Source organism: Orcinus orca, chromosome 21, assembly GCF_937001465.1.
Source record: "Orcinus orca chromosome 21, mOrcOrc1.1, whole genome shotgun sequence".
NCBI lineage: Eukaryota > Metazoa > Chordata > Mammalia > Artiodactyla > Delphinidae > Orcinus > Orcinus orca.
The window spans coordinates 22,265,925-22,378,299 of NC_064579.1; the positions used below are offsets into that span (position 1 = coordinate 22,265,925).

General features: G+C 40.4%; 4 protein-coding genes and 1 long non-coding RNA gene across 11 annotated transcripts; 3 read left to right on the plus strand and 2 right to left on the minus strand.

Annotated features, from left to right (window-relative positions):
• The first annotated feature begins 2,881 nt into the window (after window positions 1-2,881).
• Window positions 2,882-35,861, plus strand: CENPU (centromere protein U). 2 transcript variants are annotated; one of them, XM_033409297.2, is made up of 13 exons: window positions 2,882-3,208; window positions 6,034-6,082; window positions 7,905-8,022; window positions 12,367-12,472; window positions 16,463-16,523; window positions 16,980-17,213; window positions 20,680-20,746; window positions 21,887-21,995; window positions 24,322-24,400; window positions 24,627-24,674; window positions 25,710-25,771; window positions 27,808-27,964; window positions 32,761-35,861. In XM_033409297.2, exons 1-13 carry the CDS (start codon window positions 3,177-3,179, stop codon window positions 32,872-32,874), a joined length of 1,236 nt encoding a protein of 411 aa, XP_033265188.1. In that variant the 5' UTR covers window positions 2,882-3,176; the 3' UTR covers window positions 32,875-35,861. The 2 variants fall into 2 exon arrangements, with proteins under 2 accessions (XP_033265188.1, XP_033265189.1); XM_033409298.2 differs by having other exon boundaries at window positions 2,886-3,208; window positions 16,980-17,150.
• PRIMPOL (primase and DNA directed polymerase) lies at window positions 33,355-75,847 on the minus strand. Of its 3 annotated transcripts, XM_049704305.1 has the most exons (14): window positions 75,451-75,847; window positions 69,934-74,492; window positions 67,924-68,021; window positions 66,904-67,033; window positions 60,697-60,844; window positions 56,106-56,393; window positions 45,484-45,646; window positions 43,626-43,711; window positions 42,160-42,234; window positions 41,535-41,621; window positions 41,351-41,459; window positions 36,352-36,434; window positions 36,226-36,272; window positions 33,355-33,749 (listed from the first exon to the last, which is right to left on the minus strand). In XM_049704305.1, the coding sequence occupies exons 2-14, from the start codon at window positions 70,111-70,113 to the stop codon at window positions 33,504-33,506; spliced, it is 1,740 nt and encodes a 579-aa protein (XP_049560262.1). In that variant the 5' UTR covers window positions 70,114-74,492; window positions 75,451-75,847; the 3' UTR covers window positions 33,355-33,503. The 3 variants fall into 3 exon arrangements, with proteins under 3 accessions (XP_049560262.1, XP_012392868.1, XP_049560263.1); XM_012537414.3 differs by lacking the exon at window positions 42,160-42,234 and having other exon boundaries at window positions 75,451-75,846; XM_049704306.1 differs by lacking the exon at window positions 42,160-42,234 and having other exon boundaries at window positions 41,535-41,624; window positions 75,451-75,845.
• LOC105748633 (ester hydrolase C11orf54 homolog) lies at window positions 53,281-55,483 on the plus strand. The gene has a single exon (XM_012537393.3). It carries the CDS (start codon window positions 53,313-53,315, stop codon window positions 54,258-54,260), a length of 948 nt encoding a protein of 315 aa, XP_012392847.2. The 5' UTR covers window positions 53,281-53,312; the 3' UTR covers window positions 54,261-55,483.
• A 100-nt stretch (window positions 75,848-75,947) lies between the features above and the next one.
• CASP3 (caspase 3) lies at window positions 75,948-111,993 on the plus strand. 4 transcript variants are annotated; one of them, XM_033409202.2, is made up of 7 exons: window positions 75,948-76,075; window positions 91,173-91,240; window positions 93,006-93,130; window positions 96,591-96,719; window positions 97,125-97,300; window positions 97,637-97,757; window positions 110,674-111,993. In XM_033409202.2, exons 2-7 carry the CDS (start codon window positions 91,188-91,190, stop codon window positions 110,988-110,990), a joined length of 921 nt encoding a protein of 306 aa, XP_033265093.1. In that variant the 5' UTR covers window positions 75,948-76,075; window positions 91,173-91,187; the 3' UTR covers window positions 110,991-111,993. The 4 variants fall into 4 exon arrangements, with proteins under 4 accessions (XP_033265093.1, XP_033265094.1, XP_004281784.1 ...); XM_033409203.2 differs by lacking the exon at window positions 110,674-111,993 and adding an exon at window positions 102,265-102,450 and having other exon boundaries at window positions 75,954-76,075; XM_004281736.4 differs by lacking the exon at window positions 110,674-111,993 and adding an exon at window positions 99,440-102,093 and having other exon boundaries at window positions 75,966-76,075.
• On the minus strand, window positions 100,819-110,413 carry LOC117197406 (uncharacterized). The gene is made up of 2 exons (XR_004477992.2): window positions 109,041-110,413; window positions 100,819-108,800 (listed from the first exon to the last, which is right to left on the minus strand). It is a non-coding gene; the product is annotated as an uncharacterized LOC117197406 (long non-coding RNA).
• Window positions 111,994-112,375: the final 382 nt, after the last annotated feature.

A 112,375-nucleotide genomic window follows, 5' to 3' on the forward strand; every position in this document is an offset into this window, starting at 1 on the left:
AGCCCCAGATTCTTTATCTCTTATCTTCATGGTAATCCTATAAGATAAATAATAATATTCTCATTTATATTTTCATTAAACATCAAGCTAATAATTCCAAAATATAGAACTAATATATACATCAACCTACTCCACAGGGAAGATATATTTCCGCAGGGAAGTGTCCATACCTAACCATTCAGTTTACCCCAAGGATCCAGGATGTCTTGTAGTTCTTTATTTTCTGTATTTGTATTATAAAAGCAGTAGTTTGTTTGTTTTTTCATTTCCCAAACATGAAAGTATATTCCATAACTTAACGACCCGCCTCGTAGGTCCTGCAGTCCCTCTGAGCTTCCCCGCGCCGCTCCGGGTTCCCCCGAGGCTCCAGACCCGCTGGCTCCACTCCTGTGTTTTCTGCCCCCATCCGCCCCGTCCTGAGCACTGTCCCTACTCTTCACAACCCCAGTGGCACGTCCTATTAGTTCTAGCTCTCTGGGACCCTGACTAATACAGGTAGGCATGTCACGAAAGCTGGTCCAGTTAGAGTAAATCTCAGGCCTTTTTCTGGAGGAGTGCTGGGACATAGCTGCTCTCTTTCTCTGAAGGGTGGAATTCCGAGGGAGACTTGGAAGAGCGCCAGGTGCAGGCTCTGGGCCAGAATCCTCAGATCTTGTGTAGCCGCAGTCACTTACCCCCTGTGGGGCTGCTCCTTAGTTTCCCCATATGCGCAGTGGGATTCTGGCGCCTACCACAGAGGGTTATTGAGAGGGTTAAATGGCTTCATTATACTAAGCACTTGGAACGATGCCTGGATCATGGTAAATGCTCAGTAAGTCCAGGCAATGATGATGGGGATGGGGATGATGATGGCAGGACCCAGGCTGAGGAAAAAGCTGAGGCCCAAGAGGAGCAGGGAAATGGATTCAGAGCCCTGATGGCTTCTCCAGCCTCTAGATCCAAGTGAGCTGGACAGCCATCCTACCGCTGGACTTTTCAGGGACACGAGCTCATAAATTCCTTTATCATTTAAACCTACTTGGGCTGAGATTTTACTGCCATCCAGAGTGCTGAACCTCTTCTTGTCTTAACAGAAAGACAAGAAGTACAAGCACAAAAGGTTTGACTGTAACCCCTTTCCTGGGAAATGGAGCTATATTTCCACACTCTTACCGGTGACAACTTTCAGTGATTCCAGGAACCCTATTTCTATGCATCAGAGGGGAACTACCTTCAAATCCTCACAGGTGATTTACTCTTCCGTGGCAATTGCCCAAATGATTCCTGGATGGGGTGAACAGGTATTTCACTGAAGAGGAATCAGGAAGGACCTATAAACAAGGAAGAGATGATCAACTTAAGGGAAATGCAAATCAAAAACACAATAGGAAACCATTTCAACTTGCTAGTCAGGGAAAAATATTTAAGTCTTGAAAATTCTAAGTATTGACAAGTATGTGGAGCCAATAGGGCTCTTATACACTGCTGATGGGGCTGTAAATTGTACCGTCTGTAAAACGGTGCGTAGAACTTGGCATTCTCATATAAAGCTGAAAATGTCTTTATCCCATGAGGCAGGAACAGTACTACTAAGTCTATCCTTGTCTCTTAGATATGTGCCCTGCAAGACACTTACAGGAATGTTTAGCATGGCATTGCTGGTAACAAACAGCAAAATGACTGAAAACAACTGATGTTTCCATACACGGGAGAATGGATTAATAAAATGTGGTGTATTTACTTAATGCCTTCCAAAGACAGTGAAAATGAATAAATGACAGCTACATGCATCAATGTGGATAAAACCTAAAAATCATGAGGAAGAAACAGCACTTCCAAAATACATACCAAATATAATTTATATAAAGTTTAAAAACATACAATAAGGCTTCCCTGGTGGCGCAGTGGTTGAGAGTCCGCCTGCCGATGCAGGGGACACGGGTTCGTGCCCTGGTGCGGGAAGATCCCACATGCCGCGGGGCGGCTGGGCCTGTGAGCCATGGCCGCTGAGCCTGCGCCTCCGGAGCCTGTGCTCCACAACGGGAGAGGCCACAACAGTGAGAGGCCCACGTACCGCAAAAAAAAAAACCACATACAATAATTAATACATCATTTAGGGATATATCAAGGTAGAAAAACATGGGAATGAGAAACACAAAATCAGAAGAGTGGTTATCCGTGGAAGGAATGACCGTTATTACTTTCCTAACCCAGTGGTGAGCACATAGGTGCTCCTTTTTATCTTTACGTTATATGTTATATTCTTTAGTACGCATGAAATATAATAATTTTTATTGTGGTAACTGTACATGACATAAAGTTCAGCATTTTAACCATTTTTAACTGTACAGCTTAGTGTAGTTACTTATGTAATTCACACTGCTGTGCAACCATCCACCATTAACCACCTAGAACTTTTTCATCATCCCAAACTGTGCTTTTGGCTGTCACATCCAAGAAATCATTGCCAAGTCCAATGTCGTGAAGCTTTTGCCCTATGTTTTCTTCTAAGAGTTTTAGCTCTTACAATTAGGTCTTTGATCCATTTTAAGTTCATTTTTATTTATGGTGTGATAAAGGTCCAACATCATTCTTTTGCAGGATAGTACATTTTTAAACACAAAGCAAAGAATCAGAGAATATTAAAAGGGGCCCTCCCCATTTACGAATGAAGAAACTGGGGTAGAAATAATAAGCCAAGCTCACACCACTGCTTCAGGGCAGCAGCAGGGTAAAAGTCAAAGCCTACTTCCAATGCATTACACTAGACAACTGCGCAGGCGCCTAAGCACCCAGCGCGCCCCGCCCTGGGTTTGGATCCGCCCCTCGCGGGAGAGCGCCCTCCGACTTTCCGGCACTCGCTCCTCCCCTTCCTCGCCCCCTGGGGCGGGCCCTGGCGGCTCAGGAGCGCGGAAAACTTGCGCGGCGGACGTGGGGTGAGGGAAAACCCGGGAAACCCTTTGCGTCTCGTGGACCCGTCAGGAACTCCTTGTAAGGCGTAAACTCCAGCGCCGCTTTCGCGCTGTGCCAGGCCGAGTTTTCTCTCGCGCTCTAGGACGGGGAGGAGCCCTGGCCCTGTAGGAAGCAAGCTCGGGAGGGGGCGTGCCCGCGTGCTCGGCCCGGATTGGCCGCTGGAAGCAGCGCGGGGTTTGGCGGGAACTTCGGAGCTGCGCCGGCGCAGTGAGCGGTAGGCTGAGATGGCCCCGCCGCGGCAAGTGCGGCGCTCGGGGTAAGTGCTGTGGCGTCTCGGGGCGCCGGGCTGGGGGTTAGGCCTCTCGGAGCTGTTCGTACTCCCTGGCTCTGCCACTGTGCAACTTGTCCTAGTGACTAACCTCTCAGGGCCTTGGTTTCCCCGTCGGTAAAATGGGAATAATAATATTCCCACCTTGGAAGGATTACGGTGAGGTTTAAAGGAGTCAGTTTAAAACCGTGGCCGGCGGGGAGGAGAGGACGTTGGCTAGTGTCAGCATTACTTTGTGTGGGTGAGTGTAGCCTAAAGTAGACTCCAAATATTTTGAAACTAACAAATAATGAGTGCCTACTACTTGCCAGACATTACGTTCTAGTGACGCTTACACTCTGGCTGGTAGTCAGTATTCTTATTTTCAAGACCCTGCTTGTTTTTGTAACACAAACCACAGACTGTAAAGCTGAACTAAATCTCCCGCCGCGGGGGCCCCAGCTGCCGCTTGTTTTTCTTAAAGAGGGCCTCCAGCCGGGATGAGTCAAGCATTTTTTTTTTTTAATCAAAAAGGGCTTGCATTTTAAAATAGGTTACAAAACTGCTCTCTAAAATGTTATTCTTCATGGACTCATGGGCACGTGTCTCGCTGGCGGCGTCTGGAGTGCATCTAAGGCCCTGTGTTGTCCTGGCTGGAGGGGCCTCGGCGTGCTTCGCGCTCCGGCTGGTACTCAAGGCCTTAGGAGTTCCACCTGGGCCGTGGGAAGGCGGTCTGGAGAAGGTGCATTTGTAGATGCGGGTGAGGGTGCAGGCAGCCAAACAGCGTAGGGGCCAGGCTGGAGCAGGACGAAGCAGGGCAGTTAAGTAAACGAGACTAGGCTCCCGTGGCCAGTGGGGAGGAGGGTTGGGAAAGAATAAGGGGCCTGAAACTCAGCAGACAAGAGTGAAACTTTATCTGATAGGCCAGTGGGGTTTTTTCTCTTTCTCTCTCCCTCCCTCCCTCCGCCCCCCACACACGTATACGCGTACATATTAACATTTTTGCCTTTGAGACTCCTGAAATCTGTTTATCCCTCCCCCTAAAATGCACTAATGCGCATACACCAAAATATTTTACGTATGTTATTACCGAGGTTTCCATCTTTTGGGACCCTCACCTTGCTCCTAGCCTAAGGTGAGGAGGGAACTTGACCACTTTTTTGAGCACAGACAAGACAAGAAAGGGTGGAAAGAGTGGGTTAAGAAGTTGTATGATCTGGTTTCTCGTCCTATCACTTGGCTGTGTGACCACTGATGTCACTTAACTTTTCTGAACCCCAGAATCGTAAAGGCCGTAAAACTAGTATCTGCTCTACCTTCTTTTTTGGGTCTGAGAATCAAATAGAGCAGTGGTTTTCAAATGTGGTTCCACCGGGAACTTGTTGGACATGCAGACTCCCAGTGGCCACCCCAGGTTTCCTGAATCAGCAGCTCTGGAGTTGGGGCCAAGCAGTCTTGTTTTTACCAGCCCTCCAGGTGATTCTATACCTGAGGATTGAGAACCACTGCTCTAACAGTTTTCCAACTTTTTTTTTTTTTTTTTACTGTAATTCACAGTAATGATGTTTTACATCACAATGGGTACACAAACGTGCATGTACGCACACACATAATAAAACCGAAGGTTTAAGAAATCTTATGTTTTATATTCTCTTGTATTTATTTTTTTTAAATGCTGGGGGAAAACCTTAAAGGACATGATGGGGCAGTTGATGAAACTTGGATATGGACTGTAGATTAGATAATGATGTCTGTTAAATTTCCTGATTCGGAAGTTGTACTGTGACTACACAAGGTAACACCCTCTTAGGAAAGACACACTGCAGTGTCCCCAGTTTACCATACACAGACACACAGGAAGCAGGTGAGACAAAATGTAAACAGTTGGTGAAGCAGGTAAAGGGTATACAGAAGTTTCTTAGAGTATTCTCAGTTTTTCTCTAAGTTTGGAATTATATCAAATAAATACTTGTTCCACAAAGAAATACTCGTTCAGACACTAAACGGACTTTGCTCTCCGCTAACAGGTGTCTGCAGGGCACTTTTGAAAGTCAGGGCCTGTGCGTGGTGGTGTAGGGCATCCCCCCAGCCCTGGCACCATGCCTGGACCACAGAGGATACTCAAAGCATAGTTCCTGGCTGGATTATTTCCTGCCTTACATATTTCCACTTTTTCTTCTGGTCACTATTGTCATATCTTGTTTACTTTAAGCTCCGTTGAAGGTACGCAACTTTATCCTTTTATCCTAATGCCCACTGGAGGGAGCCTGAAGGGCGGAAAGAGGGCAGCTCTGGGCTTGAACTGATGCAGATGCTAACGCAGGCTTCCCTCCTTCCTGGCCGCGTGTGGCTTTGGGCAAATACACATCTGGAACGTGGGATTCACTTCTACCTTGAGGACTGTTTCAGAGCTAAATGAGAAAATGTGTGTAAGAGAGCCAGGCACGGATGGAACGGGGGTCCAGTGCCTGAGAAAGAGAGATAGCTCTCTTGCTCGTTGCTGCAGAACGCCAGCCATTGCTGTTGATTGCGACTTGAGGGACAAGGATGACGACAGCGTTAGTTTTCTGTGTCCCTGAGGGCAGAGCTATGCTATTTATACGTAGGTGTTATGAGTTGCCCTATAAAAAATTTAACTCAGTGTGTGAGATACGGGTTCTACTTTCTAAAAGGATTTTGCCATTACCTGAATTTCATCATGTGCACATTGTTAGTGCAGCTAACAAGCAATGTAGTTTGGAAAGAAAATGCTTGGATGAGGTGTAATTCTGGTGTTTCCCCAAGTTATTTTTAAGTATTTCCTAACTCTTGTGTGTGTTTTTGCTGTTTCCTAGTACGAGATATTCAAAGAACACTGTAGGAAGAACACATTCCACGAAAGATGTAAGTTATCTTTTTTATATTTTAATATAATTTTTCTCCTAATTGACAATACAAAATAACGTTTTATAGGAGACTCAGTTTCGTAGACTTGGTAAGCTCAGTGTTTTCTTGTGAAAAAGCATATTCCTTTTCCTCCTACTCTTTCCAGTATAATGGAGAAAATGATCATTGCTAACGTTTTGAATCTTTTTCTGGGCCTAGGCTGGTTTCATTTTCATTTGGATAATTTCGACATTTCGACATCGTTGAACAATTGTACAATGTTCTGTGTTTTGCTTTTGTCACTTGTAGCCATTTCTCCATGTTGTTACAGTTTTCCACAGTTTGATTTCATAATATTCCATTTAGTTTCACATTCGCCTGGTATTTTTACTTCAGGGTGGAGTCTTAGAGTAAATGTCTGTGGAAGGCAGGTGCATTTGTTTAACCCTCTGGCTAGCTCACTTCAGAGTATTTTCCAGCGGCTTGTCCAACTGGCCTTGGAAATTCACATGAACGACCTCTGACAGTGCCTGCTTGGGGGTGCCCGGGCGTCGGGAGCTCTCCCTGCTCTGTGCCCTTCCCCTGGTTTTCTCTTTTGCACGGTCTCTCCCCTCTGCTCCCCTAACCCCCTCCCGTTTGGAGGGGGCCCTTTTCCTCTCTGGAAGGGTTTCTTCAGCTTTCCGGTCCTCTTCCCTCCTTGGGAAGGCAGCTGCCTTACACGGGCCCATCTGCTTGGGGAGGATGGAGGGTGTCAGCTCCTCTTTGGCCTTCGTTCTACCCACACACACTCCGTGAAACATTTTTCCCTGAGGGTCTGTGAGTGGTAGTGTCTGTTTTGTCTCTCAGTTTTATTCCATCTCCTGTATATCTTCCAGGATTTCTGTGAGTGTCTGTTTTGTCTCTCAGTTTTATTCCATCTCCTGCATATCTTCCAGGATTTCTCATATTTCCCTGTCTGTTAATCGCAGCCCTCCACATTTTCTAGAGCTACTGTGGATGTTTCTCCATTTTCTGTATGTTATCTTTCATTGGGATTTGAGGGGCAGTCTTTCTGGGGCTTATTGGTATATTGCCCTGTAAGCCCTCGTCTCTCTCCTGCAATCAGGAGTTTTTAACCTCTGTGTTTAGGAACTTTCATGGGCATGTGTCTGGGGCGAGGCCCACACGGGCTCAGGAGTGGCAGGCTGTGGCCTGTGGGCCGGATCTAGCCTGCCTGCTGGTTTTGTAAAGCCCTGCGAGCTAAGGGTGGTTTTTATATTTTTAAATGACTGAAGCAAAGTCAAGAGTGTCTCATGCCATGTGAAAATATGAAAGTCAAATTTCAGTATCCACACAAAGCTGGATTGCAGCCCAGCCGTGCCGCTTCTTTCTGCGTTGCCACTGTCTGCTTTCACACTGCGACGGCTGCGCTGTGTAGTGGCACCAGTCCCCAAGGCCCGCAAAGTCTAATATACAGGTGACCCTTGAACTGGGAGGGTCCACTTCTACCCGGATTATTTTCAGTAGTAGGTTCTACACTATCTGCAGTTGAAACCGCAGATGTGGAACCCCGGATCGGGAGGGCCGACTGCAAAGTCACACGGGGGTTTTCGGCTGCGCAGAGGGTGGGCGCCGCTGAGCCCTGCGTTGTTCAGTGGTCAGCTGTGTTTACCCCCTGTTCCTTCATAGAAGAGCTTCCCAACCCCTGCCTCAGATGATCAGAAGAGCCTCTGCCCGCCAAGAGTGTGAAGGCTCACTTAGGCAGCGGTGATAGCGGGAGGATCCTTGCCACGTAAATCAGCTTTGTAATGTTCATTTTGGGAGGGCCAATTCAATGACTTTGAACTTTATTCACTTTTAGGAAGCTGGCCAAAAGCACAAGCCTACCGATGTATTTGATTTTCCTGATAATTCTGGGATCTCAAGCATTGGCAGGCTGGGTGAAAATGAGAAAGATGAAGAACCCTATGAAACCTTTGGTTAGTATTTTAAATCTTTATCCTAAAATCTTTAAAGTGGTTCAGGCAACAGCGTTTAGGCTAGTTACTAATAAACATATACAAATGCCTTCAAATACAAAAGCGAGGTTGTCTGCACATGAATACAATGTTCTGGGGAGTATTTGGTAATTTGAATTAATTTTTCTCACTTCTAGGTACGTTGGAACTAAGAACTCTGTTAAGTGTTGTCAAAGTGGAGCTCTCCTAGTAGCATTTGTCAACAAGCCAGCCACATTAGGACACCTGTTGTAGACCTTTATAACAAGAGGAATATAAAATATATTTCTCACTTCATACCTCCAGCAGTCATTCGGTAAGGGGCTTTAATTTAGGAAGGAGCAGAGGGATAATTTTTCCTTTTCTTAAACACACTGAGGCAGAGGATGCTTCAGGAGAGCTTCACCTGTGTTCCTTGGAGTGTTAGGAAGACAGGACTGGTACCTGCTGACCAGGGGTGAGTTGTCCAGACGGGACAGCTTCTGTCAGTGTGTCACTGGCCACTCTAGAGGCCAGAAATGATACAGAATGTGCCATGTGCGCCCACATCTAGAACAGCAGTAGTCAGACATTTTTTGCCAGAATAAGTTTTAAGGGAATTTTGAAAACATACAACTTCTCACGTATTTTTAACTTGGCATCTAATATTTCTAGTCTAATTTTTGTTAATAAAAGAAAATATTGTACATTTTGTAGGGTGAAAAGTAATCATTACCAGAATACCCCTTTTATTATGACTTGATAAAAATGTTTTAACTACTCATCTAAAAGAAATAATTAAAAAAAATTGAGATGTAATTCACTTGCCATAAAATTCACCCTTTTAAGGTGTACAATTCACTTTTAGTATAGTCACAAAATTGTACAGCCATCACCATTTTCTATTCCAGAACGTTTTAATCACCCCAGAAAGAAACTCCATGCCCAGGAGTAGTCACTCCCTATTCTTCTTCTCAGACCTTGGCAACCGTAAATCTACTTCCTGTCTGTATGGATCTGCCTATCCTGGACATTTCATTTAAATAGAATCATACACTGTGTATGTGGTCATATGTGACTTGCTTCTTTCATTTAGTGTAGTATTTGCAAGGTTCATCTATGTGGTAGTATCAGTACTTCATTCTTAAAAATTTTTATAGTTCAATAATCCATTGTGTGGATAGACCTCATTTTTTTTATCCATTCATCAGTTGATGTACATTTGCACTGTTTTCACTTTGTGGCCATTATGAGTTATCCTGCTGTGAACATTCATGTTCCAGTTTTTTGTATGGACATGTGTTTCTATGTCTCTTGAGAATGTAGTCGTCCCTCAGTATCCATGTGAGATTGGTTCCAGGACCCCCCGTGGATACCATAGTCGTAGGATGCTAAAGTTCCTTATATAAAATGGCATAGTGGGGACTTGCCTGGTGGTCCAGTGGTTAAGACTCCACACTGCCGATGCAGGAGGTGCGGGTTTAATCCCTGGTCAGGGAACTAAGATCCCACATGGTGCGTGGTGTGGCCAGGAAAAAAAACAAAAAACAAACAGAAGATGGCATAGTGTTTGCATATAACCTATGCACATCCTCCTGTTCACTATCAATCATCTCTGGGTTACTTATAATACCTAATACGATAGCAATGCTATGTAAGTAGTTGCCTGTGTGCAGCAAATTCAAGTTTTGCTTTTTGGAACTCTCTGGAATTTTTTTTTCCCAAAATATTTTCAATCCCTGGTTGGTTGAATCTGTGGATGCAGAACCCATGGATATGGAGGCCAACTGTACACCTCAGTCATGTGGTGATTCTGCTTCAGCGTTTTGAGGAAGTGTTTACACGGCAGCTGTACCACTTTGCATTCCCACCAGCTATGTATGAGGGTTCCAGTTGCTCCACATCTTCATCAGCTCTTGTTATTATCTGACTTTTTGATTCTAGCCATCCTAATGGGTATGAAATGGTATCTCATTGTGTTTGTGTGGTAAAATATACATAACAAAATTAACCATTTTAATCATTTTGGTGTCTGGTTCTGTGGCGTTAAGTGTGTACGTCGTCGTGCAGCCATCACCCCATCCGTCCTCAGGACTTTGTCCTTTCCTTCCCCTGAATGAAACTCTGCCCAATAGCCGACGGCACCTGGCTCCCCTCTCCCTCTTCTAGCTTTCTGTTTCTATGAATTTGACCACTCGTGTGAGAGGAATCATACAATATTTGTACTTTTGTATCCTTTTTCTCATGTAGCATTATGTCTTTAAAGTTCATCCATGTTGTAGCATGTGTCAGAAGTTCCTTTTTTTTTTTTTTGCGGTACGCGGGCCTCTCACTGTTGTGGCCTCTCCCGTTGCGGAGCACAGGCTCCAGACGCGCAGGCTCAGCGGCCATGGCTCACGGGCCCAGCCGCTTCGCGGCATGTGGGATTTTCCCGGACCGGGCCATGAACCCGTGTGCCCTGCATCGGCAGGCGGACTCTCAACCACTGCGCCACCAGGGAAGCCCTCTCTGTTTTTTTCAATAATACCTATTCACATGGATGTGCGGTAGTATCTCAGTGTGGTCTTGAGTTGGATTCCCCTAATGACTAACGTTGAGCATCTTTTCAGTGCGCTTATTGGCCATTTGTATGCAGGCACACCTTGGGAGATACTGCGGGTTCGGTTCCAGACCACTGCAATAAAGCAAATATTGCAATACAGTGAGTCACGAATTCTTTGGTTTCCAGTGCGTATAAAAGTTATGTTTACACTACACTGTAATCTATTAAGTGTGCAATAGCATTATGTGTAAAAAACAATATACATTCCTTAATTAAAAAGTACTTTATTGCTAATCATCATCTGACAATGCAGGGTTGCCACAAGCCTTCAATTTGTAAAAAACACAGTGTCTGCAAAGCGCAATAAAGCAAAGTGCAATAAAACGAGGTACGCCTGTATCTTCTTCGAAGAAGTGTCTGTTCACATCCTTTACTTGGGTTGAAATCAGGTTATTTAACTTTTTATTGTTGAGTAGTAGGAGTACAGCTTGTGTGACTGGTTACATATGGAGATTAAAAATTGGTCTGGTTTTCTTTTTTTCCCTTGTTATTCCCAGTAGTAAAGTAAATAAAGCCCTTTGCCTAGTTGAGGCCAATACAAAGTATATTACTAACTTTAAAATTGTGCAGTTGCTATGTTCATTATATAAGCAGCTGAAACGTTTAAATCTGAGAACGTTTAAATGTGTGCAGCACGCTAAAGCCTGAGCGTGAAGAGATGGGTGCTTGGCCGTTACCAGGCGCCCCTGCAGCCATTCACTCCACGCTGGTGGCCTTCTCCTTCCCCCGCCACAAGCCCAGGCCAGGCTGCCGAGGCCTCTCCTGTGACCCCCGTCTTCCTCAGCAGGTAGGAGCATCCTCCCACCAAGGCCATGTGGTCTCCTCTCCTTTATCTCCGTTTCTCCATTATCTCCTTTATCTTCATTCCAGTTAACTTATTTTTTTTTTTTTTTTTTTTTTTTTTTAGTTTTGGCTGTGTTGGGTCTTCGTTGCTGCACAGACTTTCTCTAGTTGGGGCTACTCTTTGTTGCGGTGCACGGGCTTCTCACTGCGGTGGCTTCTCTTGTTGCGGAACACGGGCTCTAGGTGCGCGGGCTTCAGTAGTTGTGGCTCGAGGGCTCAGTAGTTGTGGCTCGCGGGCTCTGGAGTGCAGGCTCAGTGGTTGTGGCGCACGGGCTTAGTTGCTCCATGGCATGTGGGATCTTCCAGGACCAGGGCTCGAACCCGTGTCCCCTGCATCAGCAGGTGGATTCTTAACCACTGTGCCACCAGGCAAGTCCCCATTCCAGTTAACTTTTTACGCTTAGCTCAAGGCTCTAGAGTAAAGGAGAGAGGAGGGGAAGTGCGGAAGGACTGGTGTCCCTCCCCAAAGGGCTAGTCGTCCACAGATGTCGAGTGCCCACCCTGCGCCAGGCACTCGGTGGGGTAATGGAGTTGCAGGAGTGGGGCAAGCACTCCAGACCTGAGTTTATTGTTCATGCTGTGTCTCCCAGGTAGATGTGTGATGCTCCATCAGGTGAGGAAAGAATGTCAGACCTCCTGTTTATCTTTTAGCTCATTTAAAAGTTTCCATATGATATATAAGGACAGTAAGGTTATAGCTTAACTATCCATGTATTTATTGGTGAAGTGGTTTACATTTTTTCTTGTTGAGGTGTGAGATCATAAGTAGCATATGTAATTGGTTTTGATTTTGTTAGCCATTTAAACACAGGTTGCTTTATACTCCAGTGTAAAGGAACAAACTTGAATACTGCTCAGACAGCCAGACTTCTGAATGCCCTTTTTAAAAAAATCTTTTGTAGACCCTCCTTTACACAGCACTGCTATATATGCTGATGAGGAAGAATTCTCCAAGCACTGCGGGTCATCTCTCCCCTCAACTCCTCAAGGAAAAGAAGCAAAAAGAAGGTACGGGTGGATCTCAAGCAACTGTTTACTCATGGTTAATGGGATTTCTGAGGCGTTCTTTAAGATACAAGCTTATAAAACCAAAACTCTTTAAAGATCTTTTGAGCCAACTTATGTTTTCCCTCGAGAAGACTGGGACGTGAAAAGGCAGTTTTTCAGTAATTGACATTATTTATAATAACTGTAACTGACACCTGATTATCCTAGAAAACATACCAGTGAAGGTGGTTTAGCTTTGAGGTAAAACAAGGAGGGGAAAGGTTTCAGGAGTGTAGAATTTTAGATGATTTTGAGAGGTCCCTTTAATTTACAAATATGCTTAATTGTCACAAAAGATATGTTTTCTAGTTCAGGGTGGGAATAGGGAAGAGAAGCTGATAATCCCAAAGGAAACGCAGTCTGTTGTAAATTTCAGCTGCATGGTCCCTAAACTGCATTGATTTGAGTTTTCAGATTTATGTGGAGGCCTGAGTCAGGAAAATCTGTAAAAATGACACCACAGAGGCAACTCGAGAGCACATACAATGAAGAAGTCTTCAGTAGCTGCAGTACTAACTAAAAATTATTAGCTAGAGCAAATCCTTGACTTAAGGACCTCTGTTAGGTAATAGGTCAGTTCTAGTTACTATATTTTGAAAGTAACAAAACTGTATTTTTAAAACAAATATCCCACTTGGGCAGAAATCTAGATGAGGACATCTTTCTGAGGTTCTCTGCACTGGGGAAACCTTATGGTACTTGTTTATTTCGGAGACTCCAGTTTTTCTATGAGCTGTTATTGGAAATTGGTAACAAAAGCCAAATATTTGGAAAACCGCACAGTTCATTTTAAATGGTGGTGAATGTAATTTTTCAAGAAGAATTTTTGAATAGGTGACACATTCACATGGTTTAAAAATATTAAAATGTTAATAATAGTCTTTACGTCCTCTCCACCATCACCCAGCTCCTGCATCCACTTCTTCCTTCTCCCCCACTATTAATTTCTTATATGTCTTTTCACAGTTTCTTTGTGCACATCAAAGTAAGAATACAGAGTTTTAACCTTTTTTGAAAAGGCAAGATACCTTGCTACCTGGCTTTTTCCGCTCTCTGTATCTTGGAGATCTTTCCGTATCAGTGCATATGGAGCTTCCTCGTTCTTCTGTTCACAGTCGCAGGTTTTCCACAGTTTGGATCTTGCATAGTTTGTTTCCCCAGTCCTGGATCGACAGGCAGTTGGGTTGTTTCCAGTCTTCTGCTGTCACCAGCAGTGCCGTAGTCAGTAACCTGGCACATATGCCGTTTCACACACGTCCCTGTATTTTTCACATATGTGCCTATATTTCTGTGGAATGTGTTCATAAGGGAAATCCTCAGTCAAATGAAATATGTTAGCAGTTTTCATAGTTACTGCCACGTTCCCACCAGCGTGGTATCAGACTTGGAGTTTTGCCAGTGCGATATGCTGTCTCAGTCTAGTTCTAGTTTGTTTTTCTCATGACTGAGTTAAATAGCATCTCTTATATGTTTCACAGGTCCTTGAATTTCTTCATGCTGTTTATATCCTTTTTCCATTTTCCTAGTGTTGGTCATTTTCTTCTTGACTTCTGTGACCATCTGAACATGGGTGAAATTAATCCTATTTGTCATGGACAACTCCTGGCTTTCTGTCGTGTAAGTGGATTGAGATTGTGCCATTGAGTAGGACAGGGCTACCTAGGAGATTGAGTACTCCTGTCATCGTGAGGCGGTCATGAACTTGGTGTGGAGATGTTAGAGAGACTGCTGTGTACTTGGGTCTGGTGTTCCCAGGAGGGGCTGAGCTGGAGTTCAGACTGAAGTGGTTTGGTACAGGAGGTGTAGGCATGGGTGAGCGCTCCCAGGGAGAGACGGTGGGCCGAGAGGAGGCGGGGACCTGGGACCACCCTGCAAGAAAGCCTGGCATCTGTCCAGGTGGAGAAGGAGCTTGCAAAGCAGAGAGAGGACCAGTGGCCAGAGGGGGAAGGAGGAAGCCAGGAGAGGGTTTGTGCTCGGGAGAGGCGGGGCAGGTGGTGAGTAAGTGTGTGTCCTCAGGAGGACCAAACGCCAGTCGCGGAAAGGCTGAACACATGGGTCGGTTTAACAGTGTGGATGTCCTTGGTAATCTTGGTTTTGGTGGTGTGATACGTCCAGACAAAAAACTTTATTTGGGTAGGTTAGACCGGGCTTATATATGGATACAGAAGGAAGTCCGGGCAGAAGGGATGCACGGGGAGGGGCGCGGGTGGGGAGAGAGGGAGCGCATGGCAGCGTTCCCCAGGACTCAGGCGGCATCAGCAGCCAGGCCCCCGGGCCTGTCCAGGGCTGTCAGGTTCTTTGTTCCCAGATCTCCTCTCCTCTTTCTGTGTCCGTGAGTCTGCTCTCACCCTCTCCTCTCCACCTTCCCCCGTCTTCCTCTCGTGGCTATAACGACCCATAAGCTGCTGACCCCAGGTCTCCCTCTTGCCCAGCCTCTCCCGAGGCCCCAACTGTCCTGCACCTTGGCCACGTTTCCCTAGATGCCTATAGGCACCTCGGGCTCAACAAAGCCGAAACCAAGCTCCATCGTTCCTCCCTCGTCTGGTGTCAACAAGCTCCTTTGGTGTTCTCTAGCTTGATGGTCCTGCTGTCACCCAGTCACCCCACAGAGCTGTCTGGGAACCGTTCCCGGTACCTTCTGTTCTCTGACCGGCCTCCTTTGTTCTGGCCTGTGACTCCCTGAGAATCTGCTTTTCTTCTCTCCGTACACCCTCCGCCTCCCTGTGGCCACGGCTCAGGCACCTGCTGCTGGTCCCTTCGTCTGTGCGACCACCACCACCACCCCCTGCCCCCGCTTCCAGTGCGTGTGTCTAGCATGGGGGCCTTAGCTCCCTCACCCCCAACCTGTAGGCGTGGTATGGGGGCCCCCTGTGTCTGTCTGGCTCCTCGGGTAAGTAGACCCTGAGGCAGAGTGAGAATTGAAGAGATTTATTAGCAACATCAGGGAAAGTTACAGGTGGAAGAATCTGGATTGAGCAGAGATGGCCCCAGACTGCAGCGCAGCTCTCACAGCTCTGGCCGACCCCAGGTGGTGGGCAGCTCTGAAGGGAAGGCCGGGCAGCAGTGGCTGCCACGCGAGGGTCGCCCTGGCGCGGCAGCCAAGCACAGGCAAGCCTGAGCAGGACGCTTCTGGCTGCCTCGGAGCCTCCCCGGCCCTGGCCTTGGGCTTCTTCCATAGTGTTAGCTTCTCTTTAGCAAGACACTCGCTCTGTACTCTGCTTCCCGTACGTCGAACGGGCCAGGCTGTTTTACACCCCTGTGCTTTTATGTTTACTTTTCCTTCTTCCTTAAATCCCCTTCCCTTTGTTTCTTGGCCTGGAAAAGTGTTCTCAAAAGTCATCTCAAGTCTCATAACCGTGATGTGTTTCCTGATTCCCCAGCCATTTCTCCACATCTCCTCTGCACTCACTGTCTTTGGCCTTCCTACTAGTCAGTGAACCCATTAAAGGAAGGCTCCTCATTTTTCAAGTAATTTTATTCCTTGTACTTGCATTTTGAGGTTGGTGTTAAATAAATGTTTGTTGAATTGAATGAAAAAAATGAACTCTCACCAGAAGTTTAGGGTTATTTTTTCCTTTTCAAAGGATGAAAGAAGGTATTCCCTTTTCTATCCCCTGAGCATGGGCCTAGTGTCTGTGGATTAGTACAGATGATGGCCCGTACACCTGGGAGTGGTGACGGGGAGAAAAGAGCGGTTCTCAGACAGGACCATGAGGTACTGCAGTTACGGGACACTTACTTGCCTGCCAGCACTAAACTGATGTGGCCTGGGTGTGGGAAGGTGTGGGAGATGACCAGTAAATCTGGGAAGGTGGCAGGCCCACCCGTGACAGGTGGGAAATCTCCTTATAAATCGAGCTTGTTTTTGTGTTGGAGGAGCAGCATTTAGAAGACATATGTCAATAAAAATGAAATGTGTGCAAGATATTGATGGTTTGTTCTTTGGTACAGTTCGGACACTTCTGACGTTGAAGCAAGTGAAAATGAGTCTGTAAAAATTAGTGCAAAAAAGGTATGTAGGCGTGTTCTCCTATCTTAAATTGTAAGATATTTCATATCCAGTTAAGTTGGATGCAAATAGAGAAAATGTTCTGTAGCAACATTTTTCATAAAGAGTATATAATGTTTTAGAAGATTTTTTAATAAAAATGAAATATTTTTATATCTGAAGTGTTTTTCATTACAGAGATCTCAAATCCCTGTGTACCTTGTACCTTGTCAGTTTTCATAGTGTTCGTGTAATGTGTTTAGATGGTGGTTTACAAAGGCAGAGTGATTTGTTGGGAGCGTCTGCTTGGAGCCCTTTAGTCAAGGTTTCTCGTCCTATCCGCTCATCATGTTGCCATCTTCCTATTGCGTTCAGTCTTGAAGTTTAGAGATAAGAAATGTGGACTTCATGGTTATCTAATACAACAGGAATGATAAGCATCTGTACTTTCAAAACAGTAATGCTGTTTTCTTGACATAGCCAAGAAGAAAACTCAAGCCCATTAGTGATGAATCTGAAAGCACTGAAGAAAGTGATGTAAGAAGAAAAGTTAAACCAGCAGAGAACTTAAGTACACAACGTGAAGCTGTTTCAGCTACAGCATCTTCAGAACCTTCAGAGAAACCAGCTGAATCGGTCACGCTTAAAAAGGTGAGACCCTTTGGTGCCAAGCCCTCTGTTGAAAAAGAGACCCTGGAAACAGAAAGTCAACTGGTAGGAGAGTGTCTGCTATCCCCTTGGAAAGAAAAAAAGTTGATAGAAAATGTCTAGGAGGAAAACAAAGCATCTTCTCTTTTTCCTTCACTTCTTTTAAAAGATAAGTTTTACACTTTTCTTATTATAAAAATAAGTTTATTTTAGAAAATTTGGAAGGTATGGACGGGCAGATAAAATCACCTATAATTCCATCACCCCAAAAATAAAATAACCACATTTTTTGGTCTATACTCTTCAATTCTTTATTGAGCTTTTCTCACCCTAAGTGGAACCATATCCTTGTCATTAAGTATTCTACATACCATTTTAATAAATGCATGACATTTCATTCATGAACGTGCCATAGTTTAATCTCTTACTAATGAGCAATTGTAATTTTTAAAATGTAAGTGCTTTGATGATTTTCTTTTCTAGCTAAATCTTCATGCACATCCTTGATCATTTCCTTAGAAGAAATTGCTATGATAAGATTTCTGGGTCATATGTATTCTACTTTAAGATTCTTTTTTTTTTTAATTTTATTTATTTATTTACTGGCTGCATTGGGTCTTCGTTGCTGCGCGCGGGCTTTCTCCAGTTGTGGTGAGCGTGGGCTACTCTTCATTGCAGTACTCCGGCTTCTCACTGTGGCGGCCTCTCCCGTTGCAGAGCACAGGCTCCAGGCATGCGGGCCTCAATAGTTATGGAGCGCAGGCCCAGCAGTTGTGGCTCGTGGGCTCCAGAGCGCAGGCCCAGCAGTCGTGGTGCACGGGCTCAGCTGCTCCGCGGCACGTGGGACCCTCCCAGACCAGGGCTCGAATCTGTGTCCCCTGCACTGGCAGGCGGACCCTCAACCGCTGCGCCACCAGGGAAGCCCCTATTTTAAGATTCGTGACATATCAATATATAATATCTTTTAATCAAGCTTTTAATATGTCATAATATGCCGGCACCTTCATTTTGGCCCATTGAAATGGATTTCAGGCTTCTGAACTCCAGAACTGTGGGAGAAGAAATTTCTGTTGTTTTAAGCCACGAAGCTGTGGTCGTTTATTATAGCAGCCACAGGAAATAAAACATCACCCAGTGACTTTCCCTTTTCAGTAGCATGCTTTTGGGTTCTAGAATTTCCAGAATTTCCTTTTTTTTTTTCCCCATAGTTTCTACTTCTTGGCTGAGATTCCCTATCTGCATAATCATTAAGACCATCATTTCCTTCTTTGGACATATTTATAACAGCTGCTTTAAGGTCTTTGTTTTCTAAGTCAGGTAGAATCAGTCCTCTGTACCTGCAGGTTCCACATCCATAGATTCAACCAACCGCTGATTGGAAATATTTGACAAAAAATTCCATAAAGTTCCAGAAAAGCAAAAGTTGGATTTGCCAGGCACCAGCAACTCTTTTCATAGTATTTCCATCATATTAGGTATTATAAGTGATCTAGAGATGATGTAAAGTTTATAGGAGGATGTATATAGGTTACATGCAAATACTACACCATTTTAGAAAAGAGACTTTGAACATCAGCGGATCCCCATGGGGGATCCGGGAACCATCTTCCTTGGATATTGAGGGATGACTGTATCTGGGCTGTCTCAGGGTCAGCTTCTTTTGAGTACTTTTTCTGTCTTGACTATAGGTTACATCTTTTGTGTAACATTTTTAATCTGACACCTTTTGTGTATTGCACATTGTTGGTAGGTTGTTGAGGTTGTGAGTTGTGTCTTCTTCTGAATGCTGACTTTCATTCTAATAGGTATCTTAGTTATTGGCTGATCATCTTGAACTGCTGTAGTGTGGTTTATCCTTCGTTAGGGCCAATCTGTGGAAAGCCTAAGGTGTCTTCCAAGCCTCTCTAACTCAGTGGGACTCAACCTCTGTAATAGTTCTCAGTAGCTGCATAACAAAATACCACAAATTTTGTGACTTCAAACAACATACATTTATACCTCATGGTTTCTATAGGTCAGAAGTCCAGGCTCACCTTAGCTGGATTCCCTGCTCGGGGTCTCAGAGGCTGGAGTCAAGGTGCCAGCCAGGACTGAAATCTCACCTGAGGCCCAGGGTCCCCATCTAAGATCATGCAGCTATTGGTAGAATTCTGATCCTTGCCGTTGTAGGCCTGAGGTTCTTGTTTTCTCTCTGGTTAAAGCAGGGTCACTCTGCCCTTAGGTCCTGGTCACGTGGCCCTCTCACAACATGGCAGCTGACATCTTCAGAGCTAGCCAGAGAATCTTTCCAGTCTGCTGCAGTGGCCTTTTATGAAACATAACCTAATCGAGGGAGTGACCATCCCATCATATTCACAGGAGCCACCCACACTCAAGGGGAGGGACTTGTCCAAGTCATTGGGGATCTTGCTTACCACACCTCCCGTCTGTCTCCCTGGTGAACCTGGCCAGAGATTGGTTTTAGGCTTTGTTAGGGTGAGTCTAGGGTAGGCCTTACTCTAGAGCAGTGCTTCTCAACGCTCTTCCATTGTTGTCCTCCCTAAGAAGCCTTTTTAGACATTTTTCCTAACCATCCCCCGCATTTAAATTTTAATATCCTAAATATACTGTGTATCTGTGTATATACTAGGTACTTTGGAGGGTCACAAACCATTGTACTATCTGAGGGTTTCTGGCCTGCCCTCTTGGGAACAGTTTCACCCTGTTTGATATTGCATGATCTAGGGTACCGTTCTTACCCCTAAGTTGTGGTCTCTCCCCAAGCTCAGCTGGATAGACAGCTGTTAACTAGTTGTTAACTAGTTGTTAATGAGGTCTCTGCATTTTCTCCATCTGATCTCCCCCAGAATTTCTTGTTTGTTACTACCTGTTATGTTCTTAATCCCACGATGGCCACGTCCCAGTATACTCTCTGTAGCCTCACGCGCATGTGGAGTAGGCGGTCAGGGGCTGTCGGGGACCCGCACCCAGACCTGTGCCCTTCTCCCTGAGCAGCTTACTGCAGGTCTCTGCCTCCTGCGGACAAGGGTTACCACTCTCTGCTGGGACTGGGCCTGCTGTGCTGCTGTCTCAGCTGTCCCCAGGCGTGCGGGAAGGCCGGCAGCCAGAGTCCACCTTCTGAGTCTCTCAGGCTTGTTTTGCCTGTTGTCCAATGCCTGAATGAAGGTGCCACCCCTCCCCACTTTATGGCTGTTTATGGCAAGAGGGCTAGTTCAGAAGCTGTTACTTCCTCTTAGCTTGGAGTAGAAGTTGAGCTGATTCCACACATTATTATCTTAAATAATAAAAGTTCAGTTTCCTCCAAGGCACCCACTGAAAGTTTTAATTACTTTTTATCTTGAGGTGGTTTAATTTTTTTCAGCATTTCCTTATATTAATTTAGATAATTTATATAATTAACTATTAACTTAGAACAAAATGAGAATTGTAGCTAAAATACTGACAATGTCTGATAATACTGTCTTAATTCTGGTTTTAAGAGAAACTCCTCTTAAATAAAAATCTTTGCTGTGGTTTTTTTTGTTTTTTTAAGAAAACTCAGAAAAAGAAGATGTTTCGTGGCAAAAGGAAGAAACCAAGAAGTGAAGCCACAGACTTGGGTATATAATAGTGTTTTATACATAGTCAATCATTCAAGAATTTTTTAAAAATACATTTCTTAATTTGATAAAGTAGTAAATTTAAGTATATAAAATTGTTACTTTAAAAAGTTAAAAATATGTGACTTTGGAGTAACTGATTTTCCCAACATGAAAACTTTCAACATACAACAAAGGACAAAGAATTTTACAATATATATTCATAAACCCACTACCTAGATTTTACTGTCAAAATTTATTATACTTGCTTTAGCGCTTATTCATTAATCTATTTTAATTTTTCATAACATAGTATATACTCTTCATACAACATAGTATGTACTCTTTTATAGAAGGCTTCTCTCAGCATAACTTTGAGATTCATCCATGTTATTTTACATCATTTTTTATTGACACAGTTTATTGAAAAATGGGAGGAAAATAAAGCATTTTCTCTCTTCAGTTCTTTTAAAAGATAAGTTTTATATTTTTCTTATTATAAAAATATTTTAGAAAATTTCAAAGGTATGGAAAGGAAGATAAAATCGCCTATAATTCCATCACCACAAAATAACTACCATGTGTTTTGGTCTTTACTCTTCATTTCTTTTACTGAGCTTTTCTCACACTAAGTGGGCTCAAGTCCTTGTCATTAAATAGTCTACAATACCATTTTAATGAATGTATAATATTTTGTTCACAAATGTACCATAGTTTAGTTAATCTCTTATTATATTCCTACAGCTATCTGAATCAATACACTCAGTAACCTTTATGTGTCCTAGAAGTGGCCTATCGGGTAGATTAAAACTATGAAAATACAGTTAACAAAGATCTCAATCACCAGTAGTGTTAGATAAGAGCAGACTGTTAAGTAAAGACGCAGCAAGGTAATTAAAAGGCAGCAGTGCTTTAGGCTGCTTCAGCAGAAATGGGAGAACCAAGCAGACGGCAGTTAGAGGGTGAGGTACAGACAGGGGTTTGTGAGACTGACCGGGAGAGGAAGAAGTGAGCATGTCTCCTCCCATGTGCTTCTTCAAAAGTTCTCGCTATTTTTAGCAATTTGGTGGAACTACTTTCGTTGTAGGCTTTTAGAACCCTGGACCTAGAGCTAAACTGTTGATAATTAGTATATTAAATTGACTTATCCTAATGTTGTAGATACTTCCGACTGTGTACCTATTTGGTGTTTAAAAGAAAAGAAAACCAGTGACATCATGGAGTTAGATGTCGTTTTGTCTGCATTTGAGAACATCCTCCTAGAGTATAAGTAAGTCTTTTGATATTGTGATATATGTACCTAATAAATTTCCCTGGAAACAGCACTTCTACTCACTCCACAGCTTCTGGTATGTAGAATTTTCATTATCACTGTTTTGCATATTTTTAAACTTCCATTATGATTTTTTTCTTTAAGCCTGTGAATTAAGTAGTACGTTTTTGTATGTCCAAATATGTGACTTTTTAATTTATATTTTTGTATTAACCTTCCATCTTAAATAGTTACAGTCAAATTTCATGGACTCTGGTGATACCTATTTTTGAAATATTGAGGCTTCCTTTATGGCCTGGCACATAATCTGTGGGAAAGCTGTAATTAGTGGTTCTATGTAGAATCTCTAATTATTGTATCTATGTAGAATCAGTATTACTCAGTTTTTCCTGGTACTTCTATCAATTTATGCTATTTATATAGAGAGATTATTTTATTAAGACATCATGTTTAAAATTGCTCTTTTATTTATTATTTTATTATTTTATTTTTGGCTGTATTGGGTCTTTGTTGCTGCATGTGGGCTTCCTCTGGTTGCAGCAGGTGGGGGCTACTCTTCGTTGCGGTGCGTGGCCTCTAGGCACGTGGGCTTCAGTAGTTGTGGCACGTGGGCTCAGTAGTTGTGGCTCGCAGGCTATAGAGCGCAGGCTCAGTAGTTGTGGTGCACGGGCTCAGTTGCTCCGTGGCATGTGGGATCTTCCTGGACCAGGGCTCAAACCCATGTCCCCTGCATTGGCAGGCGGATTCTTAACCACTGCGCCACCAGGGAAGCCTTAAAAATGCACTTTTAGATTGAACATTTTATCCTTATGTAGTGACCCCTTCCATTCCTAAAAATGCTTTTTGTCTTAAAATCTATTTTATCTGATACTAATATGTCACTAGATTTCTTTTGCTAATATTTGCCAGATTTTATATTCTTTTAACTTTTATTTCCAACCTTTGTCTCACCTTAAACTTTATTATTTCTTATAAAATCTTTTTAAAATCCAAAGTGTCCATCTTTGAATTCCACCTGTTGACTTTAGCCCATTTACATTTATTTTAATTATCCATATATTTAGAAGAATGTACTGATCCACTGTTTTTACTTAAAAAAATTTTTTTTTACTTTTTGATGTTTTAAAATCCTGTATAACTTTTTTTTTAAAAAAAATAGAATTTACAACTCCCCACCAATAAGGTTAGAATTTTGGCAAGCTCTCATGTCTTAGTCTTCTCACCCTTACCCCACCCCAAAACCCATCACGTTTATAATACTTAGAGACTTTAATTCTGGGAGAAGGGCTATCACAGTTGATGTGAAATGGCTTCTCTTACCTGTTTCAACGTGGGTTCTTGACTTTGAACTTGCCAGGGTACTGCAACTTCTCAACTGGTTTCTGGAGTTTTCATAAAGGCTTTTCGGGCTGTAGGTAGTTGTTAAGTTGGTTTCCCTGTGGGGTTTCCTATTCCACCGTCTTCTGATATCACTAGAAATACTCCATTTTTTTTTTATGAAAACTTCAAAAATCCGTATTCAGATGTGTAGGCCTTCTCTAATGTTATGCTTCGCTTCTGAAGAATTAGGCCATGGGTTTAGTCCCCTCATGCTGGGTGACTTTTCCTCATGGATTTGCCCCAAGAAAAAAATAACTATAAGATAAACTGTCACACGAGATTTATTTTTGATTAAAAGCACAGTACAGTTCATAGTGGCACACTGTGCCGAGGCAGAGTAGGGCTGGCTGCCGCCCTGGCAGTGTGTGCACTGCTCCTGCACAGTCACTGTGGGTCTGTGTCCAGCCAGAGTGAGCCAGACGGGAGACTGGGCTCTTTTGTCCCTGATGACAGGGACCTGAGCCAGTTTTGGGTCAGCTTTATAGTTTTTGCAGAACTGAATGGCTGGCTTCTGGCTACTTACTCATTGGTTAGTCCAGATGTGTTATACAATTATTTCTCCAGTTATAGCAGGGAGGGAGGAAGGAAGGGGCTAAAGTCTGCTGGTCACTGGATCAGGCAGCAGAAAAAGAGAGGGATTGGCTGTAAACATTGCTTTCTACATGGCTTAGTGTCTCACCTGTGGATGTGGCTAGTGTCAGGGAGTGCTGACTACATACATGAGGGTTCGGGGGAAATATTTCCTGTTCTTTTTCTTTTGTTTGTTGAGATGTTTCCAGCATTTTTTTAAATCTGAGAAAGGGCTGCAAGCTGACCATGTCATCTTATTCAAAAGGGCACATACCAAACTGTGTGTGTGTCTATGGGTGTGCTAAACAAATGCAACACACCTTTCAAAATCCTTTATGTAAACCTAAGTTTAACTTTCTTTATTCTGCTATAGACAAAAAACAGACTCTAGAATTTGTAAGGAAGCCATCAACAAATTTCATTCTAATTTGAAAGAAGAACTCATCAAAATGGTAAGTTCATTGACATAAATTTGTTGGTCTAGATATTTTTTTACTAATCCTGAGCAGCATACTGTTATCTTAGAAAAGCTTGCATTTGCTGGCAATGTGGTAAAGAACTCATTAGAACTATACACATTTCACATGCTGTTTTTAAACTAGATGTGGTTATATTGTAAACTGATAAACAGTTAACTGTGGAAAATGCAGGCGAATATTTATTTTTTGTTTTGTGTAGCTTAAAGAAGTCCAGATGTTGAAAACTCTGAAAAGGAAGAACACTAAGGTAACTCACTTATGTGATTAGAAACAGTCCTGTAGAACGTGCACATATGTAGAGTTAAGTAAAGACCTGACTCTGGGTTTTACGACCTTGAGAGTTTGTATAAGATCTTTTATCTTTTTAGTCAGGCTTTTCTTCGGTTGATCTGGTGATTGATCAGATAAGTATCCTGCAAGCTGAATGGCTCTCAAGCCCAAAATGGCCACTTATGTGGATAAGTATTATGTAATGTATATTTATCACTGCTGTGTATGTCAAAAACCTTTTAGACTAAAGAACTGTCTTATGTCTCAGGTAAAAGGGCAGCCTGGGAAGAATCCTGGGTTAAGGGTCAGGAGACCCCCTTTCTTGTCCTGGTTCTGCCCCTTCAATGCACTGTGTGCCACTAGGTTTGCAAGGAAACACAAGGCCCTCCTTGCCCATCTGTTTGTAGTTGGACCACTTGACATCCGATGTTCTAGCTCCAAACTTGCATGAACCTACGTGTAGAAGCACAGCTCCCCCTCTACACTTATAACAGAAATGGATTTGAAATGTATACGTTTTCCTTCTGGTGATTATAAGCCTTTGTTGTTTTTCAGTTTTAGTCTCCTGTTGGTCAATTCTGCATTTCTTATAAGCAAGCAGGAGTAGTCTGAATGTCCAGCAGTGGAATATGAGGTAGTCACTAAAAGTGATAGTTGAGATAATACAGCGTATTATATTGAAATGTCCTTTTTAAAATACAAACTGTGTCATGACACTCCCCTGCTTCAATATTTTTCTAGTGTCCTAGATAAAATGGAGACTGCTTCCTTTATAGCTCACAGGGTGGTAAAGATCTGACCCCAGTTCCTCTTTAAAGTTGTCCTCAAGTGGATACCCCTGTTCTTTCCCTTCACAGCATGTATCACAAGTTGTAATATCTAGCTTCCCTATTAGACCAAAGTTCCATGATGGTAAGAATGGGGTTTGTCTTGTTTCCCACTATATTTCCAATACAGTGTACAAGACAGTGCTCAATATTTACAAAATTAATTTAACTGTTGTGTTACTTAGATGATCTCAGATATCGAAAAGAAAAGGCAACGTTTGATTGAAGTCCAGGATGAACTGCTTCGGTAAGATAATATCAAAATCCTCTTTGAGAACCTACAAGAAGGATTTAATCACGATATGCCATGCGAGGCTTTGTTGTAAAACTTGCTGTTGTGCTGCGTTTAAACCCCAGGCTTCTCTGAGCTTGGAAGCTCAGCGAAGGCAGGCTTTGCTGCCAAGTGGAGAAGCTGTGAGCAGAGGGGGGTTCAGCAGTGGCCCGTCCCCCCATGAGAGCTCTCAGTTCTGGCCCGAGGCAGCCAAATTAGAGAGTTAGTGCATGCACAGACTCTATCTAGAACCAGACTGCCTGGCTTTGAATCTAGGCTCTGCCACTTACTGGCTGTGCAACCTTGGGCAGGTTACTTAACCTCTCAATGCCTCAGTTCCCTCATTTGTAGATGAGCACAATGATAACTATACCTCACAGGGTGTTGTGAGGTTTAAATGAATAAATATACAGAAAGTGCCTCACGGAGACTGGGATACAGTAAGTTTTGTATTAAGTGTTAACAGTTTTTGTCAATCTTGTTGAAAGGTATAGCTTGGCATGGCACTCGTGTGAGTCCATTCCCAAGTGTTGGGCCAGGACAGTTTCCACCAGGGGTGTCTCCATAGTCTGGTTAGGAAGACTGGAGCACAATCCATCAGCTGGTCAACCAACTAGTATTTTTTGGTGGTCTTCCATACAGACAGGGCTGCTGTGTGAGCTGGAGGGTTGGTAGTAAAGCAGTAGAAGAATAAACATATCAGATATGCTCTCTGCTCTGAAGGAGTTTAAAATAGCTTGAAAAAGTGGTCTTATCAGAAAAGACAACCTATAATTAAGTGCTAAGTTTTAAAGATGAGATGGCCACAGAAGTTTAGAAGTGGGAAAAATTGGTTGTCTAAGCCTTTGGTTTCCAAATCTAGTGTATGGACAGGTGCTGCTGGCCCATGCTAAAGCTTTCATTGGCCCAGGCCAAAATAAGAAAGATAATGAGAGGAAGCTTTTTAAGGTGTTAGCTGTGTGTGTTGGGCACTGTCCTTTAAATGCTTTACATACTAACTCATCGCTGTAACCCTGTGAGGTAGGTTATTTGGCCATATAAGACAACTACAGAAGACTCATCTGTCTTTGAGATCTACTGTTCCTTTTCTAGATAGAATTTTAAAAGTTGAGAAGTATAGTATTTTGAAAAGGCGCAGAAAGAGAAAAATGTATGTCATTATTGTAACTTTACATGTGAAAGACCTAAGGCACAAAGCAGTAACTGACCCTCAGCCACCCACCTAGGAAGTGAGGGAGCCACGGTCTGGTGTCTGCCGACTGGCTCCAAATCGAGCACTCCTGCCCACAACCCAGATGGCACAGTGAGTTTTCCAGAATGCAGCACTTGTTCAGTGTACGGAACTGTTATGAGGACTTTTATTTTGTAAAATGATATCAGAGCATATTTTTTTTATATCTTCATTTGTGAGAATAAAAGATGGTAGCCTCTCCCCATCCTTTTATAAATTGGTCCACAAAATCCAAGTTATACCTTTTTATTTTATAGGATAAGAAACTAATAATCTACTGAGAGAGAGAAAGCAGGTTGCCCAAGGTCACACATTTCATCCAGGCACTGAGAGAGTTTTTCCACTGGTTTTATTAGACCTTGGAAATGGACAAAATTTCAGCAAGAGGAAGGGGCAGAGGGAAGGCTTTTTATCCATACTTTTACTGTTAAACTGCAATGCCTGTCTACTTCCGCCTGGGGCGCTAAAATCTTTACCCAAGTATATGTTTTAATTCAGTAGTTCCCAAGACTTTAAAAATGACTCGATGAATATTAGGACATAACAGGCATACTCGTCTGTGGGCTTCAATGCTGAGCACTCAGAGTCTTTTCTGTGTGTTGAGTCCAGAGTTGTTCACGTTTGTAATTTCAGAGCCAAAGATACCTCAGACCACCTAGGCCACCTTCTCTGCTTAAAAAGCTTCACTCAGCACCCTGACATACTCCATCTCATCTACCTTATTAGGCTGTTGTTACACTTTATGTCATTTATTTTCGGGAAAATTTTTTTTTTGTTTTAGGTTAGAACCAGAGCTGAAACAACTACAAATAAAGTATGATGAACTTAAGGAGAGAAAAGCTTCCCTTAGGAATGCAGCATATTTCTTGTCTAATTTAAAACAGCTTCATCAAGATTATTCAGATATTCAAGAGGAAGAACCAAATGTAAAGGACACGGTAACTTCAGTTTTCACTTTTCACTATGCTTCAGAAGATACAGGGCATTTGCATGCTACAGTACAAGAGCTGTGGAGAGGCAGCGTTGGTGTTGGTGTCTACCCAAAAAGCATCACTATAAATTGGTGAAAATTTGTTATCACCACTTCTTTAGCTAATTAATTAAGGCCAGAGGAGTAAAGAAAAATCCAGAAACATTGATTTTACTAAGATGTTATACTTAAGCTTCAGACAACTGAATTTCTTTAAGGGAAGTGTATCCTCTGCGTACAAATCTCAAGTGAACAGCTATGCTTTATTACTGTAATTGTCGTCAACGTAAGACCACTCATACATGTTATAAAGACCAACCTCTTGTTTGTTCACCCCATACTTTAGTATCTTTTGTATCTGAAAAACTAGCCATTATCCCATTATAAATAGTAGGTGTAATTTTAGAAGTTGAGAAATATTAAAAAGGCATGTATTAGGGAAAAATGTAAATTTTTTTTATTGAAGTATAGTTGATTTACAATGATTCAGGTGTACAGCAAAGTGATTCAGTTATATACATATATGTATATAAGAATCTTTTTCATATTCTTTTCTATTATGTGTTATTACAAAATATTGAATATAGTTCCCTGTGCTATATACTAGGTCCTTGTTGTTTATTTTATATACAGTAGTATGTATATGTTAATCCCAAACTCCTAATTTATCCCTTCCCACCGCATCTTTCCCCTTTCGTACTGTAAGTTTGTTTTTGAAGTCTGTGAGTCTGTTTTGTTAATAAGTTCATTTGTATAACTTTTCTAGATTCCACATGTAAGTGATATATGACATTTGTCTTTCTCTGTCTGACTTACTTCGCTTAGTATGATAATCTCTGGGTCCATCCACGTTGCTGCAAATGGCATTATTTCATTCTTTTTTATGGCTGAGTAATATTCCTTTGTGTATATATATACCACATCTTTATCCATTCCTCTGTGGATGGACATTTAGGTTGCTTCCATGTCTTGGCTATTGTAAATAGTGCTGCAGTGAACACTGGGGTATCTTTTCAAATTATGGTGTTTTTTAAAAATTAATTAATTTTTGGCTGCACTGGGTCTTCACTGCTGCACGTGGGCTTTCTCTAGTTGCGGTGAGCGGGCTTCTCATTGCTGTGGCTTCTCTTGTTGCGGAGCACGGGCTCTAGGCGTGCGGGCTTCAGTAGTTGTGGCACACAGGCTCAGTAGTTGTGGCTCATGGGCTGTAGAGCACAGCCTCAGTAGTTGTGGCACACGGGCTTAGTTGCTCTGCAGCATGTGGGATCTTCCCAGATCAGGGCTTGAACCTGTGTCCCCTGCATTGGCAGGCGATTCTTAACCACTGTGCCAGCAGGGAAGCCCTATGGTTTTCTTCAGATACATGCCCAGGAGTGAAATTGCTGGATAACTTGGTAGTTCTATTTTTAGTTTTTGAAGGAACCTCCGTACTGTTCTCCATAGTGGCTGTACCAATTTACATTCCCACCAAACATGTAGGAAGGTTCCCTTTTGTCCACACTCTCTGCAGCATTAGTTGTTTGTAGACTATTTGATGATGCATTCTGACTGATGTGAGGGGAAACCTCATTGTAGTTTTAATTTGCATTTCTGTAATTAGCAATGTTGAGTATCTTTGCATGTGCTTTTTGACCATATCTGTATGTCTTCTTTGGAGAAATGTCTATTTAGATCTTCTGCCCATTTTTTGATTGGGTTTTTTTTTGATATTGAGCTGCATGAGCTCTTAGTATATTTTGGAAATTAATACCTTGTTGGTTGCTTTGTTTGCAAATATTTTCTCCCATTCTGTGGGTTGTCTTTTCGTTTTGTTCATGATTTCCTTTGTTGTGCAAAACCTTTTCAGTTTAATTACATCCCATTTGTTTATTTTTAAAATTTTCATTACTCTAGGAGGTGGATTCAAAAAGATGTCACTGCAATTTATGTCAAAGAGTGTTCTGCCTACATTTCCCTCTATAACTACTACACTAATAAAGAGTTTTATAGTATCCGGTATAGAACCGGGTATATCTTTCCATCTGTGTCCTCTTCAGTTTCTTTTATCAGCATCTTAATTTTCAGAGTACAGGTCTTTTGTCTCCTTAGGTAAGTTTATTCCTAGGTATTTTATTCTTCTTGATGTGATGATAAATGGGATTTTTTCCTTAATTTCTCTTTATATTTCATAGTGTATAGAAATGCAACAGATTTCTGTATATTAATTTTGTATCCTGCAACTTTACCAAATTCATTGATGAGCTCTAGTAGTTTCCTGGTAGCATCTTTAGGATTTTCTATGTATAGTATGTCATTTGCAAACAGTGACAGTTTTACTTCTGTTCCAGTTTGGATTCCTTTTCTTTTTTCTTCTCTGATTGCTGTAACTAGGACTTCTGAATAGAAGTGGCAAGAGTGGGCATCCTTGTCTTGTTCTTGATCTTAGAGGGAGTGCTTTCAGCTTTTCACCATTGAGTATGGCGTTAGATTTGGGTTTGTCATATATGGCCTCTATTATGTTGAGGGAAGTTCCCTCTATGTCCACTTTCTGGAGAGTTTTTATCATAAATGGATGTTGAATTTTATCAAAAGCTCTTTTGCATCTACTGAGGTGATATTATTTTTATTCTTCAGTTTGTTAGTGAGGTATATCACATTAATTTGTAGATATTGAAAAATCCTTATATCTGAAATGAGTCCCACTTGATCATGGTGTGTGAAAAATCCTTATATCTGTGAAATGAGTCCCACTTGATCATGGTGTGTGATTCTTTGAATAATGTATTGTTGGATTTGGTTTGCTAGATTTTATTGAGGATTTTTGCCTCTGTTCATCAGTGATACTGGCGTGTACTTTTTTGAGATATCTTTGGTTTTGGTATCAGGGTGATGGTGGCCTCACAGAATGATGAGTTCGGAAGTATTCCTTCCTCTGCAAATAGTTTAACTCATCTCTAAATGTTTGGTAAAATTCACCTGTGAAGCCATCTGGTCCTGGACTTTTGGTTGTTGGGGGATTTTAAATTACTGATTCAATTTCGGTAACTAGTAATTGGTCTGTTCATATTTCCTGTTTCTTGCTTGGTTCAGTTTTAGTAAACTTTGTAGTTGGTTCTGATTTTTGCTGCAGACTTTGCTACTGTTATGATAACCAACTCAGATTAATAGAAGTATTTAAATTATAGGAAAAATTTGTATATTTTATATAAAATTATGATATACAAATATAATGTATACATACATCTTATTCTTCACTTCCAAATTCAACTTCAAAGTTTTGATACTGATCTAAAAGTTAGGTTCAGGAGAATAAAGATTTGTTTATATTCAGGATATTAGAGATCTGGAAATAGAATGTTTTTAATTTTTTTTGACAGTACCCAACTGGTCTAAAGCTTATTTGGAGTTGGGGATTTTGGTTAGTAGAAGAAATTAACAATGACATTGGTTGAATTTGAACATTATAACTTGGATGAGAACTGAGACTTAGCGACTGCCTTGTTTGGAATACATCTTACTAACATCTTGTTCTGTGCAAGCCTTCAGGCGTTCTGGACTTCTGTTGTAGCAGCTGTGCGTTATGCTTTCAGAGTGTAGATACTGGGGTATATTGTCTTACCTCTTCTCCTAAACTAAGAATCTAGCACCAAATGTTAGTTCTTCCCCTTGCCCACCCTCCCTGAGAGGAGGTGCCCCATGGTAGCTTGAACACATTAGGCTCTCAAATACTTGTTAAAACTGAATTGCCTAGTAATAAGGTAAGTGATATTCTAGAAAAAATTCCATTATTATTGGGTGGTAGTCAGTCTGACAGCTTTTCTGCTTAATTTCACTTCCAAGAAAATCACCTTGAAAACATAAGCAACAAACTATCATAAGTATGATACAGCTGTCGGGTGATTTTAGTCACTCACCCTTAGATACAAATTGCACCGTGATATTTGGCTTTGTTAATTATTTCAAAATCATGAGTTGAGCTTTGTTTTCTATTTTACATTGGGTTTGTATTTAATTTTGTCTTTAATCATTAAGGACAGTTTGGATTGGCAACTTTTAAGACACTTTACTGATCTTCCCAGTAAGTAATATTTCCAGATGATGAATTTTAGGGACCTGCTGTTCTCGTTCCATCAGTTCTTATAGTAAAAGTAAATCTTCCATATGGTTTCCTGTGTTTAAAATAGCATGAGATCAAGCCGACCCCACAGAGCTCTAGCTGACTTGCCCAAACCAGGTCATACCCTGTCCCAGGGATGATTTTGTTTTAAATAATTCAGATGCCACAGTTCTTTGAGCCAATTTATCTCCCGGGATGATTAGCTCAAGCTTTGCAGAGCAGTTCCCTTGCAACCTTACTTATCAAATTGTCCTAAGGCAATGAGTTAAAACCAATTTTATCAAAAAAATGAGAGGAAAAGTGATTCAGAGAAACCTCTATTAATATTGGTATTTGAGAAACCTCTATTAATATTGGTATTTGGGGGCTTCCCTGGTGGTGCAGTGGTTGAGAGTCTGCCTGCCGATGCAGGGGACACGGGTTCGTGCCCCAGTCCGGGAAGATCCCACATGCCGCAGAGTGGCTGGGCCCGTGAGCCATGGCCGCTGAGCCTGCGCGTCCGGAGCCTGTGCTCCGCAACGGAAGAGGCCGCAGCAGTGAGAGGCCCGCGTACCGCAAAAAAAAAAAAAAAAAAAATTGGCATTTGGTCATAACATTGAGCTATGTAAAATGGATAGGGTTCTAAAAGTTTTTGGTATTTGTTATTCTGAATATTTTTCCCTCAACAGTATGATTCATCCAGCCTTCCAGCTCTGCTATTCAAAGCAAGACCCCTTTTGGGAGCTGAAAACCATCTGCAAAATATCAACTATCAATTAGAGAAGCTCCTTGACCAGAAATGAGACCAGTCTACTAAAGTGTGCACATATAAAGATTGTCTCATGCTACTGCCTGTTACCTTCTGAAACTGTATGTATTTTTCCATAAAGGAGATGGGGGAAAAAAAACCCAAACTTTATTAATTTGAATTGAATATTTCTTTTGTTATGTTATAGCAACATTCCCAGGTACATTTTAAAAAAGTAAACTTGTCTAATTGTTCAGGCTGGTTGTATGGTCTTGTCACCAGAATTTAATATTACTTTGTCATTAAAATTAAATGGCTAGATATAGTAGTTTTAGAGGCCATAGTTAATTTTTCTGTTAATGTCAAGTGATGAGTTTCAAAATGTTTTAAAATGTTGACACGTAGTCAGCCCTAGACATACGAAAGTTTTACTGTAAAAATAAACATGCAAAATTAAGCCGATATGAACAAAGACTAATAACTTTGGTTAATCAAATAAGGAGACTTATACTGAATTTAAGCACACTGGAGCTAATTTTCAATAAAACTGGTTTACTTCAATAAATAAGATTTGGAAGCAAAGTAATAAAACTTAGCTGATACAACAGGCTTTATAAGTTACTAGTTTGTTATTAAATGTTTTCAAGCAGATTACAGCCTAGTTATGTAAGTGTCCTTAATTAGCTACTCTTGTAATACTTCTATAATTAGTTCATCAGGAATTTCATCAATTCCATTATAACCGAGAAGACTGTTCTCTGCAGCTTCTGCCAATTCAGCATCTTCTGTAGCCTCCAAAATATAAGCATCATCAATGCCATTATCCCAGTCAGCATCAGAAAATGTACCTTTTGACGATGCACTAGATGACGGTTCATGAGGATTCTTGGTTTCATTGTCCCTTGTTTCATCTGTTGTAAACTCCTCTTCCTTTAGTTCCAAAGGGAAGGGAGAGTAGAGTAGGAAGAAAATACTGCTTATTCAGACAGAATGTATGATTTCACCATACAGTCGATCTCTACTGAATTAAAGTATTCAGTTCAACAGATATTAAATTGAAAACACTGGATGATATTGTCTCCAATACAGTCACCATGGGGATGGGCTCACTGTTGCTGCCTTTGTGGCACACTCTTGAAACTCCAAATTTAGAAATGCCTGCAGTTCCTGTGGCACATTCTTTTCAGTGTACACAGATGGGGCTACAGCAAAGGTAAGACTGATTTTTTTAAAAAGTGGATAGTCTATCTGAAGGCAAACTGGTTTTTAAAATGTATCTGCTATCTTAACATATTCTCTCTTTAAAGTATTTTAAAAATTAACATGGATTGAAAAAAGTTATGAAGAACAGTTTTGAGACAACTGTCAAAGTACGAGTGTGGATTTGTATATTAAATAATATTGTATCAACATGAAATTTCCAGAATTTAATAATTTCACTATAAGTATATAAGAATGTTCTTTATCTCTTAAGTATGTAGCTGGAGAATAAGAAGGATTTTGATGTCTGCAACTTATTCTGAAGAGATTTGTTATGAACTGAATGTTTATGTACCCCCATCCTCATGAGGTTGAAATCCTAATCCTCAATGTGATGGTATTAGGAGGTGAGATCTTTGGCAGGTAATTAGATCATGAGGGCAGAACCCTCATGAATGGGATTAGTGCCCCCTTATAAAAGACCACAGAGTGCTCTGTGATCCCTTCTACCAGGGAAGGACACAGTGAGAAGACAGCTCTCAATGACCCAGGAAGCTGACTTGAGTCCGCCAGCACCTTGATCTGGGACTGACTGAGAAATTTGTTGTTTTGAAGTCACTCAGTCTAAGGTACTCTGTTATCGCAGCCTGAAATGCCTAGACAAAATTCATCAAAAATGATGATGTGTAATGTGTACAGTAGAGGGAGAAAACAAGTGTGGCCAAATGTTTAACAAGTCTAGAGGAAGGGCATACAGGAGGGTTCCTTGTTCTGCTGCAACATTTTTGTAGGTTGGAACTTCTTTTAAAACCAGATGAAGCAAGAAATGACAAGCAGAAATAAAAAGATAAATTAAATCCAAGCAGTGGTAATACTGTACACCAAAAATACTTTCAACTTGGCATTTCTGAGGTATTACTGGATAGGCAGGAAAAAAAATCAGAAACCACAAACATGCATCAAAATAACACTCAAAATGAACAAGGATAAAATATTCTTCTTAGAGGCACAATTTTAAAAATCTTTTTTTGGTTATCTCTTTAGTTCACCAGAGAATCTGGCTATCAGCTATTTTATATCCAGCTCCTACAGATCAAGAATGAGATTTCTACCATTTCAGTATGAATTTTTTCAGGAGACTTTTTAAAATCAAATTTAATAGGTACCAGTCAATTATCTAGACTGTAAACTCAAGCACTAATTCAGCTTGTAGCAGGTAACTTTCATTCTAACCGTAACACTATAAACAAAAAGGCTGATTGATGTGGGGAAAAAAACACTAAAAAAGTCTAGAAAATAACATGACAAAAGAATACTTAATGAAAAGTTCTTGTAAAATATTAATAAGACCCCCATATAAAAGTAGAGGGCAGTTACAGGCAATCCATAATAGAAATACATAGTAAATCTGATGAAAGTTAATCTGCATTAATAAGTGTAAATTAAAACACCTGAAATACCACTTTATGCCTACCAGGTTGGTAAAGATCAAAAGGCAAAAACAAGCAATGTTGGCAAGTGTAGGGTAATAGGTACTCCCATAAACTGAAATCTAATTTCCTTTCGTTTTTGGAGAGCAATTGGTGATATGTATGGAAAATATCTGTGATAGTTTAGGAAAAAAAGCCTACAATATAGTACGTATACTATGACTAAAAAACATGAGGAGGGTACACAGGTAACAAATTCTGGAAGATACAGACCACAACATTTACATCAGTTATCTGCATGGTCAAATTATAAGTGACGATGCTTTTTTCCTTTTGTGCTTTATGTATTTTCTAATGTTTGTGTACAATGAATGTGAATTACTTGGGTAAATAAAAGTTTTAAAAAGAAAAATATTGGTTTGGCAATCTATACCCTTTGACACAGTTCTACTTCTAGAAATTCTTCTTATAGTTTAAAGAAACTATATTTTGTTATACTTTGTAAAGCAAAAAATGAGAAATTTATTAAATGTCTGAAACTGGTTAAATAGCTAGCTAGCTGCATTAATTTCTTATGTAGCAGTGGGAAAAAATGAGGTTCATATTATGAGATTCGTGCTGAGATGAGACAATCACTACAACATATTCCTAAGTGAAAACAAGGTACAGAACAGGGTGTTTAAACAGTATCTGGACACACCTGGACACCATTAGCTCATTTGCCATTATACCAAGAACTAGTTAGTAATGAGAAGGAAACTAAAAACTGCACTTACCTCTTTGAGAAGAAACAGGAGACGCACTTCAGCAGGTAATGGGAAACCTGAATCAGAAAAACAGTAGAACTATTATATAAATATCTAATTTTTACTTTGTGGTAAATGTAAAAATTAGTAACTCACAGTCAGATTTGAAGTTTTCTGCTTTACATATAGGGTCATGACATTTTTGATACCAAACTTCATTTTTCAGGTCAACCAAAATCCTTTACATTAAAAAAAGAAGAAAAAATTATTTACTATCTAGACTTGATAGAAAACAAAATTCAGCTACATGCCATTTACAAGAGATATGCCTAAGACTTAGAGATGGAGAAAAGTTAAAAAGTAAAAGGATGAAAATAGACATTAACTTGGCAAACCATGGTTGCCAAAAGTATCACACAAAATGAACTTCAGGGCAAAAATTACATACTGACAAAAGTTCCTCCGAGGAATATACAATTCCCAACTTCTATCCACCAAATAAGAGAATCTCTAAATATGTGAGCAAAACTGACAATTTCAAGGGTAAACAAATCTTCAACCATAAATAAAGATTTTTAAAAACTATTCTTTTGATAATTGATACCAAACAACTCCCCAAAACTCAGGATATCAAAAATTTGAGAATTTAAAACAATTATAAAAATTGACTATGCTAGGTACAACATGAATGATCAAGTTTAAAAGTATTCATTCACACAACACATTCTCTGACCACAAAGCAAATTATTTAGAAATAAGCAACAAAAAGATAGCTAACTAAAACTCAGAAATTTAAAGGTTTTTTTTTTTTGCAGTATGCGGGCCTCTCACTGCTGTGGCCTCTCCCGTTGCGGAGCACAGGCTCCGGACGCGCAGGCTCAGCGGCCATGGCTCACGGGCCTAGCCGCTCCGCAGCATGTGGGATCCTCCCGGACCGGGTCATGAACCCGTGTCCCCTGCATCGGCAGGCAGACTCTCAACCACTGCGCCACGAGGGAAGCCCTAAAACATTTTTCTTAATAACCAAATGACTCAAGGAAAAACCATGATGGAAATAAGAATATGCTTAGAACTGAATGGAACTGAAATTACATATTAAAATATGTGAGGGGAATTCCCTGGCAGTCCAGTGGTTAGGATTCCATGCTGTCACTGCCGAGGGCCCAGATTCAATCCCTGGTCAGGGAACTACGATCCCACAAGACGCGTGGTGGGCACCCCCCCCCCAAAATAAATAAAAAATAAAATATGTGAAACAGAGCCAAAGTGATCTTTAGAAAGAAATTTAGAATCCTAAAAGCTTATTTACAAAAAAAATGGCTAAACACAACTTACAGAAGTAACAGAATAAACCTTAATAAATTAAAAGTCAGGAAGTAATAAAGAGCAAAAATTTAGAAAAATCAACAAGGACAAAATGTGAAGACTAAAGAATAAAATTCTTTCAAGATTAAACAAAAAGAGGTAAAGACAAATATTATTAGAAACTGAGATACAACTACAAATGCAAAATATACTAAAAATGTACTATTGTGAACTTTTTCCAGTAATGCTGAAAATTTTGGTAGAAGAGACAAAGTACTAGATAAGAATAAACCAAAGCAAGCAAACTTAAAGAAAACGCGAACAATCCTATAACCACTAAAAATTTTTTTTTTAATTTAACTAGTAAGGAAACAATTGTTAACAGTCTGTGTGGTATTGGGACATTTACCAAGGAGAGAAAAATGCTGGCAACCCAGTCTAATGGCCCCATAAACATTCCAATAGACTTCCTAATAAACAGACTAATGCTACAGTTCCCAAACTGTACACCAAAGTGCCCCAGAGTGACGTAGGATATTTATCTTTCTAGGGAAACGGTGATACCACATCTGTCAAGCACCCCGCAAACTACTTGCTTGTAATTCATAGCTTCAATATATCACCTTTCTTCATTCCTTTCAGTGATGTCCTATCTTTGTAGAGCTGGGTTTTTTGGTGGTGGCTGTGATGAAAAGTACCATAAATGTGGAATGAGACGTGACAGTGCGGGTGGCAGTGTCCAGCCTAATTCCAAGGTTTAAGAGTTTATGCAGTGCTCAAAAGGACACACATCCCATTAATAATTACATTTAAGGAGGTTCAAAAGGTCCAACTTCCAGGTATAAATCAGTCAGTCATTGGGATATAATGTACACATGGTGACTATAGTTAATACTACTGTATTACATATTTGGAAACTGTTAAGAGTAAATCTTAAGTTCTCATCACAAAAAAAACAAAATTGTAACTCCATCTATCCATGGTGATGGATGTTAACTATTTAACTAGACTTATTGTGGAGATCATTTTGCAATCATGTTGTACACCTGAAGCTAATGTCAATTATACCTCAATTTAAAAAAATGAAATACAAATATTTTCTTTCAATTGATAAACATTTTTTTTCAAAGAGCTACTAAATTATTAGGACAAATACTAAGTTGCTTGAAACTGATTAATAAACTGTTAGGTATTTCTTTTGTCCTTGGAGCAATGTGAAAAAATTATTACAATACTAAGGGCAACATAACTGAGAAAGTCTGGGGACCAATGGCAATTTGCTAAGTTGAGAGTCCTTATCTACGTAGAATGTTCTTCACAGGATGTTTCTGCATATGGTAAACAAACCTAGAGTCTGGATTTATAAGGCATGGCTCCCTGGACATGTCACACATGCTATGTAACTATGAATATAAAACACAGATGTTTCATAACTTCAAAGCTGCCTGCTGTGTACAGTGACTGCTCACTTCTGCCTCAGCTTTCAACCTGAGTTAGAGAAAAGCATCCAGTGCAGGAAGGAGCTGGGTCACCGTGCCAGATGTCCCAGGCCTCACTCTGCTTCACCTGTGCCTTTGCTTCCTTATATCTTTAAAGCTACTAGTAAAGCTTATCATTGGGTAAGATCTCTGATTCGTATGAGTGAGGTTTGACAATCCAATCCTCAAATTTGTTAGTAATCAGGGAAATTCAGATGAAAACTACAATATCATTTTAAACTCACCAGATTAGCAAAACAAATTTTTTAAATCTAACAATAATAAGGTTTTGGTAAGAATATGGATCAGTACAAAATCTGAAAACACTGCTGGTGGGAGTGTAAAGTAGTGTGACCATGTGGAAAAATAATTTATTATCTAATAAAATTAATTTAATAATAATAAATTTAATAATTTATTATCTAATAAAATTAAATATGTGCATATCTATGACTCAGCAGTTCTAGTTTTAGAAATATTTTGAAAAACTTGCATATGTGCACTAAGTTATATATACAAGACTATTTGTAGCTTCACTGTTTATAGCAGCAAGCCAAACAGGACAATAGATGACCTGGTATATTTATATTTGTATAATGACATCATATACAATGATGAAAACAAGAATAAGCAACAGCTACATGCTGCAGTATAGTATGGATGAACCTCACAAATACAATGTTGACCAAAAAAGCAAGTCAAAGGATGCAATTTACCTAAGATTCAAAAAAATGTAAAATGAAATAATACACTGTTTGGAGATACAAATATATATGGAAAAACCATAAAGAGAAGCAAGGGAAAGATTAACACAAAATCCAGGATAATAGCTATAATCTCTAAACAAACTGGGGCTGGGCCCACAAGGTACTTCTGAGGTTTGGATAAATTTTGTTTCTTATGGTGAGTGACAGATATGGTAAGTTATCATTTTAGTATTAGTTCTTAAAATGTACATATATCAATACATTATATACACACTTTTACCTATATGATGTATCTCACAGTTAAGAGAAAGAATATACTGTGGATACATAATACAACCTGGTAATTCTTCAGAAAGAAACATACAGCAACCTAAGTATCTCAAGAAGTTAAAAGATGATCATTGTATGGTAATGATTTTCTGGAAAACTTTCATGCATAGAAAAAAGACTAGAAAGATACACCAAAATCTTAACCATAGATATTACTGGTTCTGGGACTATGGGTGGTCTTGTCTTTTGTGTTTTTCTGTTACAGCTTTCTGCACTGAGCATATAGTTTTTAAAGTTTTTTTTTCTTTACTGAATTAATCTACATATATAATATAGCACTGAATAATAATATCGAAGATGTTTTCCGGCTTTCTAACAAAAGCTTCATGATCATTTTCTCATATCTGGCCCATGTGCTATAAAAGCTTGATATATCAAAGTCTGAGCTTTGACATTATGTATTAAAACATAGCAAAATTTCTCACATCATAAATGATAACTACTGGGTTTCTATTTTATCCCTATTCTAAATATTTCCTTATATGATTTAAAATTCTTATGGTTTTACTTCTTCCTTTAATTCCTCTCCTTTTGCCAGGGGCATTTAAAAGAAAACTCTAAAAACAGGGCGTGGCATATACAGCAAGCACCCAATAAATACTGGTTCCCTTCTATACCATTCTTTGTCTTGAACATGTTAACATAACCTTAACTCCAATTCTTAAACACTGATGGAGTAGTTTCCTTCTGGTCCAAATTTGCTCACTTTTGATTTGACTCCATAGGTGTCAAGGGCCAATGGCTACTACCTCTCATTTCTTTCTAGCCCCACTTAATTCTACTTTAGTTTCCTCAAAAGTTTACTATTTAAGGGATTATTTTACCAAATAAAGTACAAATAAAGATATGTGCTAGAGGCAAGGTAATAAGAAACTCAAATATTAAAAAACACAAACCAGGGCTTCCCTGGTGGCGCAGTGGTTGGGAATCTGCCTGCTAATGCAGGGGACGCGGGTTCGAGCCATGGTCTGGGAGGATCCCATACGCCGCAGAGCAACTAGGCCCATGAGCCACAACTACTAAGCCTGCGCGTCTGGAGCCTGTGCTCCGCAGCAAGAGAGGCCATGATAGTGAGAGGCCCGCGCACCGCGATGAAGAGTGGCCCCCGCTTGCCACAACTAGAGAAAGCCCTCGCACAGAAACGAAGACCCAACACAGCCAAAAGTAAATTAATAAACTCCTAAAAAAAAATAAACACAAACCAAATAAAATATAAATTGAATTACAACTAAATCTATTATAACAAAATCACTTTTATATTCTCATCTTTAAAAATTATAAACGTTTAAGATATAATACTGGTTAAACACACAGAACTCAAACAATATTACTTACATGATATTATTACTCTTGTGGGCTCTTCCAATGTTTTCACACCAGCGGTATTTACAAATATCATAAACCAATAATTCTTCTGGGAAAAAGTAGTTCCAGCGCCGAATTCCTGAACCACAAATAATGTTTCTAAAGATATTATTATTGTATCATATAACAGTTAATTAAGAATAAGACTGTTTACCTCCTTTAATGCCATTTTTATTCACCAACAAGAGAACAAATTGATCAATTTCAGGGTAAGGTGAACACTGAAAACCTTCAGTGGTTTCTACTGCAACAAAAAGAAAAATTAATTATAAATCATAACGGCTAAAACATGAGGAGTTACATTTTAAGTTGTTTAGTACAACCAGGGGTTTTGCAACCTGCCCCTGCCAGTTCGTTTTGGTTTTTTTTGGCCTTCTCTGCAGTTTGTCTTTTAGTCAGTCATAGATTCTTACAAGGAAGCAGGTAAAATTCAGACCTCTCAATTAAATCAAATTTTAGCTAATTTGCATAAAAAGCATTTAGTATCACTTCAGTTGCTTGCTTCATTCTGATAAAGAGAAAAGCAGTCCCTTGCATCCAGGAGCTGTCCTAGTATTATCATTGAGGCCTTGGTGTTGCTACAAGCTGGCTGGGGACCCACAGCTCAGCCCTGGTGTTCTCCTATTAATCATAAACTATTTCACAGAACTTCAACATCAGATAAGGTCACTCTGTGGCCATGATGATTCAAGACATAAATGAACACCACTCTGTACTCATGTATGAACACAGACAAAATATGAACATTTTCCAAACCACAAAAATGACCAAGTGCCCACCTATCTTGTCTAATGTAAGTAGCTGCTCCTTCTTTGCCAATTGTAGCTTTAGTCTCTCTGTAGTTGGCCTTCCTTCTAGATAAGATTTATCAAGATATTTAATCATAAAATTGTCACTGACAGCACCCAATTCAAAACAAACACACTTCCTTGGAGACTTCAAAAGCATCTAACTCAAGCCTGAATCCTATAAGTCCTTTCTAACACCCTTTTACTGAGATGCCCTCAGTTTCCTATGGTGTGCATTCTCCACCGTGGTGACCAGTAATAAACTCAGCTTACCACAGGTGTGTTCTCCAGTGCTCTTTAGCTGTAGAGCACTGACATTCATTATATTTTCTAAGACTCTAATGGAATAATTAAAAATAATTTATTTAAAATCTTACTTAAATTTAAAGACAGAATACTCTTCTTAAAATAAAGCCCGATTTCACTTACAAAAATAGTACACATAATTTAAGAAATTTTGGAAAATATATTACAGCAGAAATGAGAGGAATGTCTAGAAATAACTGTTAAACAACCAGAGGAAAATAAACATAAGAAAATGTTATCCATATTTTTAAAATAAACCTGTGATCATACCTCACATATAATTTTGAGTCTTAACGTCATAAATGGGCATTTTTCGTATTATATAGGCTTTATAAATTTAAATCAAATGGCTACAGAGTATTTTACAGTATGTAACCAATTTTACAGTATGTAACCATTTTGTTGTACATTTAAATTTTCAGTTCCACTACTATAAATAATGATAGCCCAAAATATGTGTATAAAAATATTTACTGGAGAGTTTATATATATCTTAGAAAAAAATCTATATTTTCTTCAGTATAGGAATGAAGTACACATAGATTTTGTGAAAAATTATATGGCCATTAAAAGAATGCAGAGCTTCCCTGGTGGCGCAGTGGTTGAGAGTCCGCCTGCCGATGCAGGGGACACGGGTTCGTGCCCTGGTCCGGGAAGATCCCACATGCCACGGAGCGGCTGGGCCCGTGAGCCATGGCCGCTAAGCCTGCGCGTCAGGGGCCTGTGCTCCGCAATGGGAGAGGCCACAGCAGTGAGAGGCCCACATACCGCAGAAAAAAAAAAAAAAAATGCAGAAGCTCTCCATATACAGGAAATACAGGAAAAGCTCTGCTGGGTTAAACAGGCAGTTATTAACAGTGGTTACCCATCTTTGATTGTGGACAGAGGGGTGAAGAGAACTTTGTTTTTTCATTTTAATATGTGTTTTTTATATAAACAATCTACATTTTCATATTTTCCCCCAAAATACCATAAAATGAAAATTAGTAAAGAAGCTTAAAATACATCAATTTTTATACTTTTTCCATTTTGGATAGAAACCCAGTTGTTCTGAAGGATCAGTACATATGAATACTTAAGATTTAAGATTTATAAGCAAAATAAATTTTGCATCCTTAAATTTTCATAGGAAATTGTTTTCTTAAAATTACCTGAAGTACTGGTATGGTTAAAATTCTCAACTCGTTGTTTATTTTGAGACATGTCACATGTCAGAATTCGTAAAGTATCTGAGGATCTGAAGAAGAAAATAGGTACAACAAAAAGTAACAATATATATTAGAATTAAAGAGACGTGACTACCGAAAGGACACAATTTCAAATAATTTCATAATAAAATCCTTTGTTCAACAGGTAACTGTTCTAGGATATTTATGCCACATTTGCCTACAAAAGCACCAATCCAACCCATACAAAAAAAGAGTAGTTTGGTGATCATTTGAAACTGATGCTTTCCTCTACTACAGAGTAAATCAGAAGACACTAGGACTGCTGAAGCTGCAGAATGAACTATTCCCCAAACATACAGAGCCTTTGAAATTTATGTTAACAAAGTCTGGATAATAGGAAGAAAAAGAGAGGGATGAAATCAAAGGGAAAATAGATTAAAATTAACTGAAAGTGAAAATACATTCATAACCATAAAGAATTTAGCCTTTATTTCAGGAAGAAAAATACCTGATATTTAGTTGGATACACAAATGACAATTAAGATAACTCTACTCAGAAGAACTCTCCACTTCTGTAAAATTAACATTGAAACTACAAAAGAAATGAGATTTGGTAATCAGGAGATTACCTGTACTTCAGGCTGTTATTAGAGACCAACTGTGTTGCTTTTCCCATACATGACAGAATGTGACCTTATTCTGGTGCCAGCAACAGTGGGGAGCAAGAATCATGTAATTTTTAGGACCATGCTACCTCTAGAATCTCAGATATGACGAATAATTAACATTTATTGAGCAGAGACCATGTGCCAGGCACTGTTGTAAGCACATACATACAGCTCTTATTTAATCCTCACAACTCCATGAAATAGATGTTAATATTATTTCCATTTTAAAGGTAGGGAAACTAAGACTTTGATGTTACTTCTAAGATTTGTTATGAAAACTCAAATAGTCCATAAATATATAGAGAAAAACAACGTATCTTCCCACCCTCCTGAGTAACTGCTATCAAATCAACATTTGGACACAACTTGCCTTATGGCAGTGTATTTTAAGTATTTTTATTAAAATTTATCTCTATGGAATTTCTCTTTAAACTTATATGTAGGAAAGGCAAAAAGGAGAAGAATCAGAACAAGTTAATTCAGCGAGGCAATTCAGCCTGATCTTTAACCACATGTCCTACACTAACAAAAATTGCCAGCCCAGAGTGAAGGGGAATAAAGGCATATATTTCTGTTGAAAGATGTCTTTCACACTTTTTAAAAATGACCAAAACATGGGAATTTAAATGTTCAGTAACAGAACTGACAATAGAGTATATCAGTATAATGGAAAATTATATACACATCAACAATTTTATTTACAATTTACTGTTGGTAATTATTAACTTGACAAATATTCATGACATAATGTTGAGTGGATAAAACAGGTGACAAAACAATATAAATAATGATCTCAAGAAATATGTTTAAATGAAGGAGCTATGTAAATTATATTTCTGTACGTGCATATATAAAAAGAAAATTAAATGTTAACAGTAATTAATTTCCAAATGCAATGCATTTTTCATTTTTATAGAATCACTTTTAAAAACTGGAAAATATATCAAATATAATCATAAAAGGATATAAAGAGAAAAATGGTTAAAAAATAACTTTTACTATTATTATTTACTGGACAAAAAAGAACAGTTAACGTAGAATTTTAAGAAATGACTTTCTTTTACTCAAGATATAAAAAATTTATACAATTCACATTTTAGTAATATATAGTGCCATTCACTGCTTAATAAATATTCATGAACACACAATGATTTAATTCTGGTCCTGTATACCTGACATTGCTGACCAAAGCAGAGAGGAAATACTGATTTTCTTTGGAAATATTCTCCGATTGTACAGGATAAAATTTGTTATCTTCAGCAACCTCCAAAGGCACATACTTTCCTATTTTTGATGATTTATACAGTCGAAAGTTTCTATTTCTTGTATAAACTCCTGTATCAAAAATTAATAAAACAATATGAATGCATGTTTTCAGTGATTTGTTTTTATAGTCAGCAAATATTAAGTTAATTCTGTATAGTATTATTAGAAAAAACACCTGGTTGTGGTTCAAGATAGTGACGTAGGAAGATCCTGAACTCACCTTCTCCCAGGGACACACTGAATCTACAGCTATACATAGAACAATTTCCTGTGGAAAAAAATCTGAAAACCGGAATGGCCCCTTCACATCAGACAAACGACAGAGAACTCACACGGAAGCAGATAGGAAAGGCTGAGAGGCACTCTCACCATAAACCTCACCCCAGGCACGGCAGCACACAGTCAGAAGGGAACGCAAACCCGGAACTTCTCCCCAAGGCGTACAGGGTTCATACCCCACATCAGGCACCCCAACTTTTAAGACCAGCACCTGAGAGATGAGCCCTCCAAACACCTGGATTTGAAGACCAACTTGGCTCACACCCACGAGACCCACAGGGCCATGAAAACTGAAAACGGCTCTTAAAGGGCTCACGTGCAGACTCACCCGCCCCAGGGTCAAGTGCAGAAGCAGCCCATTGAAAAGCGCCCATTCGTTATGTGAAAGAGACTCATTTACTAATTTTAAAGCATTGGTCTGAGGGGCAAGGTCCTGTTGGGATATTCTCTAAGGATGGAGGCTGCTGGGTACCTCCTTCCTGCTCTCCTTCTGCCTTGCTAAAGCTGGAGGGAGCTATCTTTCTTTTTTACTTTATCAGCAGGTGCCGTCTTCATACCACCCCTCTGCCTTGCTCCAGCAGTGGGTACCATCTTTGTGCTCTCCCTCTGCCATGATCCAGAGTGCCAGTAGCTCCCAGAGGGGAGCTTCTACACACATCTGCTGCCCTGGTTTTCACAGCTGGTGACACACTTTCTGTGGCTACCATCCAGACACCCCTTGATCTCCTGGCTCTAGAGGTTAGGGAAGCTTGTGATCCTGGGTCCCATGGAGCTGTAACAATCAGAGAGACAGCTCTTGGTAGACTACCACTCCCAGAGTACTGCACAGACAGCAGACTTAAACACCCCCCCAGTCTTTCTAACAAAGAGGCCTATTTGCTTGTCCTAGAGCTTAGGGGCTCTTAGGGAATGGAGGCCAGTGGACACCATCTTGGCACTCTCCCTCCACCTCACTACAGCTCACCAGTATCTCTCAGAAAGGAGCTTATACACTCATCTGGAGCCCCAAATTTTGTGACTCCTGCCCAGCCAGACTGCCTGGCTCTGGTGACTAGCAGGGCTTAGGCTTGTGGTCCCACAGGAGTGTATGTATTTGCATTTTTTAAAAGCTGCTGCCTGAAGGTCTGGCTTCCAATCAGCTTGAATCTAGGTGCTGACTGAGATCCTCCCCTTTGGGGCACTGACTGCTCTTGGCACACACTCAGTTACTAGGAGCTATTAAAAATATAATAGGGGGCTTCCCTGGTGGCGCAGTGGTTGACAGTCCACCTGCCGATGCAGGGGACATGGGTTCATGCCCCAGTCCGGGAAGATCCCACATGCCGTGGAGCGGCTAGGCCCATGAGCCATGGCCACTTGGCCTGTGCGTCTGGAGCCTGTGCTTCACAATGGGAGAGGCCACAACAGTGAGAGGTCCGCATACCACAAAAAAAAAAAAAAGTGTGTGTGTGTGTGTATATATATATATATATATATATATATATATATATATATATAAAAATAGGCTGCTTGGACAAGCACAGAGGTTTGTGACAACATGAGCTAAGACACGACTGAATAATAAAGTTCATCTTCTACACAAGGCCAACCCTTCAAGACTGGGAGAAGTGGCTGTTGCATCTAATGGGTAGAAACCAACACAGAGAGTCAAGCAAAATGAAGAAACAGAGGAATATATTCCAAATGAAAGAACAAGATAAAACCTCAGGGGAAAAAATCTTAATGAAACAGAGAAAAGTAACTCACCTGATAAAGAGTTCAAAATAATGGTCATAAAGATGCTTGCTGAACTCAGGAAAGAATGGAGGAACACGATGAGAACTTCAACAAAGAGAAAATATAAGAAAGTACCAAACATAAATCAAAGAACTGAAGAATACCGTAAGTGAACTGAAAAATACACTAGAGGGGTTCTATGGCAGACTAGATGAAGGAAAAGAGAGGATCAGTGAACTCAAACACAGGGCAGAGGAACTCATCCAATCAGAGCAGCAAAAAAAGAAAAGAATGGAAAAAAAAGTGAAGACTGCTTAAGGGATTTATGGGACAACATCAAGCAGACTAACATTCACATTAAAGGAGTCCTAGAGGAAAAAAAAGAGACAGAGACAGAAAGGAACAGAAGACTTATTTGAAGAAATAATGGCTGAAAACACCCCTAACCTGGGGAAGGAAACGGACATACAGATACAGGAAGCCCAGAGAGTTCCAAATAAGATCAATCCAAAGAGACCCATACCAAGACACATTATAATTAAAATGCCAAAAGTTAAAGGGAGAGAATCTTAAAGTAGCAAGAGAAAAAACTTGTTACATACAAGGGAACCCCATAAGACTATTACTCCAGAAGGGAGTGGTATGATATATTCAATCTGGCTGACATAAAAAAAAATTTCCAACCAAGAATACTCTACCTGAAGTTATCATTTATAATTGAAGGAGAGAGAAAGTTTCCCAGATAAATAAAGGCTAAAGGAGTTCACCACCACACCACTAAACCAGCCTTGTAAAAATATTAAAGGGACTTCCTTAAACTGAAAAAATAAAAGGGGTGTTAATTAGTAACAAGAAAACATATGGGGACTTCCCTGGTAGTCCAGTGGTAAAGAATTCACCTTCCAATCCTGGGGATGCAGGTTCTCTGGTCAGGGAACTAAGACCCACGTGCCGCAGGGCAACTAAGCCCACGTGCGCCACAACTTCTGAGCTCACGCACCTCAAACAGAGAGCCTGCGTACTGCAAACTATAGAGCCTCCACGCTCTGGAACCCGAGCGCCAGAACTACAGAGCCCACGTGCCCTGGAGCCTGCACGCCACAACTAGAGAGAGAAAACCCACACACCACAACTAGAGAGAAGCCCGCACACCACAATCAAAGATCCCACATGCCTCAACAAAGATCCTGCATGCCATAACTAAGACCTGACATGCCAAAAATAAATAAATAAGTCTTTTTTTTTTTAAGAAAGAAAGTATAAATCTCACTGGTAAAGGTAAATATATAGTAAAGGTAGTGGATTAAGACTTATAAAACTAGGGACTTCCCTGGTGGCACAGTGGTTAAGAATCCCCCTGCCAATGCAGGGACATGGGTTCAAGCCCTGGTCTGGGAAGATCCCACATGCCACAGAGCAACTAAGCCCATGCGTCACAACTACTGAGCCTGCACTCTAGAGCCTATCAGCCACAACTACTGAGCCCACATGCCACAGCTACTGAAGCCCACACGCCTAGAGCCCATGCTCCACAACAAGAGAAGCCACCGCAATGAGAAGCCCATGCACCACAACAAAGAGTAGCCCCCACTCACCGCAACTAGAGGAAGCCCGTGCGCAGCAACGAAGACCCAATGCAGCCAAAAAAATTAAATGATCGTTATCAACTTAAAATAGACTGTTATAAGTTATATGCAAGCCTCATGGTAACCAAAAAGTAAAAACCTATAGTAGATAATACAAAAAATGACAAAAGGAAACTAAGTATACCACTAGAAAAGTCATCAAACCACAAAGGGAGAGAGCAAGAAAAGTAGAAGGGAACAGAGGAACTACAAAACAGCAGAAAACTATTAACAATATGGCAATAAGTACATACCTATCAATAATTAAGTGTAAATGGACTAAATTCTCCAATCAAAAGATACAGAGTGGCTAAATGAATAAAAAAACAAGACCGGGCTTCCCTGGTGGCACAGTGGTTGAGAATCTGCCTGCCAATGCAGGCAACACGGGTTCGAGCCCTGGTCTGGGAAGATCCCACATGCCGCGGAGCAACCAAGCCCATGAGCCATAACTACTGAGCCTGTGCGTCTGGAGCCTGTGCTCCGCAATGAGAGGCCGTGATAGTGAGAGGCCCGTGCACCGTGATGAAGAGTGGCCCCCGCCTGCCGCAACTAGAGAAAGCCGTCGCACAGAAACGAAGACCCAACACAACCAAAAATAAAAATAAATTAAAAAAAAAAAAGAGATTCCACATCTTCGCCCAACGTTGGCTTTCCTTTAAAAAACAAAAACAAACAAAAAAGCAAAACAAGACCTATCTATATGCTGCCTACAAGAGATGCACTTCAGACATAAGGATACACACAGGCTGAAAGTGAAGGGGTAAAAAAAGATATTCCAAACAAAGAGAAGCAAAAAGAAAGCTGGAATAGCTATACTTGTATCAGACAAAACAGACTTAAAACAAAGACTGTAATAAGAGACAAAGAAGAGCATTACATAATGATAACTGATTAAGGGATCAATACAAGAAAAGGACATTTGTAAATACTTATATACACCCAACATAGGAGCATCTAAATATATAAAGCAAATATTAACAAACCTAAAGGGAGAAATAGACAGCAATACAATAATAGTAGAAAAATTTAATACCCCACTTACTTCAATGGATAGAGCATCCAGAAAGAAAATCAGTAAGGAAATATTAGCCTTAAAGGACACATTAGATCAGATGGACTTTACAGAACATTCCATTCAAAAGCAACAGAATATACATTCTTCTGAAATGCACATGGAACCGTCTCCAGGACAGATCATATGTTAGGCCACAGCAAGTCTTAACAAATTTAAGAAGACTGAAATCACATCAAGCATCTTTTCTGACCACAGTGGTGTGAAACTAAAAATTAATTACAAGAAGAAAACTGGAAAATTCACTTGTATGTGGAGATTAAATAACATGCTAATGAGTAAACAATGGGTCAACAAAAATTAAAGGAGAAATAAAAAAATACCTGAGATAAAAGAAAATGGAAACACAACATACCAAAATGTACAGGATGCAACAAAAGCAGTTCTAAGAGGGAAGTTAACAGTGATATAGGCCTACCTCAAGAAACAAGAAAAATCTCAAATAAACAATCTAAAATTATACATCAAGGAACTACAAAAATAAAACCAAATGAAGCCCAAAGTTAGTAGACAGAAAGAAATAAAAGATCAGAGCAGAAACAAATAGAGACTAAAAAAAAAAAAAACAAAAAGATGAAACCAAGAGCTGGTTCTTTGAAAAGATAAACAAAATTGATAAACCTTAGGTAGATTCACCAAGAAAACGAGAGGACTCATATAAATAAAATCAGAAATGAAAGAGGAGACGTTACAACTGACACAAAGGATCATAAGAGACTACCATGAATAATTATATGCCAACAAATAGGACAACCTAGAGTAAATGAATAAATTCCTAGAAGCATACAACCTGCCAAGACTGAATCATGAAGAAATCGAAAATCTGAATGGACCAAGTACTAGTAAGGACACTGAATCAGTTAACAAAAACCTCCCAACAAAGCAAAGTCTAGGATCAGATGGCTTCAAATGTGAATTCTATCAAAGATTCAAAGAATACCAATCCTTCTCAAACTCTTACAAAAAACAGAAGAGGGAACATGTCCAAACTTACTTTACAAGACCAAAATTCCCCGAGAGCAAAACTAGACAAGGATACCATAAGAAAAGAAAACTACAGGCCAATATCACTGATGAACATAGATCAAAAAATCCTCAACAACATATTAGCAAACCAACTTGAACACTACATTAAAAGGATCATACACCATGATCAAGTGGGATTTATTCCAGGGATGCAAGGACAGTCCAACATCCACAAATCAATCAATGTGAGGTAACAACACATTAACAAATGAAGGATAAAAATCATATGATCATCTCAACAGATGCAGAAAAAGCATTTGACAAAATTCGACATCCGCTTATGATAAAAACTTTCAATAAAGCAGATACAGAGGAAACATACCCAACATAAAGGCCACATATGACAAGTCCACAATTAGAAATACTCAGCAGTGAAAAACTGAAAGCTTTTCCTCTAAGATCAGGAACAAGACAAGGACGCACACTCTCGCCATTTTTATTCAATGTAGTATTGGAAGTCCTAGCCACAGCACTTGGGCAAGAAAAGAAAGAAAAAAAGCATCCAAATTGTAAAGGAAGAAGTAAAACCATCATTGTTTGCAGATATATTGTATACTTGATATTATACAGGTCTGCCTCAACTAACAACTGGTTACATCCCAACAAATAAGTTGAAAACGCATTTAATACACCTAACCTACTGAATATCATAGCTTAGCCTAGCCTACATTAAATGTGCTCAGAACACTTACATTAGCCTACAGTTGGGCAAAATCATCTAACACAAAGCCTATTCTGTAATAAAGCACTGAATACCTCATGTAATTTATTGAATAGTACATTGAAAGTAAAAAGAACAGAATGGTCGTCTGGATACAAAATGATTGTGACTGATCTTATCACCTGACTGCATGGCTGACCGTGAGCTGCAGCTAACTGTCACTGCCCAGCATCACAAGAGGGCACATATCACTAGACCAGGAAGACATCGAAACTGAAAATTCGAAGTACGGTTTCCACTGAATACATTACTTTTACACCACTGTAAAGTCAAAAAATTTTAAGTGGGGAAAAAAAAGTGGTAGGTCAAACCATCATTAAGTCAGGGATCATCTATATGTAGAAAACCCTAAAGACTCTACCAAAAAAATGTTTGAATAAATGAATTCAGTAAAGCTGCAGGATACAAAATCAATATACAGAAATCTGTGGTGTTTCTATACACTAATAACAAACTATCGAAAGAGAAAATAAGAAAACAATCCCACTTACAATTGCATCAAAAAGAATAAAGTATCTAGGAATAAATTTAACCAAAGAGGTGAAAGACCTGCACACTGAAAGCTACAGGCATACTTCAGAGCTACTGTGGGTTCAGTTCCAGAACGCCACAATAAAAGCAAATATCAGAAAAAAGTCACACGAATTTTTTCGCTTCCCAGTGCTTATAAAAGTTATGTTTATATTACATTATAGTCTATTAAGGGTATAATAGCAGTCTTTAAAAATATACATACCTTAAGAAATACTTTGTAACTAAAAAAGTGCTAACCACCATCTGAGGCTTCAGTGAGTCATCGTAGTAACATCAAAGATCACTAATCATAGATCATCAAAACAAATAATAATGAAAAAGTATAAAATATTGCAAGAATTACCAAATGTGAAACAGAGACACAAAGTGAGTAAATGCTGTTGGAAAAATTGCGATATCAGTGGTTGACTCAGGGCTGTCACAAACCTTTAATTTGTAAAAAACACAGTATCTGTGAAGTGTCATAAAACAAGGAATGCCTGTTTTATTTCCAAATTCTTACACTTGGTTGTCAGGGGTGCTAGAAAGATATGCAATACAGCAGGAACACTTCCTATTCTCAGCCTGATTGGCCTGGTAATCTTGCTTATAGCTTAAATCTCCTTTTCTTCAACTTGTAGACACTGAAGCTCTCTGAGTTGCTCTAACTATCAATGGCAAAAATGCTGCTCTTATGGTTTTTCAAATCACAAGCTAGAACTCAACATAAAAATGAGGTTTAGTTTTAGGTGTAGGCTTCCCTCACGGATTAGAAAGAAGATGTCTTGTGCTGAGTATTCTTTTCATGTGCCAAGTCTAGAGGAGCTTGTTGGAGTTCTGCAGAAGGGGCTAACGGATAACTTTGCTGATGTCCAGGTCTCTGTAGTTGATTGCCCTAATTTGACCAAGGAGCCATTTACCTTTCCCGTAAAAGGTATCTGTGGGAAAACTAGAATTGCAGAAGTAGGAGGTGTGCCTTACTTATTGCCTCTTACAAATAAAAAAAAAGTTTATGATCTAAATAAAATCGCAAAAGAAATCCAGCTTCCTGGAGCTTTTGTTCTTGGAGCAGGAGCAGGCCCATTTCAGACTCTTGGATTCAATTCTGAGTTTATGCCAGTTGTTCAAACAGAAAGTGAACACAAACCTCCTGTGAATGGAAGTTACTTTGCTCATGTTAACTCTGCAGATGGAGGGTGCCTACTTGAGAAATACAGTGAGAAATATCATGATTTTGGGTTTGCATTACTGGCTAATCTTTTTGCCAGTGAAGGCCAACCTGGAAAGGTCATTGAGGTGAAAGCCAAAAGAAGAACTGGAAAACTTAACTTTGTGACTTGTATGGGACAGACTCTTGAAAAACATTATGGAGATAAGCCTGTAGGAATGGGAGGTACTTTCGTGATTCAGAAGGGAAAAGTGAAGACTCATATTATGCCAGCAGAATCTTCTTCCTGCCCATTGAACGCTGATGAAGACGTGAATAAATGGTTACGTTTTTATGAGATGAAGGCTCCTTTGGTTTGTCTGCCAGTTTTTATCTCCAGAGACCCAGGGTTTGATTTGCGGTTGGAGCACACTCATTGTTTTAGTCATCATGGAGAAGGTGGACACTACCATTATGACACCACCCCAGATATAGTGGAATATCTTGGATACTTCTTACCTGCAGAGTTTCTCTATCGCATTGATCAACCAACAGAGACCCATTCATTTGGGCGAGATTAAATCAACTGATACTCGTTTGACTGATTAACTCATTAATTGATACTAATATAAAGCCTAATAGAAATGATCTCACTACTTAATAAGCCCTATTTTTTTCGGCCTTTGAAATGAAAGGTATGTCGACACCGTGCTCTGTATTACTTCACAGATCTATCTGAAAGGGATTATTGGGAACAAAGACACATGATGGAGATGTTCTTCATTCTTTTTATTCTAAAAATCAGTCTTGGGCTTCCCTGGTGGCACAGTGGTTGAGAGTCCGCCTGCCGATGCAGGGGACACGAGTTCGTGCCCTGGTCCGGGAAGATCCCACATGCCGTGGAGCGGCTGGGCCCGTGGGCCATGGCCGCTGAGCCTGCGCGTCCGGAGCCTGTGCTCCACAACGGGAGAGGCCACAACAGTGAGAGGCCCGCATACCACACACACAAAAAAAAATCAGTCTTATGTTTATAATTAAATATAAACAGGATTAAGAATCAAGTGATGATTCCCACTAGCTAATGGCAATAATTTACATTTGTAGATTCAGTTTTTCAAGTTAGTCTTACAACTGCTAAGTGGATGTTTCTGGGTATTAGAAAAATCAGTGCTGGTAATGTTGATAGTTGTTAAATCTTTCTACTGAATTTTTAAAATCCATTTTAGAAGTCAAAGTACACTTTTTTCATGGAATAAGGTGGTCAGAGGGAGCAACTTTACTCCTTTTGGTGATGTTGAACCATACTCTGAAGTTTGTAATTTGCCTTTAACAAATATTAGCAACCAGATGGTTAGCCATGATTCCTCCTTTGTTTGGACTGTCAATTGGAAGCAGTTTGTGCCTTGTTGGTTATTTGCGAGAAGTGAAAAGAAACAGCATCAAAATACAACCTCGAAGTGAGTATACTTTAATTTATAAATGAGGCTGTTGCCGAATATGACTATTATCCTTCATGAAATGTAAAATTATACCTTTACCAATTGTAATGACTGAAGTTTTCCTCAGTGTTTTTCTATAATAATCATGAGCCAAAAACAACTCTCTAATCTTGTAATGCCAACACTGATTTAGGAGCTTTTTAGTACTAAGCATATAATAAATTGTCAAGAAATATTTTTTGTCTTTGGATGTTAACTATAACATGTCCAGTGAGTATAAATTCCTAAATATTATTTTTTAATAAACACTAGTTTGTACCAAAAGAAATGAATAAAAATTTTACATTCATAAAAAAAAAAAAAAATGAGGTTTAGTTCACCAAATTGGAGCTCAGCTGAATTAGGGGTCCTGATTGGCCTGTGTGTTACCTAAACAGGCTGAGGTCCCGTGCCAGTGCTTCATACATCCTCAGATTCAGAGACCAGAAGCAAGCAGGGCAGAAGACAGCACAGCTGACGAAGCCACCAGTTTTATCATAGGAGCAAGTTGATGAAATAACCCTGCAAAGCTCTTCAGTGCAGAAAACGCCAGGCTTACTTTGCCACCTAATAGCTCCATTTTTACATTGTACCTATTTTTACAATTTATTTCATCTAATTAAACCTGTCAGCAGCACTGGAGACTGCTATCCAACTGTCCCCTGTCATGAATCCTGTGAACATTTCAGAGCAGGAGCCAGCCACAACCATTCTCTTCTGGAGCTCAGGCCAGCCTGCTGCTTAGGTCCCACAGCACCCCTTTAAGATCTCCTAACAGAAACCTACTAGATTTCCTGCACCTGAGCTCACTGATCACATTCTGCTAGTGACCCCAGTCGTTGTGGAGCAGTGGTGGTAGTAAGAATCCTAAGCAAAGTGACAGGTGGACACTGACTGGTCTCTCACAGAAGTACACAAGTCCAACAGACAGCTGTCAATTCTACTTACCTAGATCTACAAAAAGATGCTTTTCTCCTACGTTATTCTTCACAATTAAAAATGAAAGATCAGGACTGCTTTGCTTAGCTGACCCCAGCCTCTCCAGTTTCTTTGAATTCGTTGTCCAGCTCTCTCCCATATCCTTATCTGTGGACTTTTTGCTAAAGGAAATTCCTTGTTTAACTGGTGTTTCAGAAAAATGGGAAAATTCATGGCCCATTGTCTCTGGAGTCATATCATCATCTTCACTAGCAATTAAGTGAAAAGCAGGCTCTAACATTTTTCTCACAAAATTACCTAAAGGAAAAATAAAAAGGTTAATCTAATTCTTTTCTGCAAACTATAACAAGATCTAGGCACAAATCTACACAGGACAATTTTACACAGTAAGGCTTCTACTTTCAATTTCTGGTTTTAAAACTGAGTTGTTGGTCTTCCATGGTGGCGCAGTGGTTGAGAGTCCACCTGCCGATGCAGGGGACACAGGTTCGTGCCCCGATCCAGGAAGATCCCACATGCTGCGGAGCGGCTGGGCCCGGGAGCCATGGCCCCTGAGCCTGCGGGTCTGGAGCCTGTGCTCCGCAACAGGAGAGGCCACAACAGTGAGAGGCCCGCGTAACGCAAAAACAAAAAAAAACAACTGAGTTGTTATTATAAACTGTAACGCACCTCTCCTATACTTCCTTCCTCTTGTGTAATCATTTACTTTTTAAATTCCCTTTGACAGGGGAGTTTGGTGTAACTTGTAAACAAATCATCTTAGAAAGGAAGGTTAATGTGAGACAATTTGTCAATGTTACTAGTATGGGCCTGGGCCAAATGCTCTGTCACCAAAAAAGCACCATTTTAATGAACACAAATTGAGTAGAATTTACAATCACAATCAATGATTAAAGAATGCAAGGTTCCGACTGGAGGGGTGGGATAGGGAGGGTGGGAGGGAGGGAGACGCAAGAGGGAAGAGATATGGGAACATATGTATATGTATAACTGATTCACTTTGTTATAAAGCAGAAACTAACACACCATTGTAAAGCAATTATACCCCAATAAAGATGTAAAAAAAAAAAAAAAACTTTGATTAGGATTTAAAAGGATTTTGAATTGGATACCAGCTGAATATTTTCTTTATTACTGAATAACGTCTTCTATTAAAGCTTCAGTGTGTTTAATGTTTAAAAAAAAAAAAAGAATGCAAGGTTTACACAAGTAAACAGTGCTGCCACACTCTCCCCATGTCAGGACGTCAGCAAATTTCTCAGGACTTATATCTTCTCTCCTTCACTCGCATGACGCACCCCAAGAACCTGGACATTCACAGCCATCAGTTTAAGGTTCTTGCTCCTCCTGCCTCTCCCGATAACTGGTCATGAGCAAGTTGTGGCCCAATAACTAAAGTCCAGAACTAAAGCAAGTAAATACATCTATTGTATTTCAACATTTATTCTAAGAGCTCTAAATATGAGTGGCGCTATCTTTACATAGAAAAGATGGTATGACAATCCAGAGCTTCTTTCAACTCTCGTAATTTGTATCATAAAATCAAATAACCATCTGGTTAAGTTGCTTCACGCATAACAATACTGGAGAAATACACTACCGTAAGAAAAACTTAACTTTAGTCTTTAAAATTGGTATAGTCTGGGCTTGTCACTTTATTTACCAGACAGCTTGAACCCTTAAATCATAAGATACACATGCTCTAAGTTCAAAATTCTTTCTCCAAATTAGACTTAATTACTTCCCTCCTCAAAGAAACAAATCCACTATCTTCTAAAACTAAAAATCAAAATGAAAGCAAAAGAATTTGATCCTTGGAATCATACACAGACATGATTATCTCTGGAATGAGGGAAATAAGGTAAACACTGAGTAAAAAGAAATCATGACACATCAAAGGACAATAAAGCAGTCCAAACATAAATTGATAAAGTAAATTTTCCTGGAAATGTAAAATTACACCTACTTGACACCAAGAAGGCGTGGCTGCAGAACCAGTTGCCAAGACTGTGCTTAGGAGGCCGGGCTAGGACAATGGACGGTGTAACCACCTTAATACTAACACCGGCTCCAGCGAACTACTCTGCTTTCTGCTGCCCTTCCCAATAGTATCACCCTCACCTCATCATTAATACAGGGACAATTTTGTTGGCTGGGAATAACTCAAAAGAACGTATCGATCACAGAAATTTCAGGTTCTATGGCAGGCTGGTAGGAAAGTATTTCAAGGAGATCAAATTTGTACATCTTGCTAACATTCTATGATCTTACAGTTCCTAATTCCTCTTTCTGAAAGGTTGACAAAAGGAAGTGGAAATGTCACCAAGAGATACATTGAGGGAGGGGAACCAAAGTGGTGAATCTGGACTATTTCATAACCTCTGCATCTCTGGTTCTGACAGTTCGTAATTCTGGAGGACCGAAGCCACAGATGGCATCCCGTTTACCAGGTCTGACCATGTCTCCCACTCCAGCCACACTAGCTGCTCCCCAAATTAGTCACGAACTCTTACCTCTACACTTTTGCTTACGCTGTTCTGACAGTAAAGCCTTTCTTATCTTTGCCTGATGGAATCTGATTTAAAGCCCAGCTTCAACATCAGTAGGAGACACTGCTCATTACCGGTCAAATTTCCACTCTCCTCTTCCGCCTAGGAGCAAATCTCCGTGCTTAGCCTCGTGGCTAGGAGCCAGACCAGACCACAAGGAGTAAATAGGAATCAAAGAAATACCTGCTTAGGACTCTACCCCCGCACCAGACAGCAGAGCCACCTAACATTCAGTCATTCATTCAGCAAATATTAAATGACTTCTTGTATTTATGGTAGCTGCTGCTGCTCCTGCTACTGTTATATTATTATTACTGATAAAGACATTACTGTCTGATAAGCTCTGGAAATACAATAGTGAATAAGAAACAATCCATGCCCTAAAGAAACATTAAGTAGACTAGAGAAGACAAAACAAGAAATTACCCCAGGAAGTGGTGAACCCTTTGGCATGATAGGCACTGGGCACGCTCTGCAGCCCAGAGGGAACATGAACCTAAGTCTTAGGGTTTTGGGATGTGACAGAAAAGGCTTCTCAGATGACAATACCTACACTGAGTCTTAACAGACCAGGTGAACTGGTCAGACAGCAGCGTCAAAAAGTGCAGAGGCCTAAGGACTAGAGAAAATGTGGCCCCCGTGGGAGCTAAGTGAAGGACAGTTAGAAGTGCCAAGTGGTGAGAGATGAGGCCAGTGCACAATGGGCCTCATCATGCAAACTAAGACACCTGGACTTTTCCCTGAAGGCAAGGAATAATCCTGGAAGGGTTTGAGGCACACAGTAGTATGATCAGATCACTCTAGCTAGCTGACTAAAGGAGTAAGCAAGACACAGCATTTCCACTTGGGTAAAAGGGTGAATGGTCGTACCACTCGGATATACACCTCACAGGAGAAGGAGCAAGTTTGGGAGAAAAGATGAGGAGACTGGTCTAGGACACATTGAGTTTCAAGTGTCTGTGTGGGGATGTTTAATGGGAGAACTGTCTTGGCTGCACATAAAGACTTGAGTCATCAACACACAGATGGGAACTGAAGCCATGACGGTGGATGATCATTAAGGTTACAGATGGAGTGAACAAAGGGACGAGGACAGATTCAACAATTACTAAAATCCAAGGGATGAAAGAAAGAGACAGAGAAGAAATGTCCAACTAAGCTAACAGAAAATGGGGAGATAATAAGGAGTCCTAGGTATACAGCACACTAGGCCACTGTGACCTAGTGTTACCCTAATCTAGCAATTAGACGTTGACTTTTATGCCAGTCTTTTAGTGACTATGTTCATGCCTTTTGCCTTTGGTACTCTGGAAACTGTCAGACACTTGTTCTGAAATGGATTACCTGTTACCTGAACTTCAGTCAATCATCTGCTTGCCCTACCCCTGCTCTGATACACACTCAGGATTTTTGCTTTTATTCAGACCTTGGTTTTCAGTGTTCCCTTTCTGCCTATCTGTTCCCCCTTTGGACTGACTTCATTTTATACCTGGGCCTATATCTCTAAATGTCCAGTCCTGGAATTAATCCTCTGGTTACACTTTCAGGCTTACACATCTACACTTCTCTCCAACCCTAAGATTTGGCCTGGAACAAGAAATAAGGCTTCGTTAGTGTGGCCTGGAACCCAAGCCCAGTTCTCATGTACTAAAAGCTAAGGCAAGGCTTAAGCGAAGGTCAGAAATCCAGATCTGAGTCAGCATCACAGATAAGACTTGAATTAGGCCTCTCCTGCATTACCCAGAAAACTTCTGAAAGGACTCCTGTTGGAACAGAAACCAGGACCAGGGCATGCATGGCCATCCCAGTATCTACAGCAAGAGGCACTAATGCCAAGGATATCCTGAGTACATTAATGTGTCTAAAATGTATCTAGAATAGGAAGATAGATCTAGAACTAAAGGCCAATCCTGAAAACATGAAAAATCATGATTCATTTTTTTAGGACAGGTTAATGACCATAAAACCTGACAAATAAAAAACTTTAAGAGGAAAGGGAAGCTTACGTTTTTAATATAACTGTGACTTTTTAAAAAAAACAGTACACTTACCAACATGAATATTATCTTTAAATGCCACATCATGGAGTTGAAATATTAAATGGCGGCTAAATTTTTCATTGGTGCTAGAATCCAAGTTGAGAACATCTTCAGCTGAACAACTAACCCTGTAAAACTGTTGAAGTGCTCTACAAACATGCTGAAAACACAAGTAAAACATCAATAATTAGTGTTTTTTGTTTCAAAATTTTTCCATGAGCAAAATTCAAATATCTTGGTACAAGTCTAATCTGTTTTTTATTTTGATATCAGATTATTACATAACAATTTTACTGAATTACTTATGTACTGAAATATACATATTTAAATTATTATACATGTTTATGTTAAAAATGCATAGGCTCGGGCTTTCCTGGTGGCGCAGTGGTTGAGAGTCCACCTGTCGATGCAGGGGACACAGGTTCGTGCCCTGGTCTGGGAAGATCCCACATGCCACGGAGCGGCTGGGCCCGTGAGCCATGGCCGCTGAGCCTGCGCGTCCAGAGCCTGTGCTCCGCAACGGGAGAGGCCACAACATTGAGAGGCCCGCGTACCGCCAAAAAAAAAAAAAAAAAAAAAAAAAATGTATAGGCTCGCAGGGTTAAAGGCCTCTCAGAATTCAATTTATCTTATACATTAATCTCTAAAATCAAAATAAAAATATTTCTTTTTAAGCACCTTTTTATAAATTTTATTTATGTATTTATTTATTTGTTGTTTGGTTGCTGCGGCAGGTGGGCTCCTTAGCTGCGGCATGCATGTGGCATCTAGTTCCCTGACCAGGGATCGAATCCAGGCCCCCTGCATTGGGAGCAACAGAGTCTTTATCCACTGTGCCACCAGGGAAGTCCTAAGCATCTCTTTAAATATTATCTATGAGTTAAAAAGTCACTCCATTGTTTCTAGTTTTAGTTTTCAGAAAGTTGCTCATGCACACTGAGCCCAAATCTACGTCCGAGAATGTGGCCTCCAGGGCTAGGTGATGCTACTAATGAAAGCAGTTACGCATCATAGGAAGGTAGCGAGCACAGGGTTTAGGAGCACACGATTAGGAGTCAGAAAGGTTTGAGTTCTGGCTTTGCCACTTACCAGCTCTGTCGCTTTAGTCAAGTCCAAACCTAACATTCCTCAACTGCAAAATGGGATAATAATAGAACCTAACATTTCAGGTTATTGTAGGGAGCAAAGAGAAAATGGGAGTAAAGAGTTGGCCCAATGCTGGCACACGTAACTGCTTAAAAGCATCAGCTGTGCAGCCACAGAACATGTCACTTCTGAAGCCTCAGTCTTCTCTTTTGCAAAACGAAGGTACTAAGAAACACCACACAGGTATGGCACTGGCACAAAAACAGAAATATAGATCAATGGAACAGGACAGAAAGCCCAGAGATAAACCCACACACATATGGTCACCTTATCTTTGATAAAGGAGGCAAGAATATACAGTGGAGAAAAGACAGCCTCTTCAGTAAGTGGTGCTGGGAAAACTGCACAGGTACATGTAAAAGAATGAAACTAGAACACTCCCTAACACCATACACAAAAATAAACTCAAAATGGATTCAAGACCTAAATGTAAGGCCAGCCACTATCGAACTCTTAGAAGAAAACATAGGCAGAACACTCTATGACATAAATCACAGCAAGATCCCTTTTAACCCACCTCCTAGAGAAATGGAGATAAAAACAAAAATAAACAAATGGGACCTAATGAAACTTAAAAGCTTTTGCACAGCAAAGGAAACCATAAACAAGACGAAAAAACAACCCTCAGAATGGGAGAAAATATTTGCAAATGAAGCAACTGACAAAGGATTAATCTCCAAAATTTACAAGCAGCTCATGCAGCTCAATATCAAACAAACAAACAACCCAATCCAAAAGCGGGCAGAAGACATTTCTCCAAAGAAGACATTTCTCCAAAGAAGATATACAGATGGCCAACAAACACATGAAAGGATGCTCAACATCACTAATCATTAGAGAAATGCAAATCAAAACTACAATGAGATATCATCTCACACGAGTCAGAATGGCCATCATCAAAAAATCTACAAACAATAAATGCTGGAGAGGGTGTGGAGAAAAGGAAACCCTCTTACACTGTTGGTGGGAATGTAAATTGATACAGCCACTATGGAGAACAGTATGGAGGTTCCTTAAAAAACTACAAATAGAACTACCATACGACCCAGCAATCCCACTACTGGGCATATACCCTGAGAAAACCATAATTCAAAGAGTCATGTACCAAAATGTTCACTGCAGCTCTATTTACAATAGCCAGGACATGGAAGCAACCCAAGTGTCCATCGACAAATGAATGGATAAAGAAGATGTGGCACATATATACAATGAAATATTACTCAGCCATAAAAACAAATGAAATCATTTGTAGTGAGGTAGATGGACCTAGAGTCTGTCATACAGAGTGAAGTAAGTCAGAAAGAGAAAAACAAATACAGTATGCTAACACATATATATGGAATATTAAAAAAAAAAAGGTCATGAAGAACCTAGGGGCAAGACAGGAATAAAGATGGACGTACTAGAGAATGGACTTGAGGATACAGGGAGGGGGATACGTAAGCCGGGACGAAGTGAGAGAGTGGCATGGACATATATACACTACCAAATGTAAAACAGGTAACTAGTGGGAAGCAGCCGCATAGCCCCGGGAGATCAGCTCGGTGCTTTGTGACCACCTAGAGGGGTGGGATAGGGAGGGTGGGAGGGAGGGAGATGCAAGAGGGGAAACATGGGGACATATGTATATGTATAACTGATTCACTCTGTTATAAGGCAGAAACTAACACACCATTGTAAAGCAATTATACTCCAAAAAGATGTTTAAAAAAAAAAAAAAGAAACACCACACAGGGTTATCTTGGAATTAGCAAAAATGTCTGTACACTGCCAAACACTTAGATACCAAATAGTTATGCAGTAAATTGTGTTTATTAACGTTATTTTGGTATTATAGCATACCACCTCCCATCATGCTCTCTGATCCTACTCTTCTTCAGTAAATTCTTTCTCAGAGAAGTCTTCCTCAATTTCCTTATCTACATCAAATTGCCCCATATATATTCTACCTCTAGTTGTAGTACTTACACAGCTGCAATTTTTGTGATTATTTTGATAGGTTTCCTCTATATCATAGAGAATATCCCTCAGGATCTGTTCTCTCCTGCTTCTGTAAATAGAACCCTGATTATTAGCTAGATATGAGATCATCGAGAATAAAGACCATGTTCCCCAGACTCCCTTGCAGTAAGGTGTGGCCATGTGATTAAGTTCTGGCCAACAGGATGTGAGCAGAAGGAAAATATTCCACTTCTACATTATAATCTTAAAGGAAAGGGGCATGCTCACCCCTTCCCCATTTTCTACTGTCTAAAATGTAGACACAGCAATGCTGAGCCATCTTGGACAATGTAAATAATGGCATCTTAGGAAGAGCAAAGCAATAGGCCTAATCCCCTAATACAATGGAGTCACATCCAGGTGTTACATGAGAGAGAAATAACTTTCTATCTTGTTTATGCCCCTTTAATTTTAGGTCTTTATTATGGCAGCTAAATCTATCCTAACTTATTATCCTCCATTACATGATAAATTCTGTGAAGGCAGAAATCATGTCTTTTTGGGCTAGCCATTGTATTGTTAATGCCTAGGCACACTGACACTAAGAGGCTGAAAAAATTTTGATAAATGAATAAAGTCTAGTTATGTACTTTGGAGCTATACAGAATAAATGTAATAACTGTAGATAATAAAAGTAATTGTAGTCCCATTAAGTTCTTTTTTCCAAGTTAAATTTTAAATAAAATTTTAAGTTACAGGGAATATAGCCAATATTTTATAATAACTATAAATGGAGTATAGTCTGTAAAAATTTTGAATCACTATTGTACACCTGAAACTAATGTATTATCGTAAATCAATTATACCTCAACTTTAAAAGTTTTTAATTTATTTAAATATTTAAGTTGTAAAATCCAGAAGTTAAAAATATATGATTATTTGAGCAATGTTACCTGTCAACATAGTTTTATAAAATGCTTTAGCACCAGAAGTCATTCCATCTGGCAGAAGTGGCTTACTGGAATTGTCAGTTAAAAAGTGTCAGTATCAAAGGGCATTACATATTATCACTAGTTATTATTAGCCAGTTATTTATTAACCAATAACAGCTAACCTATGCCTCCTTACACAGAGACGCTAAAGGAAAAGTACTCTTTGTATTATACACTTGTTACATACACAGTAACCAGTAAATGAAATTAATTTCAATATAATCATTTGTAAAGGTTATATTAAGTAAAATAATCCTAATAACTTTTCTACCAACATGAGTGTGTTAAATTAAAATGCTGTGTAATTTTAAACTCAGATTTCTACAACTTTTTCCAACTTTTGTTGATGTTAAAGATGAGTTGTTCAAGACTAATTTGGATAAGATTGTATAAAGAATTAGGAGGAAAAAAATTTAAACAGTTACATGATCTTTGCCGTACCAGTGTTTATTCTTGTTACAAATGGGATTTGCACTAGTGTTGATTCCATTAGGGATAAGTTTCTAGTTTCTAATACAATGAAGTACTAATACTTCTTTTTTTAACAGTATCACCATATTAAAGTGCCAGTGAAAATCTCTGAACCTTAATTCCTTGGTGGCCACACAGAGCCCACTTAACAAATCCTACCTTAGACTGTAGAAGTGTATCATACACTAGAAAAGAGTCAATATCTATGGATTATTAAAAACGTAATTAAGGTTAAAAATTAAATACAACTTACCAACTATAATGAAATAAAACATTTAAATTTATTTTTAAGGGTCCAATGGCTATCTTAAGAAAAACATAACTTTTCTGTTGTTTTTTGGGAGGGCTGGGGGGAACTTATGTATATTTCTTTTGCTTCAAAGTCAGGAGAAAGCTGACATTATGATTTTTTTAAAAACCAGTATTTGCATACATTTTTCAAATAAATTTAAAATAAAACATGTAGAGATCCGACAAAATCAGCAGATATTTTTAATCAAAAACATTCTAATTTGGATGTATTTTTAACACTATAAAATGAGTCATCTACAGCTAACATCTAAAACAAAAAATAGTTAATGTTAATACCTACTTTGAGTCCAAATAATAGTCAATATAATTTTAGTACACCCTAATACAATCTTAAAAGATTTTATAAACGAACCTAATAGAGCTTAGTTGCACAAGCCCATATTCCTTTTATGACTAAATAATAAAAGGAATATGGGTTGACACTGCTAAATCAAAAATATATACTAGAACTACACTTTTTCTCTTTGTGAAAAACAAAGAGAAATGATAATTGTAGTTCTAGACCAGGTTTTGCCAGTAACTAGTTGTTGGACCTGGAGTTGGAATTAAGTCTCTCTAGGCTTTAGCTCCTCATTTATGATAATGTAAGACAGAAGAGTTTCCAAAATTTCTGCCAGCTCGAAACTTCTGATACTATTTTTATCAAAATTTTCTTGAAGTTTATCTTAGTACTCAATTTTTCAGTAAAAATTACTTCACCTAATCTTCACCAGAGTCCACTATTTGTAACGCAAAAGAATATATAATTAAGAAACAGAAAATTCCCAAACTGCCACCTTTCTCAGTTTTTTGGGGTTTTTTTAATGTATTTATTTTTGGCTGCATTGGGTCTACGTTGTTGTGCGCGGGCTTTCTCTAGTTGTGGCGAGCAGGGCTATTCTCTGTTGCGGTGCACGGGCTTCTCATTGCAGTGGCTTCTCTTTGCGGAGCACGGGCTCTAGGCACACGGGCTTCAGTATTTGCAGCGCATGGGCTCTAGAGCGCAGGCTCAGTAGCTGTGGCGCACAGGCTTAGTTGCTCCGCAGCATGTGGGATCTTCCCGGACCAGGGATTGAACCCATGTCCCCTGCATTAGCAGGCGGATTCTTAACCACTTCGCCACCAGGAAGTCCTCTCAGTTTTTTTTGATACAGCAATATTACAAAATATATGGACATAAACTGAACCTTCCTCCTTTCCAGAAGTTTACTCAGAGAAGTGGCATTAAGAAACGAAGTCAAAAGGAAGAGTAACAAGAAAAATGAGGAGAAACACAGAACCTATATATTACATAGGTTGGATTCATTTAATGACTGAATGAGTGAATGAAAAGACATACAGGTAGATATAAGGAGAAAAACCTGAGTCTGTAATTTACCTCAATGAGTAATGCAACCATCTTTTTCCCATCAGCTCCTGGATTGGCAAGTCTGTTAAATTCCAAATCAAAATAAAGCTTGCACACAGCATTTTCAGGAATGACTTCATAGCAGTGTAAGAGATTTCTTCTGAATTGAATAATTCAAGATTGTTAGGTTTATATCTCATACCTTTTAAATCACAGAAGTTGCTCTTGTATCTCAAGATAGTATATTAACTGTGATGTAATGACAGATAACTATGACATAATGAAGACAAGATAAAGTGAACAACTGCTTACCACAGGTTTACAGAACACAGTATCAAGAGTTTCCATCAAACAAGATCTAACAATCATTTTCTGTAACATTATTTAACTGGAAAATATAGCCAACTTCATACTGCTATTTATTCACAGATAATTTTGATATCAGGTAACACTTCTACATTTGTTTTTGGTATCACCATGAAGCAAATTTTGTTTAAGAACTTTCTCAAACTGTGATCCCACAATCACATATTCTTGGGATTCCATGAATTTTTTAATGAGAATTTTTAAGTTCCATATTTTCATTAGGAATGTTTTAAAAACTGGTTACATACACTCTGAATCACCTGACTTCAATGAGCTTTCAGTGCTCACATGTGCAGTTTCATTCTCACTGGTATCAAGAGGTATGACTTTAAGATGGGTTATTAAGAAGAAATGCTGACTTGATTAGTAAATGATAAACTGCTTAGTGCCATCATATACAAATAAAAGGTTTACAGTAATTTGAACAAGGAAAAGTGATGGTGGGAATTGTGTCATCACGTGGTACAGGAATTCAAAACACACACAATTTCTCTCTCCTAGCACCTGGTGAGATAATTCAGTGTTTCTATCACAAGGAAACTCCAGAATTCAATTCTAATAGTAAAGTAGTAACTAACTGCGTGACTGAGAACTATGAAAGCCAAGGCAGCCTGATTTAATTTCACAAGCATTTCCAGATGAAGGAAATGTAATTTAATGTGTTGTGCTTTAAAAGCTACTTACCGGGATTTATAGTAAAACCAAAGTTGAGTATACGTTGTTACGAGGTAAATACGTTGTCCATCGCCCACTTTGTATTCCAAAGCAAATACATGAACGTCCTTTACAAAACCAAAAATAATATTCAAAAAATTAGTAAAATGCAAATTTAAAATCAACTGTAGCTATTAAATGTTCATACAGATTTTATTCAAATTTTCAAAAACTGGAACATTTGTATTATTGAAAACAAGAAAATTAATCACTAAATCTATGCCAATCAAAATCTAGTTATTTGTATTTATTTATATTTAGTCACTCAGGTAATAAATGTTCAAGGCAGAAACAATTAGAACATCCAGACTAAAACAAAGAAAGAAAAATCATTTTTCAGTCACTCGTTTTACTTCCTATTATAGTTTTATCTGCCAGTTTATGAAAAAGAACTTATTTTTTTAAAACTACCTGAACATTATTGTAAATAATTTGGACTAAAGTTAATAAATTTCCTAGAGTATATAAAAATACATGAGAACCATTTTTAAAAATATATTTGTATGTAAATCTTAAAAGCTTAAGGAAAGTTTTAAAATGCAGAACAAGTAACTATAAATTATTGTTTCTCATAGAAAAGGAATACACAAGTTCTTTTGTTTCCACTTAGCTAAAGGTAGCTGTTGAACCTATAAAGGAACTAAACTTCCATTTTCATGAGAGAAATCATAAAAAGACTAAGTTATCTGATCCTATTAAAAATCTTCTCAAGATAAATTTTATAAACTGATGATTGGTAAATCCAGCAATCATACAGCTATATTTTTTTAAAGTCAAGATTAAGCGAATCTGTATTTTAATTTCTGATACCTGAATTAGGGTTACACAAAATGCACACAAAAGGCTTTTCTTCTATTTCCTAAACTATTCTGATGAGATATGAGTGAGCTTCTGTTTACCAGGGAAAGAAGGTCCTCCTCCCTAAAAACTTACAGCATTTTGAGTTTTTATATATAATCAATTTTCAGAATCACAATATATTTATGCTGGATTTATGTTGGATAGATGCATCTTTTCGTTATATTTCTCTATATTCCCCACAGTGCCCAACAAAAAAAGATGTGCAATACACACCTGCTTGTTTATTTTTGAGAACCATTCCCTTTGTGAGGCTAGCATGTAGCAAGCACTTCTTCCTCCCACTTTCCTAATGTGTTGGAAATTATGATAAATCCACTCTACTACTCCAAAGCACAAAAGGGACAGTAGAAAGATAAAAACATGTGTGCTTTGGTACTATGATTTAAGTTTTAGGGCTTATTAACTCAAATGACATTTGAGACATTTTCATTTGCGATTGTTTAAATTCAAATTTCCAATCCCTAATTTCATCCTTAAAATCTCACACTCCGGGCTTCCCTGGTGGCGCAGTGGTTAGGAATCTGCCTGCCAACGCAGGGGACACTGGTTCAAGCCCTGGTCCGGGAAGATCCCACATGCCGCGGAGCAACTAAGCCCGTGCACCACAACTACTGAGCCTGTGCTCTAGAGCCCGAAAGTCACAACTACTGAAGCCCGCACGCCTAGAGCCTGTGCTCCGCAATGAAGAGGAGCCCCCGCTCACCACAACTAGAGAAAGCCCGCGCGCAGCAACAAAGACCCAACGCAGACCCAAAAAAAAAAAATCTCACACTCTACTTACTCATTTCCTGATATTTCTGTGGGTATTATTTTAGTTTAACTTTTACACTCATTCTATTATTTTTCAGTCCATGAATACAGTCACTTCTCCTCTAAGCATAGCTTCATTTCTATGTCATTACAAATTTTTTAAACTATTTGGCACTAGATATGTCATTTTTTTCATTATTAATATAAAGTAAATGGTTAATGATTCATGGATATCTTTCCTAAACAGTACAAAAAGATCGCAATTAAATTCTTCTGGTAAAATACGTGGACTGAAATGAAGACAAACAACAGATTTTTTTTGGAAATCTTAAGGTATAGTAGCCCTAAAAAAAAGATGAGAAAAATTACCTCTTTACAACGTTTAACAAAATTAAAAGCTTCAGTTTGCCGATGAAATAGTTTCCAAATGGATGGTGGTTCTTCTGGCTTAGACAATCTTGGTCTGTATACCAAGGACAATGGTTCCCTCTCATAATGGGATGCTCGTTCTTCAATTTGCTTCAGCCTTGCTTCCCATTTTCTCTTCATTGGTTCAGAAGTATGGGGAGACTAAATCCTATCCCAGGTAGGATCTCTGTGAATTACTACTAAAACAAACAAACATGGATGCCAGTTTCTTTGTTTAAAATATACTTTGTTTGGTAAAACTTCAAAGCTCATTTCTGCTTATTTCTTTGCTTTATAGTTTATGTTTTGCATGAAGTTTTGTTGTGAAACAAGGACAGGGCTGGTTATCAGAAATCTTTAGATCCTGGCTCTTCCATCTAATAGTGCTACAGTTTTGAACAGGTTAATGAAGCTCCCTAAATTGTAATCAGCTGCAAAATGGGAATCAACATTTTAATGTAGTTATCTTGAGGATACATGTCATAAGACATGAAAATGTTTTGCAAATTCCAATGCCTCATGTAAATATAAGAGTTTTTTGCATCACTATGGTTTTTATTATATCATTTTGTTGCATCAAGTGCCATGTACCTCACCCAGATGGTGGGCATCATTCCAGTGCTATTATTTCTTAGTGTAGAATTCATTTCTAGGCACCACTGTCTAGTTCTTAGCTCCCTTTTCCTCTTTTTCCTGCCCACTGCTCTTCTTTTCTACTCAAACAACTATTAGTTGGGAGGATAACCAGTGTATGAGTGGGAATTACAATATTGGCTAGTTTTGGTTTGGGATGTATGGTAATCATAAGCATGACTTAAAAAAAAAAGAATAAATGTTAATCTGTTAACTTAATGACTACTTTTGTGATTAGTCAATTGAAATGTTTACATTTTAACCCTTGTTTCCTAATGATACATGTTTTTGTTTGCAAACAATGCTTCCATGTTAGCCATGCCAAAGTAAGGGGACCAGGCAATACCTTTCCAATTTGGGATTACGGTTTACTTACAAAGGAAAAAGGATAGGTTTTTAGAAGAGGGGGGAAAAGCTTCCAGTATAGAGAAAAAATGGGGACAAATTCTCTGGCATTCCTGCCATCAAGAGATGCCATCTAAGCCCACTCCCATACAGACTCTTGGCCATGTGACTTGCCAATGTCATATCGACAAATGTGAAGCAAGCAGAGGTTTAATAAGTGCTTTTGCATTAGATTTGGCTATCATGGAGTCCTGCTCTGAGATCATCATGCTATAACTCTAGTCTCACAGAGGATAAAAGGTCATCTGGAGAAGAACCAAGGTACCCCAGCTGATAGCAATCACCAATTACCAGATACGTGAGTTAAGCCACTTTGGATCATCCAGCCATCATCTGAATTCAATGCTTGAGTAAGCCTGAGTGAGTTCAGGTGAGAGATCCAGCAAACTGCCCAGGCAACCCACAGAACTCTAAGAAAAAATTAATTTGTTGTTTTTAAAGCCAGCAAGTTTTGGCCTGGGTTTTACACAGAAATAGAAATAACTAATAGTTTCCTTCTTCACTAAAATCATCTATGTTGTAATTTATGTATGTAGAAAACAGATATATTAGGTTTTAAGTGACATAATATCATACACTAAAGCATTTGAAGGTAAAATCCCTATTTACCTTTGTCAATGCCTATCTAGTACTTGCACTGATAAATATGCTCTTGAATTTTAGCAGAAAACTTTGCAACATAAACTTACTGGCAAATGAAATATTCCCTGGAAAGAAAAATAGAATCACCCAAAAAGATTAAGAGAGGGTAGGAATATCCTAATGCATTGTTAGAAAAAAAGGCATATTATCCACAGATTTCAAATCTGACTTCAACCATAACAGACTTAAGATTATACTCTCAGAATTACATTTAGTCCACATGGATATTATAAATTATAAGCCAAGAAACAGAAATAAAATTCTAAAGCTATCAACATAAATTTCATAACAGATTTGCCTAGGAAAGGAATACAATTTCTTTGGATTGAAGAGATGGGGCAATTTTTAATACAACTGTGTTAATTTTTCAATATATGTGACAGGGCTCCTTATTGCTAAATAGATTCTGAGTATTAGTTTATTTAATCTGCTTCGCACACAGATAAAAATCCCCTCCATTTAGACAACCTAACTGAGAAACTTTCTTCTAAGAAACTGACTTTTAATAAAGCCCACCAATTACTTAACGAAGAAAATAAACACATAATGCGATCAGAGGTGAATTATGACTCTAGTATCTAGCAAATAACTGACTAGAAGTAACCATGTGGATGTTCACACTTAGTTACAATGACATCGGGAAAATTTTTTCTGGTTTTGTAAAAATATTGGTATGACCATGGGAGTATATCATATATGAAAGTCAGTCACAATGGAAAACCAGTTTAACACTTACTGGACTGAGGAAACCACGCATGTCAACAGAAAAAAAGAGAGAAGCTCAAAATATGTTATGCCCCCTTGTTATTTACACAGTTTTAAAATTTTAACAGCTGGGCTGAAAGACAACTGGGGCTTAGACTCTTCAAGCAGCAGGGTTGAATATTAAAAGCAAAGGAAATGGAGAACAGGAAGGCATCTGGCATTCTCGTTTTGGACTATCATATTCCTCATGCCTACCCCCCGGGAGAACATATCACCATTTCAGAAATGCTGGTGGGGAAACAGTGCTGTCTTTTTTTATATACATATAATTACACATGAAAACCCCTTTTCACACAGGGACCATAACTACTTTTGTAACAGTTTCCAAGACCTAAAGAAAAATATTTGTTGTATTTTAAAATAGCAGGCTTAAGAGCTCTATTATTTATTTCTTAGCATCGCACGGGAATGATTGTTTAATCATTTTTGACACCAGTTTCAAAACTAAAGGTGGTCAGGCTAGAAAAAAGGTTGGCTTAGTCTTTTTAGAGTAACTATAGTGGGAGAAGGGACAGTGAGAGTGAGGGTGAAGAGATGACTCAGCCGACCTAAGCAGTCCTGGTTTCCAGAGGTATATGCCTACACTTGTTCATCGGTGACACTTGACGGCCTGGTCCCCAGGAGCAGCTGGACCATGCGGCCCATGGTTCACGAGTACTGGCTTCTAGGGTCAGATGAAGCCTGCCTCGCATGGCTCTCTCTAGCCCAGTTCTAGTTTCTTTTCTTGTCTAATCACAAGTCAATTCCTATTCCCCAACTCCAACTTCTCCCTCTGCCCTGAGAATAGATTCAACAATATCTTGTGTTTTCTGCATATATGTTCCAGTTCTAATATTTAGTAATGTTCTGGTATTTGGCAATGTTTTCTTAATATAATTCCCTTTATGGCCTCTTGTAATACATTTATACTATTTCTCCCACTGCTAAAGTATTCATAATAAAGTATGTGATTAAACTTCATTTACAGTAATAATAGTTTACTTCCCAGATGAATAACACCTTACAAAATTATTAAATATACTAACTGACTTTTTCTTTTCTTCTTTTCCTACTTCAGTCACCTTGCCTGTCTATGCTTGAACAGAGTAACTCATATTTAAATTTCCCAAAAGTCTCCTATAAGGAAGAAAACATCCAGTGGAACGCTGTTTTTTCCAGTTCCACCTTTCTACCATCCCCACAGGATCTCCCATACAAAGAGCCTAATTCTGCCAGACTAATCACCCTTAAGACCATTTTCAACAGCCAAGACATGGAAGCAATCTAAATGTCCATCGACAGAGGAACGGATGAAGACATGTGGTACACATATACAATGGCATATTACTCAGCCATAAAAAAGAACAAAATAATGCCATTTGCAGCAACATGGATGGACCTAGAGATTATCATACTACGTGAAGTCAGACAGAGAAAAACATATCATATGATATTATTCATATGTGGAATCTAATTTTTTAAAAAATGATACAAATGAACTTATTTACAAAACAAAAACAGACTTCCAGATATTGAAAACAAACTGATGGTTACCAAAGAGGAAACGGGGGGGGGGCTGTAAATCAGGAGCTTGGGATGAACACACACACACTACTATCTATGAGACGGATAACCAACAAGGGCCTACTGCACAGCACAGGGACCTCTACTCAATACTCTGATAACCTATATGAGAATCTGAAAAAGGATGAATATATGCGTAACTGAATCACTCTGCTCTACACCTGAAACGAACTCATTAGCATTGTAAATCAATTATACGCCAATAAATTTTCAAAAAGACCATTTTCATAGCTTTTCCTAGGGACACTCATTAATGATTCAGAGCATCACTTAATGCACGCTAAAGTTTACCTCAAGAAGTCCAAACTCTCCAGAATCTGGCCCTCAACCACTTACCCATTCGACTTCTTCTTGTTCAGCCTTCTCACCAAATGAATGATGATGACCACTGCCTGCACCTGGCCCACTCCAGGAGCCCTCCTGCATGTTTCCCTCCCCTGGAATGCCCCACTCACCCTTCCTGAAGTCTTCCCCTCCCAGGCCCAGATCAGGTTCTGCCACCTGAGACACCTCTGTAGAAAGAAACTTCCGACATTGCTTCTAGCCAGCTATTTTACTATAATTAAAGTTTCTCCAAACTAATAAGGGTCATTTACACAAAAAACCAGAAAACCACTGCTGCTGCCGCTGCTTTAACTAGAGCATAATTTTGGTAAGAAAGTTTAGCACAGGAAGGGGTTTGTGCATCACTACGGGGTAATAGGACTGGTTAAAAAAAACTAGTACACTAGTGCCTGCCTTACAAATAACTGCATGCCGACCACCGTGCAGGTTGGGAGTGGGTCCTATTCTTCAGTTTTACTGCAGCAGAAAAAGGACTGCCAAACACTGGTCCTCTCTCAACTTGGCAGGGATAAAGGCCTAGGTTTTATTCCTAGGATCTGAGTTTAACTCGTGTAGCCCTTAACAAGAGCAAACTACTTAGCCTTTTTAATTACTCCCAGGTGGAAACTGGAATTCCTACCTGAGGGGGCTGCTGAAAGAAAAAGAAAATGCATTGCCACAATGTGAGAACACAGATAAGCACTCAAGGAACGGTAGCCATACTCAGAACGACGTATATCTGTGAACAAAACGGCGCCCTCATTTATACCCAAGTAAACAAAAGTGCTGGAAGTGGGCGAGTTCTTCACCTGGGGCCCCTGACTTGTCAGAATGTCCTGAACCTCTTGAAATTTGATGGAGAATTTCGTGCTCAATTGGGTTGGTACATTCTTCTGCGAAAATGCCTCAGAGTCTGATAAGAGTTCGTGACCCAAGACAGGCGGAGGCCCAGCTGGGCGGTTAAAGCTTTTGGTTTCGGGACAGGGAATTCGGGGTGACCTAAGGGAAGGCCTCCGGTCGCCCGAGGGGAAGCGGGGACTACCGGCACGCCGCGACCCGCTCTCCGTCCTCCCGCAGGGCCTGCCCGTGACTCCCTTCTCCCTGCCTCCGGGGCCCGGCGAGGCCTTCGGGTTTCCCTCCATTTACCTCCAGAGACACTCGCCGCGGGCGGGAAGCCGTGAGTCCTCTGCGGTTGGCAGGACACGCAACCCGCCCACTGTGGCGGGACCGAGTCTTCAAACCTGGCGCGGAGGCGGGGCCGGGGCGGGAAGTGGGGAGAGCGCGGGCCAGTGAGACGACAGCGTTCTGGGGTAGGACGGGGACTGAAAGGGAGCGGAGGCCGGGAAGGGCCTAGAATGGCCCGGAAGCGTGCCTGGAAGCCAGGAGCTCCCGGGACCCGTGACTGGGCGGTGCTCTCGGGCTGAGCGGCGTTCTCAGGCGCGGCGGGACCCGTGAAGGGGCGGTGCTCTCGGGCTGAGCGGCGTTCTCAGGCGCGGCGGGACCCGTGAAGGGGCGGTGTTCTCGGGCGGGGCGGTGTTCTCGGGCGGGACGGGGCCTGTGAAGGGGCGGTGTTCTCGGGCAGTGGGAGCCGGGGCCTGACTGACGCATCGGCGCGGCGCGGAGCTCGCAGAGCTGAGGGGAGGGGCCGGGGTGGGGCCAGAAGGGGGCGGGGCCTGCTCGGGCGCCTACCTCTGAGCGCGGCTACGGCGGAAGCAGAGCAGGAACCGATCCCAGCAGAGCGAGTCGGTGGCAGCGCCGTGGGGGCTGAGAGGTGAGATATGCCCTCGACGCTTCTCGCTTTGGCGCCATAGGTCCTGGGCTGGTTCCCTCCACTCTCCCAAGCTCAGCGCCTGCCCCGGGGAGACGGAGGAGACTGACCTGGTCAGGGCGGCGGATCCTTTGTTTTGGCGCGACAACGGGGGCGGGGACGAGCCCTGAAGTCCGCAGATCGAGAGACCCGGCCCAGGGACGGGAGGCCGGGCCGCGGAGCAGAGATCCGGCTGGAGACGCCGAGCCTGGGGGACGGGAGGCCGGACCAAGGATCGAGAGGCTGGGCCGGGGGTGGTGGGAGACCCGCGTGGGATGTGGAGGGCGGACAGCGGGAGGCTGGGGAGCGGAGACCCAGCCGGAGACGCCGAGCCCGGGGGACAGGTGGCCGGGCCGAGAATGGGGGGTGTCGGGAGACCCGGGTCGGGTCGCTGAAGCCTGGTAGCAGGAGGCTTGACACGGGTCTCTGAGCCGGGGGAGGAGAGGCGCGGGAGGCCCAGGCGGAGGCGCTGAGGCCGGGGGGTAGGAGGTCGGACCCGGGAGCGGGAGGCAGCGGGGATCGAAGGCTGAAATTTTAATCGGGAAGGTGGTGAGGAGGCTGGGCGCGGAGAAAAGATGACCTGAGGTCAGGAGGCGGGCTGGTGCTGTCCTAAGGGCTCTGGCCCTCAGGGCTTATCCTCCCATTGCTGGTGAGGATTTGGTCTCTGCTGCCTTCTTTGTCTAGATATTATCAGGTTGACGGGTGACTCCGCTTTCCAAAGAGGTAGTTTCAAGTATTAAACTCCTTTTCACTTTCAGACCTGAAGGCCTCCATGCATCCTTCTAGCTCCTGCGGGTGACTATGTATCCATGGCCCAAATCCCTTAGGCTTTAAAATCCCCTCAGCCCCCTGTTGAATAAGAGTGCCTTAGTCACTTGTTTTCAGTGGGTGTGCTCTCAAGCCTTACTTCCCAAGGCAGCTGTCTCTTTCCCAGTTCTCAGTAAGTGGCTCCCAAGCCAAGAAACTGGGAACCAGCCTTATCAGCTTCCTCTCCCGGCCCCTCCAGTTAGCCGCCAAGCCTCCTGGCCCTCCTAAATATCCACTGGATCTGGCCCCTTCTCTCCATCTCAGATTTAAGCCACCCTAAGCTCTCACCTGGCTACAGGAGGCCCCTCTGGCCCCTCTCCAGTCCATTCTTTATAGCACAGGCTGAGGGATCTTTACAGAATAAAAATCCAGGAAGCTGTTCCTTTGGTCATAGGATAACCCAGTCCCTTAACACGGTTAACAAAGCCAAGCATAGGTTGGCTCCTTGGTCCCCTTCCCCTGCCTAATCTTTCATTATGGCACCGTTTCACTTTCTGCAGAGCCGTTGCTGACCTTAACACTAACTGTTCTCTGCCTGGAACACTCTTGCATTCCCTCTCTCTTCCCATCACCACACACTTGCTTGAGGAACTCCTATTTATGTTTCTGTTCTCATTAAACATTTCAAGGTTAAGTCTAGCTATTATGTGTTCCTTTGGCATCCGTCTCATCCTAAGAGGAAAGTGTCATATCCTTTGCAGTTGCTTATTTTTACACTCTCCCCTATTAGCTCCTAAGCAAATTCCACAAGGAACTGTGTTTTTCTTGTTATCTTGTTCCATATTGTCTTTCCCCATATTTGGGGCCTGGCACAAATGAATGCCAATACTGCAGTATTATGCTTTTTAATAATTATGCCCTATGTAGAAAAAAAATCCTATTTTAAGGTTGCTTAGCAAATTATAATTAAATGATGCGGACTAGAAAGGAATGGTAGAGTTGAAATGCAGAGTTGCTGCAACAATGTGTTTATGCAGGATCGTATTAGGAGGTGCTAAGCAAGCTGCATAGACCAGCCTGTGGCAAAATGCGCTCAGCCACTTTGAATGTATTGTAGTTACGTGATGTCTAAGAATGAAATACAAAGCTTAAATCATCCCTATCCCAACCTGATGGTTTTGCTTTGCTCTTTTGCAATGAAGGCTTTTGAAAGTTAGAATGTGTTTTAATGAATGAAGGAATGAACAGTTTATTGGAGTGTAGCAATAAAACCTGTTCACAGTAAGAAAGAAGTGAAACATTGTATCCAATTACATCAGATTTGATTTGCTATCCTGAAAAAGAAGTCTTAACCTCCTGCGATTTTTTTATTATTATTTCTTTTATTTTTATTTTTTATTTATTTATTTTTTTTGCGGTACGCGGGCCTCTCACTGTTGTGGCCTCTCCCGTTGCGGAGCACGGGCTCCGGACGCGCAGGCTAAGTGGCCATGGCTCACGGGCCCAGCCGCTCCGCGGCATGTGGGATCTTCCCGGACCGGGGCACGAACCCGTGTCCCCTGCATCGGCAGGCGGACTCCCAACCACTGCGCCACCGGGGAAGCCCCCTCCTGCGATTTTAAGAGACTGACATCTGATAGAGGCAATTATAATGCTTCTTTTCTGTTTTGCTTTCAAATCCAATTTAACACAAGCTCCTATTGGTTCATCCTCCTTCTGATGCTGGAAAGCAGTCTTTAGTTTCATGAATGGCATTAGGTCAGTTCTGGTGCCCAGTATCAGATAGTACTTTAGGCTCTGCCTCAAAGATGGGAAGCACTGATGTTGGATCTAAAAAAAGATGTGGAATTCTTAGACTGTTAGATACTGGTGTACACATTTAACAAATACAAATGTAATGGAGGGGGAAAGGTACTCTGCTGTCATAGGACCAGAGGCCACATCCCAAGGGCAACACTTCCTATTTCATCCATAAATTAGGCAGGAGTAATATACATACCTCGCAGGGTTATTATAGGGATAAAATGAGATAATGTCTGTGACAGTGCCTTGTAAATCTCTTAAGTAATGTTAATTCTCTGCCTATTTTGATCTTCAAGTTGCTTATAGAGTTTCTGCATTAGGGTAGAGTAAAATAAAGTTATCCATTTTGTACTGAACACTGGCCATCTGTCTTGTTGAGCCACTTTTGAATCCAGTGAGCTCTGGTGCGAGTCACACATAGGGGTAGGATCTTGGTCTCCACTACTTCAAACACTCAGGGTTTACGACTCTGCACACAGTCGGTGTTCAGTCAATTGTTATGGTACAAATGACAAATAAATACCACTGACCCTGGCTTTTCGCAGTTTCAGACCTTCTCTGGCAGGTGGTTGTAAATCTGAATCACTTCTAGAGGAGTGATTCTCAGTGGGAAGGAGGAGGCCTTACAGGTTATCTATAATTTTTATAAAAGGCATCCAAGATCCTTCATTCTACATTTATTTCATAACACAATATTTAGGTCTGCAAGGACTTTTGCATTTCTCCTTCTGCCCCTCCAGAGATACCATCTTAGGACAAGACTTCAGGTAGGTGAGGGAAACAGACCCCTTGCACTTAGTAAGCATTGTGTCCTTTCTGGCTTGTGGCTTTTGAGTAGTGGGGAAGCCCTCCTGTCTGTGTCTTCCTGGTGGTGTGGTCCTTGCCAGAGAAAAAGAAAGAATGGTTTTGTTTGTGTGGCACAACTGAACTTACTTAAGTTTCTTCTGTATTTAATTTTACTTGCCATGTGTGAGATTCCTCCTTTATTACAAAATAAATATTAAAAGTCTGACTTTTACCAGGCCCAACGACAATATCCAGTTTGGTGACTCTTCCCAAAGCAATTGCAGGGACCAGATGGTAAATGATTTCAATAAAACCTCTAGTATGTCACAACAGAAATCTCCTTTTGTCCAAACTGTTGTGAAAAAAGTATTTTCTTCTTTCTGTTTCACTTACCAAATCTGGAAACATGACTGCTTTTGAGACTTTGTCCTCTCTAATTGGTAATAAATATAATCCCGATGTTTTTCAAGTTCTTTGGCCAAAGTATGGGCCACCCTCCTTGTCTGTAGGTTCTTGACCAGATATGGAGGGCCGATTCTCCTACACCGTTGTACATAAACGACTTGAGCGTCTGCAGATTTTGGTATCCCTGGAAGGAGGAGGAAGGGGGGTGTCCTAGAACCAATCTTCCATGGATACTGAGGGAGGACTGAATAATCTCCCCACAAGTCATAGTGAAAAGGCTTCACCTCTCCTTTAGAGGCAAATAGAGACATAGGAAAAAAGTGTCTGAATGACATCCTAAATGCTTAATATGAAAGTTATTCATATTTTGTGAGTAATTTTACTTTTAGAAGTAAATTACCCAGTGGCATCCAAAACACCATAAACATCATTCCTGGTTTCTTCGTGAGTTGGAATGAGTGCACTTTATACTATTTCACTGTCCTTGCAGTCAGTTTCTATCATGTTTATGTGTGCTTCCTCTCTCATCTTAGTGTTTCTAGGTTGTGGATTTTTGTTTCCTTTCTTGAAATTATTGATAGCATTACCCCTCCTATGTAGAACTAAGCCATGTAGAAGTGTGGGAAGCTGACAGATCTGAGTTTGAATCCAGGCTCTGCCATTTAAAAGTTACTTAACTGCTTTCAGCCTCAGTCAACTGAACTATAAAATGGAAATCTCATTATGCCTCGAAACATCGTTGGAAGGACTAACTAGAAACACGTAAATAATGAATACATGCATAGATAAATGTACCTTTTAGCTCAGAGTCTAGCCCCTATTAGCCAACAGTAAGAGGACCTGTTATTACACAATGCTCAAATCACATATTGTGTTATGATTCTTTGGGCTTTTCTTTGGCTACCTGTTTTGGTAAATTTTTACTTATAATTTTTTTGAAGATACTCGTATTTGTGGAGATGATTCAGAAGTGAGTGATGTTGGTTCTTATGTCTCATTTTGAGATTTAAAACCCGTTTGGTAGGGCAAAGACCAGGTTTTAGACCTTACCTCAGTTTCCTTATAGGACAGGCACCAAGAACAACCCACTGATGGGTGACAGGTTAACTAAGTAGGAATAACTTAAACTGGTTATCCTAATTTAAAAGCTCATTTTGAAATTTCTACCATAGGCACAACTTTCAAGCCATTTTTTTAAAAAAATAAATTTATGCATTATTTGTGGCTGCGTTGGGTCTTTGTTGCTGCATGCAGGCTTTCCCTAGTTGCGGCGAGTGGGGCTACTCTTCGTTGCGGTGCGCGGGCTTCTCATTGCGGTGGCTTCTCTTGTTGCAGAGCACAGGCTCTAGGTGTGTGGGCTTCAGTAGGGGCTCGTGGGCTTAGTTGCTCTTCGGCACGTGGGATCTTCCCAGACCAGGGCTCGAACCTCTCTCTGTCCCCTGCACTGGCAGGCAGATTCTTAACCACCGCACCACCAGGGAAGTCCTCAAGCCATTTTTTTTTTTAACATCTTTATTGGAGTATAATTGCTTTACAATGGTGTGTTAGTTTCTGCTTTATAACAAAGTGAATCAGCTGTACGTATACATATGTTCCCATATCTCTTCCCTCTTGCGTCTCCCTCCGTCCCTCAAGCCATTTTTAATAACAGGTTGTTGTTGGTTATTTTTCCTAAAATGTTGATACTTTGTAACTTCATATAGAAATTTCAATTTTAGAAATTAATTTTTATTCCTCTCTTTGAACTCTGTAGATAATTTATTCTGTTTAACTTCATTGTGGCATTATGCAATGGTCCCTTTAGTTGGCTAACCACAATAAAAAATTGGGAAATCATTGCAACTTTTCACTTTAGGAAAACACAGCCTGAAATGCTTATGTATTTTAGAGTGACAGTAAATTTCTACTGACAACATTTTTTAACTTTTGAGAAATCTGACTGTTGTAGCTTCAGTGGCAAGTATTAAAGGGATCTAGGAACTCAGAGACCTGATTCTAAGACCCAGGTTCCAGGTTGCCATCTAATGTCAATTGATCTACTTAGAACTTCTCTGGGACCCAATATATGTCTAGAAATTTATTATCATCAGCATCCTGAATTGATGGAAAGAATTACATACTCAGTACAGTAAGAAACAATTAGCGTTAAGTCCATTGCGGTGCTACAATATATTTGTTATTTTTGTTATTTTTTTTTTACTTTTTAAATAGCTTTATTAAGACAGTTCACATACTATACAGTTTATCAATTTAAACTATAGAATTCAGTGGTTTTTAGTATATTCACAGAGTAATGTATCCATCACGACAATCAATTTTAGAACATTTTTATCACCCCAAAAGGAACCTCATAACCATCAGCAGTCATCCCCAATTTCTATCCAAACCCCTAAACTTAGGCAACCACTAATTTACTTTCTGTTTCTATGGATTTATTCAAAATTTCATTCTTTTTTCTGGCTGAGTAGTAATTCATCATATATATATATATATATATATATATATATGTATACACACACACACACAATATATATTTTTTAAGCCCTATTGTATATTTTCCTATTTGTGTTTTGTCAAATGAAAGTGTTCTAAGAACTTAAACTCTCGTCATCATATAGGGCATTTTTTCCCCTTGGGGGACAATTTTTTTTATCCTTCTGAGATGAGATCACCATGTCCAGAATAACTTATATTCAGCCAGGCATTAGCTAATGGAGGTGAGGTAATGCTGAGTGTCACTCTTAAGTAAGTTCTGCGGGAACAAAAGCTCTGCTCCCAAGCGTGTGGATTTGGTGCTTTCATGTGGGAAAAGCAGATGGTGACAAGCAGAAAGCACATGTGCGCAAGTCTGATGCAGTGAGGATTTTATTTATCATTATATAAATTTTCCGTAGTATATGAAGGTCAACTGACAGGACTGGGTGAAACAGAGACTCCGCTCTTGAAGGGCACACACAAAGTAGTGTGCGCATCAGGACCCAGGGGAAGGAGCAGTGACCCCATAGGAGACTGAGCCAGACCTACCTGCTAGTGGTGGAGGGTCTCCTGCAGAGGCGGGGCGGGGGGCGGGGGGGGGGGGGGGGGGCGGGCGGGGCTGGCTGTGTCTCACCATGAGGACAGGGACACTGGCAGCAGACAACCTTTTCTTTCAACTAAAGTCAAATGTGTTTGGCTTTCAAACCATTGTCTCAGTTTGGAATTTAAATCTCTCTTTTGAAACCCAAAACTGAGCAATGACTTTTTTGTTCTAGTCATTATCTGCCTTCTCGATGATTTCCAGTGTTTCTAGTTTATAAATTACACACAGTAGGCTCAGAAAAACTCATAATTACTTCTTTTTCTGTTTGTTTTAATATTTTTGTTGAGTTTGGTGTCTCTTTCATGGTGTCAGTTTTGCTTGAACAGTCAGTGATTTCTTGGTTATTCCCTTTTTCTGTCTGCCTGTGTTGCTTGTGATGGGACACTGGGATGACTGGACTTATCTTCGGAGTTTAGGTGCCAAATCAGTTGGGTTTGGCAAACAAGTTGGATGCCAAACTCCAGTTTGTGTTATTTGCTAATGTGGGTACTCTGTTTACCAGGTTTTAATGTACACTTTTATTCCTTAAAACCTGCGGGGAAATACTCTGACTACTCACTATTCAGCCAACCATAAGAAAAGAAAGGGACAATCCCTCAACTGCTCCAAATGCAGCTCACCAAGAGATGACCCTAAAATTCTCCTTCCTTCCACTTCTACCCACTTCTATTCCACTTCTAATGTTCTCTCAGCTCAATTTCCCAAAATCATTCCCGTCACCTCAGGAATCTTTCCCTGATATTTCCTACTTTCTGTCTCAGCAATTCCTCAAGATTTCTGCTCCAGGATCCTTGTTGATTGCATATCAGCAGAGTAAAGAAAGTGAAATAGGATGAGGGAAGACATCTGGGAGAGGTGACCTTTCAATAGAGACCCGAGTGAAATAAATCATATTATCTTATATAATATTATATAACATAATATATCGGTGAGACTAGTATTCCAGGTAGTGGGAATAGCAAGTGTGAAGACCCTGAGAGAAAATTATTTTTAAGCCGTTCAAAGAATCCAGTGGGACCAGAATACAACATGCTACTTGCTTATTGGTGGAATTGAGAGAGGAAAAACCATCGCTATGTCATGGTGTTATGAGAGTAACAAATACACACACATAAAAAGCAATCCAGGACTTCCCTGGTGGCACAGTAGTTAAGAATCCATTTTCCAGTGCAAGGGACACGGGTTCGAGCCCTGGTCCGGGAAGATCCCACATGTCACGGAGCAACTAGGCCCGTGCACCACAACTACTGAAGTCCAAGGGCCTAGAGCCCGTGCTCCGCAAGAAGAGAAGCCACCGCAATGAGAAGCCCATGCACTGCAATGAAGAGTAGCCCCTGCTCACTGCAACTAGAGAAAGCCCATGCACAGCAACGAAGACCCAGTGCAGCCAAAAATAAATTAATTAATTAATTAAAAAAAAATCCAAAACAGAATAAAATGAAAATACAAGAAGGGTTCTAATTACATGCTAAGTAAATATATAGGTGGAAGAGATTAATTCTGGCATGGTGGATCAGGTACGATTCTGTGAAAGACTTTAAAGGAAGGGGTTTATTTCTTGTTTATGTAAAAGTGTGAGTTTGTTTGTTGACCTTGCCACATGACTTCATAAAGTCGTCATCATTGGTTAAAAAAATAAATAAAAAAAGGGAACAAAATACGTCATAGTATTTGTTCCTGAGAAATCCTTATCAGATAGAAACTGTTTTAAATACTAGTCTTAAAAAATTCAGATTTTTTTTCTTTCAGCCGTCAAGTACCTTACTGAAACAAAATTGTCTATTTGATGTCTAATATTGGAAATTATTAATTACAATTACTTGTATTAAGGCTAATAAAGCTGAATCGTTTTTAACTTTTAAGAATGATTTGCTTAGGGCCTCCCTGGTGGCGCAGTGGTTGAGAGTCCGCCTGCCGATGTAGGGGACACGGGTTCGTGCCCCGGTCTGGGAAGATCCCACATGCCGCGGAGTGGCTGGACCCGTGAGCCATGGCCGCTGAGCCTGCGCGTCCGGAGCCTGTGCTCCGCAACGGGAGAGGCCACACCAGTGAGAGGCCCATGTACCGCAAAAAAAAAAAAAAAAAAAAAAATGATTTGGTTAAAGAAAGTTGATTAAATGTATGAAAAGGAAATGACTACTTGAAAGTCACCTTATATTTAGGTTACATCTTTTTTTTTTTTTTTTTTGGCTGTGTTGGGTCTTTGTTGCTGCGCGCGGGCTTTCTCTAGTTGCGGCGAGCGGGGGCTACTCTTCACTGCAGTGCGCGGGCTTCTCATTGCGGTGGCTTCTCTTCTTGCAGAGCACGGGCTCTAGACACGCAGGCTTCAGTAGTTGTGGCACACGGGCTCCGTAGTTGTGGCTCACGGGCTCTAGAGCGCCGGCTCAGTAGTTGTGGCGCACGGGCTTCGTTGCTCGGCGGCATGTGGGATCTTCCCAGACCAGGGCGTGAACCCGTGTCCCCTGCCTTGGCAGGCGGATTCTTAACCACTGTGCCACCAGGGAAGCCCTAGGTTACATCTTAACCTTGGTATGAACCAAGAAGCCAAATGCAACTGACTCTTGAGCAAGGAGGGGTTAGGGGACCCTCCCTATAGTCGAAAATCCGAGTGTATAATTTTTAGTTGGCACTCCATAGCCATGGTTCTGTATCCATGGATTCAGCTATCCTCAGATGGTGTAGTGATATAGTATTTGCTACTTTTAAAAATCCACATGTTTGGAAAAAAAAAAATCCGTGTGTAAGTGGACCTGTACAGTTCAAACCTGAGTTGTTCAAGAGTGAACTGTATTTTAAAATTCTGGAAAGCTTGCCACTATTTAAATCTAAACTTTCTATTACCGGTCATAAGGATAGAATCGCTTTGTCCCACAGCTTTATTGTTGGCAAGAAATAAAAGATTGTTAGAAGTTAATATTTCAGTCCAAGAATCACTGCGCTGTTGCAGAAGTGTTTGGTAAGACGTCTTATGCCCTTGATCATTGGGAACATAGCAGCCTTTCGGGGTTCCTGAACAGCTACTGTGCACCCTGCATTTGGCAGACTCATTCAAAGCGCCAATTTGAGGCAAAACCCTGGGACCAGAAAGACACTGGCAGGAGCTCTGGGTTCACCTTCAGAAATTTTATTGTCTTTTTTCCCATCCCACTGTGTTTTCACTCCAGATTTTCCACAGGCTGGCCAGAAAGTCTTGAAACATAAATAACACTATTTTCTCATGGATTGTAATATAATGCCAATAAACCATTTATTATGTATCTGCCTGCATTTCCAGAATTGTTAGCCAACCTGTATTGTTCTCTCAATTAGTCAAATTAACAACTTTGTTTTTCAACCATGGATGGATAATTATTTTGACTTGTGTTGGGGCAAGTTGGCCTCCGTATTTATGGTTGAAGGAAGTTTGAGATTTCTATGTGCCTATTATGTGTTTATTATACATACGAAAGAAGAAGAGAAAGAGAGATAGACTGGGACGTGGTACACAGCAGTCAAGGAAGGGTTGCTGCTTTCATAGTAGTAAAGTACCACTATTTTTATCGCTCTTGAAACAGGGCTGAGACTTGAAACTGGCTAACACAATACTGGTTGGTATAGTCCACCATTGCTGGAGGATATTATTTTATAAAATAATGTTTACTACAGTTTCCTAACTTAAAAAAAGTAGACATTATAGAAAAAATAGAAAATATAGAAAAATATTAAGGAGTAATTAAGTTGCCAGTGATCCCATCACGCAGAGATAGCCACTGTTAATAAACAGGTTGAAAAGTAAAGATACTGTAGAACCAGTGTATTGGATACACCATGACTTCACTATTTCTCTGAACAGATTTTCAATATTTTGATGAGTAATACATATCCTTCCCCTTCCCTCCTCTCCCTTATCCCTAGAGTTATTTCCTTAGGGTGCATTCTTAGAAGTGTAAGTTTCCTAGAGCAGATGTCAAGCCTTTTATTGAGGGGTGTGGGAGGGACATGTTTCGGGAGGTGATACCAATTTATGTCCCTTCTGTTCATGTCTGGGAATGCCTGTCTCACACAGCTTTGCTAGACGTATGCATGATGAGTTTTTGTATTACTTGGTAAAATGCACGCATAAGTACTCATGAAGGTATAGATAGGACATTTGGGGATTTTTGTCTCAAAGTTGTCTCTTCTAAACGGAGAGAAGATGGGTGCCATCACGTGAGAAGTGCCTCATCCTCCTTGCGTCCAGTTCACCAGCCTTCATACGTTGTGCCCAAATAATTTGTCTTCCTTGCGTTATTATAGTGGATGAGCCCTCACTTGTTCTTACCTGAGGCTAATACCTCCCCATATGTGAGCTAGATTCACAGACCCCCCCCTCATCCCTCCAAGAACTTTGCTCTTTTTCTCCTCTTGCCTTATTAATTTCTCACTTTCTATGGATCATTCTCATCAGCATAAAATCATGCGTTAAATGGCTCATCTTTAAAACCAAGCCAAACAAGAAATGTCCTCTACCCCTGGTCCCCTTTCAGCTACCATCCCCTCTCCTTGCCCCTTCACGGTAAAACTATGTTGACTCACTTTTGTTGTCTTTACTCATTTTTCTTTTCCCATTTTCTCCTCAACCCATTGCAGCAACATTGATCCTTTTAAAGTATACTTTTCAAAAAGTATGAAACTTGACTGTTGTGTAAATATAAAATATGTCAAACATTTTATTCAATTAATTGATAATAGAACCAGTCTGTTGTTAAGACCATTTCAAAGGAGACTTTGAACAATAAACATAGATGTAAATGGTTGGGTATAATGAAATGAATTTGCTAATAGAAGCAAAACTAGTTAATACCCTATAAGGCAATAAAGTGTAATTTGGGAGGGTCATCTTTTCTACAAGTTGCAAATCCGTTACATCATTACAAGACAAAACTTGTTTTCATTGCTATCAATAAGAATCATCTGCATGGCTTCCTTTTTTTGTGGCTTAACTTCCTACAAAGTTGTAAAATAGTCTAGTCAGGAGAAGGTCAGTGAAAAGAGGACACCCTATACAAATGAACTTATCTACAAATCAGAAATAGAGTCACAGGTATAGAAAACAAACTTATGGTTATGGGTTAGGGGAGGGATAAATAGGAGATTGGGATTGACATATATATACTACTATATAGAGACAACTAGTAAGGACCTACTGTATAGCACAGGGAACTCTACTCAATACTCTGTAATGGCCTATATGGGAAAAGAATCTAAAAAAGAATGGATATATGTATATGTATAACTGATTCACTTTGCTGTACACTTGAAACTAACATAATATTGTAAATCAACTATACTCCAAAAAAAATTTTTTTTTAATAATAAAGTCTTAAAATGGAAAAAAAAGACACCCTGTAAAATCGGATAATCCCCAAGCTTTCTCTAGCCAATGCCTAGTACCACCCTGAAATAACATCCAGTAATTTCTTTCACCCATTTCCAAGTCTGGGACAATTTTTCCTGACAATCCCCACTATGCCCATTACTTTCTTGCCAAAGCTAATGGTCTCTGTCCTCATCTGAAATGACCTCTTAGCAAGATCTGAAATGATCAAACACTCTTTGGAAGGCTTCTGCATATTTTGGTACACCCCACCTACCTGATTTCCCCCTGTTTCACTCACTTCTCTTTAGTCTCCTGCTGGCTCCACTTCCTCCAGTAACCCTCTAATCATCAGAGTGCCCCAGTATATCTCCAGCCCTGCTCTCTCCCCAAGTTGCAGACGCTTAATTACCTATATCCACTATTTAACTATAGTCCAAACTTTATCATCTCTTTCCGGGACTATTCCAGAGGGCTTCTCACTGGCCTCTGTGCTTCCTCAGTGGATTCTCCACTCAGCAGCCAGAGTGCTTTTTTTTTTTTTTTTTTTTTGCAGTACGCGGCCTCTCACTGCTGTGGCCTCTCCCGTTGTGGAGCACAGGCTCCGGACGCGTAGGCCCAGCGGCCATGGCTCACGGGCCTAGCCGCTGCGCGGCACGTGGAATCTTCCCGGACCAGGGCACAAACCCGTGTCCCCTGCATCGGCAGGCGGACTCTCAACCACTGTGCCACCAGGGAAGCCCCAGAGTGATCTTTTTAAAGCATGCTGTCCCTCCTCTGCTTCAAGCACTCCAATGGTTTCTCCTTCTTGCAACAAGGATAGAATCAAAGCTCCTCTTGGCTCCTGAGGTCCTATATGATCTTGCCTTTCCCACTTCAATTCCCTTCACTCCTTCCCTTCCTTTTCCATGCACTAGTCGAACTGGTTTTCTTTTCTGCACCTTGAATACACGAAACTCTTTCAGGGCCTTTGTACTTGCCAGACGTTTCCCCAGCAAGGCAGCCTCTCTAGGTGGCCTCTATGTCATTTAGCTCTTTCTGTCAATGTCACCTCAGAGATGGCTTTCCCAGCCTCCTCAGCTAAAGTAGCTCACACTACCAGTCTCTCTATTACTCTACCCTATTTTGTTTTCTTCATAGCCCCTATCAGTATCTGAAATCTTATTATCTGTAATTATTCTTCCTCTCTAGAATGAAAGTTTCTTGAAGGAAGGAATTTTGTTTTGTCTTCCACTCTGTCCTAGAGCCTAGAATGGCACCTGGCACAAAGCATGTGCTCATGAAGTATTTGCTTATTGACTACAAGATGGTTCATCCCAGTTGTACACAGCATCCTCCCTTAGTTTTCTAGAAAAACTGCAGGAAGTAAGATGATAGAAAAGCAAAGAGCTTTTGTAGAAATGCACAGCAAAGACTGACTTTGAGAGAAGGTGAAACGCTACCCCCTTCGGTGGTTCCAAAATGGTGACACTTCCTCTCCATATTTTTTTCTCCATCTTCCCCCACGATAGGTGCACACAGTACTTAGGGACAGAGGAGGAAGGAACTGAGCTTTGGAGAAGAGAAGAGATGTCTCCTTAATTTTTAAGAGACCTTGAAAGGGGGGACTTTGGTAACGGGGAGGTGTGGGAAGATAAAAAAGTTCTGGAAATGGATGGTGGTGATGTTTATACAACACTGTGACTGTCCTTAATGTCACTGAACTGTACACTTAAAAATGGTTAAAATGATAGATTTTATGTGTATTTTATCACAGTTTTAAAAATTTAAATTTAAAAAGGGGGAGGGAGCCTAGGACTTTCTGTAAAGGCTTTTGTGGTTGAGTGAGTCCTGTTGACGGGGTGTGTATTCTTTTAAGATTTCTGATTTTAGCGTGGGAGTTAGGTTAAAAGTTCTATTTTGATTGGAATTTTTGAGATAGGCAGGACTTCTAGAGGCTGGAGAAAAATTTTTTGTCATTGTTTTTCTGTATTCTTTATTTAGGGAGGCAGATTGCCATAGAAGTACCTTTGCTTTGGGGAAGCTAGAGAAGACATGGTAGAACTCCAGACAGGTAGTAAGGAACTGGCTTCTTCAGAAGCAGTAGGGAAGAGTGGGAAGAAGGGGGCCTCCATCACTAAGCTTTGCATCTGTGGACAAAGCCACTTAATCACTAGGAGTTGGGTTTCCTGACTTTTCAGATTGTTGGGAAAATAAAAGATAAGATGCCTAGCACAGTACCTGCTGTATAATAAATGCTCCGTAAGTGAGAGCTGCCTTGATTAGAAGGACTCACTCACTGTGGGAGGTAAACAGAATTGTCTGACAGAAGAATGAAAGCAGGAACTTTAGTTTTTACTTCCAGGTTTCCTAAAGCCGGTCCACCACCTTAAATGAGAAAGTGGGATTTTCATGTCTAGTTTAAGAGTAAAGATTATGTGGAGGTTTGGAACTTCCTGGTGCTGAATCTCTTGGGAATCTAAGCATCGTAGAATAGTGTTATGTGAGGTATACCGTTTTTGGTTTTTGTTTTAACTGCATTGAGTTGGAAGGCAGAGTTCTTACCAATGACCAGATCTGTTGTAATAGAAACAAGTTGCAGTGTGTATCTTGATCTGGTGGGGTATCCAAATGTAAAAATGTATCAGGCTGCACACTTCCTATCTGTGCACTATGTGTGCTTCATAGCTCAATTAAAAACGAAAGAGAGAAATGGGCGACCTTATGCATACCTTTACAAAGGATTGTTCTCAGGTTTGACTCACAGAAGCCTTGAACAGTAGAGGTGAAGCTGGGAGAGTGATGGTACTGCTAATATGAAAATATTCGTATAGTGTGTTTATTTAGAGAAATAATCATTGGAATAATTAATGCAGTGATCTTATAATGACTGATTTCGATTAACATCTATTTTCTTTATATTCTAGTTAATAAAAGTATCCATGGAGAACAATGAAAATTCAGTGGATTCAAAATCCATTAAAACTTCAGAGACGTGAGTATTTAAATGGAATCTCATACAAGCAGAGAAAGATGGGTGTATGTAGTACAGCAAACTTTGAGGAAGCAGAAAGAATATGGGCTTTCAAGCCAGAGAGGCCCAGATGACTTCCTACCTCCTGTGACAGCTGCATGGCTATACACATGTTAAATTATCCTTTCTGAATCTCCTCCTTAAAATAAAACTTTCACGGAACTGCGGGGAGGTGGGAGGGTGCCTGACGTGTAGTCAGAAACCCTGCCTTAGTAGCAGAAGGATGACCCAGGAGAGGCAGAGGCACCCTCCGAATCTCTGTGCAGGATGAGAGGTTTGTGTTTGGGGGAGATTTTTTGGCCTCCTGTTTATTTGTGAGTTTTAAGGCTAAAATAAGATGCCAGTTCTCAGTCTGGGGAAGAATTGCCTGGTTATAGATTATCTTTTACCCTTTGTCTCAGTCTTCCTTTTTGGAATATTCTGCTCATTAATGCTTCCAATAACCAGCAGGTGGAGAAAGGGAAAAGATAGAACTCAAACACTCTTAATTCATGTCTGTTATTATCCATTTGGGATCTCTTGTGGTACATTTAATTCTAAAAGTTTATTTCTGGGGTCCAGTATTATTATTCTGGACCATCCAGGGAATTATAAACTAATTTTAGTACTAAACAATACTGTTACAGCAGAGCTATTAACAGGTTACCAATAAAGATTTTTGCAATATTTGTTTAGCAAAGGAATTTGCCTAGAAATTAACCTTTTGAAAGGCAGTCTCATTTTAGAGGTTTCTTGCCTTTTTTTAAACCCTTTTAAACTGATTTACACATTTTCCTACCTTTTCCTATCATACAGAACATAATTTACTATTTTAAAAGGTAGTAATTTACTATCCTTTTCCAACAGTATTTTTAGAATTGCATATAATGTGAAATACTCCCAGGTTGAGTGTGTGGGTACATGGACGTTAGGTATCAGTTTTTTGCTGTTGTTTCCTGATTCCTGGTCCAGGTCAAGGATCAGGTTTGCAGACTATTTTGGTCAAGTTTTATTGAAGCACGGCCACACCCATTCGTTTACATATTGTCCTGGGCGACTTCCACCAGCTGGATGGAGTGGGCTGCAACAGAGTCTGTACAGGCAGCCAGCCAGCCTAAAATACTTAATATTTGGTGCTTTGAGAAAAAGTTTATTGACCCTGGTCTAGATAACAGAGGTTTTTGGATAAGTGACCTTTAGACAAGTATTTTCAATTATTTACAACAGTGATTCTATGTAGCAATAAATTATTAGTTTGTTCAGTGCACAGGGTTTAAGGAACAATTTAGGAATTGTGATAAATATTGTGTTTTGGGTCATAGTTGCCTTTTGTTTATTTCCCTATCATTTCAGGGTAATTTTTATGATTTCACTCTTACCTTGAAGGATAAAATATTTTAGAAAGTTAAAAGAAATTTAAGTATAAAATGAATTTGATGAAATTTTAATAAAATTTAGAGGAAAGCAAAATATAGAGATTAAAAGTCTGAACTCTGAAGTTCAACAGATGCTTTCAGCCTTGGGTCTGACACTGTATCTTCATAACCATCAGCCTCATAGTGGTCACTTCCTCATCTGTGAAATGGGTTTTTGTGAAATTTTAGTGAGGGAAAGCCTGTTGCACACAACTTGGCATATTATATTCAACAAATGTTAACTGTTCCTATGTATTAGAGAAGTTGTGTCAATGTGAACAGCAGCGTTGGTCATTTCTCTCTTTGTAAACTGTTGTTTGATTTCCAAACAGAAAGATCTTACATGGAAGCAAATCAATGGACTCTGGAATATCCTTGGACTATAGTTACAAAATGGATTATCCTGAAATGGGTTTATGTATAATAATTAATAATAAGAACTTTCATGAAAGTACTGGTATGTATCATAAGATAGTTTTTAATCCTTTACAAGTATTTGTACCATTTATATTTGGTGTAGTATAAAAAACAGAATTGATGTTATTATTTAGTAAACTAATGACACAGAATAGCCATGAAGTAGAGATAGAGCAGGACCCCATGGGTCCTACAATTCAACATGAACTCTTAATCTTCTACCCATCATCAAAATCTCTCCCTCTTCTATCTGTATGTTTATCTCTTCTGCCCTGACTTCTGTGTAACCCTTGCTTCTTTATCTTCCTGCTCCCACTTTCATGTTAATGGAAGGATCTCAACAAATAGTAAGTAGAAGTATTTTTCCATTCCAGGAACTGTGCAAGGCACCTCACAGAAATTGTCTTGTTTAATTCTTAGAGCACCTCTGAAAACTAACCACCATTAGATGCCGAAAGGTTAAAAATCCTTGCACAGAGTCCCACAGATGATTTAGTAGCAGAACTGGGACTCAGCGTTGGTGCTCTGAATCCACTTTCTATGCCACTTCACCTGTGCCTTCATTCATTCTGTTGACTTTCTCTTCTTCCCCCGAAAAGAAGACAGACTCCCCAACCTTAAAGAGACCTTTCTTTTACCCTGCTGCCTCTTAAGCTTTGATCTGATTTTTGTCTCCTTCCCTAAATCTTAAAAACACGTACTTTAAACTTGCCATCTTCACTTCTTTCCATCCCTTTGATTCTGTTTTCTCTGTTTCTACCTCAACCGCTCTATAGAAGTTGCTGTTAGGTTCACCATAGCCTGATCACCAGATCCCGTTCTCAGTCTCTATACTATGTATAGCTTGAATCTAATAATACTTTCAGAGGTTTTTTTTAAGAGAATGTAAAAAATAAAATCCCTCACGATCCTAAAAAGCTATTTAACATCTTACTGTATTACGTGATATTTTTTCCTTGACAGTTTCTTTCAAAGCTTAATTTTATCCATAATAGTAAGCAATATTGTATTTTGCTTGTTCCATTTAATGTAATATAAGCATTTTTTGTGTTGCTGTATAATTTTCATATCTGTTATTTTAATGATTATATAATATCCCATTCCCTAAATATAATGTTCACTTGACTTGCATAATTTACCATATGAATGAACACTTTGGCTGTTTCTTCATTTTTCATTTTTAAATTGGTGCTGTGATAATTCTTTGAATTTGCATATTAATTGTATTAGAATTAATTTTAGTTAAGGAAACTAGAATCTGCTGATTCAGTTTAGGAGGCTGTCTACCAGAGTGCTGGTGAAAAGGGAAAGAAGCCAGATTACACTGGAAAGATAAGCTGGATTTGATGTTAGATTCATTATAAGGAGTGAGGAAAAAGTAGTTGAAAATGAGTGTCTAAACCTGAATGGCACCATTTGTATTGCTTTCGGCTCCAAGTTGAGATACAACCTTCAACCGTTAGGTATTCTGCCTCACGTTGCTAGTTATAATGCCCTCGTCCCATAGAATTTTACATTGTTGAACTTATTGGAGTTTTTTTTTCCGTCCAGTTTTATTGAGATATAATTTACACACAGCACTTATAAGTTTAAGGTGTACAGCATAATGATTTGATTTCCATAGATCATGAAATGATTATCACAATAAGTTTAGTGAACGTCCATCAACTCCAATAGATACAACATTAAAGGACTAGAAAAAAGCTTTTTTCCTGTGATGAGAACTCTTAGGATTTCCTCTCTTAACAACTTTCATATATAACATACAACAGTGTTAATTATGTTTATCACATTGTATGTTGTATCTCTAGTACATCCCGAGTACTTACTTATCTTTAAAGGGGGAGGGGGAAAATTGTTCTACTCTCCCCCCAAAACTACTTAGGCCTGTAGTCTGGCTTTAGCCTTAGAGTGAGCCCCTTTTCTGCTTTGAAATTTGAAGATCAGGTTCTCACAGCCACCTCTGACAGCCTGGTATTTTTTGTTCAACTACTAAGTGGCTCACAAACCAGGACCAGAATTCAGTCACCTTGTCACACAGCTGCATGGTGTCCTCAGCCTTTCCAATGTCAAAACCTTGATGAGCTTACTTTAATTTTATAAAAATAATATATGGCCATAATATACATTTCAGAAATTACAGATTAGCAAAAGAAAAATTGAAATCACTCCTAATCACACTACTCAGATAATCAACAATAATTTGGAGCTAGAAACATCTAGTCTTTTTTCTATGCATATGTGTTAAGTTTACTCAATGTGTGCCCTCCCCCTGCAGCACTTTAGGATTTTAAAATCTGAATTCACTGTTCAGTCAATCCGTACGTGTATGTGGAAGGCGCTGTAAAGGCATGAGGAAAGCCCAGGACTCCTGGGTACAGTCCGCTCACCAGCTTCAGTACTTTGTTCAAGTTCCTGGACTCCTCTGTGCTCCCACATCTGTGCAAATGAAGCCAGTCATGATAACGGTCTCATGGTGGTTAGAAGGCTTAACGGAGACCACGCAGAGCAGAATGGCTGATGAACAGTGCTAAAGTGGCTAGTGGTTTGTGGGGTTTTTCCTGAAAAGGTGTTATGAAAGTACTAATGTATCTTAGAATTGTTGGGAACTTGAAATCAAAGAAATAGTTCCTCTGAGTTTGTGAGGTGTGTATTGATACATATGTGTGTGTGGTGGTATATGTGTGTTTGTGTATGTACAATATGTATGTGTGTGTGTGTGTATATATATATATATATATATATATACTTATAATTTTTTCTTTAAAGTAGGATCCTATGCTTTTTTTTTTAAATGACCATTTTCCCATGGCAAAATTTTGTCTACAAAATTTCAGTGGCAATATAGTCTCCCATTATATAAATGACTTTTAATTTATTTAACCAAACCTCTCTTGTTAGGCATTTAAGTTTGTTTTTCACTATCTAAGCAGCTGTGAAAGACGTCTTTGTGACTGTAACACTATAACAGTTTATGTTATGAAGTGTCTTATATGCTAAGAAATGAAAGAGACTTTGTGTCACCATGATCAGAATATTGAATTTTCTTAGCATTTGCAAGGAAGAGTTTACTGTAGATTGTGTGAATCACTGAATAGTTCATTTCAAAGCAGTTTATGGGTCTTTTTTAAATTTATTTTTATATATTTTTTACTTTTGGCTGCACTGGATCTTCGTTGCTGCACACGAGCTTACTCTAGTTGTGGTGCGTGGGCTTCTCATTGCTGTGGCTTCTCATGTTGAAGAGCACGGGCTCTAGGCGCGTGGGCTTCAGTAGTTGCAGCATGTGGGCTCAGTAGTTGCAGCTCGCGTGCTCTAGAGCGCAGGCTCAGTAGTTGTGGTGTATAGACTTAGTTGCTCCGTGACATGTGGGATCTTCCCAGACCAGGGCTCAAACCCGTATCCCCTGCATTGGCAGGCGGATTCTTAACCACTGCGCCACCAGGTTAAGTCAAATTTTTTTTTTTTAATGCAACTAAAAGTAACTTTTTCTGTTCAAGGGATGGCATGTCGGTCTGGTACAGACGTAGATGCAGCAAACCTCTGGGAAACCTTCACGAACTTGAAATATGAAGTTAGGAATAAAAATGATCTTACATGTGAAGAAATTTTGGAATTAATGTACAATGGTAAGAAATAATGAAAAGAATGATCTTCATTGTCCAATTTATGTTACAATCTAGCTGTAATTATACACATATAAAAGTAAAGCATGAGAACTGTGGAACTAAACTGTACACAATCCTACTCTCTCTCTCTCTCTCTCTCTCTCCCCTCTCTCTCTCTCTCTCTCTATATATATATATATATTTTTTTTTTTTACTCTATATATTTTATGTAAGTAAAACAAGTTATTCATACCAACTCACTAGAGTGGTTTGAGGTGTGTTGCTCTGCCCTAAGTTGGGTTTACATGATCTCTCAGTTCTGTTCTCAGGTTTCTTCATCTTATTCCCATACAGTGCATATGAAATGGTTGAATAAAATTGCATTGGTTTTCTGATGGTTTTTCTTGTTTGTGAACGTTTTCCCAGTTTCTAAAGAAGATCACAGCAAAAGGAGCAGTTTTATTTGCGTGCTTCTAAGCCATGGCGAGGAAGGAAAAATTTTTGGAACAAATGGACCTGTCGATCTGAAAAAATTAGCAGGTTTCTTCAGAGGGGATTGTTGTATAAGCCTAACTGGCAAACCTAAGCTTTTCGTTATTCAGGTAAATATATAACTGAGCAACCTGGTTATTGAGGATTCATTAGGGATTAATTTACTCAATTGTGGATTATCAAAAAAATTTATTTTTTTCCTTGAAGCTACTGAACTATTGTTAGTTTTTTGTTTATTTAAACTACCACTTAGGAGATAGAGAATAAATTTTAATTTTAGACTACTAGCAAAAGGATTCTGCATAATTAACATCAGTTTTTACAGAGCCTTTGCATTTCTTAGAAATAACAGTTGTACATGTACACACATATTTTTTAAAATAAATGTTTAGTTTCCTTTTCTTTTTTTAAACTTTTTAAATAAATGTTTATTTTCTAACCTCTAGGCTTGCCGAGGCACAGAACTGGACTGTGGTATTGAGACAGACAGTGGTGTTGAGGATGACATGGCCTGTCAGAAAATACCAGTTGAGGCAGACTTCTTGTATGCATATTCTACAGCACCTGGTAAGAAAGTTACTAATACTGAATGTTATATGTAGATTTTAAACAATGAAGAATGTGTTCCAAAGGCTGTCATGATTTTGATATCCATAAAAAGCCAACTTGGGGCTCCCCTGGTGGCGCAGTGGTTGGGAGTCTGCCTGCCAATGCAGGGGACATGGGTTCGAGCCCTGGTCCGGGAAGATCCCACATGCCGCGGAGCAGCTAGGCCCGTGCGCGACAACTGCTGAGCCTGCACTCTAGAGCCCGTGAGCCATAACTACTGAGCCCATGTGCCACAACTATTGAAGCCCGCACGCCTAGAGCCCATGCTCCGCAGCAGGAGAGGCCACCGCAGTGAGAAGCCTGCGCACCGCGGCGAAGAGTGGCCCCCGCTCGCTGCAACTAGAGAAAGCCTGCAGGTAGCAACGAAGACCCAACTCAGCCAAAATAAGTAAATAAATAAATTTTTTTTTAAAAAGCCAACTTGTCTGTATTTTAGGGTACCTTAACCACAGACAAGTCTCAAAAAGTTGTCTTTAGCAAAGTTGGGCTAGAAAATATGCATCTATAGGAAAGCATACTTACATAGTGTCATTCATGAACTTGATACCACATGGAAACTGTATTAAAACATAGGACAAGTCGGAGCTTTGCCCACTTCCTGGAATAAGAGAGAACTGTGTTTTCCAGGAATTCTTTGGAAGATAGGAAATTGAAAGGATAAGCCTGAATAGCATATGCGCAGGTAGAAATGGAATGAGGGAAAATAGAGTTAAAAATGATTTATGAATAGGTTATCAACCTCCACTTTTTTGTGGTTGTATTATACGTGTCATCATATAAATAAATATTTATTGATCATACAACTGTTTACTTATACAACTAAGGGTGTCACAAAGTTTGGAAATATAGGGCAAATGTATTTTTAAACAGTATTACATTTTTAAATATAGTCAATGTGACTTCTTTTAACCTCCAGGCATCTTTCCAGATAAAGTACTTTCAAATTAAAAGCAATGGATCCAGGGAATTCCCCAGCAGTCCAGTGGTTAGGACTCATTGCTTTCACTGCCACGGGCCTGGGTTCGATCCCTGGTCGGGGAACTAAGGTCCCACAAGCCGTGCGGCACAGCTGAAAAAAAGGAATGGATCCAATAGTTAATCTGGGAAAAGTACAATAAATACACTATTTCCCCTTTTTGGACTTTTGAATATACTATAATGTGTTTATTATACTCTATTTAGATGCCCTGTAGACAAATTTAGGACACTCAAATATGTGTGCATATGTAAGCAGGTTATTTCTTGGATAAGCCAATAATCTGATTGCAACACGATGCTACTTATAATGATACTTTTCATTTCTTTGCTTTTGCATCTTCTGCACGTTACCCTTTTCTTCCCTATTGGAAGGGAAGCCCAGGAAGTAAAATTCTCAGTAACTCAGTGGTGAAGTTAGTCCACAACTCTTTTCCTTGTCGAAGCAGAGGTATACATAAAGCACCCATTTGGTTTTTGTTTTGTTTTCCCCTGGAATCAAAGGTGTCATTTATTTATTTATTTATTTATTTATTTATTTATTTTTATGGCTAATAATACCTATGGATGTTTATGCTTGTTTTTACCTTCATGATTATGTTGTAATTTATTAAATCAGCTAACATTGGATATCCATGATATTTTGGTTACATTTTGCCTTGTAGGTTACTATTCCTGGCGAAATTCAAAGGACGGATCCTGGTTCATCCAGTCACTTTGTGCAATGCTGAAACAGTACGCTCACAAGCTTGAGCTTATGCATATTCTCACTCGGGTTAACCGAAAGGTAGCAATAGAATTCGAGTCCTTTTCCAATGATTCTACTTTTCATGCAAAGAAACAGATTCCTTGTATTGTGTCTATGCTCACAAAAGAACTGTATTTTTAATCACTGAAGAAATGGATGATTTTTTTTTTTAATCTGTATGCCAAGTGAGGAAACGGTGTGACTGATAACTATATTTTCCTCTCTCATTTAAATCTAATCTAATCCCCGAGGTGATACATGGAAATATGTCACTTTCATAGCAATAAAACTACTATGAAGCTACCTCAAACACAATCAGGTAGTTGAAATTGAATTTAATTAAGAATAAATAAAAATGGATAATGGTACAGTCATTATGAGAGGAAATGATTGTAAATTAACAGCTCTCATAATTAGCAAGTTTTAGTGATTATGCTATGCTACAAATTTTCAAGGAATTATGGAAGAATTTAAACATTGCTGTAATGTGTTTCAGTGATATTGACAATGCTCTTGTTTCAGAGAACATGTTCTGGTTTTTGTCAAACTATAGACATGATGATGTGGAATAATGTATCCTCGAACTTGGTGGTCCATGTGCATGGTCAAATGCTTGAAGACCTTGATCTTAGAATTAGTATTTGGAGACAAGACAATAGTATTTTTACATCACCCATCTGAGCATATGGTGTTGTGATGTCTGTCCCGAGCATGTCCTTGTTGTTTAAAAAAAAAGAAAAAATTATGTTTAGTATTGAAAAAGGAACTAAATGTTTTACTTGAGAATATGCAGGAAAACTAAGTTGACTCTCTCAGGTTAAATGCAACATTAATAGAGGGAGACAGAGTTAGGACTATAAGGTGCTGAAATGCAACTCTTCCCACCAGCTGCTGGGCCTCGCATTCCCACAGAGTATCTGAAGGGCTCTTATGCAAAACCTCAAATTTTGATCACACTGATAGCAGCATGAATTGAAGAAATTCTATAGGAACATACTAAAATACAACTTACAGAATACACAGTGAGGTGTGAGGAAGAAACAGTAAATCAATCAGCTGGGCACTTTTAATTAGAAGATGGCTTGAGCCTGAACAGGGACACAGCGCAGCCTATGTCATGAAGGCAGAGCCATAGACTACGGCTTCAGGAAAAGGAATGCTGGCTAGTTTCTTCATGTACATGGAGGTGTACATGGAGGATGCTCCCAAGGCAAGAAGCTCCAAGAAAGTGAACCAAATCAAACTTCTGAAATGGAAATTTTCAAAAGATGGTGAGAGTCATAAAAGTTGTAGCACTTTTTTTTTTCAATTTTTTCAATGACAGCTTTTAATTGGATGTTAAATTCTTATCTGCCTTTCTGCAGATAGCACATTATATAAAATACAGCTAGCACCATTACCACTGTACTGGATACACTGAATAACAATTCACTTCTCACTTTACACCGAGGGGGAGAAGGGCTGCAGTTGTCAGCCTGTCAGAAATTAAGTATGTAAATTAATGCTTAAGTGTATGAATATGAATATGATTTACAAGACGCTCGGAGTGTTGTTAGGGGAAAATCCTGAGGTCTCTCCCCTTCAACGATAACAAGTGCTCAGTGACCTTGACAGACGGCACGCAGACATGGGTGTGGCCACGTGTGCACTTGGCCACCAAGCTTTGGGAGCTGAAGTACTCCTGAAGAGCAAATCCTGGACTCCTTCTGGAATGTCCCTTTCTGCCATCCATGAATGTCAGCCCATAAAAGCAATTTCATTAGCATTTCCTCATTTTCCAATATAAGCGGTGAGTGTGGCCCAATAATATGGGCCCTCAACCATCCTTTGCCAAGGATGGGAAAAATCATTAGCACTCTTTGTAGTAAAATTTTTGAGCATGTTAAGTTGTATTTTGTTGACATTTATAATCAAAGGAGAATGATACTGTTGTGATCATATACGGTTCTCTGAAATGAAAGGACCATGGCATGCAGGACGTTAGCAGTCATTCAGTCTTCCCTCCTTTGGTGCCCAGGGAAACTGTAGGCCAGAGAGGAGAAGCAGCATGGCCCGAGCTGGGGACAGCAGGCTAGGAGCCTCCTAGCTCAAGAGATGTTGAGCCGTCCCTGCATCGCTGTATCCCGCTGCTTTTCCGTCTGACATTTCCTGTGAGCCTTCTTTTGCTGAAAGAAAGGAACTCACATTTATAAATGAAAGCTATTTGTTTTGGCTATGTCTGTAATTTTTTCGAAGTCAATGAAGTATCTTAAAGTGTGTTCCTGTGTGACAATTTTTTTTTTTTTTTTTTTTTTTTTTTGGCGGTACGCGGGCCTCTCAGTGTTGTGGCCTCTCCCGTTGTGGAGCACAGGCTCCGGACACGCAGGCTCAGCGGCCATGGCTCACGGGCCCAGCCGCTCCACGGCATGTGGGATCCTCCCGGACCGGGGCACGAACCTGCGTCCCCTGCATCAGCAGGCGGACTCTCAACCACTGCGCCACCAGGGAAACCCCTATGTGACAATTTTATAAAAAATTTGTTATTATGAATTTTTATTTCCAAATATAAATTTTAACTTAAAATTACCATCACATTCAAGTGTTTGTTGTTGTTTCTGATGTGCTACTCGCTGAAATTAAAATATTTTTAACCAAGTGCTTGATTTGGAAGGGCCAGAGAAGATGCAACAGGACCCTTTAATCAAATACTTTGAGATGGTGGCAAATTACCGAATAGGATAAGCAGCCTTCCTTTTCTCCCAGGTCCCTCTCAGAAGACCATTTCTAAAGTTACCATGATGCCAGGAAGGATACGAAGTTTGCAGAGATCACAGCCCCTAAATATGACCATATTTTTGTTTGTTTCCTTGCTTGGAGGAATGGGGAGTAGCAGAGTATAAAGGATATTGCTGAAATGAATCACTTCAACCCATAAATTTTTAGTAGGGTGAATAGAGGGTGGGGGGAAGAACTGGGGGCGGGGGAGGGTTGAAAAAAAACCTGTGATGTCCCCAGATGGTCAGCTCTGGGAGAGGAGCTGTGACAGGGGAAGAAGTCCCCTTTGTGTTTTATGTACCTAGAAGAGAAATATGAGAAAGTGCAAACATGAGTGGTTTACATTTCTTCCAGTATTTCTATAGTGAATGTACATTACTTTTAAGTCAGAAAACTAATAAAATTCTCTAATTGGGACTAGGGGATTCCTGTTTCCAAGGAGTAGAGGGTGACATGAATAACTCCCTTAAGACTCTTTTAAAGCTATAGTTCTGTAGTACGTTGATAGTAGAGCCCATTCTAATCTCTGCTAAATAAAGAAGTCTTCAATATTAAAAAGAAAAATACCAAGGCCAAGAACCCAATAGAAAAATGGACTAAGGGCCATGAACAGACAGTTCATAGAAAAACACCAAATGTCCCTTATACCTCAGATGAAAATCTTAATCATCACAAGAGAAATTCAGATTAAACTAAGGTATCATCTGTCATCTAGCAGACGGACAAAAGACCTCATTTGACAACATTCTGTTGGCTGAGCTGTGGGGAAATGTATCCCCCGTTGGTGGGACCGCACAACCGCGTGTGGAGGAGAATCCGGCAATACCTATCCAATTATTTACTCTTGAAGCAGCAATCTCAGGTCTTGGAGCTCAAACTGCCCATACACCCGTACATGTACAAAAGTATATACGCAATGATTCACCTTAGCATTCTTTTACAGCAACCCAGCTGTAAAAACGATAGGTTAGATACACTGTTGCATCCACACAGTGGAACACGACTTGCTGTAAAATAGAACGAGGAGGACCCTCTTGAACTGATAAAGGTCTCCAGCATGTATGATCAGGTGGGAAAGGACGAAACACAGAACGCCATAGACAGTATGCTGTAATTTGTGTAAAAAAGGTCTAGGGGGCGGGGAGAGCATAAGAATATGCGTAAAGCAACACCAGGAGGATAAAGGGCACTAATACAAATGTAAATGGTGGATGGGAACAGGGATGGAAGTGAAATTTCTTTTGTGTTGACTTTTCTATATCGTTTTGACTTTTTGGAACCGTGTCAATGTATTATTACCTGGCTTCAAAAATGGAATCAAATCAAGGGGGGATGGGGATGGCACAAAACTTTCAGGAATGAGAACTGTGGTTCCATACGGGGGTAGGGCTGGGAGGGATGCCATGGCTGTCCATAGCCATGTTGCAGGATTTTGTTTAGCTTGTTTATTTTCTTCTTTGCTTCAACCTCTGTAGGTATTAGCTGAGAAATCGTAACACGCTTGATATTAGAACTTGAGCCTAAAGTAATACTCAGCATCAGTTTTTTATAGCTCAAGGAGCAAACTAGACTATTCACATTCGTTTCTTAATTCACTCTCTAGTTGTTCCATCCTTATCCTTTGCAATATGATTGTAATAAATTATCACATGATGAGGCAGACCAAGAAATATCCATCAAAGAATTTTTGTGCACAGAATCTCTACCGTCTGCTACGTTGATAATTGAAAGAACTGAGGAACTGAAATGCTTAGGGATGTTCAGAAAAAGCAAGCATCTCCCTTTCAAGAAAATGTTTTTCCAGATTTAAAGTTGGTGCAAAAGCTATTAAGTAGCATGTTTGAGCTAAGAGGCCAATGTCTGATCTACACCTTATGCTTTGGTTTTAGGTGACTTAAATGTCAGCTCAGGGACCTAACAGCCTCATATACAGTTTCCCAAGAGGGAAGCATGTTTGGCCAATGTATTGAAAGCTAATTCACTGATTTTACTGAAATATTTCCAAAGACTCATTTCTGCCTGGCAGGTTTAAGGAGCATTGAGGAGGCCACTGTGGGTGGAGGGGAGTCAGCAGAAGGAGAGCAGGTGAGGCTAACAGGGAGATGCTGCAGAGTGGGGCCTTGAGGATGCTATACCTACAGATCCCACCTAGGGCCAGAGTACTAGTGCAGCGGGAAGAGGCTCCAACATCTAGAGACCCAGGAAAGGAGACCGAAAAGGATGGCCAGGGCTGAAGGTGGGGAAACAGGAGAGTATAGGGTGAGAAAGCCAAGGGAAGAAACTGCTTCCCGAGGAAGTGGCCTGCCGGGGCAAACTACTGAAAATTCAGAGAAAATGAACGTTTGAAATATGCATTGGATTTGTGACAGGAGGTTATAGGTGATCTTGACAAAGGGGATTCTGTGCAAATATTGAGGCAGAAGCCAGCTTAGAGAGGACTGCTATATGAGTGCCAAGTGAGGAAACGGAAATTAAAAGTACAGAAAACTTGAGAAATTGCCTTCGAAGGAAGGGTGGGGTTGGCGGGAAGAAGTAGCTAGAGGGGGAAATGAGTTGAAATGTTGTGTTGTGTGACAGATTTGAGCATGTTTAAATGCTGATGGCAAGAATCCAGTCCGGAAAAAGACTGAAAATACTGGAGGGAAAAGTAACTGACAGCGTAGGGCTCCTAAGCAATGAGAGAGGGTTAAATCTGAGCTAATTGTGGGGATGCAGAGAGGAGGTGAGGTTTTTTTGTTTGTTTGTTTTTAACGGGAGGAAATATGAGAAGCTGGATGTGAATAAAGCTAGGCCTGTAAGTTTTGTAGCAGGAGGTTATAACTCTATTTTTTAAGAAGTAGAAGACAATGTGCTCAAAGTTAACTGTTCAAAGGGTTAGAAGAATAAGGAAGCTTTGAAACCATTGTCAAGAGCTGGAGAGTGAGTTGACGGGAGAAGTTTAGTGAGATCGCTGGGCAGCGTTTAGGACCCAGTTGAAACCAGCGATGGTGAATCACAGTGGTACCAGCCTGCCCTGTTGTGGGGTTTTATCTAGGATAATTCAGCTGCTTGGTATGTGTTGGCTTCATCCAACTTTGGGTATTTTCCCACATTTATTAAAAAAAAAGAGGAGCCACGGACTTCAGGAGACTGCAAAATGAGTTACTACTCAACTGATGGACCATGGAGCTAAGCTGGAGAGACGGGGCACTGAACACAGAAGGGGGTAATTTTAGGGAATAAGAAGAGTGGTCTGTGGCCTGATGGTCCTGATGAATTTGAAGAACCCTCATCGTACAAGCAGTGGAACAATAAGACTAAAAGGATTGCAGATTGTAGTCAGAGAATGGATGGGAGGTGGGGCAAATTCAATCATGAAAAAGATGTGACTGATTAAGTTGAAGAGTGAAGTAGTATGAAAGACCATTTTGGAACTGAGGTCATGGAACTAAGGGGTGAGAATGCTGGATGTGTCCTCCTCCCTATGGGCACTGATTTGCTGAAATGAGCTTCCATGTGCAGGAGTATAGTATAAGATAATGTGATAAAATGTAGTTTTGTTTATAAACCTTTGCTTTTAGGGGACTTTTAAAAATCCACCTTCTGTTTCTGCCAATTAACACTGTTTAAAACTACCACCTGTTATCACCATTCATAAAAGAAAGGGCATTTTAACTCCCACCTCCTTCATTTCCTCCTCACTCCCAAAATAAGGAGGGACATAATCTCACATTTTCCAAGGTCCCTGCTCATTTTTAAAGCTTAGAAAACATAACCAATAATTCTGCTCAAAACTTTAAAATATATATATTTTTGTTTCCAGTTTGTAACTGGAACATAAAATAGACAAAAGCACCAGGTAGAAATCGTAGTTGCCTGTTTCCAGCCAATGCTGCTGGGTCTCTGTTTTGAACATTTGCTTCCAGAGCTACTGTTGCTGATGCAAATTCTGACGTAAGAGACTGAGCAATAAAATGTGCAAGTGGTGTCTGTTGAGAGTTTCAATTATTTGTAAATCTGTGAGAACGGGTTGAACTCCTGCGGGGGTAAGTGATGGGGGCAGTCTGGGTACCAAAATCTTGTTCTGCACCCACGCCTCACCCTGCTCTCCCCATCTCCTGCTCGCCCTCCTCGTGGCTCTCTGTCCCCAGCTGTGAGCTTGGGACCTTGCACTGCGAACAAATCAGATTTGTCTTGTGTGTATCAGCTCTGGTCTGATTTATCATCACACCCTTGACCCAACCCAGGCTGATACAAAATTAAGTGATCTAAATATTAAAAGTCTGTCCATTAAGGACAGATTCCATTTGCCTATTTTCGTTTCAGTTAATCCCTGTTGAAGGTACCCTTGGTACCTTCTAAACAAATTTTTTTCAAAAAACCTTTACTGTGAGAAATTTAGTATGAACTTTTTGGGTATATCTCTCTGATATTCAAAGCAATCAAATATCCTTTATATTTCATTTGAATTTCTCATGTAAGTACAAAATGGGACAAAATTAGAACCTGATTTACCCCCTGGGTTCTCTCATCTCCTCACATGCCCTCAAGCATAGAGCAGAATTAATATGTTGAAATAGTTGAACCAAAACAGTGGTTTGGTTTACCCAAGGAAAACATAAAAAAGATAGGCTAGACTCAGAGCCACTATAATACATTCACATCCTTAAAGTTAACCACTAAAAGTGTTAGGGATTCTCTTTCCAGTTTTCTTCTTGAAAGCCATCAAGTCACCGATGGAAGCTTATTGGGAAAGTTTATCTATGAGCCTTAAGGGCATCTGCTCTGTGTTCAAGCCCTGATGTAAAAGTCGCTTCAAACCACTGCACTGATATCAACTTGCTTTGTTGGACGGGAGCATAATTTTGAATCACATCAAGTAAATTCTGGGAAATTCCTAGTTGACACCTGCACTGTCTTTGAAGGTCTTATGTTTGTTGGGCAACCCATTTTTTTCAGCATGTGAAGCTTACAGGTAAACTATGACTAAGAAATGTTTTTCACTAAATACAGTCACAGTTCATTTCAGCTCAGAATTCCCCCCCGCCCTGCTTCACCTCCCACGTGCCCACTTCCTCCACTGGGTTGGTTTCGTGTAGTTTGGGTAGTACCAGCTCTGGAATCCGCTCGCTAGCTGCCTCTTCCCCAGTCTGAACTCCAGTTTCTCTTTCTCTAAAATGGGGGCAATAATATCTTCCTTCCAGTAGTAGTGACATGAGAATTTTTAAAAAGATAACGATGGAAAAGTTGTCTTGACAGATTAAAGCTCTAGAGAACCATGGCAGGTTATTCTACGTATCCATCAGTTTGCTGTTGTTGGAAATGCCAGTAGAACTAGGGAAACTACTTTCTTGACTTATCTGTACTTAGAGCTCTCAACTTTGTGCCGCTTCTATTCTAAGTGAGGCTTACATACCATCCTTCTTGAGCCAAGAAGAAGGGGGTAGGGGTCTGGGCTTCAAAGGGCAGGAAGACAAATCACAGGGAGAGGAGAAGAAAAAAATGTCTGGTAAACAAATGTTTGCCTTGCCTTGCAGATAAGTCTTTCTGATATAAAAGTTCTCTCTAGTAATAGCTCTTTTGCCCTTAGATAAAGGGCAACAAGCCCTTTATCTAAATTCCTTTATCTAAATTCCTTTAGGCAGTTAAGGGAGAGGCAAAAAGCTTTTCCAGAGACTGCTGGGTCTTCATTGCCTTCAGGCCAAAACATCCACATGTCCAAGTGGCTACTTTGGGGTGGCATATTCTGTTTCCCCTCACAACTTTCTCATTTAATGACAAAACGAAAACGAGTTAGTAATGAGTTTGAAGTCCCTTATTCAAGGATTTGGGGAGCACAGCGTCTCACAAGCAGTGGAACCCACTTCCGGAGGGATTTTGGGCAAGAAGGAGGTTTACAGAGAGAAGAGGCCACGTGGAAACAGCACGACTGGGTAGGAGGGTGGGGATTTCCTTACAAAACTAGCAGGTCCTGTTTTCTAGGGTAAAGTAAACTAGCTAAAGCTGAGTTGGAGGATTGTGAGTGGTGTATGTCAGGCTTCCTTGGCAGGAGTTTCTGGTAAAATCAGGCTGATTTAGGCTTAGATCTGTGACATGGGTGGGGTCACTGGATACGCGAACTGTCTTTATCACTCTGTTAATATGTCAAGTTACTTGAACCTCAGTTCTGCTTGGTAGTGGAGAACTCATCGGTTTAGGGCAAACCCAATCCACTCAGAGTTAAACCATCCAACTTGGGGCTCACTCCCTGCCTGGGAGTTTGTGAAGCATCATGACACGCAGGGAGGAGGAGGTTGGAGGTATCTGGTTTTCCAGTGTCACAGGTGCCCCGTGGGTCCTGCTGAGATTAACGTCATTCTGTTTGACTGTCCTCCCCCCCTCCCCACCTCTCTGGCATCCATCAGGACACCTGCATTCCCGTGGGGTTTCTGCTCTCACGGTGTACTCTGCGACCACTCTGCGTCCTCTCATCCCCAGTCACGAGGCCCTTGTTGGGGAGGAAAAATAATTTTCCCTCTACCCTTCTGAGTTCTTGGCTGAGGTCCCTGTAATAAAAGACAGATTCACAAGACAATAAACGAACAGAAGTTTATGAACCTGTGTGTACATGGGAGACACCCAGCAAAACCGAGTAACTCCCCAACATGAGCTAAACCACTGGCTTGAATAACCTCTTCACTAAAGACAAAAGAAAGAAAAGAGAGGGGAGCTCAGTTATGGGGACGGTTGCCAGGAAGAGCAAGGTAAACAAGGGTAAGGTTTGTCACACAGATTTCAGTCTGTACCTCCTCCGTTGATAGGTCCCTTGTGATTAAGGGTTTTCCTTCCCTTCCTGGTATGGAGAGGGAGAGAACCCTACAAGTGGAAATTTCCTTTGTAAATGCACATTTCTCTTGCAAAAGAGTAACTTCTCCTTTGTTTTCAGAGCTTCTCCTGTGTCTGTAGTTTCTCAAACGAATCCTATGCCAAAGAGGTATTTTCAGGGCGGCATATTCTTCTGCTGCCCTTCACCCATCAAAGTCAGCTGCATCTCAGAGCACAGAGGAAGGTTATTGAGCTGTTTCCTGAGCCCTGGTGGGACAAGCAGGGTGTCTGGGAGGCTGCCCCCAGCCCACCTACTTAAGCCCTTTCTACCGCTTATGCCTTATTCTACAGCTACCATGATGGGGCGGGCGCGGCGGGAGCTTCTCCTTCAGGGATCCAAGCAGGAAATGGGGTGCCAGTCTGTTCTAAGTTGCAGAACCCCAAATCTAAGGGGCTGCACAGCAGGGCTCCTTCTGTGAGGCCCTCAGCATGGACTCACCCCGGCTCTCTCCTCACCAGGTCTCCTCCCTTCCCCAGCTCGGAGGAGTTTCACCTGGTGGCGGGGAGGACGGAGAGGGAAGAGGCAGATCAGCCTTCTCTGTCTGTCACACCTGGCCTTCAGCTGGTAAACATCAAAACACAAGAACTTAATGCGACAAGTCTCCTTGGGGCCATGAAGGCCTTGCGTCTCACAGCCAAATCGACAGTGCGGGAACAGGAAGTTGTGACAGGGTGAAAGGAAGTGAGGATGCAGATTTTGCCACATGTGCTTATGACAGTAGCTACCCTTATGCAATTTCTCTATGCCAAGCTCTTCACAAACAGTATCTCCCTTAATTCTCACAATAATCTTAGGAAGTAGCATTATCATCTCAATTTGCTAACTGAAGTTGAAATTTTGTAATTGAAAGCTCAGAGGTTAAACAACTGGCCTAAGGTCACACAGCCTGTGGTTGGTAGTGCCTGAACATGAATCCAGGCATTTCTGCTTCCCAAGTCGTTGCTCTTTCTACAATCCCCCGATTACTCACTTCTTTAAAGGACACCGAATGAAAACACAAGCCAAAGCATGCACCTGGAATCTAGAAGGGAGCGTGTGTCTGTAAAACAGATTGGGAAAACACCTTACACCTGATCCTCAGAGCTTTGTCCTTGTGAGATACTGCATCAGCATGTGTATGGAGAGTTGGTCAAAGTGATAGATGATCAGAAAGGATCTTTTCTTGGTGGGGGTGGGGGGGAGTAGCTGGAGGAGAGAGCAGAAGAATGCAAGATCTCAGATCGTTATGAACAATGTGAACAAATGGCAGAGACTCACTTTTCCAGAACCTGCCCTCAAGATGACCCACAACTATACTTTAGTGCATCACTTAAAGAAGCCACCTTAAAGGAGGGTAAACAAGCCTCAGGATAGAGCTGGCACACTACAGAGTTGGAGTCAAATTTGGTTGAAAATGGGCAGACCCCTATCCTGTGATGTATACACTGGTTTTCTTAACTAAAAAATTTCAAAGTCTCTTGGCAATGCATTTAACACACCATAATTTTCTTTTTTGCTTTCCTTTTCGATTTTCTATCCAACTCCATTCTTCTTTCACCCATCTGTCACCTTAGGATCCAGAAAGCAAAGCAGCAGCAGCTCCTATAGCTGGTGGAATGAAGTCGGGAGCACCTGTCCATGGTGTTGTGTGTGGGTAGCAGCAAACATACATGAGCAAGAAGACCAACAAGGAGAGTCTGGGCTCCAGGCATCGCTCCAAGCAAGGAGTGACTGCGTGAGCATGCCACAGAGTTGGGCAACTGGGAAGCCGAATGATGATGTGGCTTTTAGGAACTCAAAAACAAAGTGGAGGTCAGAAACAGGAAGGAGCCATTGTGAAATTGAAAGTTCCCTGGCTTTGGGATCAGCAAGGTCCAGTCACAAAGCCTGATGTCTCTGCTCGTTTACTACATGACCTTGGGCATTTTCGTTCACCTCCGTGAACCTCAGTTTTCTTATTCATAAAATAATTATAACCATAACATCATCCTTGCAGTGTGGTTGGGAAGATTAGAGAGGATGCATATATAGCACACAGCTTAGGACTTCACAAGCAATCAGTTCTCTCCTACATCAAGGCTCATGTATTTCCTAAGGGATCATCCATGGCTTCCCTCAGATTCCTAGAGCTCATAATAGGTTGGATTCACTGCACGTATGTACGTGCAAGGCGGCTGTGCTAGTGCTGTGAATTCAAGGTGCAAGCAGCTTCTGCAGAAAGCTGCAAGAATGTGAATACGGATTGGTCCCTGCTGCTTTCATTTTCTACCGATGCAAAACCATTTACCACACACTCAGCATCTTAAAACAACACGTTTATTCTCGCACAGGTTTTGTGGTCTGGAGTCCAGGGACAGTGGAGCTAGGTCCTCAGGTCAGGGGCCAACCAAGCTGAAATCAAGGTGCCCGTGGGCTGTGTTCTCATCTGGAGGTTTGACTCAGGAAGAAACCATTTCCAGGCTCATTAAAGTTATTGGTAGAACTCAGTTCCTTATGGCTGTTTTCTGGCTGACTGTCAGCCGGACATCACCCACAGAAACTACGAGCCACCCTCGGGTCCTCGCCTCGAGGGCCCCTTTACAGGCGGTTCATGACATGCTGTTTGATTTTAGGCCAGCAGGAGGATTTCTCACTTCAAATATCTCCTCCCTCCAGAGAAGGCCCAGGCCCCCTTTTGAGGTGTTCACTTGCTCAGGTCAGGCTCAGCCAGGATCATCTCCCTTTTGATTATTCACAGGCAACCAGTTGGCGACAGTTACATCTGCAAAATCCCTTCACTTCTGCCACGTAACCTAACCTATGACAGGAGTGAAATCCTACCATATTCCCAGGTCTCGCCTGCACTCAAGGGGTGAGAATCATACAGGGCATGGACACCAGCAGGCAGGAATTGGGGGGGCATCTGAGAATTCCACCCACTGTGCCTGCCTGGTCATGCCCAGCTCCAAGTGAGGGCTGAGGGCTGAGCACGGAGGTGAGTAACACTTGGTAGACACTTTATGAATCAGCTTTGATTCAGCTGGAAGTTCACCAGGTGATTTTTCTTCTTGCTAGATTAACGTATTCTACAGAATTACAGCAAAAAAATTCCGGATACCACACCCTGAAAGAAAATTGTCCTTTTAGGAAATGTTTTGCCCTGGAGGAAGCAACTCTTACCATCTCAGACACCTTCCATCCTGTTCTGCAGACTTCTTGAGGCTGTAATGTACATTCACAAGAATTCAGGTCACGTGGCCTGAGATCTACTTTTTAAAATACTCTCAATCTAAATAT

What these genes read in the sequence shown, in the direction of transcription:
- LOC105748633 (XM_012537393.3), top strand. Translation starts at nt 53,313, where the DNA reads ATGTCTTGTGCTGAGTATTCTTTTCATGTGCCAAGTCTAGAGGAGCTT.
- PRIMPOL (XM_049704305.1), bottom strand. Translation starts at nt 70,113, where the DNA reads ATGAAGAGAAAATGGGAAGCAAGGCTGAAGCAAATTGAAGAACGAGCA. An exon ending in TGGTTTTACTATAAATCCCG is followed by an intron (nt 67,034 to 67,923) that starts GTAAGTAGCTTT and finishes TATTCAATTCAG; the next exon opens with AAGAAATCTCTTACACTGCT. An exon ending in CACAAGAGTAATAATATCAT is followed by an intron (nt 36,435 to 41,350) that starts GTAAGTAATATT and finishes TTTAATGTAAAG; the next exon opens with GATTTTGGTTGACCTGAAAA.
- CENPU (XM_033409297.2), top strand. Translation starts at nt 3,177, where the DNA reads ATGGCCCCGCCGCGGCAAGTGCGGCGCTCGGG. An exon ending in AACATCCTCCTAGAGTATAA is followed by an intron (nt 21,996 to 24,321) that starts GTAAGTCTTTTG and finishes ATTCTGCTATAG; the next exon opens with ACAAAAAACAGACTCTAGAA. An exon ending in GTCCAGGATGAACTGCTTCG is followed by an intron (nt 25,772 to 27,807) that starts GTAAGATAATAT and finishes TTTTTGTTTTAG; the next exon opens with GTTAGAACCAGAGCTGAAAC.
- CASP3 (XM_033409202.2), top strand. Translation starts at nt 91,188, where the DNA reads ATGGAGAACAATGAAAATTCAGTGGATTCAAAATCCATTAAAACTTCA. An exon ending in TCCATTAAAACTTCAGAGAC is followed by an intron (nt 91,241 to 93,005) that starts GTGAGTATTTAA and finishes ATTTCCAAACAG; the next exon opens with AAAGATCTTACATGGAAGCA. An exon ending in CTAAGCTTTTCGTTATTCAG is followed by an intron (nt 97,301 to 97,636) that starts GTAAATATATAA and finishes TCTAACCTCTAG; the next exon opens with GCTTGCCGAGGCACAGAACT.